Below are 144,179 nucleotides of genomic sequence, written 5' to 3'. Positions count from 1 at the left end.
TATGCTAACTATACTATTGTTTTTTAACTTGCACAAATGCAACTAAATATGTGACATGGGTTTACTCCATTCATCAGACTGACCAAGTAATGGGCCTACATTGAACAAGTGATGGTTTAGATGGGACCTATACAATACATTAACATTCTTCAGTCCAAAAGGCTGATAGTACGTAAACAGGATTGCAATGATTCGACAGCCACTTCAACCTTTGTTCCTTTCCACAGTTTCTGTCAGTGTCTTCATTTACAGCCTTGAGGTTTGAGTTTATCAGCTGAATGAGTGCCACATTGTACAGCCCTAGACATTTATTTGATACAACTATGATTTTACCTCATTGGTATACATAACAGGATTTTTACCTACAATAAATTATTTCTGTGTCTTCACTTTGACATATTCTCGTTCATGACAAATCAATCATTTATGGTTAGACATTACTACTAATTCTGAAAATACTTCCTCCATTCGAATCCTTGTGAGTGTGATTGAAACCTCTGAGATATTTGAGGCCTTGTAAAGGCACCTGTAGACGGAGCTCAGTCTGGTCCACAGTTTAGTGCGTATCACACAAATAGCTTTGCCCTCATTGCTGTGTATTATCTTAAAATTTGTGTCCTCACTGTTTTAAAGACTTTGACACAAATAAAACATGACAGAGCCATCAACAAAGGCTATTTTGTCTGCCAGTCATTGTAGCCCTCTCTGTAATTGTCATTGACAAAAACAGATTCTGCAAAATTAGCCACTGAATTATGTGGAAGGGAAGTAAACAGTTTGTGATTTATCATACTCTAGGTTGGATGTAGATGGCCCTTTTGTCAGGTCCTGATGGGAAAAATCTATCTTGCAACCAAAAAAAACAACCAAAAAAAAGGTTTCATGCATAGTAATAACATTCATCCATATTCCACCCTGAGTCAGAATAAAAACAATGAATAAAACATGTATCTAGTGGTAATAACTGCCGGGTAAAAGGAGCAGTGGAATCCAGATTTCCGGACGCTTCAAGTCACGGCTCGGTCGCCACACTCTCCAATGCCGCTGTGTATTATTGCAATTTATTATGGGGAAAATTTTCAAAATAATCGCTGGAGGCTGGGAGGAGTCATGCTTGAAAATGACAAATAAACAGTCCCTGATTGTTTTTAACCAGTCCCATTCTGATGAACAGGCAATCCTGCCTCGCACATTGTGCATCTCTCGGAGGGTTGAGAATGATTGCAAGTTCACAGATGCATTCAAATTTTTTAAAGAAGCTATTTTGGAGTAATTACTTCCACCATCGTGTCAACTCCTCTCTTTAGAGACTTCCCAAGCTTTTAGGAAATCGCAGATACAATTGTCTTTGTAATTTTTTTTCAGACCCTTACAATAACTGAATATCCCTCACCCCCTCACTACTTTTGGAATGAGAATTGGTTGTTACAGTCTATTACAGTATATGTGAAATGTGCATAAAGTGCATAAAGTATGTGGATATGTCATTTTTTAATGTTTTCCTGTAGAGCCAGTCATCAGATGTGCTCATTGACATGAGGTTGATCGACTTGAAGGACACTCTACCAAAGGGCGTTATACCCATCCAAGAAACAGTGGACACCAATATGTAAGCAGTTTCCCCTAAACCACATCTTTGCTTGAGAAGGTGAATGTTTTATGGGTGCAGGTTAGCTTTATTTACGATAGTCTGTGGGAATAAAATAAACATTTTGCCCTGGAGGTACAAGTGAAGAGAATCATGAGTCATTGTTTATCTCAGCTGGAGCTGAAGGGCTTATTTATGGATGTATTTATTTGGGGAGAGGATGAGTGGATGGGGGTTATCTAATATTAATGAAATGCATTCCCAAATGCTTTAGTGCTCTTTGAATGCTATGTATTCCCCCCTCACTATCCAGGCCTTGAAAATGTAATAATATTTTGGTGTGGGGAGTGAGAACAGCTTGTTTATTATTTTTATTACCATTGCATTTACTCTGCACTTTCTATCCCTGGTTGGAAATAAATGGGCAAGGCACAGAAGTAATTTGGGCAAGCATGGCTATGTTTTCTAGCTGGAATAAAGAACAGAATTATTACGTATTGTTGGGCTATGGTTTAATGTCATTTGTATTACTTTATGTGAATCCATGTTTAATGTACACAACTAACATTATGTATGACATTTTACCCTCCATATACAGTAAAAATTGACATTTATATTAGCTAGCAATATACCGTGGCTGCTGTAGGGGTTAGTGTTTGTCTTTCCTTTTCTAAGCAAAGATGTTAAACAATCATCATTTGGTTTTTGTCAGTGCTTACAGCGTATTCTCTGTGTTTATATTTTATATCATTCTACCATGCATAGCTGTGACCAAGAGTAGAATTTGGCCTCTAGTTAATGATCCCTAATATGGTCTGTCTCTGTTCTTGCTTGTCAGAGGAGCCTGCCTTGAAGAAGAGGAGGCTGTGTGTAAAGCTCCGCCTACACGTAGACACAAAGACTGCTGTGTGTGACATCCAGATCCAGGGGATGTCCGATCTTACCCCTGCACACTACACTTGTTCCGCGTATTTGGACAGACCTGTGGAAGGCAGAAGGAATATTGTAATTATTTTCGGACTTTCTCACTGACACCCATAGCATTGTGTTTGTTTGGGCATGCAGTACCATGCCAAGATTCTCAGTAGGCTCAGTAGGTTTGGCAAGATGGCACTGACAGACATGGCAGCTCTGCTTCTAGCTCCTAAGTAACTTTGCAGTATTTAGTTTTTTTGTGTGTTATTTCTTACATTTTTAGCCCATAACTTTTTTTTGTGTTATTACACTCGACCACTGCTACTCCCTTTTCAGATGCCCTCCCTTTGGCAAATCAGATAAAGACTCCATTTTGCTCCTCCCTTCCTATAGGCAGAAACTCAAACAGGAAGTACCCGTGCTAAGGTCTATTCAACGCCGGTCTGACCAATCAGAATCCATGCTTCGAGATTGTTATGATCATGCGGATTGGGATAATGTTGACGTATACACGGACATGGTGAGTGAGTTCATCAGGAAGTGTACAGGGGATGTCGCTCCCACTGTGACTATTAAAACCTACCCAAACCAGAAACTGTGAATAGATGGCAGCATTCGAACAAAACTAAAAGCATGAACCAATGCATTTAACCATGGCAAGGTGAGTGGGAATATGGTTAAATGCAAACGGTGTAGTTATTCCCTCCATAAGGAAATCAAACAGGCAAAACATCAGTACAGAGACAAAGTGGAGTCGCAATTCAACAGCTCAAACACAAGACATGGCAGGGTCTATAGACAATCACGGATTACAAAGGAAAAACCAGCTACTTTGCGGACACTGACATCTTGCTCCCAGACAAGCTAAACACCTCCTGTAGTGTTGTGGTGTCTCTCTTGTTGTGATGTGTGTTTTGTCCAATATTATATTTTGAATCCCCAGCCCCCGTCCCCGCCCCCGCAGGAGGCCTTTTGGTAGGCGTTCATTGTTAATAAAAAGTGTTCTTAACTGACTTGCCTAGTTAAATAAAGGTTACATTTAAAAAAATATTTAAATAACTTTAGCTCAGGACTCAACACCATAGTACCCTCCAAACTCATCATTAAGCTCGGGGCCCTGGGTCTGAACCCCGCCCTGTGCAATTGGGTCCTGAATTTCCTGACGGGCCGCCCCCAAGTAGTGAAAGTAGGATGCATCACATTTCGCTGATCCTCAACACAGGGGCCCCACAAGAGTGCGTGCTCAGCCACCTCCTGTACTCCCTGTTCACCCATGACTGCGTGTCCACACACGCCTCCAACTCAATCATCAAGTTTGCAGATGACACAACAGTAGTAGGCCTGATTACCAACAATGACGAGAGCCTACTGGGAGGCGGTGAGGGCACTGCTGGACTGGTGCCAGGGAAATAACCTCTCCCTCAAAATCAACAAAATGAAGGAGCTGATCGTGGACTTCAGGAAACAGCAGAGGTAGTTGGTGGAGAAGGTGGAAAGCTTCAAGTTCCTCGGCGTACACATCACTGACAATTTAAAATGGTCCACCCCCACTGACAGTGTGGTGAGGAAGCACAACAGTGCCTCTTCAACCTCAGGAGGCTTAAGAAATTTGGCTTGGCCCCTAAGACCCTCACAAACCTTTACAGATGCCGGGCTGTATCACTGTCTGGTATGGAAACTGTACCACCCTCTAAAACCGCAGGGCTCTCCAGAGGGTGGTGCGGTCTGCCCAACGCATCACCCCCGGGGACACACTGACTGCCCTCTAGGACACCTACAGCACCCGATGTCACAGGAAGGCCAAAAAGATCATCAAGGACATCAACAATCCGTGCCATGGCCTTTTCACCTTGCTATCATCCAATGCGAGGTCAGTACAGGTGTATCAAAGCTGGGACTGAGAGACTGAATAACAGCTTCTATCTCAAGGCCATCAGACTGTTAAATAGCCATCACTAGCCGGCTACCATCCAATTATACAACCCTGCACCTTAGAGGCTGCTGCCCTATATACATAGACATGGAATCACTGGCCACTTTAATAATGGAACACTGGTCACTTTAATAAGGTTTACATACTGCTTTACTTATCTATTATGTATATACATTGCTCATCCTAATATTTATATATTTCTTAATTCCATTATTTGACTTTTAGATTTGTGTGTATTGTTGTGAATGGTTAGATACCACTGCACTGTTGGAGCTAGGCACACAAGCATTTTGCTACACCTACAATAACATCTGCTAAATATGTGTATGATTTGATTTTGATTTTACATAGTCTCCAATGAGCAGGATTCCTATTTTCCTGCTCAAAACAAACTTTTGCTGCAGCCTGCTCGAGGCACCTGCCTTGACATCAACAATGCATAGCCTGCCAGTAGTACCTACTTTTACCATAGGGACACTAGAGAGACAAAGGGTCACTCTTCTACTCTGATCATCCTGATTTATGACCTTGTTCATCAATGATATACATACATGTGCTGTACTCTCATTAGTTATTTTTTTCAATAGTTCATAGTGCTGTTGTACTGTGGAGACAAAGGGGAGGAAACGTAGCCTAGAGAGGCAGAAACAGCTGAAGAGGAAGGGAAGAGAGCGGCAGGCAGTGCAGAGAGCTCCACCATGCCATACTGTTGCCGTACCATACCCCCATCCTCAGCTACTCTGTCTTCCCCTGCCTGGGGCCCACATAGAAGGAGCAGGCCTTTGTACTGCAGCCAAATCCAACAGCTCAATTATTTATTGCAATGAAGTACTGGGGATTTCCAGAGCAAATTGTAAATAAACAATCAAGGCTCCTTTTGAGTGGCGGTGGGGAGGGAGGCTTGGCAGGGGTATACTGCCATGAGGTTGCCAGCTTGAAGTGCTTTGTCCTTGTATGTTAGAGCCTTGGTGTAGAGTGCAGTGTGAAAACCAACCACTTCACAGCAGAGATCAGACTGAGGGAGGGGTATTCAGAGGTGAGACACTGTTCATATGGCTACTCGGTGTAATGAGTGAAACTTGCTAGTTTTAATGGCAAGGTTTAAAGTCAGCAAACTATGGTTTGACAGGAGAGATCCAAAAAATTGAGTTCTGTGAATCACAAATATTTGGGGAGCAGATAGTTTATAATGTTTGATGTCTCAACGATCGAGAAAGCCTAGGCCGTATACCCCCTCAACTGTTACCGATAATCCTTAGCTCTTTTGAAGCACACTTTCAAGTTGCTGAGGCGTTGGGGGGGTGAGAATAAATTGCACATCGAAGCAACACACTTACACACCCCCTCCTGATGCCTGCTGCGATCACACCCTCCTGTTTTTGTATTAACATTCAAATTCATGCCACAGTGTGAGAGCCTTGCTTTAGTGCATTTCCATCGACAATGCACAGACACACAGGAGCAAGAAGGAGGGGCTGAAGAAGAAGCTACCGCCAGCCAAAGTAGACAATGCCATTTTATAAAGCCTATTTTGCTGTTCTCTTCTTGTTTGGCTGCTCCAGAACCCTCATTATAGACAGATAAACAACTAACACTGAGAATGTGCACCCTTTCACTATACTGAGTATCTTGTGCTACCATACATTGCAATGTGTGTTTATGAGGCATATAGGCTATGTTTGATTCAATTCAGTCAGTATCTGCTACCAAAATAAGCATTTATGTGTTTTCGAACTACTGCGGCAGTTCGGTATCTGTCATTTCTGAAAACTTGGTTGCATCACTTGACCACTTTCCTTATCCATGTTCAGCATATGAGAATTCCCTCCCATGACCTATGCTGCCTTGGGGTTATCTATAAGAACTTTATGGCCTTTTAGGAATGGAATCCCTTAAATGTACAGTAAGTGCCTTTCACAGTCAGTGGAAAATATGTTTAAAACTCATTCAATATTTGTGTAAATATTTTATGACCCTTGTAATGCTGGTGATTCCTTACATTTAAAGCTGTCAGCATCTAGGTTAAAGTTGCCTAGGCATTGTTTAGAATAACCTGAGCCTCTAGCTAAACTGAAGAGCTATGATGTTACAGATGTAGAATCTTAATTTGAGCCAGTTTGCTACAGCAGGAAAATAATCCTACAGCAACAGGAAATGTTCATTATTATGTGGATTATAATTCATGGATATTTTCGTAGGGGTTGACTCATTTTCCAAAGTGGAAATTACAAACTTCAGGAGCCTTAGGAAAGTTATCCTGCAACAGGATTATCACATTAACATCCTATTGTATTTGTACTTTTTTCTGATCAGTTTTATCTGGAACATCCTGACTTGCTGCGTGTTCCGTTTAATTAATATCATTGGCCTGATGTCAACCACTTCAACACTCTTTCCATTTAGAGAGGGGCCAGTCGGCCAGTTCCTTATGTGAAAAAGCTGTGCCGTCCATTCAGGCTTTTAATGCGTCCACAACAGCAACCCCCTCTCCTCTCCTCTTTTCCAACGCTGCCATTTGTTCTCCTGATAAAACTGTCATTTCTGAGGCTGATATCTGACCTCTAGACAGAGTGGTGGCATAAATTAGCTTTATACTAACAATGTCATGTCTTTTTCCCCCCACAGAATCAAGGTTTTTGGCATTTCTCTTAGAATAATAGCCTGGACACTTTTTAAATCAAATGGCCTAGCGATAAAAATGTTGAGGCCAAGAATCTTTTACACACTGTAACTTGACCATATTTTTACGATTTCGGTTTTCAAAACTGTTATTCATAAAGTATTTGTGTCTGACGGAGGTCAAGCACAATAATTGAAAGAAAAAAAAAGTCTCAATCCCAATGCCAGGGTTGGCATGCATGCACTCTCTAACTTTTATATTGTCCTTTCCTCTGCCTTTGACACTTTCCAAAGTTTTCCAGCTGTGTGTTGGCATTGTACCTGTCACCATTCCTCGCTGCCTAACCAGCACAGTACCTGATTCTTGAGGGAGGCCATCATTGTCTGTGAGTGTGCTGTTTTGACAGAGCTCCCAGCCGTAACGTCACCGTCACACTTCTTGAAAGCACTATTTTTCTTTACTTTGTGGAATCCTAAAAAAGTTGCAAATGTATCTCAAAATCAAGCAAATGGATGCAGAACTGTGCCACAAACGATAGAATCATCAAGTGAGATCTGATGCTCAGTGTGCTCAGAGATTCCTGTGAATTCAGGCAGCTATTCTTTTCAGCACCTGACACAAAGCTTAAAGGGAGATAATGATGGTTGAGAAAGCAGCCCCTGCAAATCAGGACTGTCTGCATGTTCAAGGTGTGGAGATGTTGTCATGGAAGAGGCTGGATGAGTGTCAAAATAAGAACTACCAACTCTATCAGAGCTCAGGCTCTTCACTGATATTATTTTTATCCTTGTCTTGCCTGTCTGCAGACTACTACTTGCCTGTCTGTAGACTACTACTTGTCTAACAGAGAGACAGCTTCATTTTATTCTACCTCATTTCTATCTCACGACCACAATATCTTCAACCATAAATTGATATTGTGCACTAGCGTAGGATCTAAACAGCTAATTGATCTTATCAAGCAATCAGCAGTACCCTAGTTTTAGTTAGAAAATTCTGGCTTGAAAATGTAATGTGAGCCAGCTCAAAGTGAATCAGGTTTTTATGCATATGGGTTTTATGCATATGTGTTTGTGATTACATTCCGCATCGGTTTCATTGGGCCAATGGGCTCCTGAGTGAAGTTGTAATTGTTTAAATCTTTCAGGCTATGTTCCCAGTTTTACAGTAATTTAATGAGGAGCTACACTGTAATTAAATATTCAAATTAGGAACAAGTGTCAATATGGCTCTCGTTGCCTAGAATGATGATGAATTGTAGTCAAAACTCCAGTGGCCAACATAATCTGAGCCCAACCGCTGCCGTTGATTATGTAGCAATATACTTGCCATGTTTTTGTTTTAAGAATTAGACATGTAATTGATTTGCCATATGGTACCATATAGCCAGTGCACTCAAATTATGTCTAGAAATCCTGGAATTTGTATTGACACAGTTCTTTGTGTGTTGTATGAAATATGAACATGAAAACCCTTAGACCTCTTACTTTATATTAGAACCAAAAGAGTCGCAATTTATGTGAACAGTTTTCTGATTTCATTCAATCCTGTTTCATTCAATCATGTTCGATGAAGATCTGTGTTTGTTGGAGAATCAGCTATGCCCTATTCTATGGCATTGTCTGATCTTCCCTTGATTTCAGTCAGTGGCAACCCATCATTTCGTTATGAAGTGCTTAGTTCTTAAACCAGGAGAGATGCCATTTTGAGTAGAATAGTTTTCAAAGGCTGGCTAAACAAATCTCAATTTTGACCTTATCAAATTGGTGATATTTGAGCAAAGGGATGTTTTAAAATAGGTTTTCTCTGAATGCTTCATTTACATTTGTGTATCTCAATGGATCTGTTCATTGTTCTATGCAATATCATGAACCATACCGCTCAAGCGCATTTCTTCAAAAGAACATCTAAACAATCTTCCTTCAGTTTATCAGTGTTTGTGAAATGTCTCACGGCTTGGAGAGACATGTCCCTTCCTTTTTCAGCATTGGAGTCAACCTTTGCAAGGTAAGGGAAGTCTTCATTAAATGTGGCAAACGGTTCCACAAGATTGATGCCAACCTTTTAAAAATTCACCATTGGCCCGGATTTAACATGGCCAAATGCTGATGTAAATGAACAGGGGAAAAGTCGACCCTATCATGGCAAATAAATCTGAGTTGCAGACCTCAGCTCATAAATACCACAAACTGTCAGGGAGCTTGTTTTATTGCTTTTGATATGAATTATTGCATTTATTTATCTCATCAAAAGAGATAAAAAGGTAAAATAGTGCCATGTCGCCCTCAGAATATGCAGATACTGTCAGATACTCTGTCGTTAGTCTTGCATTTTGGAAATTCATTGCTCAGCCTCCTGAAGATGCATTTTCCGAACCAAAAACAGAGCAAATGGGCAAACACACACAAACAAACACATAATACACAACTATATTTTTCCAAAGTTAGTTTGCTTGTTTTTTTTCTGTCTAAAGAGTATTTAGTTATTTGTTTGAATCCTTGAATTCGAGTTCCCATTAGTATGATATTACATTAACATCTTGCTCAGCGTTGCCCTACATTTTTGCACACACTGTAGCCTATAGCTACCTCAGATATGTTTAATAATGTTCTGGAGGAGCTCATTTAACTTCAAACCATGTCCAATGTCACATTATGCAGTTCTGAAGCAGAGACATTCCTTGCGCTTGCTGTGGATTTATCGATCAGTGGGGGTGAGTCGCAGGGTGTAATTCATGATAGCTTGATTGATGAGGATTGCAATCTTATCAAGTTTGTTAGCTCCAACTGCCCATGAAGTGCCTGATTTTTTTGTAGTACCAGCCTATAGTATGGTAAAACAGACAAGTTCTATTCCTTTAGCACTAACCATCCCCTAATCCTAGACCCAAACCATTAAAGGTCTACCAAAGCCCCCTGGGCAGCTCACACACAGGATAGCTTTTATTTCACGTCTCTATATCCAGCACTCTTCTGTCAGCTGTGTCTTGTCCTGATCAGGTCTCTGTTTGATCTTGAAGGGAGTGTGGGTGTTGTTGTGGGGATGATGGTGTTGGAATAAGAAGATCCTGCCCTTGTGAATCCCTTACCTTCCTGACACCGAATCTGCACCTTGGCATTCTTCTCCAGATCTCAGAGAAAATGCCACCTTCAATGTTGTGGTACACTCGTTTGACATGGCATGCTGCTTTATCTCCTCCAGGCAAATACCTGTAGCGCTCCCCACCAGTGATGTAATGAACTTAGGTAAAAATACTTTAAAGCACTACTTAAGTCATTTTTGGGGGGGGTGTCTGTACTTTAATTGACTATTTATATTTTTGACAACTTTTACTTTTACTTCACTACATTCGTAAAGAAAATATTGTACTTTTTACTCCATACATTTTTCCTGACAACCCAAAGTACTAGTTATATCTTGAATGCTTAGCAGAACAGGAAAATGGTCCAATTCACACACTTATCAAGAGAACATGTGGTCATCCCTATTTCCTCTGATCTGGCGGACTCACAAAACACAAATGCTTAGTTTGGAAATTATGCCTGAGTGTTGGAGTGTGCCCCTGGCTATCCGTAAATAAATAAAACAACAAGAGAATTGTGCCTACTGGCTTGCTTAAGATAAGGAATTTGAAATGATTCATACTTTTACTTTTTATACTTAAGTATATTTAAAACTGAATACTTATAGACGTTTCCTCAAGTAGTATTTTACTGGGTGACTTTCACTTTTACTTGAGTAACTTTCTATTAAGGTATCTATACTTTTACTCAAGTATGACAATTGGGTACTTTTTCCTCCACTGCTCCCCACCAACCCCTACAGGAGGAGCTCTATACCATATCAGCTTAACTGTCTTTTTATTGCACCAAACTCAACAACACATATCTGGAGTCTCATTGTGTAGACCCTCCTATAATATGGAAGGTGCAGATTATACAGTTTGTAGTAAGGCGTCTTGCAAATTATCTGACCTCTGTTCTAAATCTGTTCAGCTCTCTCACTGTGCCCCAACTTGACCCACCGATAAGTTGAAGCTAGTGTTAAATTCCACTCACTTTTAATCATTGCAGAATCAAGTTTTTTTCATCTTTTTATCTGTATGTTGTTATGAAAGTATTTAATCTTCACCAACGAGTAAATCGCTCCTTTGGTAATTGGTCTATGCATATCGTATATGTCTATCTTTTATCACAGATGGGTAAAGAGCTGTGCTTATCTGAAAGAGTGAACACTGCTTCCCAGAGGAGCTCAGAATTACACTCAAGAGAACGTTTAACAGCTGTCAAATATGATTCATCACATGCCACGCTAACATTTACCTGCAGTTGTAGGAGAAATGCTCTTTTAGTAATAATAGAGTGGAAAGTGTACTGAAATTGATCTGGGCATGGTTGTAGAGTCAGAACTTGCTAAAACGTCGTACTGGCTGGGGTGGTGCTGCTCCAGACGAGGTGTGTGAAGAGGAGCTCAAGCAGGTTTTATCCAGCTGGAGAGAGACACCATGTGGTGAGGATTCCTCTTGTTCCACAGTGGAGAGATAGCGGGGCTGTGACATGCAGTTATCATCTCAGTTATCCCTGTCACACACGGACTGTCTCCTTACTTGTTTGTACAGATAGTCAAGCCTACCAGTCTGGAATTATATGAGCTCACACAATTTGGGAATTCATTTTTGCAGTGTTATTTAGAATGTTCATGTTATTGTTTCTGCTACCTGCTACCTACCTCGGTCTATTCTGTGGCATTTCATTTGAGTGACTATAAGAACCATGGAGGTTCAGTGCAATGCCAGAAATCATACTTTATCAATAGAGACTGTGCTCTATAATTGTACCAATGTCATTTGATGCCTGCTCTTCTATCTCCATGTCACAAAGCCTACACGCCTTTCTTTCTCTTTTAATCACTTTGTGGGGTTAATCTTCCCAAAGTGGCATACTGTACCAAGGCTTTATCTTTCAGCTTAATTTGTCTTGGAAAGAGAGCCTTCCAGCCACACATTTAGATTGTTAGAGGCAGTATCTTTCCTCCTTCATTATCAGTGTGACGACCTGCAGACCAAGTGTGGGGTCGGAGCAGACGGTGGACTTGTGTTAATTGTGAGCTGTGTGGTGTGGTGTAGTGTGTTGACAGCTGGCCAGGTTCACGTTGGTCTAAAACCATGTGCGCTCTGTCAGGGTTGTACAGGCGGCTTCTTTAGGATTGATGAATTACCTGCTTTCTTGATTAAACCCTCCGTCACTTCCCAACAAAACAAAAACCCCAAACAAAAAAAAGAACGAGTCGAGGGGAGGAGAGGCAACATGTCTGGGAAAACTGTCATCTTCACTCACATTATGTGCAGATGTGATGTGCAGGCGCTTTGACATTCATTACCAGAATATTAAAAACTTATTCACATTGATTTTGCAACCTTCTCTCACTTGACAGTTCAAGCTCATTTGAACAAAGATGGAGTTTTCAGAACAGCCCCAACATTTTCTTTATTTCACCCGTATCTCTTTGATCCAAGGCAAGTTTTTTTGCCAATTATTCCCTATACCATTGACAGGGGAGCAAGTTTTTCTTGGTGCATTTAATTATATTGAAATATGTATTTATGAAATGTGTTAGGAAATGTATTGTATTGCATCAAAATGCATCTTCAATGGTATATAGTATTGTATTAATTTACATAATAAGGAGTACTGTTTTATTTCCCGTTGCTTGACTTCACTAGATAACATCATAAGATGATGGTTTTTTGAATGGAGTTCATATACTATCTGCTTTATTGTGTATCAATGGAACAGCATATCATATTCATCAGAAATCCTCATGATAAAAAGGTAAACTAATAAAAGCGAATATATTAACATATCTATTGCGTTAATAAAAAAAAAAAGTGACATTGGCCCTGATCTAACCTAATATGGAGTGCAATTATTTCCCAATCCATTAAAAGAAGTTCAATTAACAGACGGGAGACGGCTCATACTTTGGCGGAGATTCAAAATTAACTTGGGGTTGTGAAATATCATGGCAAAAGGATGACAATGATTTTAGATTTTCCGGAAACGATATTAGAATCCTTATTAAACTATGTGCATCTGCTTTTAATTTGCTCCAAATAATTGGAAAATGCAATGGAGCTCTCCAATTAAAGCGCCACTTTACACTGTTTAATAATACCCTCATAATATTATATCTTATGAAATGACAGGTGAGTTGGTGTATGAATAAAACATAAAGCCCCGTAATAAGAGACAGAAAAAAAACGAGACAGTTGTTGGGAGGCTTTTAAATGCTCGACATAATTTGCATATATTAATCTCCTCTTTTCAGCCTTATCAAGCATTCCACTGTATTTGAAGTTAAAATAGTCGTGACAAGCAGGGGTACGCTTCATTTTTCCAAGGATTTATTACTTGTATAATTCTGGATCTTTAATAAGCCAATATGACTGATCCTCTGAGTTTTGTGGAATTCGGTTAATTGTTCCAGATGGTGCTCACTGATTATGCAAAATTACTTTCTTTCTTCCTCTTTTTCCCAACTACATCATTTTTTGATTGACTAACACAGAGACAAAAGATTATTTTTAGCCCAGCACTTTCATTAAGAGGCTTCTCATCAGGTTTCAAACAAAAGTTCCATCTTATCTCTCTCTGTGGTGCTCAGCTTGCTGAACTAGCCTCTGCAGAGGGAAGAGTTTAGCCCCTGCTTATCTCCAACTCTAATCCCAACCCACTATGATGTATTTTAACAGCCTTTGCACTAGTGTGGCTATATTTTATAATAACAACATTCTTTAGGCTGAGGGATTAAAATACACAAACTATGGCTACAGACACAAAAGTCATCAGCAAGTTCTTCTTATTCAGTGGCTTAGTGGTACCTCTGGTGGTTGATTAAAACCCTAACCAGTTTGGTGTTTTCTTCTCCTGTAAGGGTCCATACAAAGTTTACCTGGATTCTGTTTAGCAGTGAGCTAAATTTAGCTACATTAATCTTGTGTGGGTATTTCATGGGGGGAGGTATTGGCAGATTTACTGCAGTGTTTTAATTTAAATGATACAAGATTTAAAGTATGCAATTCCTGTACAGTAAAACTGTTCTAAATGAAACGAAGCCAAAGGGTTCGGGCTTGCGTCAAGTCATGAAAAACTGCAACGCTTCTTTCTCTAAAACCCATTAATGATTTATTCTTACGGTCAGTGTGGAGAGAGAAGCAAGAGAGGGCTAAAATTATTCTTACTCACACAGTGAAAATCCCCAAAATGTAGCTGGTGGTCATTTTACCATTTTGGTTATTCATATCTTGAATATTACAACTCTTTTATTTTGTCAATTTTACTTTGATAGCTAATGAAAATGATTTCTGTTTTGATCATCTGCTAACTGCAAAAGGCCAATGATTGAAGCATATTAATATATTTCCCAATAAATTCTTTCAACGCAATGTTTCTGAACCCCATTATAGACTCAAATAAGTGACTTTGGATAGCTTTGCATTTGCAGGCCTGACTGGACTCTGAAGTCACATCCCTCATTGCTCTCTATTCTTCCCTGGGATAAAAAGCAGTGCTCTATTATTCTCAGTAGCCAGACATGGAGACCATCAATGGATGGCCTGTCACAGCTCCCTCATTCCCTCCATGTACAGCAGGGTTTGTTATCACACATCTAATTAGAACTTGATAAAAAATATTTCCACAAAATCCAGTCATTAAATATAGTTTAACGAGATGTATGGTCAAATATGTCTTAAAGATCTTTTAATGGCTCTGCTGACTTGTTAAGTTTGTAATTAATGATCTCCTAAATCATCCTGTAGTGTGATTTAAAGAGCACAATGAAATTTTGGAAATGAAGTTGTTTTGGAAATGGTGTCTGGGGATATTGAATAGTTCTGCTCAGACTGGTTCTCTATGAGGAACTGTGAAGTATGCTTTAGAAATGGTCTAACGCATCGCCCTCTTTACAAAGATGGAGTCATTTGTGTGTTTGTGAACATGGCAAAGGACCTGATTTTAAGAAACAGTTCCCATATGATTGGATCAAAGTCCGTTTTAGACTCTTTTTAGGAGAACCATGAACATACTTTAAATGGTTATACAGTATACTGTTCGTTGTCCGTAGCTTATGCTTACCCATACCATAACCCCACCACTACCATTGGGCACTCTTTTCAAAACGTTGGCATCAGCAAACCGCTCGCCCACATGACCCCATACACACTGTATGCCATCTGCCCAAACTGCAGTCATGGCAAGACCCTGGTGTGGATGACGATTTAGCAGGTGAGCTTCCTTGAGATGGTTTCAGGGATGTAAACAAATTTGTGCACAAAATTACAGAAAAATTATATTTTTGTGAATATGGAAAACTTCTGAGATCTTTTATTTCAGCTCATGAAACATGGGACCAACACTTTACATGTTGCATTTATATTTTTGTTCAGTGTACAATGGACTTTTCATTGTAGCATTTCAACTGAATCAACTGTTTTGTCTCCCCAACACAAAACACTATAGGCCTCACCTCACCCACATACAGTATACTGACCTACACGGTGACGTGTACGAGCATACTCCGATGTGTCAAACTATCCAAAAGGCCTTAACTAATAACCATCACCTGTTTCACCAGGAGAGTAATGGAGTGCTTATTAGCATAATGAATGACAAATGCCGTGTCGGCATTGGTGGATTGGTTTTAGGGGGATGATGAATTGGTTGAGGCCCGGGTTAGTGGCTGCCAAGGAGGCCTCTCTGGCTGTCATCCCTCCTGCTTCCGCGCTGGCACCGCTCATTACTCACCATGTGAGGTGCCACTTTACATTGCCTGGTACTGTGAGCATGGAAAACTTAATAACGCCACCAACAACCTCGCAGGGTCTGCTGCTCTGCCCACAGTCCAGAGGGCAAGGCGTTCTGACAGGGCTAGGAAACGGTGTGAGCAGTTTAGAATGGGGACCACCCCTTACTGTATTGTACAGCTGCTCTGATCACAATAGATCACACGTCACTCTCTGATCCTCTTCAGAGGGCACATGGCCATGTGACCCTCTCTCCAGTGTTCTGGAGTGTACCAAGATAGGTTTTTTGGGCACAACACATCCCTTGCATCATTACAGGTTAGTTTTCCCACAGATCTGCTAATTAAGAGGATTTGTGTAATTGTGCCTTCTGCTGTGTCCCATCCGGTGCATGCAATTTATTGTCAGCCCTCTGCCAGCTTTTACACTTGTCCAGAGAGGCGTTCCCCATTTATACAAAAATCCTGCTGCACATTTACCAGCAACCACAGCTGGGGCTCAATGATGGTGCCACTGTTAAGTATTTAAAGACAATGTGCTGCTCATCAAGTTTTTATGTTTATTCAATTCCCAGACTTGTGCTATGTGGTCCTCGTGGTTAGCCTACATTGGAAATGTCAAACTTTAACAGTGATGTTTGACTTTGTTGTGCAATTACCAATCACAATATATACACGCATAATGTGATTGATCCAAACATTTGAATTGTAAAAATAGCATTTGTGACAAGATAGGTCCTCTATGCATGATTGATCATTATGCCTTAGCCTCCATTTTATAGAATTCCAGGTGTCTCTTGTGTCATCATGTGCATTTAGTGTCCATTGCAGAAATGGAAAAAATATGGGCCCTCACGTAGGAGTAATCCTCTGAAATTAGACTGCCGCTCTAAATATCCACTGTTGTGCTGGAGTGTTTGTGGCCAACTCACTGTAGGTGTTGCTCGCTCTGCCCACTTTCTGGAAGACTGATGGACCAGCACCCTACTGGGACTGCCTCCTGGCTTCCAACCCAGAACCAGATTTCAAGGGCTGCTTGTCACACAGATGGAAAAATAACTCCACTCCCTCCTTGCTAAATGCTCCTCCATTTCCCCTCCTCTCTTTCTCTGTGTAAACCTGGGTGTTTAGCAACCCCACTGCTGCCCCTGAGGAGTCTACACAGACACTCATATAATCCACCTACTGTATACTAATGATCAGCTGCACTGAGACAGAGAACCATGCCCTCCAAACTATCTGGGACTTGCAGACCCCTCTGTTCAGTATAGGAATTGGCATTTCACAATTGTCTCCATTTCATGAATGTTTCTTTGGAATCTATTTTTGTTGACAGCATCTATTTAGCTGTTAGGAGGGTTGCAATTCTGAATTAGTAAGTGCATTGAGCCAAATGCCATTTTGCATTTACAGTAATCATTCAAAATAGCACTTTTTTGCTTCTCCATGGGAGATTTTCAGAATTGCTTTAAGGAATTTCCCCCCCGATCTCCCCCTATGCCGCCTGGAGGAATGAAAAAAAGAGAAAGGAAAAAGAATGGAATTCATAGAGCCATAGTCATTAAAATGATCTGAAAATAGCAACGCGCCATCATCTGTTCTCATAGCACGGGTCAGGAGCTTTGACATCTCCAAAATTCCTCCTGTCAGGGTAGGGGGCCATTTGTATTCTCTCTCATTAGGCAATTTGACTAATGACCTGCCGTGGCTGCAGAACTACTAAGGGACCCTGCGCCTCACGCCCTCTCTCCTGCAGCAGCCTGAGCACACAGCCTCTATTGGAACGGCACAGATGGCATGCCCGGGCGACAAAATAAACTACAATATGTCTCAGAGATGCTTTCGGGACTGGCCACTATTTCTCATGGCAGAGTCTGGGTAAGGGCTGTGAGTGGGCAGAAGAAGTCCTCCTCCACGTTCTTTATGTGAATCCACTCTCCATTTACCTTACATGAGGCAGAGAGCATGGAAAGTAACCTAGAATAGAGTATTTGGACACTGGTATGGTTGTGCACAAAGTTTATATTGTAGAGTAAGGATCAGAAAAATATATATAGTAGGTGCATAAATCCTCAAGAAGGGATACACGGTTAAGATCATGTCTAAAGGGAAGTCCAAGTGCTTGAATGGAAAGTGGAAACTCTTTCACAATAGAGTTAATAGAGGTAATAATTTTTACAAACTGAGTCTTTGATAGATTTTGGCCAACGGGGAAGATTCAGCTGGTTTTTCACCATCATATTTCACAAACTCGCTCCCGCTGTCCACTCACTGTATCTCAGCAGAATTACCACAGCAGTGGTAGTGTAACCCAAACATTACTGTACATGGATTCATAGTCACTTTCAAAATAGCCACATGCATATAAGATTGTATTGAGTAAATATTCAGTAGTTACACATGATACAGGAGTCAGCCTGATTCAGTTGATAATTACACTGGTCACAGATCAGTGTAGTTATGTTGAATCATTTTTTATTCAACTTTTATTTAAGCAAGAAAGACCCTTGAGGTTAGAAACCTCTTTTACGAGGGGGACCTGGCACGAGGTCAGCAGGAAGTAGTCAGCATGTACACATTACACAAGAGCACATTACATAAAAATTGCAATGGTCAACAACATTTTCTTCTATCAGAGCTTCAATCTCAGACAGCAACACCCTCTCCTCCAGTTGTAAAGTATTTTGTAGCTCATTCCAATACCAAGAGGCATTGTAGGATGTTTTTTGCTTATTTCAGTCCTTGTCCTTAGAACTGTGAATTGGAGCCCTGACTGAGAGTGGAGGCTGTAGGATTGTGCTGTTGTTGCTAGCAAAGATATGTGAGGAGTAGCCCAAGCACTCACTGCCTTGTGCCAAAATACGTGCCAATGCCTTCTGGTAGGAAGGGAGGGCCACTTCACCATGTCGTGTAGTTCAGTCTGGCATTGGTTATGAACAGCACCGTAAAAAGGCAAAGCCCATAAAATGGACCCTTAAAAGATTCCTTTTGTGATCTGTCGAAACTCTGATTTCATGCCCTCCTGTGCAACACACTGGTAGTTTTGGAACCAATCAAAAGCTCCAGAAATAAAATCCTGTGTCTAACCTATGCAGCAGCAGTATGAAAGAAAAAGTTCATCAACATTATTTTGTTGTTGATAAGAATTGTGGTTCAAGTTGTATGAGGTACACTACTCTATAGTGTATGCTCGATCACCCACGCAGTCTTCCATTAGTCAATGTCTGAGCATTTCCCAGTAATGTGTGTGTGTGTGTGTGTGTGTGTGTGTGTGTGTGTGTGTGTGTCAGTCATTGGCTGAATATTACCCTGTCGGCATTAATCTGTGTGTGAGTAGGTTGTGTGTATGTGCGTGCGCGCGCATGTGTGTGTGCATGCATCTGTGTGTGGGTGTGCGTCAGAGCCCTGGAGATGCTGTGTATGGGTCATAACGGGACTGAAGCTGAGGTCCTCGGTGACAATGTATCCAACAATAGAAATATGAGGGATTAGTGCTCAGCGCAGTGTACGAGGAAGCCCTTCCGTCCTAAAACAGTCATTTGTCTGCACCAAGGGGCTGGAGATGACAATGCAGCCATTCCTCATCGCACCTGACGAGCCATTAATAAGGCAATGATCCACACGGGGTGCGTGCTGACTCCGTTCTTTACACTACCATCAGTCAGGTCACAGGGCCCTTACTCGCTAACACCACTGCACTCATCTTCATCATTGTTATCATCTTCATCCTTGTTATCATCATGATCAGCATCAAAACATCATCATTTTCATTAGGAGAGTCATAATTTGAGCACCTGCACATTTTTGCATGGGCTCTGATTTTATAGAAATGGCATCTACCAAATGCATAATCACTCTATAATGCATACATTTTTACTGCACCATTTACACAAATATAGATCGGACCACACGACCAATGATAAAATATTTAGAGATTCGCTAGCACAAACTGGAATATGTTCCGGGATTTATCCGATAACATTGAGGAGTTTACCACATCAGTCACCGGCTTCATTACAGTAATAAGTGCATCGACGACAACAATTCAGGACAAGGGCTGGAACAGGGAACAGAACCGAAAACCAGAAAATAAAAACATTATTTGTAGGAACAGAACCCACACTGAAAACTAAAGTAATCTATACTGTTCCGGAACAGAACCATTCATTTGAAAGCATGGGAATGGATTAATAATGTTATTTTATGTTCAGGGCATTTTTTTTAGAGTCCCACAAAAATCGCAACAAAGCGTCTTTGAAAAGCCCTTATTCTGTCACTCAAACTTATTGCAGCGCAGGCCTGCCAGCTGGAAATCTTTGCCAGTGGATGTGCATGTGTGTGTAGGCTACCTGCCACTAACCCACTGAAGCATAGGTTACTGTAGCCTAATGATGACGTTACAAGTGTAGTTCAGAAATGCTAGTTAAGGATACTATAGTTATCATGTTAAAATTAGATTTATTAACTACTACTTTTTAATTCTAGTGCTGCTCTGTACACACAAGCTTTTTAGATAGCTAGCTAGCAAACGTTTGCTCTGTTCCAACGTTAAACCAACTCAGAATTTCAAAGACATTAAAAGTTCCTCCATATAAGGACTAAGATCTAATCCTAATACGCCAGCTCTGACGCTCGTCGGATGTGGCAGGGCTTGCAAACTGTCATGGATTACAAATGGAAAGCCTGCCACAAGCTGCCCAGTGACACAAGGCTACCAGACAATCTAAATGCTGTCTAAGCTTGATTTGAGGCAAGCAACACTGAACCATGCATGAGCGCCCTCAGCTGTTCCGTTTGCCTGTGTGATCTCACTCTCCACAGCAGATGTAAGACCTTTAAACAGGTTAATAACATTCAGACGGATTACCAGGATGCATAGTCAGAGCATGCGCTGACCAGCTGGCAAGTGTCTTCACTGATATCTCCCTGACACATTCTGTAATAGCTACATGTTTCAAGCAGTCCACCATAGTCCCTGTGCCCAAGAACGCCAAGGTAACCTGTCTAAAAGACTATCGACCTGTAGCATGCACATCTGTAGACATGAAATGCATTGAAAGGCTGGACATGGCTCACATCAACATCATCGTCCCAGACACCTGGACCCACTCCAATTCGCATACTGCCTTAACAGATCCACAGATGATGCAATATCTATTGCACTACACACTGTCTTCTCCCAACGGGACAAGAGGAACACCTATGTGAGAATGCTGTTCAGTCACTAAGCTCATGACCTTGGGACTGAACACCTCTGCAACTGGATCCTGGACATCCTAACATACTGCCCCCCAGGTGTTGAGGGTAGGCAACAAAATATCCGCCATGCTGACCCTCAACACAGGGGCCCTTCAGGGGTCTGTTCTTAGTCCCCTCCTGTACTCCCTGTTCACCCACGTCTGCGTGGTCACGCACGACTCCAACACCATCACCGACAACAATGAGACAGCCTATAGGGAGGAGGTCCGTGACCTGGCAGTGTGGTGCCAGGACAACAACCTCTCCCTCAGCAAGACAAAGGAGTTGATCATGGACTACAGGAAACGGAGGGCCGCGCACGCCCCCATCCACATCGATGGTGCTGTGGCGAAGCGGGTCGTGAGCTTCAAGTTCCCCGTGTCCACATCACTGAGGAATTAACGTGGTCAACACACACCAACACAGTTGTGAAGAAGACACAAGAACGCCCTTTTCCCCTCAATAGACTGAAAATATTTGGCATGGGCCCTAAGATCCTCAAAAAATTATACAGCTGCACCATTGAAAGCATCTTGACTGGCTGCATCACCGCTTGATATGGCAACTCCTAGGCATCCGACCGCAAGGCACTACAGAGGGTAGTGTGCACGGCCCATTACATCACTGGGGCCACACTACCTTCCATCAAGGACCTCTATACCAGCCGGTGTCAGAAGAAGGCCCTAAAAATTTACTCCAGCCACCATAGTCATACTGTTCTCTCTGCTACCGCATGACAAGTGGTACTGATGCACCAAGTCTGGAACCAACAGCACCCTGAACAGTTTCTACCCCCAAACCATAAGACTGCTAAACAGTTCACCAAATAGTTAACCGGACAATCTTAATTTACCCCCTTTTACACATAAGAATTTTGACTCATCACATATGCTGCTGCAACTGCTTATTATCCCTCCTGTTACCTACTGTAGTCTCTTTACCCCTATCTAAATGTACTGTACATCTCTCCCTCAATTACCTCGTAGCCCTGCACATCGACTCGATACTTGTACCCTGTGTATATAGCCAAGTTCCTGTTACTCATTGTGTATTTATTCCTTGTGTTATTATTTTTCTTATTGTTTTTCTTTTTCTCTCTGCATTGTTGGGAAGGGCCCATAAGTAAGCATTTCACTGTTAGTCTACACCTGTTGTTTACGAAGCATGTGACAAACGTAATTTTATTTGATTGATTTGATATTTGTTTAACATTTGAGTAGGTAGTGTATGCTTTAGACTGGGATTGTTTCAACCAGGAGATTGAACTAACATTACTTCAACACTTTCCACAACTATACTATGTGTCGCTGGTAAATTATCAATTTCTCGCCCAGTGCAATCAGCTCCAAGTTCCTCCATTCATCTGGGTGTGAGATGGACCCACCAGTATGGATGGTGGGGGGATACTAAGTGAAATGCACCCCAACTAACAATAAAGAAGCACCCCAGCCTTCAGTTCTGGATTAATCTGTGTAGCAGACCCATCAAAAGGGCACAATCTGCACTTCCAATTGCTGGGTATAGATTCTAATGTATTCCCCCACCTACCTCCCTCTTTGCTCCCAGTGACACAGTAGCACATGTTTATTCACTTGTTTTTATGGGCTTAAACAAGCCATCATATCCACCCAATCAACCAGCCCTGCTGCTGCAGATAGCCCTTCAGCTAGCACTGTTGCTAAATTGTCCCGCTCTGAGCGGGTTGAATCACACATGCCAGGGCTAGTTTTCTGAATGGCTATAGGGTGATGGTAAATGAGGGCCAGAGGCTAGCCTCTCATCAGTCCTATCTCATGTTTTAATATTACAGTAGTGGCTTGTAAATGTGATGGTGGATTTCAGGGAGAGGTGATATGAAATGTATTTTTCTCAGTGCTTTGTAGTCATTACATTATGTGAGGTCATGGGTAGATTACAAAACTCTCATTGTAGCAAAATAAAAATCTAATTTCTGGGTGGAAAGTCCAGTGTCATGGATCCCTACTGTAGAGGTACACAAAAAGGCAGTCATAAGTGTCAGAATGAAGGATCATTCAAATGCCATTGTTTGAAATGCTGTTATTAAGTTGTATTCTCCACAGACTAATATCAGATCCAAAAATGACTCATGAGAAGCATTTGGTTACATTTATGAGTTCCTTTTCCTGTGCCAGCAGGTTGATGGACTATGGGTAAAATAAAAAAAACACCAGTTGGAAGGTTGGCCTCTTGATATTTGTGGCCCCTCAGAGAGAGAGAGGAGCTGGAAGTGGTGTGCCTCGTGATTTTGGAGTTTTTAAGTGTAGCCGAGCTGTGGCAGTTAGTTCCCCCCTCTCGTCTGGAAAGGAACGAGAGCCTTTGTGTCCCCTGTCACCCTGTGTTAATTTGGGCCCTAATGTATTTTATAAACAAAGGGCTGCTCTCTAGCCTGACAGTCGTGACACTGAATCCTGTGCAGGCTGCCTGCAGTAAGGGGTTACACTATTAATAATCAACTGGCAGCCATCACACCATTTTAACCATGATCATTATGATAAAGGGCATACACTTAATTACAGGCCTGCTTAATTATAGCTCTGTTGAAGCTCATTTGTTTGGTGAAACGCTAATTACACCACCACGCTTTTGGCAAGTCTTCATTTCAATCCACTTTTGCCTGCCGAACACTGTGGCTTATTTTCATGCAAATCAGTATCCGGTGAATGTTTTGTCTCCCTTCTTTCCCCTTTTTCTGTGCGAGTGTGTCTTCGTTTAAGAGTGGAACATCTCTCCGACAAGACAGAATCAGGAATAATCAAGAGTAATTAAAGTGGAGGAGGGCGAGGCGAGGATTTTGGTAGAAGGAAGGAAGTGGGAGGGTGGAGGTACCCAAATACAGTGGAGAATAAAAAAGTATTTCATCTTCAAGCTATTGCGGAAGGGTTGAGGTGGGAGGGGGGTTGTGGGGGGTTGTGGGGGGTTATTCATCTGTTATACTTTATACTCCTACAAGGTTGAGATGATTGGTTTTGTATGAAATGTATGATTTGTGTTGTCATGTTTTTATTCTCTTATGTTTCCACTGAAAGTTGTATTGTCTCTTTTCAGCAATGGATGGCGTGCCCTTCACAATCTCTGAGAAATTTGCAGAAGTAAGTGTTTATAAAAAGCTTTAGAATTATGATAACTAGAAATACTTTTTTTATCACATCTAATTTGTTAAACTTAACTTCCTCTGCAGTCCTCTCCTCTCCAATCCTCTCCTCTCCAGTCATCTCCCTCACCTCCTCTCCTCTCCTCTCCTCCAGTGTAGACTGACTGATTAATACGTGCAGCCAGGCAGAGCTGGTTCAATGCAGTCCATTTGGCTGGCGGCAGCTGTCACTATAGCACCGTTTGTATTGAATACAGAGAGAGAAAGGATGAAAGATTTTAAGCATGCTTACTTAGCCATGTGCCTATCCACCATGTTTCTTGTTTTTATCTCTCTCTCTGCTTTTGATTTCAGATGCAGTGACTCAATTTAATGGGCATTACGATCAAATCCTTGGCAGAGATCGAGGAGGAAGTGAGTAGGGGCTATAATGCTCGGCTGCCGCTGACGTCGTTGGCCCAGAATGTAAAGCAAACGTTCTTGGAGGTTGTAATTAAGTGTCTGAGATGGGCAAAGACCTTTTGGCTCCTCTAAGTAGAGTACGCCCAAGCTGGGGCTGGGCAGCCACTCTCTCTGAGAACTGACTAGTTTCACTGTGGGGAAACCAAGGAGGCCATTGTGTCCTGTAATTGCCTGCGGGGTTGGGTAGATTACTTTTCTAAATGTAATCCATTAAAGTTACTAGTTACTTGTCCAGAATTATTATCAGTAATGTACATTTGGATTACCCAAACTCAGCAACATAATCTGATTACTTTAATTTACTTTTAGATTGCTTTCCCATTAAAAGAAGACAAAAATGATCTGTCAAATGCATTTAGTGTGTCATCATAGTGGTCTCTGACTTGTGGTCAGACGCTCAGGTGGAACAAACTTAAACTTATACCTTTTTTCAATGCTGAATTGATTGTCATTGAGAAAACAGAAAGGTGTCATAATGTATTTTATTTCTTGCAAACATCCTTTCTGAATTTTTAAGTAATCAAGAAGTAATGATCTAGTTTATGTAATCTGATAACAATTTTTTGCTGGTAACATACAGTAAGTGATTACAGTTACCGTTTTTTGTCATCAGATTACAGGTACCTGATACATGCCTGCCAGAAATTCAGCCCTCTCACTATAGAAACTCATTGCCAGTATGAATCAAATCAAATTGTTTTGGTCGCATACATATTGTTAGCAGATGTTATTGTGAGTGTTGCGAAATGCTTGTGCTTCTAGTTCCGACAGTGCAGCAATATCTAACAAGTAATACCTAACAATTCCACAACAAATACCTAATACACACAAATCTAAGTAAAAGAATGGAATAAGAATATATAAATATAAATATATGGATGAGCAATGACAGAGTGGTATAGGCTGAGATGCAACAGATGAATAGAGTAAAAACATATGATAAGTAATGCAAGATATGTAAATATTATTAAAGTGCCATTATTAAAGTGACGAGTGTTCCATTTATTAAAGTGGCCAATTAAGTCTTTATGTAGGCAGCAGCCTCTCTGTGTTAGTGATGGCTGTTTAACAGTCTGATGGCCTTGAAATAGAAGCTGTTTTTCAGTCTCTCAGTCCCATCTTTGATGTACCTGTACTGACCTCGCCTTCTGGATGGTAGTGGGGTGGACAGGCAGTGGCTTGGGTGGTTGTTGTCCTTGATGATCTTTTTGGCCTTCCTTTGACATCGGGTGTTGTAGGTGTCCTGCAGGGCAGGTAGCTTGCCCCCAGGTGATGCATTGTGCAGTGATGTGTATGCCGAGGAACTTAAAACGTTCCACCTTCTCCACTGCTGTCCTGTCAATGAGGATAAGGGTTTGCTCCCTCTGATGTTTCCTGAAGTTCACAGTCATCTCCTTTGTTTTGTTGACAGAGAGTGAGAGGTTATTTTCCTGACACCACACTCAGAGAGCCCTCACTTCCTCTCCATAGGCTATCTCGTCATTGTTGGTAATCAAGCCCAATACTGTTGTGTCGTCTGCAAACTTGATGATTGAGTTGGAGACATGCATGGCTACGCAGTCATGGGTGAACAGGGAGTACAGGAGGGGGCTGAGCACGCACCCTTGTGGGGTACGGATGTTGAGGATCAGCAAAGTGGAGATGTTGTTTCCTACCTTCACCACCTGGGGATGGCCGTCAGGAAGTCCAGGACCCAATTGTACAGGGTAGGGTTGAGACCCAGGGCCTCAAGCTTAATGATTAGCTTGGAGGGTACTATGGTGTTGGATGCTGAGCTATAGTCAATGAACAGCATTCTTACATAGGTATTCCTCTTGTTCAGATGGGATAGTGAAGTGTGCAGTGCAATGACGATTGCATCGTCTATGGACCTATTGGGGCGGTAAGCAAATTGAAATGAGTCTAGGGTGACAGGTAAGATGGAGATGATATGATCCTTGACTAGTCTCTCAAAGCACTTCATGATGACAGAAGAGAGTGCTATGGGGTGATACTCATATAGTTCAGTTACCTTTGCATTCTTGGGTACAGGAACAATGGTGGCCATCTTGACAGCAGACTGGGATAGGGAGAGATTTAATATGTCCGTAAACACACCAGCCAGCTTGTCTGTGCATGCTCTGAGGACACAGCTAGGGATACCGTCTGGGCCAGCAGCCTTGCGAGGGTCAACATGTTTAAATGTCTTACTCACGTCGTCCACGGAGAAGGAGAGCCCACAGTCCTTGGTAGCGGACCACGTCGGTGGCACTGTATTATCCTCAAAGCGGGCAAAGAAGGTGGTTAGTTTGTCCAGAAGCAAAATGTTGGTGTCCATGACGTGGCTGGTTTTCCTTTTGTATTCCGTGATTGTCTGTAGATATATATGTCTCATGTCTGAGCCGTTGAATTGCGACTCCACTTTGTCTCTGCTGACATTTTGCTTTGTTTGATTGCCTTAGGGAGGGAATAACTACACTTTCTGTATTCGGCTATATTCCCAGTCACCTTTCCATGGTTAAATGCGGTGCTTTGCGCTTTCAGTTTTGCGCGAATTCTGCCATCTATCCACAGTCTCTGGTTAGGGTAGGGTTTAATAGTCACAGTGGGTACAACATCTCCTATACACTTCCTTATAAACTCACTCACCGAATCAGAGTATACGTCAATACTATTCTCTGATTCTACCCGGAACATATCCCAGACCACGTAATGCACCTACTGCATATGCTTGGTTTCAATTAGCCTTACTTGATCTTTCTGACCCAATAGCATAGCCAGCATACAGACAGTGGAGATTGAAGTTCATATAGAGCAAATGAAACAATACAAACAGTGTACTAGAGGTCTTTGCGGGTACAGCAGCATAAATTATGAAATATCTCTCTCTCTCTCTACTGCAGCAGTCATGTTCAGATATGTACAGGCCCTTCCGGATAAGTAAGTTAAAATTACACATACCCGAGACCTGTGACAATCATATCAGATCCGACCCAGACCCGTGACAATATTTAGAATTCCGGACCCTCTGGGTCCTGGATCTGGTCTCGGGTAATGGTGGATCTGTGAAGACCTCTACAGTGTACTGTTACAGAGTGACTACCCAGCACTGACCCCAGGCATAAGCAACATAAATGGTCGCTAGGGCCCCCCAACCAAATCTTGCTTAGGGCCCCCAAAAGGCTAGGGCCGGCCCTGTGACTACCCTACAGACATTCTTAGTAAGGAACAAATTAGAAAGTGTGTGTGTGTGTGTGTGTGTGTGTGTGTGTGTGTGATTCTACTATTGTTGTGGGGACCAGACGTCCAACAAGGAAATTTGGGGACATGTCGCTGGTCCACAAAGGGAAAGGTCCTATTTTAGGCTTAGGGGTTAGGGTTTCAATTAGGGTTACAATTAGGGTTAGGAGTTAGGGTTAGGTTTAAGGTTAAGATTAGGTTAAGACTTGGGTTTAGGGTTAGCATTAGGGAAAACAGAATTTTGAATGGGAATTAATTGTTTGGTCCCCACAAGGATAGTAAAACAAACATGTGCGTGTTTGTGTGTGTGTGTGTGTGTGTGTGTGTGTGTGTGTGTGTGTGTGTGTGTGTGTGCATGCGAGTGTGTGTTCATTCTCATGTGTGTGTTCGTTCTCGTGTGTGTGTTCGTTCTCGTGTGTGTGTGTGTTCGTTCTTGTGTGTGTGTGTGTGTGTATGTGTGTGTGTGTGTGTGTGTGTGTGTGTGTGTGTGTGTGTGCGGGCATGTGAGTGTGTGTTTATTCTCGTGTGTGTTTGTTCTCGTGTGTGTGTGTTCTCACACTCTTATTGTGTGTGCACTAAAGAGAGTGACACCCCCCCACCCTCTCTCTCATTAGCACAATATCTGGGTATCAGAACTGCCAGGAAGTGACAGACCACTGTAAACGAACAGGTGCTGTTGGGTTTGAGATGTGTTACAGAGCAAACACTCCCTCATCAAACTGGGTGTCTGTTCTGCTCCCTGGTTCTGTATTCTGTCACATAGTATAGAAATCACACAGAGTCGCCATCTTGTCATCTGGTCTCTGAGAATGGAGCTCATTGTCATTGTCAACTCAGGTACTAATATTGTGTGTGTGTTTGGCCACTGTGGACTGCTGATGGAAACAGCCTGGCAGCTCGTCCCGTAGGCTCGCTCTCCTCTCAGAGAGTGTGATTAGCAGCAGGACACATGGCGAGCTGAGCCGGGGAAGTGAAGGGAAGGGCGCGAGGAATCATTCATTACCACGGTGGTAGCTGGAACTGATGAAGTAAATGTGAGATAGTGTAACACGCAGGATTTAGTGAAGTGGAGGACAGCACAAGATTAATGGTGGGGCCAGGTTGATGGGGATGAAGTCACAGCTTAGCTTGATAATTAGTTTCCAAGAGGAAACATCCCTCACCATTGTGTTATTTTTCCTTCTCTACTCTCGCATTATTATCTCGCTACAATATCTCTAGAGATGGGAAAATATATAATCTTTCAGTTTAATATTACACTTGCCACATATATTTTCTGGACTTTTGGAGTGCATATTTTTGGTTAAATATGAAAAATATTTGTCATATTTGAAAGTAGGGCTCCAAACTGTAGATGAGGGGTTTCTGTTCTATCATAATGTTGATGCTAAAATACCCAATCAATAACTGTGCTTACTAGTAACACCTGCTCAAACCAGTTGTTAACATATATTTACAGTTATCAAAAGCTTAGTAGTATTTGGAATATTCAAGGAACTAAGATATCTTTGTTTTCAGTGGATCAAAACCAATACCTCTATCAATGTATCTAATTAGTGTAGTATTTAGTGCGTGCAGCTTTTATAATATGGAGACACATGAACAGACCGTTCTTGTTCACTTGTGAGTGGTTTTCAGTTGTCCAGCAGAGGTCACTGTCAGTGTACACTTACTGGAGGAGTTAGCATTCTCTCTTCAGGGAGAAGAAAGCCTTTACGGTATTAAGCACATTCTAATTGACTGATTTCGAATTTCATTAAAAATAGATACATAAAAGAGAGGTTCTTGGAGGTATTTATCATTCGCACATGTAATTGAGGAAAACTGTTGTAATCACATACAATGTTGTAGATAAGAACGTTTCCTAGGCATCAACTAAGCCATATTTCTTAGATGATGTTGGTTCCAGCAATTAGGCATTCTTTCATTTCCCAAATGACTCGCAAAACTTGTGGAGATTTTAATTGCTTTTAGCCACGCATATCTAATTTGTTTCTTTTTAAGTGTTAATTAGTAAGAGATTTGAGCTGACGTCTTTATGTAGTTTGCACTGCTGAATTTTTTTGTTATTGGCGTTTGGCTAATGATTTTCAGAGTTAGTGTGTGAGAGTGTGTCTGTTAGTGTGGATGTCTCTCCATATGTGTGTATGCATCTGACGGCTCTTTTCATTTGCACGTTGTGTGTGTTTCCAAAGTAAACTGCGTGCGTGCGTGCCTTGGTGCATATAGTGTGTAAGCGAGACAGACAGACAGAGAGAGAAAGACAGACAGGGAGTGAAGGGAGAGTGGGCGAGAGACAATAAGAAAGAGAGAGAGAGACAGACTGAAAAGGAGAGAAGAGAGAGAGAGAGAGCTCCAAATAGAGGTGGAATTGATGAAGACAACATGTCACATATTTTTGGCAGTGGAGCAGGGACAGGAAATGAAGCTCTGCTCATCTGGGTGACTGCCGCCCATGTTCTTCCGTGTCACTGTCCTGTCAGCCCACGTGTAAAAGTGGCAGACAGTGATACATGCTCTTCCTGATAACACCCCATTCCCCCATCCATCATCCACACAGACACACGCATGCTCACACTTACTTCTATTTGTTTATTTATTTATTTTGCGAGGTGTCGTGGCTCAATTTAATTATAACTAACCGTCTTGTGACATGTGATGCGTAACTTACATTTTCCTGAAAGACATAGGGGTGTTGGTTGGACGTAAAGATCCCCAATACATCCATTGTGCTTAGTTGGAATCTTGGAATGTAGCTAGATATTAAAACATATGTTATGATCTTGCAGCATCACCTAGAGCTGTTCCTCAGTATTGCAGATTAGACAATTGAAGTGATGGGTTGGTATTTTGTGGAGCCCAATTATGGGAGCAAAAACATCTGTCTGGATTTATTCTTGGCAGGAACAGAGATACATCTACAAGAGGCACTTCATTGTTATTGTTTGTCTGCTTGCCTGTTTTAGTAACATTCCAGTGGGCAGTTCATAGGTGGTACTTCTCTTTCAACAACCTTACTTTGATTCCTGGAGTTAAAAAAACAAAAATGTTTAGTTGCATCCAAATATGTTATAAACTGATTTGAATTGCTTTCCTTGACTGCAATTTGTTTTTATTCTTGCGTGTGATGTGGCCTCAAACTAAACATAGAAATAGGAGATATTTTTTATCCTTTGAGAAAGCCTAGAAGAACAGTGTGCTGTATAAAATAAACACATCTGGGAGATTGATTGTTGAAAGCAAATTGTTGTTTTCCCCTCAACCCATTTATGCACAGCGTCACCTTGCCTTTTTGCATTATTTTCCATTCTCATCTTATTCCACAAGGAGACAGTATTTGCTCATATTTCTTCTTTCGGGTTATACCCAAACCCACACCCATCCTGTAATAGTAAAGGCAAAGTGCTCTGGTTCTGAGGGGACTGCTTATACGATGCTTAATCAAACCTTAGTTGGTGTTTTCCTTGAAAAGATCTGTCAATGTGAACTAATATTACTTCACAACATATCTGAATGGGTTGGCAGAGGTGTTTTCCTACATAAACAATTTGTACTGGATATACTACTACTGTATGTTGTATCCTTCTATTCTTCTTTCGTGTTTCAGTATGAGTACAACTTCAGCATGGAGCACAGCATCAGCCCGTATCTGCCACCCAGGCACACCCAGAGCCAGTACTGAGAGAGCCTTGCGTGGAGTGAGGAATGCTCTAGAGGGACAGGGTATAAGACTAAGGAACCTTCATGAATGGTATCCCATTCCCAACAGCAAAGCACTTACTGGAATGATTTCTTTAATGTCCAGATTAGAGCACACATTCACAATAGTCCACAATATCAGAAGTCGACTGGATTCAAATATATCTTAAAGGAACAGGTAGCAGAAGCCTCATGAACAGGATGTGAAGTTTAATAGAATTCTAAATATTTTAATATTGGAGAAAAATATTCTAAATGTGCATTTTCAATCTCTTCATAGCTCTATATATTTCAGAGTTATGGTCTAATTTGGGAATTTGTGATCAAATTTGTGATCGCTTACGCTCATTAAATTGTTTGTGCTCACTTATTGTTTGCTCGATAAGAGCCACAGTAAACAATTTATCTCATAAACTCAGCAAAACAGAAACACCCTCTAAACGTCAACAGCGTTTATTTTCAGCAAACTTAACATGTGTAAATACAGTGCCTTGCGAAGGTATTCGGCCCCCTTGAACATTGCGACCTTTTGCCACATTTCAGGCTTCAAACATAAAGATATAAAACTGTATTTTTTTGTGAGGAATAAACAACAAGTGGGACACAATCATGAAGTGGAATGACATTTATTGGATATTTCAAACTTTTTTAACAAATCAAAAACTGAAAAATTGGGCGTGCAAAATTATTCAGCCCCCCTTAAGTTAATACTTTGTAGCGCCACCTTTTGCTGCGATTACTGTAGCTGTAGCTGTAAGTCGCTTGGGGTATGTCTCTATCAGTTTTGCACATCGAGAGACTGACATTTTTTCCCATTCCTCCTTGCAAAACAGCTCGAGCTCAGTGAGGTTGGATGGAGAGCATTTGTGAACAGCAGTTTTCAGTTCTTTCCACAGATTCTCAATTGGATTCAGGTCTGGACTTTGACTTGGCCATTCTAACACCTGGATATGTTTATTTTTGAACCATTCCATTGTAGATTTTGCTTTATGTTTTGGATCATTGTCTTGTTGGAAGACAAATCTCCGTCCCAGTCTCAGGTCTTTTGCAGACTCCATCAGGTTTTCTTCCAGAATGGTCCTGTATTTGGCTCCATCCATCTTCCCATCAATTTTAACCATCTTCCCTGTCCCTGCTGAAGAAAAGCAGGCCCAAACCATGATGCTGCCACCACCATGTTTGACAGTGGGTATGGTGTGTTCAGGGTGATGAGCTGTGTTGCTTTTACTCCAAACATAACGTTTTGCATTGTTGCCAAAAAGTTCAATTTTGGTTTCATCTGACCAGAGCACCTTCTTCCACATGTTTGGTGTGTCTCCCAGGTGGCTTGTGGCAAACTTTAAACGACACTTTTTATGGATATCTTTAAGAAATGGCTTTCTTCTTGCCACTCTTCCATAAAGGCCAGATTTGTGCAATATACGACTGATTGTTGTTCTATGGACAGAGTCCCCCACCTCAGCTGTAGTTCTCTGCAGTTCATCCAGAGTGATCATGGGCCTCTTGGCTGCATCTCTGATCAGTCTTCTCCTTGTATGAGCTGAAAGTTTAGAGGGACAGCCAGGTCTTGGTAGATTTGCAGTGGTCTGATACTCCTTCCATTTCAATATTATCGCTTGCACAGTGCTCCTTGGGATGTTTAAAGCTTGGGAAATATTTTTGTATCCAAATCCGGCTTTAAACTTCTTCACAACAGTATCTCGGACCTGCCTGGTGTGTTCCTTGTTCTTCATGATGCTCTCTGCGCTTTTAACGGACCTCTGAGACTATCACAGTGCAGGTGCATTTATACGGAGACTTGATTACACACAGGTGGATTGTATTTATCATCATTAGTCATTTAGGTCAACATTGGATCATTCAGAGATCCTCACTGAACTTCTGGAGAGAGTTTGCTGCACTGAAAGTAAAGGGGCTGAATAATTTTGCACGCCCAATTTTTCAGTTTTTGGTTTGTTAAAAAAGTTTGAAATATCCAATAAATGTTGTTCTACTTCATGATTGTGTCCCACTTGTTGTTGATTCTTCACAAAAAAATACAGTTTTATATCTTTATGTTTGAAGCCTGAAATGTGGCAAAAGGTCGCAAAGTTCAAGGGGGCCGAATACTTTCGCAAGGTATTGTATTTGTATGAACATAGCAAGATTCAACAACTGATAAATAAACTGAACAAGTCCCACAGACATGTGACTAACAGAAATGGAATGTGTCCCTGAACAAATGGGGAGGTCAAAATCAAAAGTAACAGTCAGTATCTGGTGTGGCCACGAGCGGCATTAAGTACTGCAGTGCTTCTCCTCCTCATGGACTGCACCAGATTTGCCTGTTCTTGCTGTGAGATGTTACCCCACACTTCCAACAAGGCACCTGCAAGTTCCCTGATGTTTCTGGGGGGAATGGCCCTAGCCCTCACCCGCCGATCCAACATGTCCCAGACGTGCTCAATGGGATTGAGATCCAGGCTCTTCTCTGGCCATGGCAGAACACTGACATTCCTGTCTTGCAGGAAATCACGCACAGAATGAGCAGTATGGCTGGTGGCATTGTCATGCTGGAAGGTGATAAACGCAAATCCGACCATCACCCCTGGTGAGACAAAACCGCGACTCGTCAGTTAAGAGCACTTTTTTGCCAGTCCTGTCTGGGCCAGCGACGGTGGATTTGGCGACATTGTTGCCATACAACAGGCTTACCTCAGTCCAGCCTCTCTCAGCCTATTTCTGACAGTCTGAGCACTGATTGAGGGATTGTGCGATTCTGATGTAACTCGGGAAGTTGTTGTTGCCATCCTGTACCTGTCCCGCAGGTGTGATGTTCGGATGTACCAATCCTGTGCAGGTGTTGTTACACGTGGTCTGCCACTGCTAGGACGATCAGCTGTCAATCCTGTCTCCCTGTAGCGCTGTCTTAGGCGTCTCACAGTACAGACATTGCAATTGATTGCCCTGGCCACATCTGCAGTCCTCATGCCTCCTTGCATGCCTAAGGCACGTTCATGCAGATGAGCCGGGACCCTGGGCATCTTTCTTTTGGTGTTTTTCAGAGTCAGTAGAAAGGCCTCTTTAATGTCCTAAGTTTTCATAACTATAATTTGCAAATAAATTCATGAAAAATCCTACAATGTGATTTTCTGGATTTTTTTTCTCATTTTGTCTGTCATAGTTGAAGTGTACCTATGATGAAAATGACAGGCCTCTCTCATCTTCTTAAGTGGGAGAACTTGCACAATTGGTGGCTGACTAAATACTTTTTTGCCCCACTGTAGCATGCACGATCAATTTTGTATTTCCACTCGTTCAATTTGCAAAGGAATCTGTGAAAATCTAATCCTAAACATTGTTTCAACCAGTCAAATCTTGTTCATATGTATTCCTCAGAGATCCTAGAACGCAACCAGACTTCACTATATCATTAGGGGTGTAGTATATCCTATTCGATACCAAATTTGTTCAGAGATTCATGGCACGCCGATGACGCGGCCGGTCTTCATTTGATTGATTGTATCTTTGTCAAATGAGCACCAATCGGGGTCAAACAAAGCTAACTAGATAGCCAATGAGCTGGGCTTTACGGGAACCTTTACCTTGTATCTGTCGCAAAATGTAGGCCTAACCTTTTGCGGCATCATGCCTTTTCATTTTGGACAAAAATTATATGAATATTCAGTTATGAAGTTATGAAAACGGGTTGTTTTGCAAATGTTGAACTTATAATACAGCTACTAATATTGGAAAAGCTAAATCAAAGTCCAAGTATACAGATTGGACAATAGTCTTGCAGGAAAATGTAATATGAATGCAAATGTCTCCTTTACGATTTACCCAAATGTACCTGGGTGACTTCACACTAAATGTCATGTACTCATACTTCAAGTTATCGGAAATGTATATTTAATCCTATAGTGCAGGTACCCCCAGGTGTACGCTCAATGCCGTCGGGGGTATGCCAATTAAAAAAGTGATTAACATTTTAATAAAAATATTTTTAAAATGTAATATATATATATATACATATATATATTTATATATATATATTTTTTAATTAAAATGTGTCACGCCCTGACCTTAGATATCTCTGTTTTCTATATATTTTGGTTAGGTCAGGGTGTGACTAGGGTGGGTACTCTAGTTTCGTCTTGTCTAGGGTTTTTGTAAGTCTAGAGTTTTTGTAGGTCTAGGGGTTTTTGTATATCTATGTTGGCCTGATATGGTTCTCAATCAGAGACAGCTGTTTATTGTTGTCTCTGATTGGGGATCATATTTAGGCAGGCCTTTTTTTTGTTGGATCTTGTCTACAGTTAGGTGCCTGTGTGCACACTAGTAGCTTCACATTTTGTTTGGTTGGTTGGTTGGTTGGTTGGTTGGTTGGTTGGTTGGTTGGTTGGTTGGTGTTTTGTTTTGGTGAGTTCAGTTCATTAAAAATATGTGGAACTCTATTCACGCTGCGCCTTGGTCTCATTACGACGACCGTGACAAAATGTGAATCACTTTAAAAAATGTCATAAATGTCATTCCATTTTTTTTCCTCCACATTTTCAAACAGTACATTCATATTTTCCAATGGGGCTATACATTTGTGAATGATTTTTTTCTCGCCTGAGTAACCTCGTTTTACTGCCAAAAATCGAATTAAACCATCTAGTGTTCAGCGAAATAACAACACAATGTCAAATACAGGTTGCCTAGTCAAATAATTAACAACCAATCACATTAACCGTTACTCTCTCCCGGGAAACCTTCACTCTTGCACAAACATTTAGAAATTAAACATGACTATTTGAAAAATAAGCCAAGAGTTTATTGAGCGAGAATAAAGACGACTTTCGAGCAGTAAGACATGTATAAAAGAAACAGATACCATTAATAAGAAGGGGCTAGAAGTGTCTTATATGGTGAGCTACCGAGTGGCTATGACAGGCAAGCCCCATACTATTGTGGAGAACTTCATTCTTCCTGATGCCGTGGATATGGCTGGGACAATGCTGGGTGAAAAGGCCACAAAAATATACAAACAATGCCTTCATCAAACAACACTGTTTCACGACGCATCAGTGACATGGTAGGACATGTTTTGAAACAATTACTGCTTTGCATACAAACCAGTGAATTATATGCATTACAGCTGGATGAGTCAACAGACCTGGCACAGCTCCTGGTATATGTCCGCTACGTTTATGGGGTGGTCAACATGTGTTGGTATCTGTACTGATGGCGCAAATGCCATGACAGGGAGACATAGTGGAGTAGTAATGTGCGTGCAAGCAGTTACTCCCGACGCCACTTGGGTACACTGCAGCATCCACCAAGATGCTCTTGCTGCCAAGGGAATGCCTGACAGTTTGAAAGACGTTTTGGACATTACAGTGAAAATGGTTATCTTTGTTAAAGCAAGGCCCGTGAACTCTTGTGTATTTTCTGCATTATGCAATGATATGGGCAGCGACCATGTAACACTTTTACAACATACAGAAGTGCTCTGGTTATCAAAGGGAAAAGTATTGACATGTTTATATTAATTAAGAGACGAGCTTAAAAATGTCTTTACTGACCATCATTTTCACTTGTCTGACCCCTTGCATGATGATGAGTTTCTCACACGACTGGCCTATCTGGGTGATGTTATTTCTCGCCTGAATGTTCTGAATCCAGGATTACAGGGACTCTCTGCAACTATATACAATGTGCGGGACAAAATGGAGGCTATGATTAAGAAGTTGGAGCTCTTTTATGTCTGCATTAACAAAGACAACACACAGGTCTTTCCATTGTATGATTTTTTTGTGTGCAAATGACCTCAAGCTTACGGACAATGTCAAATGTGCTATAGCAAAGCACCTGAGTGAGCTGGGTGCACAATTACGCAGGTACTTTCCTGAAACGGACAGCACAAACAACTGGATTCGTTATCCCTTTCATGCCCTATCTCCAGTCCACTTACCGATATCTGAACAAGAGAGCCAAATCGAAATTGCAACAAGCGTTTCTGTGAAAATGTTATTTAATCATAAGCCACTGCCAAATTTCTGGATAGGGCTGCACTCAGAGTATCCTGCCTTGGCAAATCGTGCTGTTAAGACACTGATGCCCTTTGCAACCACGTACCTATGTGAGAGTGGATTCTCAGCCCTCACTAGCATGAAAACTACATACAGGCACAGACTGTGTGTGGAAAATGATTGAGACTCTCCAATACAACCCAACATTGCAGAGTTATGTACATCCTTTGAAGCATACCCTTCTCATTAGCCTGTGGTGAGTTATTCACAATTTTTGATAAACAAATAAGGCTTTATATGTAAGACGGCTAAATAAAGAGCAAAATGATTGATTATTATTATATTATTATTTGTGCCTTGGTCCTATAAGAGCTCTTTGTCACTTCCCATGAGCCGGGTTGTGACAAAAATTCTCATTCTTATGTTTAATAAATGTATCGTATAGTGTGTGTGTGGCAGGCTTACAATGATGGCTAAAAAACAACATTTGAGAGTGCGCTGACTCTGGTGCTAGAGGGGGTTGTTGAATGTTTGTGAAGGGGTACGGGACAATAAGAAGTTTGGGGACCACTGCAGTAGTGCATCTCCAAATATGATAATCTTTTCTAGTTTTTATTTTGGAAAAATTGCCATAATGAGTTGGAAGAATCAAATAGGCTATACACATGTTATATTCATATTCTTGTTGAAAATGTTTAACTCAAATGTTATTCTGTACATTTTATACAGACATTTTATACAATGTCAAAGAATGAATAAACTGCTTACAATTCTCATGACTACCACTGAATCTCATTGTGTCTCCCTTTTGGTTGTCATACTAACATTTAGGATTGAGCCTGTGTACCAGTAGCAGTGATTGAGCCTGTGTACCAGTAGCAGTGATTGAGCCTGTGTACCAGTAGCAGTGATTGAGCCTGTGTACCAGTAGCAGTGATTGAGCCTGTGTACCAGTAGCAGTGATTGAGCCTGTGTACCAGTAGCAGTGATTGAGACTGTGTACCAGTAGCAGTGATTGAGCCTGTGTACCAGTAGCAGTGATTGAGCCTGTGTACCAGTAGCAGTGATTGAGCCTGTGTACCAGTAGCAGTGATTGAGCCTGTGTACCAGTAGCAGTGATTGAGACTGTGTACCAGTAGCAGTGATTGAGCCTGTGTACCAGTAGCAGTGATTGAGACTGTGTACCAGTAGCAGTGATTGAGCCTGTGTACCAGTAGCAGTGATTGAGACTGCCGGGAATGAATGGAAGGCTGCAACACTGCTCTGCTCTCTCTGAGAGAGAGACAGATCCAGTCAGCTAGTCAGTTCTCTTTGAAGGTGTACTGTATGTGGAACAAGCACAGACATCCATCACAGAGTCCATCATGAGCACTGTGCAGCAAGAATGAGCAACGCTTCATGACATGTGAGCCACCACTTCAGAACCCCCCCCCCCACACACACACACACACATTCCAGCAAATTGTATAATATGTTATCAAAACTGAAGTATTCCATGCCCCCCCATTGTAGTCCAGTTTCACAAAGGACCTAACCTGTAATCTCCCTTTACCTCTCCACTCTAGAATCACACCTCTTTCTCTTTCCAAGGGCCAGTGCTTAAGTTTAAATGGTAGCATGTTGTCTCTTCATTTTACAACATTTTAACAACTGCTGAAATGTGTCATTCTGAACGAATGGAGATAGCAGAATCTATTTGCTCATCTCTGCAGATTTAATTTGTTTATGAAATTACATTAATGTAATGATTTGCTTCCTTAATTAGACTCGCTTGTTACCTTGATGAATTTGTGATTTCTGTATAAGCAGTGTTAATATGATTTCTACTGAAACTCCTAATGACTTTGGTATTCCCAGGTGTTTAGTGATGTGTGCAACAGATGACAACCCTCTGTGTTGTGATGGTCTGTCTCCTGTTCTGCTGTTCATGAAGGTGACACCCATCACCCCATATCAGTGAAGCCCTAAAGCACAGTGACAGCCCAAGATCGCACCCTCACACACTCCCCCAATAAACTACACACAGCTACACTACATTCAATGTATTCATTTAACTTGGCAAGTCAGTTAGGAACAAATGCTTATTTACAATGATGGCCTACCCTGGCCAAACCCTAACCCGGACGGTGCTGGGCCAATTGTGCGCCGCCCTATGGGACTCCCAATCACAGCCGGTTGTGATACAGCCTGGAATCAAACCAGTGTCTGTAGTGATGCCTCTAGCACTGAGATGCAGTGCCTTGGACCTCTGCGCCACTTGGGAGGCACACATACTCTACACAAGAATACACAAACTCATAGGTTTCACTGTAGAGGTAAGCAGGGTTAAGTGTTTTACTGTAGAGGTAAGCAGGGTTAAGTGTTTTATTGTAGAGGTAAGCAGGGTTAAGTGTTAATACCAACACATTGCTCTCTTCACAGTTTGAGACGCTCTCTATGCAGGTTGGGAGAAGGCAGGAGGAGCACTGTGTTATGTGACAGTGGAGTGACAGTAATGACAAAGGTGTGCTCTCCCTGTAATATGAGTGTTTGCTATCAGCCTGCCACAGTATCTGTTGTCTCACACTCTAGTCAGCATTAAACCTATTTTCACCTGATCCATCACATGGGAAGCAAGCGTTTGACAAACAATGTGTGTGAGTTTTTTTTTATGACCCCTTGCCCCCTTAATTAAGACTAGTCTTTTGTTGTCTAATCTTTTATCGATTGAAAGGTAATAATTGTAACACAGATCCAATTCGACCAGAATAGAAGCACAGCAGGTCAGATGTGATTTCAGGGCTGAACTTGTACACTTAGACTGTGGCGGCCCATGTCACTTGGGCAATTTTGTGGGGGCGTATTGCTGCTGAGCTGGGGACTGTGGCTGGCCAAGCCCACCAGATTGGCTCAGAATAGGCCCTCCTCCATAAGAACCACAGCTCCTTCACAAGCCATGCCCAGCGCCCCTTCAAAAAGCTGCCTCACATGGTTTCACTTTTCCCTCTGCTCCACTTTGTGATATTGAAAAATGATAATGATATTCAGAGACCACACTGTAAAATCAGAAAGGAATAGGTCTTTATTTTGTCCCTGTTTTGTGTAAACCCATGCGCTAGTTAAAAGGGTAAGAGGCTTGCACATGTGTCTTTAGCGGATCTATTTAAAGGTATCTCTTTGTAACTTCCCTGCTATTTCTGGCACTGCTATATACAACCATTGGCATGGGGATAGCTTCATTTTCAGCTACAATACATTTGAGAATTGATTTAAGGAAGTTCAACTGAACTCTGGATCAGCACTTCAAAGCTTCGCCTTCTGAGAGTGAGGCCAGATGCACCATAGTCATTTTTTACCTCACACCCAAGACCAGGAACAGTATGTAAGCATGTAGACAGAGGGGGATCTGCCAGTTGGAAATTGGAAAAGGAAGCCTGTATTTATGAGGTGGTTTGAGGGTCTGTGTTAAGACTGGCTTAGCCTCTCACTCTCCCTCTGACAGGCCTGCTTCCTCTGTGACCAGGGAGAGGGAGGTAAAGTGAGTGACGGTGTGAGGCTTGTCAGGGGCAGGCAGCCCGGTAGACCCAGGGCATACAGCAGGCAGGCAGGCAGGTCTCCTGTGATCCAGCAGCCCACTGATAAACTCTGCCTCCAATGTGAAAAGGAGCACAGGGAGCCATTAATCCCAGAGCATTTCGGTCTGTTTTTCTATTTGATGTGCTGCAGAGACCATGTCTCTCCCGCTGGCACAGATGGTCTGATCAGTAGCAACAGCATACACACAACTTCCACCGATACACCACTAATCTGATTATAGCACCGGCACATGCACAGCCCCAACACACCCAACCTACAATACGCCTCTACACCACAAATACTTTTTGCATTCGCAAGATATGGATAAGCAAGAAGTTTAGCTTTGTCTTTTATCATACTGTAGCTTAACACGTGATCTATGATCTGGTAGGTTAGGTTAGCAACACAGATATTATTACTATCTAGAAAATGTTTCCTGCTTTACGTGCAGCAACACGTGACACTGTAGTTTATTTTAATGGGCTTAGCGCTGTGTACCTGGATAGGACCATCCATGGTAGAGGGAGGTGGTATTGCTCTAAGTGGTACTTCAGTACTGTTTGAAGTTCACCTAGAGGCCTCTAGTCTCTTTGTTGTTTTGTGAGTGTCGTCAGGTAGTGGAATGTCCCGCCTTTTAGAGGGGAGCTTGAACGTGTGGTCCTCCGCGCACCTCTACCTTAACAAGCCCCAACAGGACTCAAGGGAGAGAGGGATATCAAAACCATCTTGGCCAAGTACAGCAAGCGCTGTGGTACAATGAGTGATCTCACAGAGGAGAACAGAGCCCCACGGCTCTCCTCTCCTCTCTGCCATGGCGTCTGGGCCGTGTGAGCCACATTACTGTAATTGAGCAAGGATGGAGCCGGGCGTGAGGTGATCTCTCTCTCCCTCCGTCTCTCTGATATTTCTCCATATGTGAGATGACCAGTCAGAATCTTTTTTTCCCTCCTGGGAGAGTAGGCCTTCAGCACAAAGTGCCTGTAACACAGAGATCAATTAACTCCTTTCAAGTGAGATCAAAGGGCCAATGTGCTGTGTCCAGACCTCAGCAGAACCTGCAGCCTCATTAAGCTCTTCTGATTGGACACATGAAGGGAGTTTGCTGCCATGTGTCTCATATGTGTGAGCTAGTCGTAAACAATGGTGATGTGATTGACTAGGACGGATGTTTGCAAACAAACCAACTTGGTAATGAGATTTTGTATTTCAGATTATTTAGATAATTCAAAATATGTCTACAACAAATGCCAACATCCCTTCAGACATATGTTTGCAATAATCAACAGTCACACAAAAATATCAAGGAATAATGTGTTTTCATATCTACTGGACATCAAATACTGTAGTGAGACGTTAAAACTCCCCTCAGTGGAAATGAGAGATTAGTAGATGTTATGTAGTATAGTACTACTATGGGAGTGTTAATGCCACCAGATGACATTGTATGACAAACAGGGAGGGGCTGGAGGTGGTGTGGTACAGCAAGGTGATGGACCATGGGGAGAGAGGAGAGACTTACTCCACAGACAGGTGCAATGACCCCGCACACCCCTGGAGGTGCTACATGCATTTTATTGGACATTTATGGCCGGGCAGCGTTTTTTAACACAGCCACCTGGATGCAATAAAGGGTCAGCTTCTGAGCTCCGGCTGCCCATAGGATTTCCCAGCAACTCCCGTGGGACGCTTGCCCAGTTAAGATGTTTATTAAGCTGAAAGTGGTCCGGAGGGAAAACACAGAGCAGTACTGAGAGATTTGGGCAGCATTCTTCTTGTTAGTTGCAGCGCTCTGCAAAGGATGGGTTTATTTTCCCTGCTGAACCCAGAGGCAGGACAGGGTCAGTTCATAGGGCACGAGGTTGCCAAAGTGGTAACTAGGCACATGAACTCCAGGAAGGAAATTCCAGCAGACCAGCAAGGTCACTTTCTAACAATCACCCTCTCAATTACTCCCACATTACTGAGGGGGGTACTTACCTACATACGACTTCCATGCAGACCTGACCCGTAGCATGTTCAGTGTACATTCCTTTCATTTTGACAAGATCTTTTGTGACTTGCAGAAACAAATTCTAAGTGGTACTAAATGTATTTTAAGAACCTTTCACATGAATAATCATTCAAATGTTATTAGCAAGAAACCCTGTGCTCTATTACTACACTATAGATGATTGTTTTTCTAGTGACCTCCGTGAGTACCACTAGACCACTAGTTCAAAGCCCTGGTCTTCAGCCCCAGGTGGGGGCTCTAATAACTTCATTTAGCCTGTTAGCTTTCCTTTAAGGGGCAGAAAACAGTCCACTAATATATTCATTAGACTATATGGTTCTCTGCTCTGGCTTTCTCATCTTGACAAAAGCCAGAGAACCTTTTTCTCTCTCTCCCTCTCTGTCTCTGTCTCTGTCTCTCTGTCTCTCTCTCTCTCTCTCTCTCTCTCTCTCTCTCTCTCTCTCTGTCTCTCTCTCTCTCTCTCTGTCTGTCTGTCTGTCTGTCTCTCTCTCTCTCTCTCTCTCTCTCTCCCTCTCTGTCTCTGTCTCTCTGTCTGTCTGTCTGTCTCTCTCTCTCTCTCTCTCTCTCTCTCTCTCTCTCTCTCTCTCTCTCTCTCTCTCTGTCTGTCTGTCTGTCTGTCTCTCTCTCTCTCTCTCTCTCTCCCTCTCTGTCTCTCTGTCTCTGTCTCTCTGTCTCTCTCTCTCTCTGTCTCTGTCTCTCTGTCTCTCTCTCTCTCTCTCTCTCTCTCTCTCTCTCTCTGTCTCTCTCTCTCTCTCTCTGTCTGTCTGTCTCTCTCTCTCTCTCTCTCTCTCTCTCTCTCTCTCTCTCTCTCTCTCGGTCTCGGTCTCGGTCTCGGTCTCGGTCTCTGTCTCACTCACTCTCACTATAGGTATATGCAACTATTCAGTCAGACGTTCCAAGTATTTCTTTGTTTCTGGGAGGGATATGCTGAAGTTGTGGTCAGTCCATAAGGAGCAGCACGTTGTGATGGAGAGGGGTTTTAGAATACTATGCCTAATGTTCAGGACAGATTGGAAATGTTCACTTGTGAGAGATGCTGTCTAGATCTTCACTACCAGATCTACCCAGCGGATAAACATCTGGTGGATTTCTACCTTTTCTCTGAAGCCTTTTAATGGGAAACACACACTCACACACACACTTCCACAAGAACACTGTGTTACACCTATGGACTGCACAAGAAAAGTGACGTGTTCGTGAAGTAATTAACTCAATTATATAACTAAAAATAATAGTTTAAGTTCTTAGTAACTCTGGCCCCTAAGCCATTGCACAGTAGGTGTGACTGTGCATTGCCTACACACATCTACTAAACATTATGGACTTACATTGCATGTATAACTGTGCAATAAATGATGAAATCATGTCTAGTCTCTGTTTAGCATCATTTGTGATAGTATTGCATGCAATGCATGTAAACGCCTTTGGATTTGATGTCAATTGTCTCCAAGTACCTCTGTAATGGATTCTCCATAGTGTGGTGTTCGTCATGATTACACAGCTTTCAGGACTCCTAAAACTAACATGGTGTTATGACACAGCATGGAGTCTGTAGATCCATTTAAAGTGTCTTTCAGTGCTCTAGCCACAAGGTCTGTAGGCACATATCATTTAGAGAGCTCATAGAGAATTTATGCGTCCCACATGAGAAAGATCTGCTTATGCCTGTTGTAAATGGCACATATCCTACAATCCTGCTGGGAACCTCCTACAGCCTTGCTTTCTGTCAAGGGAAACATTATTGTTCTGGAGTTCACCATCTGATGAAAGGCATTGTAAATCGTGCTCGAAGTTGAGAAACGTTTGCCATCGCTAGAGCCTCAAAGCAGGCTAAAATATATTTCTGCAGCTGTTACACACTTCTTCTATAATTATTTCCCAGGAAGGACACTCTATCGGTCCATGTTTGTGAGCAAATGGAACGTGTACTGTATGTTCTCTATTGTTTCAGCTGAGTAGTCTCTGCTCTGGTCTTTCTATCATCTCCCACTCACAGACACAACTCCCCTGTCTGTCTATTTGGCCTATTAACTTATCCAGATGTGGCTTGGTTTTCTATGTACTGTTCTACAGCTTCGTTCTGCACTTACCTCAGATGCTTCATGTTTCTTAGTCACAGCACTATGCATATGCCAGATGGATCATGACAGCCTTTACCAACAATGGAATGGTCAACTATGGTCACAACCATCTGGGTAGTGGCACGGAGAGATGTTGGGTGACTGACAGAGATTTGGTACTAGCACTGTTTTGGTAATACAACATCTTGCCATGTGTTTTGGGTATTTGATACGTTTTTGGTTGCATGAAGACGTGTTTTACAATACCTTGTATATATGACACAACGCAGAGAAGAAAGATACCCATATCCCTGAAAACAAGCCTTTTCCAATGCTGGTTTGACAGTATGTTTCATCTGTTGCTATCTTTCATCTGCTCTCTCCACAATGATTGATGTATAGTTTGGAGGAGGACTTTTGGTGGGGAAAGTTGTTTGATCTATGTGAATGGCATGCCATAGGCAGACACATTTGTTTGTGTTTTACGAAACTCTGCAGTAATGGCAAGTAGAACAACCCTTCATTGGCAACCCAGTATTCTTTACGGCATTATACATCATCGGTGTTTGGATAAGATGTGCCAGTCTTGAATTTAGTCATTTTTGATGATATTGTTATTTATTATTTTTAAATATTGCTCAGATTATATTACTCACTCATTATAGTCAGATCCAAAATGATTGAAACCCTTGATAAAGATGAGCAAAAAAGACTGTATAAAATAAACAACACAAGTACTGAGCTATATTGTTATACTGTTACATATGCAACAAAAAATAAAATAATAATTGGCCACCCTGTTCTATGCAACGTTAAATTGCTGTTCACTGTAACCTTGTGTAGCAATTTGACATTCTCGTTTGTTGTGGATAACACTTATTCAAGATTTTGGCATTACACATTTTGTGTATAACGTTATTATGATCTCTTACCATATTAAATTGAAAGTAGTTCTGGGGCAAAAAGAGTAGCTCATATTTCTGCAGTGTGTGGGAATTTACCATAAGTGAGTCACATGTAACTGTTAGAATGTACAGCAGGTGGCATCATTGTAGTGCTGATTTTCTCTCAGAGGGGGTGTATAAGGCTGGGGCTGGGAAAATTATAGAATTTCAGCACTGTTGTTTTGCTGTTCTTTTGTTGTTGTTGTTGATTATGTATGTTATATTATGTTTGTTTGTTTTTATTGATGTTGCCAGTAGAACTACAGCATTCTCTTCCTTCTTTCTATGTACTGTATCTGTATGAGTACATTCTGCTGTGAAAGCGGCCATGTGTTTGCTGTTTGTTCAGAAAGGAGTAACCAGTGTATTTTAAAAACTGGTGTGAAATGTGAGTGTCGTTTTGGGATTGCAGAATGAAATACATATAATAGGCACTCATATTTCAATATTTGTATTCATTTTCAGTGTTTTAATGGCTAATTATTTCCCTTTCTTAAATTTAGTTTACTATTAAACATATGTTTGATTAGGCTAAATCAAGGATGTTGTTTGTAGTTTTGGATATGAGTGTATCAAAGAGGGCATGATTGAGTTGCACGATAAAGGATTCTGGTGGTCTGTACTGGCCTCCAGGAGTGGCCTTCAGAAATCAAGAGTTGAATAAACAACACCTAGTTAATAATATATTATGGCCATTTTGTGTGATATCTCAGAGATCATGTTCTGTGTACCTCAGCCTATGCTTGTAAGCAGCTATTTAAGCTACAGTAAGCCATATCTTGTGTGGAGCTCTGGAGCTTTTATCCTTGCCTTTAAAGACACATCATGGAGAGCCAGGGGTTTTGAGGAACATTCATTAAAAGATCAAAGTGAGTTAAACCACCAAAGTCCTACACCACTGCAATTTACTGTATGTATCTGGTGTATGCCTTCAGTCTGGGCTTTTTCACTGGGATCTCTAGACTAAATAAGTCACATTTGCATTAAAGGGAAGTTTGATTTGCGTTCCTGTATTTGTATATCCTTTTGTAGCCATTGTCAATATTTTGGAATACTATTTATCTGACATTAATATAATCTGATCTGATGTATTTAAAGTATAATTATAGTGTTTTGTAAAGTACAAGATTCCAGTAAAAAAAGCTTGACAAACTTTTCCACAAAATGTACTCTCTAAATGGTTATTCTCATTATGTTGATTATTGATTATGTTGGATATGTTGAACGGAAAGCCAACCTATCAATTTTACTGATTTGACCAATTTTAACTAAATGAAACTCATTATGTATGCCCTGCAATGTCATCATCAATACTTAAAATCGTATTTTATGCCCCATGCACATTATTGAAATCGAAAAACGTTTATATTGGTGAGAGCAAACTTAATTGAGGTTGCCTCTAGTTACCAGAAATTCGTAGGCGTCAAGTGTAATAAAATGTACCGTTGAAAAATATATAAAATCAAATGCATGTTTATACTTGGCTACATTATACCACGATTTTAGGTTTTCTGTTTGTATTATTATTGTTATTATTTAAGGTAACAGTAATAACAGTAAATGAATAGCTTAAATAAAACGATTTTTTGTGTGTGTAATTCAACTAGTTATCACTATGTTTGAGACCCGTCATTATGATGGTGGTAAAGATATATAGTTGATATTTGAATTGTTTTATCAATATATGATCTATAATATATATTTGTATATAGTAGTTATAACCCGTGTTTAATTCCTTGTCGGTCTATTATAGAGGGTTTGGCGATGAAAATAACAAGTAACAGGTTCTTCGAGCCGATAATGAAATAGGTATTGACCTGACCCTTCACATCTAGCTCAGTGATCTCACAAACACACACTCTTTGCCCCAGGCTCTGAAAGTTAACTGTTCACCGAGGGGAAAAACGTGCCGAATAAAGAATACGTCACATTTGGTTGTCATATCACTGTTGATCTATATATAAGATAATAAAACGATTTATATATTTAACGAATTTATTAGCAGTTTCAGTTTTTGTCTTGTGATTATCGTCTATTTTACCATAAGATAAATATAATCACAATGGACACAATAATAAATTACAGTTTGTAACCAACAATTTAAAACTTTGACTCAAATTAGTATTAAAAATAGCAGTTTATCATTCGGTTACTTGATTCGTTCTCTTATGTCTTGAATGGCCTATTTAAAATATGAATAAAGTAAATGTTGTTGTTGCTATTTAGGTCTGCAACGAATTGAACTTAAGCTTGCATGCATTTAATTTCATTCAAACAAAACCTCTTGTATTTTCGGTGGGTGCAATAGAAATGGGTTGTTTTACTGAAAACAGACTATTCTTTGCATACTATTGGGACCTTTCCCAAGGTGCACATGCAGCACACCTGCTGCGTGAAGTTTCTTCGAAAGTAGGACTATGGCAGGACGGGGTTCTCATGTAGAGACCATTAAACGCGGCGGGCAAAAACACAGCTTTTGGTTGAGTATTGTAGTTGGTGTTCATGATAAGCACGTATGAATTGTCTTGTCGATAGGATGCAATGAGAGTAACATGTATACCATCCCCACAGAAGGCAGATCAATCCCATAGGCCTAACGTTCAGGAAGCTTACTATTGTTCTATCTATTATATACCTATACTCTTCTATTGTACGCGAATTAACTATTTCTCTAAATTAGTTTTCTGAATATGACATAATACCTTTGTCTGATGCCTCTGACATACAGTATATCCTATAGGCAAAGTAAATCCAACATTAGTCTCTGTTGAGGCAGTCGTTTTGTAAGAGAACCGTAGCATATAAACAAATATATTTACCAAATCAAATGCAACTCAATCCAGAATATGTCGAAATAGTCCTGCACGAATAATTATTGTCAAGACAATTCTTAATTAGACCCAGTCGTTAGTAGTTCTTCTTCTGAGCGCCAGAGGGCATCGGCTTGAACATTGCAAAGTAGGCTACAGTTCACTGTATGGTCCACAAAGGATATCAAGAACAATATGGATACCAGGTAGTTCTAACCTAAAACTAAGACTACACACTCTAGTATCATTCGATCACGTGTAGAACTTTTTTCATAGGATTATGTTGTGCATTTTATTTTCAAAACGGCATGTTTCATTTTGTAATTTGGCTTTCCTATTATTTTCTATAGGCCTATGTGTAATATACCTAGTTATATTTATATATGTGTAATATAGGCTGCCTGGTTATGTTTAATTCCTTTACTACGATTGTAAACGTATTATTATTAGTAGTAATAGTAGTATTGTGTTATTTTTGATTGTTGTTTTGGTTATTTTGTATTTGATGTGGTTGCTAATTATTGTGTAAAATTCTATCGGATTTTAGCTCAAATAATTTGCATCGGCCAACACATCATTGGTATCTATACCATATTTCTTATTTATTAGCCTATATGTATACATATCCCAACTTTGGCTTTGGTTGGATCAGCCCTGCAACAACATGAAGCAATATTATTGGAAATAAAATATGGGCTAAATGCAATAAACTATTGCCGCCTGATTTAGGTCCTTTAAGCTATTTAAACAACGATGAAAATGTTGCCAGTCTCTTTTCTATTGCTGACAAGTCGGGTTGAGTTTGATCTAGTATTTATTTGACTACTTGGACATTTAGGATATCCTTTGGATTTAGACGCGCGGCGATAAATAATATCTGATCCAAGTAATTAACTTAAGCAGGGGACGTCTCTTCCAACCCACCTCCTGCCCGATGTTGTGCTTGATCACATTGAGATTATAATCACATTAAACCGCTGAGCTGAGGAATCTCCAGACCTAAAGCCATGCATGGGCGACGGAATGGTCAAACCCATGAAGGTGTGCGTCTATTAGCCAATTCAATACTTTCTAGGCCTTTACTTGGTGTAGAGATATAGAGAGGGGTGAGGTAAAAGAGATAGCCTTGTAATCTCAGAGTGACTGCTTGAAGTGTCCTTATGCCTCTGAGGTACTGAATCCCTGGAGTACTGCGAAAGGGGAGGCATGACGAATTATCTATAGCACCCTGTGATTTAAGCTACGGTCGACTCACATTCCCCACCTTTGCAGACAACTTAAAACATGAAGCCCGTATTGGAAAGCTAAAATCTTTTTCATGGCCTTTAAGACACATTATGTTATAGTCTATAGGCCTACATAATGGCAACTAGTTGCATCGAATAAAACATGGTTTTACCTGGTTCCTTTTTTACATGTGTATCATTGGTTAAAATTGGAAATAATTGAGGAGTGCTTCTTTTCTTTTGTGGGGGATACTATTTTCGATTCCAAGGCTTGCTTTTCTGAGCCATGCTGTCATGAATAAATCTGGTTCCAAGTCCTGTGCATCTCAATCACAACCGAGGACACGTGCGATTGATAAAAAAAGATTAAAGGAATTATAGCCCTCTGCTGAATTATAATGAAGGCCTGTGTCCAGCACAGAACAGCATTGTGTCAGTATGAATAATTAGTATTACTACACTTGTTTGTTTATGATAAATGTTTGTTTGTTTATGTGAATAAAATGCAATTTTTTAAAACCAAAATTTGTTCCTAAAATTACACCACAATAATAATAGTTTTGATTCCTCGGGATGCACACAACCAAAAAGAGAAGCATGTCCAACTGCGCACAATAACTAGGCTTATGCAAATAGGTGCACAGCCAAACAGGTCGCATTCCATGATGTATTAGGCAACAATATTACTAACAATTTAACATAGACCTAAATTATGCAAACGATAGCCCTAAGTTATTGAATGAGATAAAAAGGGTTCCATCCTGTTTTTAAAATAGATTGTACGTGCATAAGCTCTAGCAACATGATTAGAGGAAGAAAAAGTCAGTATAGGCTACTTTCTAGACGGGCTACTTTCAAGTATGTTTCAGTGGAAGCCACTCTCACCGTCGGCATCAAGGCTGCACAGTGTTCAGTTATCGCCACCCATCGCCAGGTGCATCGGCTGTACAGGAGTCACTAGGTTCGAGTCTTTGTAGTGCACAGTGGACACAATACCACAAAGCATGTGAACGTCGAAAGCGTAATGGTCCAATACTTAATTTCAAAGCTTTTACTAACCTATATGAAGACAAGAAGAAGAAAAAAGAAGAAAAATAAGAAAAATAAGAAACATCAACAACAACAACAAAAAACAATACAAACAACAACAATAGGCCTACTAGGATACTTATACTACTACTCTAATAATTACAATAATTTATGTATTATTATAATTATTATAATATCAATTGTAATAAAGAAGTATTATCTTAGCAATGGTTCACTTTGAACTAAATTAAGATATATTGCAAATGGCCATAGCAAGTTAAACTTCTTGATATACCTTTAGATTACAATGTACAGTATTTGAGTTGTTGTACACTGACTGCATTTTTGTTTCTCTCACCATGTTGTGTCTATAGCTTTGTTCAAAGTGATAGGCGAAACATAGTTCAACTTTTAGAGCGCACCAAATGTGAGCACCAATAGCATCTCAATGTCAGTAAATAGTCTAAAAAAAGTGACGCTGCCCCAGAGGGGTGGGAGGAGGATCCATTCGCTTCAATCTCGTAATGCAGACTTTTCAAGCGGCAGGGATCCGTCCAAGGGGCATAGCATTTGAAGAGTTACCATTGGAACATTTCACTCATATTTTCTGGAGTTACAATTGTTGTTGTTTTAGTAGTTTTTCTTGGTAGAAACATACGTCTCGAGCGGATAAGCTTCATCCTCCATAGAATTCTCTTCTGGTCACGCGCGGGTGCAAACAAGAAGATAGCCTACAGTATACATATTCAGTCCAAATTAACAGGTGACTGCTCCAAATAGTGTTTGTCAGGTTTATTGTCGCTTCTCATCCGATTCTGTGACATACGACGATTCTGCTTAGGATAGTCCTACAAACAGTTGCGTCTGTCTTAACATTGGGACGACTTTTTTTTTTATTATTTTTTTTTTAAGTTAGCGATCTGGGAAAACGCATTGTTTGTGTATGTGTGTGCAAGTAGCCTCAGCAAATATTGTGGCATTTAGCTAGTATTTGAAGCGAAGAAAAGTCTGACAGTACATTGTTATGGATATTGCAACAGGTCCGGAGTCACTGGAACGCTGTTTCTTGAAGAGAAACCAATCCAAGTACCCAAGGATGTTAGACGGTATAAAGACTGAAGATCATCCCCATCGTCAAGCTACCCTTGGAGTCGTGCTTGGTAAGTCCGCATAGTTTCATCTGCATCTAAAAGAGCCCGGAGCACAGACATCACACACAATACGAGAACGTTCTAGAATATACTTACATTGCTATAAGTGTGTGTCCTGCAGCTATACGTGCAGACAATCCCCCACGAGCCATAGGCCTCCTTAACATTTTACATTTTACACCATTTGCTTTAGTCATCATTTTAATAATGAATGTAGTGTATTTACTGTAGGCCGGCCTGTTTAGCAGAAATAATAGCACAATTATATAATTGTATTTAGAATCTCCCTATTACACTGACAAAACTAGCCTATTTCATTATTTTGTGAAATTATCACTATTTCAAATAATTGGATTACCGTTACTGCAATTGATTGCTGTTTTTTTTAGGCATATCACATTTAACAAATACTGTATTTTCACCGCAGGCGGATACCTTCTCTTTTCAGATTTTGTGGTTGTGGTATAGATAGCCAATTAAAACACATTCATATCTTTGGTTTAGAATATTTAGATAATTCCAATTATAAGATTAGGTAGGGCCTAAAACCGGGTCTTGTAGTGTGATATGGACTGTTTGTGTATTTTTTATATAGTTACCTGTTTATGACATGTTTATCATCTATGACCTTATATTTATTAGCTAAACTGAACATTTACATTGTTTAGCTAATAAATATAAGGTTATATAGATTATAAACATGTCATAAGCCGGTAACTATATAAAAAATACACAAACAGTCCATAAAGTATAGTTAGTATGCATACTATTGTTAAAATATTTTTGCCCTTTTAACTTATTTTACATCCATTTTAGGGACGGAATGCCATCACCAATCTGTATGTGAAGGATGCCAGCGTCCAATATCTGACAGGTTTCTGATGAGAGTCAACGATTCCTCATGGCATGAGGAGTGTCTGCAGTGCGCTGTGTGTCAACAACCTCTAACTACCAGTTGTTATTTCCGAGATAGGAAACTGTACTGCAAACATGACTACCAACAGTAAGAAAAATAATATTTACATATAGACTATTCTCTGGTTGTTTTACGCACAATGAAAGAACACCAAGTAGGCCTCTCCTGTTCACTTGGGACGCATGAATGTAATTATGTTTAGAATGTGTCCAACAATTGTATAATTCCAGCCAAATAATCAATTTCAATTTAACTTTATTCATCCCATGATCTATCAGTAGGCCTACACTATAAGCTGATGTGTACATTTTTTTCCAGTATTGTCACTCTCACACAGATACGCGCTCCGGCTACTTGTCAAGTTGCCAGACGCTCTTTAGAAAATATGGCCTACATTTATTATATTATATACCTATAATTGAGAACATTTTGCTTTTCAATCGTTTCTTTCTATTTGTATGGCATGTGATAATTCACTTTGGTGTTAACCGTAATACGTTTCTAACGGAGATGTGTTCTTATAGCCTATCCAGCATCGACGACTTAGTCAAAACTATAGTCAGTCACAAAACGATTGCTTTTACTGGCACTTAATTATCTGCAATTTTGTTGATATTTTCTGAATTGTTATGACAAGGATCTCTTGAGGCAAGGATCTCTTGGATTGGAGACCGATGATGGTCACTGCAGCATTTAGTGGAGTATTTATCCTAACCGCTGTGTATGGTACGTGGAAGGCACAATTGAACAATTTTAGATTTAAATGTAGCTAGACCTTTTGTTCGTTTCAAGATAAAACAACAACCAAAACATATCGACCCACCTTTTGGAATAGTTTCTTGATATTATTTCGTTATTAATCCTATATCATGGTAATAATTACACACACACGAACAAAATAGAACTAGAGGGAGCTATAAGCCTTTTCGAATATGGTGGGCCTATATGAAAATATTGGCTTCAGTTTTGTTCCTTTCTTACATTAGAAGAATAATATGTCAGCATTCGACCATTAAAAAAACTCCACGCGCAAAGCAACAATGACATGCTTTGCATGATTTGTGGCCTTCGTGGTCTTCAAATGGTTTTACACTCTGAGAACTTAAACTATAATTTCTTGAACTTATTATTATTGTTATTATTATTATTTGGTCTTTATAACTTTTACTTCAGAAATGTTTAATTGGTAGACTAATAAGAATTGAATGGAAATGTATTGTGAAATTATTACACAAAATTATTACACAATATATTTGTTTAGTTATTTATCTATAACCAACAGTAAGAACATGGGCCATTTCAGTTATGGTATTTTGCTGGCGATTAGCCGACATGCATGCTTGGAAAGGAGTCCCGGAATTCTATTGGCAAAGTTACCTTTGCGCGCATCCAATCAGTGCGCCTTGATAATAGTGAAACTCACTGGCTGGGGGCGTTTGCTGTTGTCTCGATGGGAGGCTTAAGTTTATTCTGCCTCACTGACTGTGTGCAACATCTGGCCCTATGTCCCCACTCATTGTATTAGTGCTCTTCATGCTTGTCACTACATTTTAAGCTTTATGTGTCAGGGTTTTTTAACATTGCTACTTCAATCCCTGGGACATTCTTGCTCCCTGCAACAAACAATGAGCTACATATATTGCCCTGCATCACTGTTTTTGTCAGCCAATCATCCTGCTCTGTCCGACATGACCATATGCAGTTAGTGGTAACAATGTGGATGTCATAGCAGCAGCTCCAGGATGCCATTGCCTGGGAGATGCAGTCAGGAAACAGTGACATAGACAAACGGTGCGGGGGGGGGCATTTGATTTGTCCTCACAAGGTCAAATGCTATTTCCAGGGGGTTAGGGGTTAGGGGTTCCAGGGGGTTAGGGTTAGGAGCTAGGGTTAGGTTCAGGGTTAGGGTTAAGGTTAGGTTTAGGGTTAGGGGTTAGGTAAATATAATTTTGAATGGGACAGAATTGTGTGTCCCCACAAGGTTAGTTGTACAAGACTGTGTGTGTGTGTGTGTGTGTGTGTGTGTGTGTGTGTGAGTGTGCGTGTGTGCGCGTGTGTGCGTGCGTGCGTAAAATTGTGTATGAGGTCTGAACAGGCAGTAATTTCTAGACACATTTGGGGTGTTGTTTTGGCCGTGAACTTGTTGTAACGGTGTGAGCTTCGAGGATGTCCAGAGCCTCTAAACAGCAACCTGCTGATTCCTGTCATGTACGCCCACACTATTATCCATCATCACACCATCCAGCCTCCCTTTCTTCACCTTCCATCAGTCTCAGGTCAACAACTAGCAGGGGGGTCCCATGTGTACACAACACTACCTGTATTTGTTTATTTCATTTGTATTGATGGGATACTTAGAGATGTAATTGGCACCATTATGATTTTTATGACACCAATTTAAGGTGCACATATCAGCCCACAAACTGCCGTGACCTGCAAGGCAGACTCCTTGCCGTACAACATGAGAGGTGCCTAATTACATTTCTACAGAAATTGATTCAAGCCCCATAATCATATCTGGCTACCGTAAATCAATGGATTGGCAAACATTTATTTTCACACCTATTGCACAATTTATGTATGGATGTTCAGACAGAGGAGATTTGATGATTTTGTGTCCCAGTAAATTCTCCCTCCAATGTATTTTTACAAAACCTGTTATGCTGAATAATGTTATTTTAGAATTAGTGTGCAATTTCATTCTATAAATGTTCAGAAGACCTGTTGATATTAACAACGGGATTGAGCATTTTTCCCCGCGTTATCGGTCTGCTAATATAGGACTAGTAAAGGCCCTGTGCACTACAAATACAAATATTCAGATTTTTCAGAGGGTGCTGCAGAACCCTCAGCATCCCTACTTCCCGTGACTATGATGTGTAATAGTTTAGACTAGTATAGGTTACAATGTAAAGCCACTATTAACCAAAGTAAATAGTTATGGTTGGTTTGGTTGTCTGCTGGGTGGGAGCTGTAGTAGAAACCATGAGGTGGTCATTTGTCTGTCTGTCGGTCGGGGAGTGAGATGATGTGTGAGAAGTGTAGTGAAAATAGACCATCCCCCTGATAGCTGCTTCTGACCTGGTGTTGGGAGTTCAATTAGACATCATTAGAGGACACACATCTCCCTGAGAGGGGCGTCTGGTCTGAAAAGACCTGTGTAATAAGGGTGTCACTCCACATGTGTTGGACAGTAGACTACTATTGAGGAATGTTGAGCATTCTAATGATCTGGCTGTTTTGTCAGTTTATGAGAATATTAAAGTGTATTATTTCTGAAGATATACTGTTGTCAACTATTACACTGTGATGCTCAGACAAGTGCAGATGGGTGGCAAAAGATCTAGTGAAATATTAAAATTAGAATGCATTTTTATCTATATTGCTAACCACTTGATCCTCTATATGAATATACAGTATGTTGAAGCAGCAGTATTGTTCAATTCACTAGCCACATTATTTTAACAGACCACTGAACTCATAACACCAGAGCCCCCTTACCTTCACTCCTTCCCTTGTAATTCTCAGTGTTGGACGATCCCCTGGTGTGCTGATAGGTGCTTTTTATGCTGGATTGGGGTGTCCTCCTGTGAAATTGTGTTTTTTAATTAGCTGTGTTTGGGATGCGGGGTGGTGGATAGGCTACATGCTGACGGCTAGGTTTCTACATAAGCTGCACTAACTTACTGTGTTCCACTCACTGTAGTGTACGACACTCCCACGTGACCTTTGTTCTCGTGTGAAAGGGGATGCACGCAAAATGGACAAGGCTTTCTCCTGCCTCAAAGCTACTCTTACACATACATACTGTAGCTATGGCATGGTGTTTAGATGATAGGATAAAAGACTAGGCAGGTCAGAAACAGTGAGATGTATTTCGCAAGACGTAGTGTTCTTTATTCTCAAATTTTTCCAAAAGAAAGAGTGAAAGGGGGTGAAGAAGTAGCTACGGCTAGTGCTGGTGTTGAAGTAGAGGGCCCCTGCAGAAAGACAAATCTAATATTAGCTGGCGTAAGCTGGATAATATTGCTTCAGCTTGCCTGGATTCTTAGTGCACTGACTGGGTTAGCTGTATTCCTCTGTAAGGAAGTATTGGGTTCTGTGTCAGCATTGCCTGGCCTATCCTAGCAACATAAAATGATGCACTCATCTGTCATTTCATAATGTGCCATCCATTTCCCCCTACACATTGTGACCTGTTATTTAGGGGTATTAATGTGTAATGCCGTGGGCACTTGGTATTCACTAGGTGCATTTCCCAATGGTTAATTGAGTTTCTAATTATACGCTTGTAGATGAAATGATGAATATTTTATTGAACAGGTCATAATACCCAACATAATATAGGCGTAGTCATTCGTAAACTAATACTTTACAAAATGGTGTGTTTAATATGACTGCAACAACGTCTTGCTTAATCACAATGTGTGCGTGTGTGTTTGCGTGGAGTCTGTGGGTGTGTGTGTGTCTGTGGGTGTGTGTGTGTGTGTATGTGTGTGTGTGTGTGTGTGTGTGTGTGTGTGTGTGTGTGTGTGTGTGTGTGTGTGTGTGTGTGTGTGTGTGTGTGTGTGTGTGTGTGTGTGTGTGTCTGTGGGTGTGTGTGTGTGTGTGTGTGTGTGTGTGTGTGTGTGTGTGTGTGTCTGCGGGTGTGTGTGTGTCTTTGTGTGTGGCTTTGTGTGTGCATGCATGCTTGCACGTGTGCATGATAACAGTTGAAAAACAAAGAGCTAGCAGAATACTTTGGCAAGCCACAGAGGCTCAACCATGTTAATGCCCATCAACACTTAAGAGGCCAGGCTGATGGGTAGGGATGGGGGGCTTGGTGTGGGGGAGCTGTTGGCCTGAGGAAGAGAGGAGGGGAGTCCTGTACTGGGAGCTGTCTGGTGGGTTCACATTAGAATGATAGCAAAGGAAGCAAAGCAGCTCAAGCATGCAATTTGTTAGTAGCCACAATAACCTCATCTCCTAAAGTTGTCTGTTAGGGATCCAGTGAAGGAGCCAGCGGGACAGGTCAGTCAGATATTAATATTCCTCAGCTATGGTAAACAAACTAGTACATGGTGATTTTCATCAGCAGCTTAAACTCTTCAGGGGATCAAATGTATTTGCAGAGGATGACAACTATTCATCCACAAAAATGCAATCTAAAAATAACCGCTAGAATGAATATGAAGAAAGCTAAATATCCAGTTGATCATTTCAAAACTGAGAAAAACAGAGAAGATTCAATGAAAAAGGGAGAGAGTTAATGGCACATTAGTAGAGGTGTCAATTTGGGAAAATATAGTAGGATTGCAGTTTTTCATTGATTTTATTGTGAAAAATAGATACAATTTTTTTTTTACAATGACGTTTTAGTGTATGTACCTGCAAAATAGCATCGTCTCTTTCCTTGCCTGTTCTACAAGCACCCCAGTCGAACGTGCATGTGGAATTGAGACAAGGCCTCTTCTGGCTCAGGATTTCAGGACTGGCCCCCTGCACTCTGTAAATGTGATCCAGCTCTGGAATGTTTTTCCAACACGTAGGCTTTTCACAGATACACAAGAAAGGGGTGGCATCAGGGTGGCAAGTGCTGCAGTCCGAGTGCTGTATGCTTGTAGCTCACTCTCACACTAACGTCACACATTCTACAACCACATGGGGTTCTGGGCATACAGTGCATTCGGAAGGTATTCAGACCCTTTGACTTTTTCTACATGTTGTTAAGTTACAGCCTTATTCTAAAATGGATTAAATGCATGTTTTCATCATCATTCTGCACACAATACCCCATAATGACACAGTGAAAATAGATTTTTTTGAAATGTTTGTAAATGTATTAAAAATAAAAATAAACAGAAATACTTTATTGACATAAGTATTCAGATCCAATGGCATGAGACTCGAAATTGAGCTCAGGTGCACCCTGTTTCCATTAATCATCCTTGAGATGTTTCTACAACTTGATTGGAGTCCACCTGTGGTATATTCAATTGATTGGACATGATTTGGAAAGGCACACACCTGTCTATATAAGGTCCAACAGTTGACAGTGCATGTCAGAGCAAAAACCAAGCCATAAGGTTGAAGGAATTGTCCGTAGAGGTCTGAGACAGGATTGTGTCGAGGCACAGATCTGGGGAAGGGTTCCAAAATGTTTTACAACATTGAAGGTCCCCAAGAACACAGTGGACTCATTCTTAAAAGGAATAAGTTTGGAACCACCAAGACTCTTCCTAGAGCTGGCCACCAGGCCCAACTGAGCAATCAGGGGAGAAGGGCCTTGGTCAGGGAGGTGACCAAGAACCCGATGAACCTGACAGAGCTCCAGAGTTACTCTGTGGAGATAGGAGAATCTTCCAGAAGGACAATCATCTCTACAGCACTCCACCAATCAGGCCTTTATGGTAGAGTGGAAAGACAGAAGCCACTCCTCAGTAAAAGGCACATGACAGCCAGCTTGGAGCTAAAACTCACCTAAAGGACTCTCAGACCATGAGAAAAAAGATTCTCTGGTCTGCTGAAACCAAGATTGAACCCTTTGGCCTAAATGCCAAACGTCACTTCTGGAGGAAACCTGGCATCATCCCTACGGTGAAGCATGGTGGTGGCAGCATCATGCTGTGGGGATGTTTTTCAGCAGCAAGGACTGGGAGACTAGTCAGGATCGAGGGAAAGATGAAAGGAGCAAAGTACAAAGAAATCATTGATGAAAAACTGCTCCAGAGCGCTTAGGACCTCAGACTGGGGCAAAGGTTCATCTTCCAACAGGACAACGACCCTAAGCACACAGCCAAGACAATGGAGGAGTGGCTTCAATGGCCCAGCCAGAGCCTGGACATCTCTGGAGAGACCTGAAAATATCTGTGCTGCGACACCTGACAGATCTTGAGAGTATATGCAGAGAAGAATGGGAGAACCTCCCCAAATACAGGTGTGCCAAGCTTGTAGTGTCTTACCCAAGAATTCTCGAGGCTGTAATCACTGCCAAAGGTGTTTCAACAAAGTACTGAGTAAAGGGTCAGAATACTTATGTCAATGTGATTAAAAAATGTGCACAAATTTCTATAAAACTGTTCTTGCTTTGTCATTATTTGGTATTGTGTGTAGATTGATAAGGGGGAAAAAACAATTTAATCCATTTTAGAATAAGACTGAAACGTAACAAAATGTGGAAAAAGTGAAGGGGTCTGAATACTTTCCGAATGCACTGTAGCATTAGGCCTAGCCTCAATCAGTGGATCTCTCTCTTTCTCTCTATCTCCCTGTTTCCATTTCTTCTGCCCCTGTGCAGTCTGTAATCATATTTTGTTGGGGCAGTACATTCACTGATAACTTATAAATCATTACTGTGTTACTTACACTCACTGATTAATTAAATCTGTCATACTCAGTAGGAATGTCAGAATTTTGGTGCATTTTGTGACTTCTTTGGCATATTTACAATACCAGTCAAAAGTGTGGACACACCGACTCATTCCAGGGTTTTTCTTTCTTTTTACAATTTTCTACATTGTATAAATAATAGTGAAGACATCAAAATGATGAAATAACATATGAAATCAGGTATTAACCCCCCAAAAATTAAAAAAATCTACAAATATTTGATATTCTTCAAAGTATCCACCCTTTCCCTTGATGATGGCTTTGCACACTCTTGGCATTCTCTTAACCAGCTTCATGAGGTAGTCACCTGGAATGCATTTCAATTAACATGTGTGCCTTGTTAAAAGTTAATTTGTGATATTTCTTTTCGACTTAATGCATTTGAGCCAATCAGTTGTGTTGTGACAAGTTAGGGGTGGTATACAGAAGATAGCTCTATTTGGTAAAAGACCAAGTCCATAGTATGGCAAGAACAGCTCAAATAAGCAAAGAGAAATGACAATACATCATAACTTTAAGATATAAAGAACTTTGAAAGTTTCTTGAAGAGCAGAAAACCACAAAAACCATCAAGCGCTATGATGAAACTGGCTCTCATGAGGACCGCCACAGGAAAGGAAGACCCAAAGGTACCAACATCAGAAATTGCAGTCCAAATAAATGCTTCATAGAGTTCAAGTATTTGTATTTATTATGGATCCCCATTGGCAGCAGCTACTCTTCCTGGGGTCCAGCAAAATTAAGGCAGTTTATACAATTTTTAAAAAACATTACAGCACATTCACAGATTTCACAACACAGGCCCCTACTCCAACACTACTACACATCTACAGTACAAAATCCATGTGCGTGTGTACAGTGTGTATGTTATCATGTGTGTATGCATGTGCCTGTGCCTATGTTTGTGTTTGTGCTTCACAGTCCCCTCTGTTTCATAAGGCATGTTTTATCTGTTTTTTTAAATCTAATTTTACTGCTTGCATGAGTTACTTGATGTGGAATAGAGTTGCAATTATTTTTCCATTTGAGAGCAAGGAGAAACCAGGCTTCCAGGAAGGATATATCATTGAAGAGATATGTGGAAAAACACCTTGAGGATTGATTCTAAACCACGTTTGCCATGTTTCAGTCGATATTATGGAGTTAATTTGGAAAAAAGTTCGCGTTTTGAGGGCTGAATTTTCGTTTTTTTTTTTTTTTTTTTTTTTTTTTTTTTGGTAGCCAAATGTGATGTACAAAACGGAGCTATTTCTAATACACAAAGAATCTTTTTGGAAAAACTGAGCATCTGCTATCTAACTGAGAGTCTCCTCATTGAAAACATCAGAAGTTCTTCAAAGGTAAGTTATTTTATTTGAAGGCTTTACTTGTTTTTGTGATAGTTGCCTGCTAAATGCTAACGCTAATGCTAACGCTAAATGCTACGCTAGCTAGCTACTGTTACACAAATTATTGTTTTCCTATGGTTGAAAAGCATATTTTGAAAATCTGAGATGACAGTGTTGTTAACAAAATGCTAAGCTTGAGAGATAGCATATTTATTTCATTTCATTTGCGATTTTCATGAATAGTTAACGTTGCGTTATGGTAATGAGCTTAGGTCTATAAATAGAATCCCGGATCCGGGTTTGGTCGTCGCAACAGGTTAAAGCCAGTGGCATGTCATTAATGAAGATATAAAAAAATAAGGGGCCTTGACAGCTGCCCTGGGGAATTCCTGATTCTACCTGGATTGTTGGACAGGCTTCCTTTAAAGATCAGCGATAGAATCGTAGTACATTCGAGTGTAGCTTAGTAACGTCATTTACACAAGCTCATTGATAGGACATTGTTTTTGCACCAGGAACGGTCACATTTCTTACCATGGAGCTGCCCAAATCACTGCTGGCAAGAAGGACGAGGAAATCCGCCCACTCCCACACTTCACATGATTCGGAGAACCCTTTATGGACGGGCGTGAGGCAAGAAAACTTGAGCCCGGCGCCTGGTGCAGGCCTCCAACAGATGGAGAAGCCCCACTCGATCCAGGGCAGGGATGGAAGTTTGCCGATGTTGACTTCGAAATCTTAGTAGTAGGCACTGTGGCCGCGGACACAGGCACCCCCAGCAACAAACGTGCAGGAAGATCAGGCTTTAAGGACGGCGAAACTATTCGTTGTTTGTATCTGCTCCGGGCCTCTCATTGGGAGTGTAGACTGCTTTGCGGGAGGCCGCTGTCTTCGGTGTCCACAGCTCGTGACATGCGACCATCATTGATTGCCTTGCTCCTCTTGCTGTTCTCCGTCGACTCCGATATCAGATGGGGGAGCTCCGGGCAACACCGGCCATTAGGATAACGACAAACAACAAGGCAGAGATGCATCCAACAAGTGCAAACGCCGTCTAGCCACCGGCTTGGAAAATGTAAACATTCCACTTTGTGTTTTCCCCAGTTTCCTACGTAGACTGGTGACCTGCATGATTTTGTTTTAATAAAAAATAACAAACCAAGTGTTTCCAGCATAGAATGTTCAGCTGCGCACTCAAGTAACAGACACATCTCAACATCAACTGTTCAGAGGAGACTGCGTGAATTAGGCTTTCATGGTCGAATTGCTGCAAAGACACCACTACTAAAGGACACCAATAAGAAGAAGAGACTTGCTTGGGCCAAGAAACACAAGCAATTGACATTAGACCAGTGGAAATATGTCCTTTGAGCTGATGAGTCCAAATTTGAGATTTTTGGTTCTAACCGCCGTGTCTCTGTGAGACGCAGAGTAGGTGAACGGATGATCTCTGCATGTGTGGTTCAAACCGTGAAGCATGGAGGAGGAGGTGTGATGGTGTGTGGGTGCTTTGCTGGTGACTCTGTGATTTATTTAGAATTCAAGGCACACTTAAAACCAGCATGGCTACCATAGCATTCTGAAGTGATACGCCATCCCATCTGATTTGCGCTTTGTGGGACTATCATTTGCTTTTCAACAGGACAATGACCCAAAACACACCTCCAGGCTGTGTAAGGGCTATTTGACCAAGAAGGAGAGTGATGGAGTGCTGCAACAGATGACCTGGCCTCCACAATCACCAAACCTCAACCCAATTGATAGGGATTGGGATGAGTTGGACCGCAGAGTGAAGGAAAAGCAGGCAACAAGTGCTCAGCATATGTGGGAACTCCTTTAAGACTTTTGGAAAACCATTCCAGGTGACTACCTCCTGAAGCTGGTTGAGAGAATGCAAAGCTGTCATCAAGGCAAAGGGTGGCTACTTTGAAGAATCTAAAATATAAAATATATTTTGATTTGTTTAACACTTTTTGGGTTACTACATGATTCCAAAAACCCTTGAATGAGTAGGTGTGTCCAAACTTTTGACTGATTTTGTATGTACTCTGACCCTTGAGCAAATGTCATTACTTCAAAACAAATTCTCTCTCTGCCACTCTTTTTCTTCATCTCTTAATGAGATTAGCTTCCAAACACTGTCTGCCCAAGCTGACTGACAGAGATCTGCACTTTTATCATAGACTGTGACACTAAGCTGTGGAGTGCTTTGTCCTGGGTAGAGGGCCTGACGGAAACAGGGGCTCCTAATCCCTTTACTTGTGTCAGGTCCAAAGAGGAGGAAGAATGGATACAGAATAGGATGGGGCTCAATAATGCCTCAGCTCCAACTTCCCCCTAAGCCTTCTTCCACAGCCAAGTGAGCAGGAGACTGATCTCATGAGTCACACCCCCACAAACATTCAACTCACATCCATAGTTCAGTTATTTACGAAAAATGGTGTGTGTGTGTAAGGGGGTGCACATACAGTGCATGCAAGTGTGTGTGTGTACACTTGAGCACAGGTGTGTGTTTGTGTGTATGTGAATGAGTGCATGACTTGCAATTGCTGGAGGTGCAGCCCAGGATGAGATTAATAAACCTGGGCAGTTCCCTGGTAGAACCCCAACATAGGCTTTTGTCTGCAGTCCCCTGAGTACTGTAGGGCTTAAACTCCTTTGTGTGTACCCTTACAGTAATCTGTCTCCAGCAGGAGTCCCCTGGGGCACTTTATTTACTCATTCAACTGTTTGGAAGTCTGTTAGACTGCTGATCACATGCACTGAAACAATCTGATTACTTTAACCAGGCCTGCAGATTCCTCCCCAGCCTCTCTCCTGTCTTGACTCATACTGTATCTGATGTAGGCTGCAGGTGGGCGGGTCACTGGCACTGCTCTGGCTCATCTCCCTGGCTCACTGACCTGTCCATCAGCAGCCTGTGTCTCTCAAGCCAATGGTGTACAGAGGTGTTCAATACGAATGCTGCCTGTAGAGTAGCCTCCAAGGTGTATTCGCTATGAATGTTTAGACAATTATCACCTCATACAGTTACAGTATTGGCCTGCAAATAAAAGTGTTGGTTGATGTTGGTTCTTCTACAATCTATTAGTGTTTACAGGTCAGATATGTGGTGCTGGGGCAACTGAAGTAACACTAACAGGTCTCTCAGAAATATGTTGTACTTTTTGGCTCCCCTGCTCAATGGGCCATAATTCAGTAACAACAAGAACGGCAAGTGATGTGTCACAGTGTAAAAACGAACAGCTCCGTTTTATTGGAAACCAGGAAATGTATTGTGTTCTCCATCTATCAAGGAGAGCCAGGGCCCTGGATCCGGGGCTAAATCCTGAAGCCAGGCACAGCAGGCTATCAGGGACTCTAAATATGCTTAGGCCTATTCCCCTGGAGCAGGAGGGGAGAAAGGTTTAAGTAAACTGCAACGATGACACTCAGACCAGTGAGGGCTTCCTACACCTCCTCTTTGTTTGGGATCACCACTGATTGACCATCGCTGTCTTGGCAAGAAAAATAACCCTGGAATGAAAACATTGCAGATTAGGTTTCCATGTGTCTCTCCCAACCTCTCTGGTCAGCCCCCCCCCCCCCACAACCAGCTAAAATGATTTGTGCTCAGGGTCCCGTGACCCATGGAAGCTTCAAAAAGCACTGAGGGGAAATATTTGGATGATATAAATGAGGGAGCTGGAGGAGAGGGGAGGGAGAGGAGGGGGTGGTTGTGGGGTGCTGAGTGCTGATGACCAGTGTAAGACAGATGTTGAGGCTCTGTAGTACTGTGGTGATGACAGTGGAAAGTGTTTACTAGTGAACTGAGTGGCTGCCTGCCCTGCCCACCCTGTAGGACACAGACGCCATGCTTGAGAGAGAGAGAGAGAGAGAGAGAGAGAGCGAGAGAGGAGCAAAAGATAAGGAGAGAGAGAGAACTGGGATATAAGAGGCATTTCATCATCAGAGAGACTATGATACTGATCGTCTCTGACCCCCTCCCTCCCCCCGCACCTCACCTTCTCTCTCTGCTGGCTGGATCTTAATATTTCCCCGAAAACACCCACAATACATCTTCCTGGGACATTCCAGCGCTCGTGAGCACTGCAAATTGACCCTGCACCTTGGAGAGGGCTGGATAAAGGGATGAAATATGGAAGATTTACAGAATGAGATAGAACATTGATATATTTTGTTATGAAGTGTTCATGAAGATTCATGTGTCTCAATTCTGTTGAAATTGTGAAAGACATTGAATAGGAAAAACACATCACTTCCTCCTTTAATTATTTATTGTTTCTCTTTTTCTCTCTCTGCATTGTTGGGAAGGGCCTGTAAGTACTGTTAGTCTCCATCTGTTGTTTACAAAGCATGTGACAAGTACAATTTGATTTGATATACTTTGTTTTTGTATGAGAACTGTCACTATATGGATTCTACAGTATAGTCTATGTTGAGAATAGTGTGAATCTTATTTATTGACCTCTGGATGATTTGATGTACTTACCATATGTTGTTTCGTTTGCTCAGTTATTGCCATATCTCATCATGGATAATACTTTTCAAAGAGTTTTACTGTACCCTCACAATCTCTTTTGATTTGTCTCTCTTTGGACCTGTAGCTGTTTACATTTGTTTAATGCCAGTGCCTTAATGAGATTGTTATTTTGAGTCGGTGAGGTGGAAAACCCCATCGATGGAAATACATGCACAGTTGAAGTCGGAAGTTTACATACACCTTAGCCAAATACATTTAAACTCAGTTTTTCACAATTCCTGACACTTAATCCTAGTAAAAAAAACTTGTAATAGATCAATTAGGATCACCACTTTATTTTAAGAATGTGAAATGTCAGAATAATAGTAGAGAGAATTATTTCTTTCAGCTTTTATTTCTTTCATCACATTCCCAGTGGGTCAGAAGTTTACATACACTCAATTAGTATTTGGTAGCATTGCCTTTAAATTGTTTAACTTGGGTCAAATGTTTCGGGTAGCCTTCCACAACCTTCCCACAATAAGTTGAGTGAATTTTGGCCCATTCCTCCTGACAGAGCTGGTGTAACTGAGTCAGGTGTATAGGCCTCCTTGCTCACGCAAGCTTTTTCAGTTCTGCCCAAACATTTTCTATGGGATTGAGGTCAGGGCTTTGTGATAGCCACTCCAATACCTTGCTTGGACCTTAGCGGGATCCATCTTAATGCCTTCAGCGGAAATAACAGAACCGAGAAATGTGACGGAGGAGGCATGAAAAGTGCACTTCTCAGCCTTCACAAAAAGACAATTCTCTAAAAGGCGCTGGAGGACACGTCGAACGTGCTGAACATGAATCTGGAGTGACGGTGAAAAAATCAGGATATCGTCAAGGTAAACGAAAACAAAGATGTTCAGCATGTCTCTCAGGACATCATTGACTAATGCCTGAAAGACAGCTGGAGCGTTAGCGAGGCCGAAAGGAAGAACCCGGTATTCAAAGTGCCCTAACGGAGTGTTAAACGCCGTCTTCCACTCGTCCCCCTCCCTGATGCGCACGAGATGGTAAGCGTTACGAAGGTCCAACTTAGTGAAAAACCTGGCTCCCTGCAGGATCTCGAAGGCTGAAGACATAAGAGGAAGCGGATAACGATTCTTCACTGTTATGTCATTCAGCCCTCGATAATCTATGCAGGGGCGCAGAGACCCGTCCTTCTTCTTGACAAAAAAAACCCCCGCTCCGGCGGGAGAGGAGGAGGGGACTATGGTACCGGCGTCAAGAGCTACAGACAAATAATCTTCGAGAGCCTTACGTTCGGGAGCCGACAGAGAGTATAGTCTACCCCGGGGGGGGGTGGTTCCCGGAAGGAGATCAATACTACAATCATACGACCGGTGTGGAGGAAGAGAGGTGGCCCTGGACCGACTGAACACCGTGCGCAGATCGTGATATTCCTCCGGCACCCCTGTCAAATCACCAGGCTCCTCCTGTGAAGAAGAGACAGAGGAAACAGGAGGGATAGCAGACATTAAACATTTCACATGACAAGAGACGTTCCAGGAGAGGATAGAATTACTAGACCAATTAATGGAAGGATTATGACAAACTAGCCAGGGATGGCCCAAAACAACAGGTGTAAAAGGTGAACGAAAAATTAAAAAAGAAATGGTTTCACTATGATTACCAGAAACAGTGAGGGTTAAAGGTAGCGTCTCACGCTGAATCCTGGGGAGAGGACTACCATCCAGGGCGAACAAGGCCGTGGGCTCCTTTAACTGTCTGAGAGGAATGTCACTTTATCCGACAGGACAAGACAAGGTTCAAATCAAATTTTATTTGTCACATACACATGGTTAGCAGATGTTAATGCGAGTGTAGCGAAATGCTTGTGCTTCTAGTTCCGACAATGCAGTAATAACAAGTAATCTAACTAACAATTCCAAACTACTGTCTTGTACACAGTGTAAGGGGATAAAGAATATGTACATAAGGATATATGAATGAGTGATGGTACAGAGCAGCATAGGCAAGATACAGTAGATGGTATCGGGTACAGTATGTACAAATGAGATGAGTATGTAAACAAAGTGGCATAGTATAGTATAAAGTGGCTAGTGATACATGTATTACATAAGGATACCGTCGATGATATAGAGTACAGTATATACGTATGCGTATGAGATGAATAATGTAGGGTAAGTAACATTTATATAAGGTAGCATTGTTTAAAGTGGCTAGTGATATATTTACATCATTTCCCATCAATTCCCATTATTAAAGTGGCTGGAGTTGAGTCAGTGTCAGTGTGTTGGCAGCAGCCACTCAGTGTTAGTGGTGGCTGTTTAACAGTCTGATGGCCTTGAGATAGAAGCTGTTTTTCAGTCTCTCGGTCCCAGCTTTGATGCACCTGTACTGTCCTTAAACCATCTTGCCACAACTTTGGAAGTATGCTTGGGGTCATTGTCCATTTGGAAGACACATTTGCAACCAAGCTTTAACTTCCTGACTGATGTCTTGAGATGTTGCTTCAATATATCCACATAATTTTCCTCCCTCATGATGCCATCTATTTTGTGAAGTGCACCAGTCCCTCCTGCAGCAAAGCACCCCCACAGCATGATGCTGCCACCCCTGTGCTTCACGGTTGTTTTTCGGCTTGCAAGCCTCCCCCTTTTTCCTCCAACCATAATGATGGTGATTAAGGCCAAACAATTCTATTTTTGTTTCATCAGACCAGAGGACATTTCTCCAAAAAGTACGATCTTTGTCCCCATGTGCAGTTGCAAACCGTAGTCTTGCTTTTTTATAGCGGTTTTGGAGCAGTGGCTTCTTCCTTGCTGAGAGGCCTTTCAGGTTATGTTGATATAGGACTTGTTTTACTGTGGATATAGATACTTTGTACCTGTTTCCTCCAGCATCTTCACAAGGTCCTTTACTGTTGTTCTGGGATTGATTTGCACTTTACACACCAAAGTACGTTCATCTCTAGAAGGCAGAATGCGTCTCCTCCCGAACGGTATGATGGTTGCGTGGTCCCATGGTGTTTATACTTGCATACTATTGTACCTTTGGAAATTGCTCCCAAGGATGAACCAGACTTGTGGAGATCTACAAAAAAAACAATTCTGAGGTCATGGTTGATTTCTTTTGATTTTCCCATGATGTTAAGCAAGAGGCACTTAGTTTGAAGGTAGGCCTTGAAATACATCCACAGGTGCACCACCAATTGACTCAAATGATGTCAATTTGCATATCAGAAGCTTCTAAAGCCATAACATCATTTTCTGGAATTTTCCAAGCTGTTTAAAGGCACAGTCAACTTAGTGTATGTTAACTTCTGACCCACTGGAATTGCGATATAGTGAATTATAAGTGAAATAATCTGTCTGTAAACAATTGTTGGAAAAATGATTTGTGTCATGCATACAGTAGATGTCCTAACCAATTTGCCAAAACTATTGTTTGTTAACCTGAAATTTGTGGTTGAAAAACTTATTTTAATGACTCCAACCTAAGTGTATGTAAACTTCCGACTACAACTGTACATTGTGGTGGGATGCAAATACAAACTCAGCAGTTTAAAAGGCAAACTTGTGGTCTATGGCAGCCCTATGACAGCCCTATGGATGCCCTATGACAGCCTTATGGAAGCCCTACGACAGCCCTTTGGCAGCCCTGTGGCAGCCCTATGACAGCCCTATGACAGCCCTATGGCAGCCCTATGACAGCCCTATGACAGCTCTATGGAAGCCCAAACTGTCTCCGGCCCCTGTGCTTGTCACTACCTCCTCCTGAGAGCGGGCGGGTGAGCGGGCCCAGCCCCCTGGGGTGGGCGTCTGTCTGATGTCAGTCCTGCAGGACTGCCGCTGGGCTCTGCCCCTGCCGACACAGGGGACAGGCATCCCACCTCTACACCCCCTAGGCTGGGGTCTAGCTCTGAAACCCAACCCTCAGTCTAGCGTTGTGATCCCAGCTGGAGAGACAGCGCCTGCTCTGACCAGGGCCTCTCTCTCGGTGTGGAACTGGGGTCACGAGTTGCCTCTCTCCCTCTGCTCAGTCTACTCTACACCACAGCAGTGTGCAGTGGGACTGGAGAGTCCTCTGCTCAGTCTACTCTACACCACAGCAGTGTGCAGTGGGACTGTAGAGTCCTCTGCTTTACACAGACTGGCGGTATAAGACTTGTTATTGGCAGACTCAAACACAACAGACCGATGGGTTGTGTATCTACAGTAAATAAACAGCAGTTACTGTAGACCCAACAGTATTTGTTTGAAAAGTGTTGTATTTCACAATTGCTGTTTGAATATATATTTATTTTAGGGATGAAATATTTTTAATAATTCTGGTGCCAGCACACGTTTTCGACCTAATAACCAATATTTACTCGATTCTACAAGTTTTGACACTTCATTTCATTCTTTCACGTTCAAAGCCTCTTAAGCAGATGGAGGGGGGACAATATTGTAAGTATGCATGTGTGTATATTATGTTCATACAGTGCATTCGGAAAGTATTCACACCACTTGACTTTTTCCACATTTTGATACGATACAGCCTTATTCTAAGATTATTTCAATCGTTTTTTCCCCTCATCAGTCTACACACATGACTCCATAATGACAAAGCCAGTGGTATAAAGTACATAAGTAAAAAATACTTGAAAATACTACTTAAGTAGTTTTTTGTGGTATCTGTACTTTACCTTACTATTTATATTTTTAAACTTTTATTTTTACTTCACTATATTCCTAAATGAAATAATATACTTTTTACTTCACACATTTTCCCTCACACCCAAAACTATGTTTAGCAGGACAGGAAAATAGTCCAATTCACGCACTTATCAAGAGAACGTGCTCATCTCTACTGCCTGTGATCTGGCGGACTCACTAAAAACTGTTTACGCATTGTTTGTAAATGTTGGAGTGTGCACCTGGCAATCCTTAAATGTTAAGAACAAGAAAATGATGCTGTCTGCTTTGCTTTATATAAGGAATTTGAAATGATTTATACTTATACTTTTGATACTTAAGTATATTTAAAACCAAATACTGAAGAAGTATTTTACTGGGTGACTTTCACTTTTACTTTAGTCATTTTCTATTTTCTATTTTCTATCTTTACTTTTACTCAAGTATGACAATTGGGTACTTTTTCCATCACTGGACAAAGCAGAAACGTAACAAAACTGAAATATCACATTTACAGAAGTATTCAGACCCTTTACTCAGAACTTTAAGGCACATTTGGCAGCGATTACAGCTACATGCATGGCACACCTGTGTTTGGGGAGTTTCTCCTATTATTCTCTGCAGATCCACTCAAGCTCTGTCAGGTTGGATGGAGAGCGTCAGGTATTTTCAGATCTCTTTAGAAGAGATTTATCTCTCTAGATCTCTCGAAGCCACTCCTGCATTGTATTGGCTGTGTGCTTAGGGTCGTTGTCCTGTTGGAAAGTGAACTTTCGCCACAGTCTGAGGTCCTGAGTGCTCTGAAGTAGGTTTTCAACAAGGATCTCTCTGTACTTTGCTCTGTTCAGTCTCATAGCAAAGGGTCTGAATACTACTGTTTTACATTTTTTATACATTTGCAAAAATGTCTAAAAACCTGTTTTTGCTTTGTCGTTATGGGGTACTGTGTGTAGATTGATGAGGAATATTTTTGTATTTAATCCGTTTTAGAATAAGACTGTAATGTAACAAAATGTGGATAAAGTCAAAGGGTCTGAATACTTTCCGAATGCTCTGTATCTGCTTTTGTGTGGTATAATACATTCAGTGAGTGAGTGAGTGAGGGTGGGCATAATGTCTGTGTTTGTAGTGGATCTGTCCCGCAGCCAGGCATTGGACACGGTGTTGGCAGGCGAAACAGTCTGTGGCTTCTCCTCCCGGTTGCGTGGCTCTGGAGGCAGTAAGCGGTGCGTGCCACCCAAACCACCACCTCCTCCATCATAGGCAGGCTGGCCCTCTCTCTGCTCTCCCTTTCTGGGCCCTGAGCCCTGGGATGTGGCCTGTGGATGAGTGCTACATCCTGGCTGTCAGCACAGGGGTTAGCTGGGGATTCGCCTGCGGTGGAGATGTAGTATCAGGCCCTGTCTGTCAGCTCCTCATTCTCCCTCCTCTCACCCCTTTGCATGGTCGGCCTGCAGTTGCACAACACACACACCCCTCCGGAAGACAGGACTGCGAGTGACTCAGATCTCTCACATGAAAATGAAAGGATTGCCCTCAGAATAGGCATATTCATGGCCATGCCAGTGAAAAGAGGCTGTTTAAAACCCTTAAGTGCTCTGGTGTTGTGTTTTCAAACAGACCGGTAAGGCTTTGACAGATGGTTTACTATTTCACTCTGTATTTCATTTCAGTCCGTTTTTGCGGATACGTTCTAAGCTTCAGGGGGAATGCACTGACCCAGAGCCTGTATTTGCATACAGTTGCTGCGCACTTGTGACCTCTTATTCTGAGGGGATATACACATTCATCAATTGACAAATGAATAGTGCATGCAAAATGTCAGTCGAGGGAATGTTTGCATAAATGTTTCCTCCAGTCCAGGGGTGTTAATAGGTGTGTGTGTGTGTGTGTGTGTGTGTGGGGGTGGTGTGTGTGCGTGCGTGTGCGTGCGTGTGTGTGTGTGTGTGTGTGTGTGTGTGTGTGTGTGTGTGTGTGTGTGTGTGTGTGTGTGTGTGTGTGTGTGTGTGTGTGTGTGTGTGTGTGTGTGTGTGTGTGTGTGTGTGTGTGTGTGTGCAGTAAGTTTCTGTACATGAGCATTGTAACATTAGTGTAAATAGCTGAACAGGCTCAATAGGCTTTTGGAGAAAATGGAATAATCTTCATAAATATCAAAGCTTCTACTCTTACAGAGTTACAGTGTATCTCTATGTCTCTCTATGTCTCTCTCTTTCACATATATACCCTAAACATCTTTAACTCACATGATCAGAGACACATGTAGGATTTGCGACCATAATCAGATTAATAGGTCCATCTACGCATGAAGGCGTCTTTTAGCTTTCAACTGGGTCCCAGTTACCATGGCACCAGCTGGATGGCTTGTAAGGTCAGAGCATGCCCTCTGACACGTCAGATCTAATGCAATAGATACTACATAGATCCCTATACTGTCACATGCCATTTTACAGTCGACCTCCACTCATATTTTGTATGTAATCAAATAGTCTAACTAATTCCATTTTATCCATTCTTTGTAAGTTGTACATCTCCATATCCTTCTCTTTCAGAGACTGAAGTTAAAGAAAAACCTGTTGGCCTTGAATAAAGTGCATTAGTTGAAGTATGTTTCTAATCCTTATTAACATTCTCCAAAGTCATGTATGAAATACAGGTTTGGTGCCACACTATGCAGCACATGTTTTTCTTTTTCTCCACAACTATTTCTCAGAGAGAGAGAGATCATCTACACCCGCTGCTCTTCCTTATTTTATTATAGGTTTTAAGTTCACCATAACTCTGAGATGGGAATGCAGAGGAAAGAAAAGTAAAACAGCTCTTTCCCCCTCTCTTTCCTGTTCTAAATGCCCTCCATTGGATAACATGTTTTAGTATAGCTATCAGGGCTGTGATGTAGTTGGAGCTAAGAGTTTTGAATTTTTTCTTATTGTTCATTATCGGTAGTAAAATAAAAGAGCACAACATCATTGAGGCGACTGCAGAGCTAAGTCTGTGAGCTCATGCCAACTGCGTCAGTCTTTCTTGACTGCTTCCCAAATGTGCATAGTAAAGACTATAAATGATGTGTGTTTCAAAGGTTTCCTCTTGTAAATCACGTGTATGTGACATTACATCAATAACTACAGTACTTGCTGATATCATTAATAGGTGTGGTTTTATATTTACATCGGGGATCATGACTATAAAGTGCATTGTCAGGTGCAGTTATTCTCATGTCACAGTACTTAGTAGTGGAGTGATGTTGCATAGGGTTTGATGGGTATTCTTTAGATACTGTACACACAGCCGACCCAGAGATGTCCCGCTCCCTCCCTCCCTCCCTCCCTCCCTCCCTCCCTCCCTCCCTCCCTCCCTCCCTCCCTCCCTCCCTCCCTCCCTCCCTCCCTCCCTCCCTCCCTCTCATATCCTGGCACTAATAAACTCACACACACACCACACACCACAGATACACCCCCTCAAAGAATACACGCATGCAGACATGCAGCACTTCTGGGTCCAGGGGAAGCGTGTGGCTTTGGGGCCTGTCAGGGAGTGATGTCCCACAGAGAGATGGCAGGAAGATGAGAGAGAGTGAGAGAGAGAGAGAGAGAGAGAGAGAGAGAGAGAGAGAGAGAGAGAGAGAGAGAGAGAGAGAGAGAGAGAGAGAGAGAGAGAGAGAGAGAGAGAGAGAGAGAGAGAGAGAGAGAGAGAGAGAGAGAGAGAGAGAGAGAGAGAGAGAGAGAGAGAGAGAGAGAGAGAGAGAGAGAGAGAGAGAGAGAGAGAGGCCAATCTACACAACAACATCCCACTATGACCCTGGGGGAAGAGATGGAGGAGGGGTGGCCATCTTTGCCTGGACAGATCCACACACCTTCTGTTGCATTGGCAGTTTATGTAGATGGTCATCATGTTAATGTACATATTATTTGGTAAATGCTCAATTGACCAGATATGCCATATCTATCGATTAATATCAAGGATGAATTTGAGACTGAATCCACAGTAGAAATATAAGCAGAGTCAAAGCTGTAATGTACAGCAAGAGCCTTATTATGTCACAACTTTAGCTCTGTTTTTATGGGTTTTCTAACCAACAACAAAAAAAACAGAGAGAGCGAGAGCGACAGACTCGTGGCAGAGTCATTCTCTGCAGTTATAACTTTAGAAACCGCTTATAGTTTGCAATATTTGAGAAGCTGAAGTGAAAAAGTAGCTTTCTCTCCCAGACAATGCGTAATGAGGGAACTGTGGGGTGCGAGAAACAGCGAGTGGTCTCTGGAAGCGCCACTAACACAGGGATCAGCAACATTAAAAATGATTTACACCCCAAGTCCTTGAAACAGTTTTTTTTTGCTCAATAGCTCCTCTTTTCCAGATATTTCAGGGAAGTAATAAACTGCTCTGACAAGCGTTTGAGTGGCTCTGAAACATCCCTTATGGGCAGTAGGGCTCCATTTCGGTTGCATCGGCTAATTATGGAGCTGCTGTGTATGGGGGCTTTGTTTGAGTTATTTCTTGTACATTATTACACAATTGTTATTTGAGTGACAGACATCCTTCAAGACTTCCAATCTTCAGGTTGGTTGCTTGGTACAACATTTAACTTAAGCCATAAATGAATTTAGCTCTTATAGGAAAACAATAGTGGAACTAAGTTAGGAATGCTGCTTGGCTCCATGGTAGCCTCATACAGACTCTGTTTTTCTTGATGGTTTAGTTCTTTTGAAGCTGGCTCCACAGTCCAGAATGGAGCCCTGCACAGTGTAAGATGTCATACTCACACTGTGCTGACCAACATGTGCCCATAACATTTAATGGCGCCTTGGCAACTGCTAATGGAAACTTACTTTGCCTAGTAGCAATCACGTTTAGTTCCCCTTCTTCTGGTTGCATTTCTATTTTTTTTTACAATAATTATTCCTTTGCTTCTTTGATATACACAGGCATGAACACATGGTTGAGAGAGGAAAAATATGCATATATCTGCTAATTATTAAGATTATTGATGGGATATATAAACCAAAACGAAAGGGAACATTTGTCTTGAGTAAGGCACGGTGCCCTGCTCGCTGTGCCCTCGGCCTGAATGTTTGTATTCTTGCTGGGAAAGAGAGGAACATCACAGAGTGTTCCTCTGGAGCTGTGTTCCTGGGACTGTGACAGGGGCTGGGAGCGCAGAGAGTAGGACGAGTAGGAGGTGGAGGTGGAGGTGGAGGAGGACCAGGTCATGCCATGGCACATGTGTCAGTGTGGGATGAAGAAACTTGTGAAACTCTAACAGGTTGAGATGTCCAAGACTGCTTGTGATTAATCACTCTGATTCCTTTTGACAAACAATTCCTGTGGTCATCTTCTTCATGCTCTCTGCAAATGTACTTCCGCTTTCACTGTTGTGTGCTGTGTGTTTTGTTGTGGCATGTCTTTGTATGTGTGTGTTTGATTGTGTGTTATGAATAATATTCAATGAGTTATATTGGCCTTCAGATGTTTTCTATATTTATGCTTGTAAAACTGGTTGTTTGGATCATGGATGCTAATTGGACAAGCTGTGTTCCAAGCCATTCTGGCATTGGCCATCACAAGCACACTATGCTTGCTAACAGTTGCTACCATCTGAAAATGAACACTGCACCCCCATAAGAATATCATGTTGCTATTTGAATCATCTCTTGTATTTATCTCAACTCACACGTTATTTCACCTTGCTTCAAGCCTAGCATTTCGTTTGTTACAGCGGGGTTAATATAAGCATCGCTGTCTGCCTGTCCATCCTCAGAAACAATGTTTCACTTTTGATTTTCGATCTCTGTACAATACATAGAGTGACCGGTGCCCAGACGAGACGAGACAACTTTTTCTGGGCCAGGCAAAATCACGCATCACTGTCATTATCATGGACATATCCAAGTAAATGCCAAAACAAATGAAAATGCAGCTAGTGTACTGTCATTCCAGGCTCAGCTTGAGGTGACTGAGTTAGCTGAAGTTGTCTAGCTAGCTAGCAAGTGGCAAGAACGTTATCCAGCCTGCGTAGCAACCATTTTGTTTAGAACAGACGACCAGGTCTTTTGCATTTACATGATTACATTTTAGTCATTTATCAGACGCTCTGATCCAGAGCATTCATCTTAAGATAGCTAGGTGGGACAACCACGTATTACAGGCATAGTAAGTACACTTTTCCTCAATAAAGTAGCTGTCAGCAAAGACAGAGCGTCTAAAGGGGGGGTGTAGTCATTTCATAATGTAGTCAAATGAAAGTGTTGTATCAGGAATGTATTTTTCGGGGGGGGGGGTCGAGGTGAGGAGAGAGGGAGATTATTTATTATTTAAAATACTATTTGAGAGGTAAGGTTTCAGGTGCTTTTGGAAGATGGCATGTTTCAGGTGCTTTCGGACGATGGTCAGGGACTCTGCTGTCCTAGCTTCAGGGGGAAGCTGGTTCCACTTTTGGGGTTCCAGGACAGAGAAGAGCTTGGACTGGACTGAGCTGGAACTTCCCTAGGGGTGGGAGGTCCAAGAGACCAGAGGTGGCAGAACTGAGTGCTTGGGTTGGGGTGTAGGGCTTGAGCATGGGTTTGAGCAAAGCAACTATGCAAAAATAATTAACGACTGGGTCGCATCTGTAGCAACATGACCGAAAGAACTAACAACCAGATTTTTGTCCGGACTATATCTTCTGGTGGAAGAATGAAATGGTATGAATTTACTTCTCAAAATAAAATGTAAAGCTGCAATATGTTACATTTTTGGTGACCTGACCAAATTACAAATCAAAGTTTGTAACAGTTTTGTAAAAGTAATAAGGCACGTGAGGCAGTAATGTATCATGAATACAGTAACAGGTAAATGGCATTGTTCGGCCCGACGCCATATACAGCGCTGCCTCACGTGCCTTATTGCTTAATTAAAAGACAGTTAGTATGGTAGTATCAAGATCATGATTATGTTTAGGTCAGGGTCAAAACCACATTGTTTACAATAATTTGTCTGGTTGGCCATATCAAAGCCAGTCATGTCTAAACTGTCCTTTTGAATGTGTAGAGATGTCTCACGGCAGAAGGCGTTACGCTGGTTTTGGGGTAATTTTGTAATGCCTTTCAAAGCTTCAGATGAAGCTCTTCTCCTGAAATTGGGTGTAGGTGGCCTTTTGGTTGAGAGAGAAGCCAGGTATCTCTGCAGCACAGATGATATTCAAAGATTCATCTCCCTGTGAATAGCATAGCCTACTGTCACAATGAGAGAACATTTCATAAGATAAAACCTCACCACAACAGCAACGTCTGTACAACATTATCTTCAGAAAGAAAGAACTGAAAGGAGTCATTGAATGCCCTTTATTTGTCAGCATACTACAATAATCCCAAGACATTTCAATAGGAGAGCCAGTTGTACGATATGTTCTTGTGCCTTGGGATGTTATCTGTTTCTGGACTTCCTTGCAGATGCCTGGCATCAAACCTCCTGGCACTAAAAGTGTCATGAGAAGGTACGTGTTTATGGTGAAGATCCATAAGGTTAGAGGGATCAAAGCCCTGTTGAAAGGACATTAGGTAAGGAAACAGGAACAAATAAACAAAATGGCCTTATTTTTGTCATCCACGGTTAATCATGCTATCAGATTTACAACTCATCCCAGAGTGAGAAACCATGCCGAGGAGAGGCCAATTTCTTTACTATATTTTTCTTTATTGCTGTGAAAAAAAGACGGAAAATAAAAACCAGACCACTTGAACATAAGAACAATAGCAGTTAAAAGTAGGGGAGAGGAAAAATCTCACAGAAAACAGTTGAACTGTCACACCACAGACATACAGTATATTCTGTTTTTGGCTCTTTTTTTTATTGCTCTGTAATATTTTATTTTCTCTGTCCAGGATTGAAACAGAACACTAATTGGATGAAAATTGTGTTTGACAGCATTTTCATTCTCAATGCATTTCTGGGATTGTGAGGAAACGTTGAGCAGAACACTGTGTGAATGAAGCCTTCATGTCAGACAAGAACCAGTATGTGGCTCGCTTCTGTTACTCAGCCGTTAAAATACTGGAATTTTCTGGTGCTCGTCGGCTAGAGAAGTCTAATTGATCTGACTGTTTTAGCACGGACTGTCTTTTATTCTTGAAGTCTAGCTGAGCTTGAAGCTAATGGCTGAAATGGTCTTCACTACTCTTAGACAAAAAAACCTGCTTAAAAATGCTTTGGAATAGCATCATCATTTTTCGGGGTTGTTATTTCAGCATTGTGGTAAAAATGATAAATGATAGTTTCAGACCTGATGATGTAATGATTACATCAGTAGTAGAAAAAGTTGTATTTATTTTGTAAAAATTGTACAGACTGAGGACAGTAGGTGAATCATTTTGTAAGTGTTTCATACATCCTGACAGACAGCTCTGTATTGGAATGCATCTTGTGTGGCTTGGAGCAATTTCTTAACTGAATCGTGTTGTGTGTGCATTTGCGTGCACTCGTGTGAGTGCATGTGTGTTGGGTGTGTAAGGTGAGATGACAGTGGTCATAGTCAAACCTGTGCTAGGGGCAGTGTAGCCTAAAACCCAAGTATCTGGACCTGCCCTACCTGGTCATCTACAGTGGAAAGAAACGGGAATGTGAACCCTTTGGAAATACTTGGATTTCTGCATAAATTGGTCATAAAATTTGATCTGATCTTCATATAGGTCACAACAATAGACAAACACAGTCTGCTTAAACTAATAACACACAAACAATTATACATTTTCATGTCTTTATTGAACACACAAGTGTAAACATTCACAGTGCAGGGTGGGAAAAGTATGTGAACCCTTGGATTTAATATCTGGTTGACCCTCCTTTGGCAGCAATAACCTCAGTCAAGCGTTTTCTGTAGTTGCGGATCAGACCTGCACAACGGTCAGGAGAAATTTTGGACCATTCCTCTTTATAAAACCGTTTCAGTTACACAATATTCTTGGGATGTCTGGTGTGAACTGCTCTATTGAGGTCATGCACAGCATCTCAATCGGGTTGAGGTCAGGACATATTTTCTTCTGTTGAAGCCATTCTGTTGTTGATTACTTCTGTGTTTTGGATAGTTGTCCTGTTGCATCACCAAACTTCTGTTGTGCTTCAATTGGCGGACAGATAGCAAAGCAGCCCCAAACCATGACGCTCCTCCACCATACTTTACAGTTGGGATGAGGTTTTCATGTTGGTGTGCTGTGCCTTTTTTTCTCCACACATAGTGTTGTGTGTTCCTTCCGAACAACTCAACTGTAGTTTCATCAGTCCACATAATATTTTGCCAGCAGGGCTGTGGAACATCCAGGTGCACATTTGCAAACTTCAGACGTGCAGCAATGTTTTTTTTGGACAGCAGTGACTTCTTCCATGTTGTCCTCCCATGAACACTATTCTTGTTTAGTGTTTTACGTATCGTAGACTCGTCAACAGAGATGTTAGCATGTTCCAGAGAACATGAACATTTCTGTAAGTCTTTAGCTGACACTCTAGGATTCTTCTAAACCTCATTGAGCATTCTGCGCTGTGCTCTTGCAGTCATCTTTGCAGGACAGCCACTCCCAGGGAGAGTAGCAACAGTGCTGAACTTTCTCCATTTATAGACAATTTGTCTTACCATGGACAGATGAACATCAAGGCTTTTAGAGATACTTTTGTAACCCTTTCCAGCTTTATGCAAGTAAACAATCCTTAATCTTAGGCCTTCTGAGATCTCTTTTGTTTGATGCATGGTTCACATCAGGCAATGCTTCTTGTGAATAACAAACTCAAATTGTGTGAGTGTTTTTTACAGGGCAGGGCAGCTCTAACCAGCATCTCCAATCTCATCTTATCGATTGGACTCCAGGTTAGCTGACTCCTGACTCCAATTAGCTTTTGGAGAAGTCATTAGCCTAGGGTTTCAATACTTTTTTCAACCTACACTGTGAATGTTTAAATAATGTATTCAATATAGACAAGAAAAATACAATAATTTGTGTTATTAGTTTAGGCACACGTTGTTTGTCTATTGTTGTGACTTAGATGAAGATCAGATCAAATCTGATGACTAATTTATGCAGAGCTCCAGGTAATTCCAAAGGGTTCACACAGAGGGTTCACACAGAGGGTTCACACAGAGGGTTCACACAGAGGGTTCACACAGAGGGTTCACACTTTTTCTTGCCACTGTATTAGACTGGTGCAGGTCTAAGTGGGACTTATTACTTGTGAGATAAGTGTGGAGATCAACCTGATCCTACTCAGGGAGATATATGAGGTGTCGACACTTCAAGAGTTGCACCTGATCAGGAAATGAATGGTGTGAGGGTACAATTGTGACCCCTGGCCCTCTTTCTTCAACCCACACTGCAGCACACTAGATCATTATCTGACTTACAGGGTAAGGGTAGCTTACACTTGCATCTTAAATTCATCCATGGTAATTTGTTTTCTTGTTTTCAAATTTGATTTTATATAGAAATACAGTCAATAAGATCTGTTTTCTCAGTATGAACCAGTCATATTTTCCCTCTCTGATAAGGTATGTGGGGGAAACATTCCTGGTTGGTTGGTATGAGCCTCAGGGCCTACACAAGTCTACCCCCTTCTTTTGAAGTTCCCCGTAATCCTTCTATATCTCTCTCTCTGAAACATACCTCGGCCCTCTTACCTTTTTATTTATTAGACAATCCCTCACCTGTAAAATATGATGAAGATGACATATTAGAGGTCTTCAGGCAGATTGCTGCTGCTGCACATAGATTAATGGCATGGAGAGTGTTTTCTTAAGCACTTAAAACACATTTGAGCTTTACATTAGAAGATACTTACATGCCAAGAGTGTCTGCTCGTTGGCCAGGTGCCAAGGCATATTTCTAAAAGTCAGACCAGATCACCTCGGTCCTGCATAGTAACAGTAACCGTACAACAAAACGATTACACATTCATTACTGTACATGATATTAGTCATATCAAAATGTATGGTTACTTAACATACTCATCTGCCTTTACATTTAATAATAATGACTTTAAAATACTTCAGTTATTTTTCTGAATAATGTAGCATTAGTTTGCATCAGTTTGTTTTATTACAATTGTATAATGAGGAAGTTTTGGTGGACTAATCTCACGTGTCAGTGTCTGTTGGTCATCTGATGTGATAAAACGGCACCGGTTGTTCTTATTGAAGTGAGAGCTGTTGGTTTGACCCCGACATACAGAGAGAGTCTCCTAGGTGGCAGACATGATTGTCACTCAGCTCGGGTGGTTTTTTAATCATTTGATCTGTGGTGGGGACCTCTCCTGAGACACGGGCGACGTTTAGCAGTCTGCAGCTTAGGACCCCAGGGCTCGTCTAAGTCATGCCCGTATCTGAGCTGCCGTTATTAGCTCTGCTCTCGAGAGCGTGTGGCTCATCTCCCCCCCGAGAGTGGCTGTGAAATGGAGAGCGTCGAGCAAGGCTCAGCGGTGGAGGGGCATATAACAGTAATTACTCCATTGATATTCCTCACACAATAATGCTGTCATCAGTCATTTGCATAACCCCCGCTCTCTTCACACAGGCAGATGAATGCATATGATATTGTCATGTGCCTCAGGGAGTTTATATTATTTATGGATATATGTTTTTCTCTCTTTTATGCTGCCAGTACTAGAAATACAGAAGCTATGATCAAACAGATGCTGGATTGTGTTTAGTTTAGCAGTGCAACACCATATGTTGTGTGTTTAACTGTACTGCCCTCTGATACTGTAATCGAATATAATTGTCCTTTAACAGGTCCTTTGTCTTTCTGCTGACACAATGGAATTTTTCCACAGTGTGATTTGGGTGATTGGGATCAGATTTGTTGGATTTCTCTTTAACACTTTGACTTTTGATGGGACATCTTGATAGAGAAAATGAGGTACGATGCATTAGGTGGGTGGATGTCCGTGTGTGACACATTCTCCGTCTCTATAGATGAAGGCTGAGGGGGGTCACTGGATGCCATAGGGCTTTGCCTCAGCCCTCAGTTAATAGGCATTGGTCATAGGCTGTCTTCTCTTTATTTCCTTTGCTCTCCTGCACCTGTCCTCCCAGATACGTCTCCCGCTGGAGTAGGGCCCTCAGGCACCGCATCATTTGTTGTTGTGAAGAGCCAGGAGGGTGGAGGATGGGTCGACTGAGGAAGATGTGCTTCAGAGAGAAGCCATCGGAAGGGGTGGGAGAAGCAGGCGTTCCAGTCAAATCTTAGCTGTTGAATATTTAATGATGCCTGGAGTGTTTATTTAGTTAGCCTGTCGATTTTTACTGCTCTGTCAATAGAAGATCCCATGTAGCAGCGTGCTGATGATCTTTATTGTCTTGCCTCCCAGGAGAGGCCCGGCGCTAAACGCAATTATGGATTTTCTTCCACTGCAATGTGTTTGATATTTTTACTGATCTAATTTGCAATCTGGTAGTTTATTGTTTGGCATTTTAGTGGCGCTCAAGTGGCGAGGCAAATTTGATTTCCTCATAATTCTTTCTAACATCATTAATGCTGTTAGCACATTCACACAGATCTTAAATAAAGCCAGAGAATCCTCCCATAGATGAAAACATTCCCTTTTTATTGTCTCTACCCTATTTTCATTTGACTGATTCTGGTTCTAATTACAAATCATCTCGGTAGTTCAATGTCTATGTGAAATATTACATTATAATAGGATTGAATGGTGGGTCCCGTTGCTCTGCTAAAGGCATATACTGCAAGTTCAATAACATGTATAGAGCTTTTGTGGGCATAAGAGGGTGGAATCAAAACAGTATTTCTCTCCCTAACACATTAGGCCACATTCTCAGAGACAAATGAGCGCATTTCTCACGACAACCACAGAGGGTGTTGAGGCAAAAAAATCGATCTTATATTTTTAGAAGGCTGCATTGTGGTCCGGTTGTTTTTGCAACAGAGCTAATGCTGTTAGCATGTAGCTCTGTGAGTGATGTGTTAGTTAGAAGCCCAACATTAGAGCTAGCTAATGATGTTAGCATGTAGCTCTGTGTGAGTGATGTGTTAGTCAGACGCCCAGCAGTAGTGCTAATAGTGTTAGCGTATAGCCCTTGAGAGGGATGTGATCGGTTAGCCAATGATGGAATAGGGTTGTGTCACCAAGGCCTGCTTCCTCACTCAAGGAGCTGTCACCTTCATAAGTGGACGAGCAGAATTAGTGATGAAATCTGAGTCCTCCTAATCTGATGGTATGCTTGACACACAAAAGTGACAAAATAGCCCTCCCAACCAGTGATGAATGAGTAATGGCTACTATAAACAGAGCAGTCAAAGCTGTGTAAGGGAGAAGGGACTGATACTCGTCTTTCCACCTCATTTTGAACCATTCAATATACCTGCAAATGCAAGGGGTACTTGTCATGTAGTCTCTCAAAGTGGAGGAATTTGATGTCTCAATACATAGGATTCGATTCCTATTACACTTTCTGGCCAGCTATGTCTTAATAGCTTGGTTGGTTCTAATCTGTTGCATAATCTGTAGCCTCTAGCCTGAGGATCTAGACATAAGGTTAGCTCATCCCTGCTTTATCCCTGTAGAATGTAAGGCACGAGAGGAGAGTGATGTGAGTGTCATGAAGAGCACACAGCAGCATACCACCAGTGGGGTGACAAGCAGGCCATGTCACACACACACACACACACACACACACACACACACACACACACACACACACACACACACACACACACACACACACACACACACACATACACACACACTCCACATATTCACACCTGACTTTGTTTCCAAAACAAGCATTTGACACGTCAAAGGCAGACCCCGCCGTGTTCAGAGCACCACATCGCATTAGTGCAACCTTTTCTCACCTGACTGACTGACACACTCTTCAGCCACATAGCTAGCAGGATTAGATGGCTATAATTGGGAGCTATGTGTGTGTTTTATTTTCTTTAACACCATCAGATAGGAGTCTAGGCTCACTGAACCTATGACCTAAGGGTTATAGAGGCCACATTGAACAGGGACTGTACTATGGATGCTTAGGATGATATGACAGTGCTACATTTTGTTCTCGCCCAATATTAAATTACTTATAGTTATTTATTTCTGGTGTTGCTTTTCTCAAAGTATATATATTTTTAATTAGGGGAGATTATCTAATCAAAATGTCAAAGGTTTATTTGTTTAAACAGATTTGGACCAGTAGGCCTCAACCATGAAATGTGAAAGTAATACCTTAGAATGACGTATGGAGTGCGATAATGAACATATATACAGCTATCTTAGAGAATGTTCTGATTTATTCACTGATACTGTTGAAATAGTCTAAAGCTCCCACACCCTGTTTTACTCTGAGCTCTCTGCCATATTTCTGTCTCCACTACCTATAAATTACTGGAATATTATAATCCCATTGAGTATGATGTTGATTCATATGAAGTACCCACCCTCTTAATATGAAGCTCTTTATTAGAGCTCACCATGCTCCATAAAACAGTAAACACATTGTTTTTATTTGCAATAATCCCCTCAATTGCTACTGGTTAAACCCTAGCCTGGAACTGACTCCCCTTATTGTGTTGAGACATTCCTGACAAAAGACAAAGTCCTCTCTAAGTCCTCTCTAATTGAACACTCTCATTAAATCATTGTGAACTTCCCCTGCTCTCATCTCATGTTGATTGCGGCTTGGGAAGAAACTCTAGTGGAGAACTCAGAGCCCCCCTCAGCCAAATCTGAGCAGAAACCAATCCTGTCTGAGAGATGAGCAATGTTTATCTTCCAGTCTTTCCCCCGATAAAAAAAATCTAGTTCCGTTATCAGAAAAGGCGAGAAGGGGGAGAGAGCTAGAAGTAGAGGAGGATTTCACAGGGAGAGGAGAATGTCATCCCTACATAATAGTTTATGATTCATCCCTGCACCTTTGACTAAATAAATGAGAGATGACAATTAGAGCAAGCCATGGGAGTAGGAGTCAAAGGGCTGAGATTCCTCTTGGCAGAGGCAGCCCTGTCTGAGTGTGCTCACAGCAAACTCAATCCAGATGTCACGGCCCGTGCTGCCATAAGCCCAAGCTGCTGCCAGAGCAACACAACAGAGCCTTTCTGCCATCCACCGATCCAATCTCTCAGCCTTCGTGCTGCAAACATGACAGGAGACTCTCCTGGAGAGAGCTGGGGACGGGCCCCCCCCCCCCCCCAGTCCAAATGAAAGAATTCCAGCTAGCCCCCCTAACAAAGCCAAGGGCTGCAAAGTATCATTTCTGCACATGCTGTGATTTATCTAACCCTTGGTTTATGTCTGTATCCTTCACCTCCCTCCCTCCCAGCTCTCTCCCTTCTCTCTCCCCTGCTCTGTCTCTATTTCTCACAACATACACATGGGAGATCAGTGAACATATTTGAGGGGTGTGGGAAACACCATCATATATTGTGAGTAGGTCTATAATACATTTACACAGAGCATATTTAATATCATACATTTAATTCATCCTTATTCATCTATTTCTATTCAATTGCATGCTGAACATCATCTATTGCTCTATAACACATTTCAGTTATTTCAGCCAATACATAGCTGGGAATCTGATGAGTTCCTTTTTCTTTATTTCCTTCAGACGGGTTGGAAGGGGGGGGGGTGTCTTGTCACTCAGCACACCGGCAGCATCAATGGGCCAGTACGGGAGAGAAAAGGCCAATAGAGCACTATTGATATGTTTAACTAATTAGCCGTGATGACGGCAGGTGTGATTGTGGGCATGGCAGTGGGGTCAGCTCGTCATATGGCTGTTAACAGACACGATATTGCACTGTGGCCTGATCTCTCCATTCCCACACAATGGCATTAGAGGCTCCCCAGGGAAATAAAGAGTCCCTCTACCCTATCCCCAGTGCTCCTCAAATTAACTCCCCAGAAGGTTAAGCTCCCGGATTCATAATTATTCAAGCCCTTTCTCCCCATCCACCCTCACCCCCTCTCTCTCCCTGCCACTTCTCCTGAGTGGCACTCACTTTTTTTTGTGGGAAACCCTAGGAATTAGATTAGCTAAGACTGACCTGTGAACATATAGCCAGATGACGGATCCAGCTTGATCTCTGCCTGTCTAGCTGTCTTTCTATCTAATCTAGCTGTCTATCTCTCTGGTAGCATGTTATTGCTTGTGTGAAACTCCCTATGGATGAGGTGTTTTCTGCCTCACCTTTTCTGTAATTGCATAGGTGTGTGGCTCTCAGAGAGAAGGCCATGGTCATAGATCTAACTTGCATGGATATCTTTATGAGGACAAGAGATGGTATCTTTTGCTGGTGCTTTAGATGTGATAAATTACTATTTGTTCCTTTAGCATGTATCAATGTCACAGACAATACTGTAGTACAGCCAACTAACTGAATGGCATGGTATGAGCATGATGTTACAAACATCTAAGATGTATTGTAATATGTGATTTTTGTTGGCTCTTAGTAGGGTAATCATTTTTTCCTCATATCCACAGTCTTAAAAGGAATGCTTGTGGTGGTCAGAAGTCAGGCACTGTACTGCTCTTTAAAGCAGCTTCATTTCTAATGTCATCCACAATGATTATTTATGGTTTTCAAGGATTTGACCATTTTGGAGCCATAATGCATTTCTTCCATACAATACTGTATGGATAATCCAGTAGAGGAGAATACTGGAACATTCTGATTTGCTAATAATTGATAGCATAAGAGGCAAACTTGACCATGTATGCACACTGAAATATAGTGTAATTCTGCTGCCACTAAAGTCAGTTTTAATCTACAACTATATTTTAGCCTCTGCAATTTATCATTGCCCTTGTGGAAGTACACAGAGACATTATCTGAGAAGCAGAAATACACCCTTAATAGATGTTATGGTTCTCAATCAGTGTAAATCTACTTTGAGTAGGTAGGTACCTCTCTCCTCCATCTCTGAAGCAGTGGATCTGTGTGGGTCTGAAGTCAATTGGGTTTCTCCAGAGGCCTCAGTAATGTAATGAGGAACTGGTCTGAGTCTGACTGAGGGTTGTTGGGCTCCTTCTCTTCTCCACAGTCACATAATTAATATTGTGCTTCTACAATGCACAAGGAGGGAGAAAGAGCTCACCGTCTCCATCTCATGACAGATATGTTTGTACTTGATGCATCATGGTAGTGTTCTGTGGGTCCTGCATGTCTCCAGTTTTTAAATGGTTTATAAACCCATTCCTTCATGGCCTACAGAGGGTTAGTTACAAAACAACCATGTCCCTTTGGGCCCTATTAGGAGACCGAGAAAAACACACACACTTCTCAACCAGGTACTCTAATGATATGTATGCAGTTTAGATAATGACTAAGAGTGAGATAAACTGAAATGTGTATTACCGGTAATAGGATCTCCAATGCGCTACCCCTCTTAAGCATCAATGGGCTGTGTATTGTTGCTCTTGTTCCCCCAGTTTACCAGTGGGAGCATGAGATGAACTGCCAGTGATAAGTATGTCTCTTTAAGTCTTGCTGATTTCCTCAACCAGGAAGTTTAGGACTCAGGCCATAGACATCAACACAACCCACAGCAAATCAAAGCTAGCTTTAGATAAATAACTCCAGAAAACCCCTGACTTGTATAAACACCATGCCCTATATTGGAGAGGGAGGTTCTGCAGTGGCTGAACCCATCGTTTGTTCTCAGCTCTATTTTTCTTTGTGCTTGCTTTTTTGGGGGGGTGGGGGGTTCTCACATGCATGGTCAATTAGTGATAGATGACACATACCTGGGGCTGTCAGAATGATGGACTTGAGTGGGCTGTTCTCAGAGGTGGAGTAGAAGTAGCAGTCATAATAGGAGGTGTCAGGCAGGCCTGTGTGGAAAGGCTTGGGGACCCATAGATGGGTAACATTTCAGCGGCATGATGGAGCCTGGCTCTCCCTTTAAATAGATTAGCTGGCAGTGCTAGACCAGGCCCAGGTCCACCCAGAGGGCCAGGAGGAGACAGATATACACCACCCCATTACTGTGGAGCTGAGGGTCCAACACAAGCTTCATTAATAATCTGATGATGAATCACTACCTTAATTAACTATTTATAGCTAGTGCCTGATCCCTAGCCTCCTCCTCTCAGCTGACTTCTTAAAGGTTTGTATACAACACTTCCTCATGTATTTCCTTTCTTTAGTGTAGACATGTAGGGAAACTGGTAAAAGAGATGGCAATAGTACAAATTGTACAACGGGTGGTTTGGAATTCCCATAGTTAGAGTCTATGCTGACCATAATATACTACACAACACACATGGCCACATTCATAAAAAAAGTGGCATAGTTTACATTGTTACTTAGCAACCAATGTTACCTCTAAACTGCGCATAGGCGTGCAATAGACCCCGAGACTGCTGCGCAACTCCCCTTGGGAGTTACAGAAAAAGATTTAAGTTTTAAAACTGCAGTAAAAGTGCAGTAACTGCAGTTGACTGTGGTGTTTTGGATAGGCGAACTGTTGCCATTTTGAACCGTTTCATGTGTCTGAAGGTACAAACTCTGCCTTCCAGGTGGGCCCAGAGAGTAAATCAAGTGCACTATAGGTCTACCGCTGGCCAATCGGATGGCTCAGATTACCATGTCTGCAGTAAAGCTACAGCTAAATTGATACGATTTTCAAATCGTTTAAATCCATGACTAGAGAGAGACTGTCAACGAATACAGCAAAGAGCTGCTGTTTTTCTGACTGAGTTCATGTTTACGTTCTTACTCAGCACTGTCAACACTTTGTATTCAACACTTTTATGAGCCACAAAATGTATGTTCTTCTTATTTCCACTCAGCGCAACAACAAGTACTGCAGCAGTAATGAATGAGTAGGAAAGTGTATCTATAGGCTTGCATGGCTGTTATTATTAGTGGCTTGCTTATTTTTTTAAATCAAGGAATATTTCACTTTCTCTGTTCATAGGAGTAACAACATGAATTTGTGCATGAGGCAGAAATAATGCTGTGCGACTCAGGTTTCTCCATCAGCTGGAAAATGGTGTCCCTTTTGGTCAGTGGAGGAAAGGGAGAACGGAGGGATGTTGAGAGGCGGACCCTCAGTCTGCTGCTCTCTCCCTCTGCTGAGACTGACCATCAGAAGCAGGCAACTTCAGCCCAGTAAAATAAAAATCATTTAAATATATGCTCACTCAGCTGTGCCTCACAAGTAATAAAACAAAGGATCTATTATCGGTGTGCACATATAGCCTACCTTACATTTTGAAATATAATTTAAAAACATGGCCTAAGCAACAATGGTGCGGTGATAATGTACTGTATTGGGCCTATAGCTTACTGCACAAACCTCATTGCTACAGTACTGTTTTTAATTGGTTAATGTTGCACAGGCGTATGTGTTTTAAGTGATGTTAAAACATCTGGCTGCTACTGTAGGCTGAATGATAGAACAGCTATTTCCATGTTAAAATGTTATGGGATGCATTTTCCACATTGTTTTTGATGGTAGGCCACTCTGGTAGGCCTACATTATGATCAAATAGCCACAGTAGCCTACTTGGCCACTGTTAAAACTGTAACTTAAAGTGGGTACAGCCTCAGTGTTCACAGCAAACGCGTGCTGGAAGTAGCACATCATTTTGCTTTCTAAAATGTTGTCAGTGTCGACAACATTTTGAGGGAACATTGGTAGCAATGTACTTTTACAGATCCACTGTCTCATTTGCCCAGTCATGCAACTTATAAACTCGATCTCCACTGTAAAAAGCATCTCGACATTATCTCCAACATTTGAAATTCAATCTCTGTTGTGTCCCATAATAATGAACGTGTCGGGAGTCGGGAAGAGACAGACAAGCAGCTTTTCTCAGCCTGTCGAAATCCTGAATCCGAATAATTGTATGGATATATACAAAAAAATGTCAATAGAAAAACAGGTGAAACGCAACAAATTGCAGCTAGTTTGCCATATTTCCAGCTTCATTCTGAAGTGATTGTGTTAGCTGTGTAGTTGGCTAGCTAGCAAGGGGGGGAAGAGCCTCCATAGCAACCATTTTTGTTGTTGCCATAGCTACTTGCAAAGTTCTGGAACTATCAACCAGCGCTTGGGTAGTTTTGCTTTACGTGGCAGTCAGTACGAATAGAACTAACGACCAGAAAATGCCTAAAATTGCACTTGCCAACCTTTGTTAGTGAATGTAGCGTCATGTTTTGTAGAAAAATGTATGGTTTAGTGAAGAATCGTGCTTTTCAATGCTGGTAACCCATTGTATAAAAGCAATAATACACTCGAGTCCATGTGTTATGACATTTTTATCATGCATTATTGCTTAAATGTATGATGCCATGCTTAAACAGATGGATGGAGCAGTTGGAAAATAAAGGGAAAAATATCTCAAATGCACTATACCTTTTTTACTTTTACTCCTGTGTGCTGTGGTTCTTTATTTTGGGGGTTTTGTTTCAAATATATTTTTTAATCATTTTCACCACAATGTTATTTTTTTTGCATGTGAGTACATGCGGGGTCAAATTTCTTAAACTCTTAACTAGATAAGGGAGGGGCTAATTAAATCAAATTCATTATCCTCAGCTTCAGAAATCAAGCAGTTGTATTGGAAATAAGGTTAGTCTCTCCCTCATCCATCATGCCCTAACTAACCAATTTACAGGCCAGCCTTTTGCATGCAGCATTATTACCTTGTCATAAACAGTTACCTTTAAGATCCTTGAATCAAGCAGTGATAGCAGGAGCTTTTATCACATTAGTTTGTGCTACTGTGTCAGCCTCTTTTTGCCTAAGATAAAGTACACTCCAAATAATCCTATTACCAATGCTGGGCAGAGACAGTGCAAACGACCACTAGTTAAAGCTGCCTGATAATTCCCCATAATTAAGATATACTGTATTGTCTCCCACATAAATACTTTTTAAATGGGAATATGGTGCTATTTCACTAAACAACGACATCTTTCCCCTTTATTTTAAATGTTTATGCAAATGTCTTTTAAATTCACAGAGTTTGGTGGATGGCTGTTCCCGCATCTACATCCTCACGTTTTCGTCTGACGTGTCAATGCCGGTCTCATGTTGCCTTTTGACTGTGTGGACTGACTGTTCTGACCACATTAGACACACACTCCCAGAGTTCTAATTCTGCAGCTGCATGTGTCAAGTCACACTGTGACCATTGTCTGAGGAACACAAAAGCCACCAAAATGTATACTCCCAGCTCAATTGAACTGCCTCACTGTTTGTCTCTCATGACAAAACCAGAGGTTCTACCATCTATGAATCTTTGAGACACACACTAGAGTCTGATAACACACTAGAGTCACACTAGAGTCTGATAACTTTTTGTTGTTGTTTGGAACCATGGTGGTCACAGTATGGTCACAGTGTGTTGTGAATATTATTTATAAGGGTGCACCATAGGACCAGCAGCCCTTAAAACCCATTCAGTGATGAAAGCGTACTCAGAAGCACATGGGGCTTGTCTTCCACACATGCTGGAAAGTGAATTAGTGAGTGACAATCTGGAGAGGGAGAGAGGAATCAGAGAATTGTGTGTGTGTGTGTGTGTGTGTGTGTGTGTGTGTGTGTGTGTGTGTGTGTGTGTGTGTGTGTGTGTGTGTGTGTGTGTGTGTGTGTGTGTGTGAGGGATAGGACCTAGTGGGGGGGCTCATCACTCAGTGTTTACTCACAGTAAATGGAGTTGAAATAATGGTGTTTCTCTGAGGCCAGACAATGGCCCAGGCCGCGGGCCATGGGCTCAGGCTGTGGCAGAGCTGGACCAGGGCACTTCAAATGAAAGACTGGGCCTTGGGCCATGGTAACACCAGTCGTGAAGCAGACGCCCCTCTGACAGGCACCTGGGAAGGACAGTGGGGCGAGGGGCGGGGAGGTAGTGTGGGGGTGACAAGGCCTCAGGGCTCTGTCATTAGGGTATAGAGGTGGGAGGTGGGGAGAAGGGTGACTGCCCTGAGGATAGGAGAGCTGCAGGCCCTGCAGCCCCCTCACCCCCCTGGGACTGACCTCGGCTGGTGGGGCGCGTCGTCCTTTTAGCCACCCAGCACGTCCCCATAACCTCTGGCTGGGTCTGTGCATCACCACCCCTACCTGCTGGGTGCTTATATGCATATTGTGTGTGTGGGTGCTTGTGTGCCTTTCCCCCTACTTTTCTGTGTGTTTCAGATGCTTTTCATTAGCTTTAAGCTCTGCGTCTTCCCCTTTATTTATCATTCTGTAACATAAAGTGCCGCCATTGCATTATATAAACAGCTGCTTTTTGTAAGCAGGTCCAGAGAATGGGCTGCTCCCAGCCACGATGAGGGGGCTGCACGTGCCCAAAGGGAGTGTAAAATTGGCTTGTGAATACACACCCTTTCACTAGCTGAGAGGGATCACCAAGGTTGTCAGTGTAGGAGGATACATTCACTGTCACCCTTTCTGAAGAGAAATCGAGATCCATATCAGTTGTTTTGTATAGTGAATGGTGTTTGGTAGACAAGACACATTCACTGCACATACAGCTGGTACAACGTCACATACCCTAGAAAGGTTGGATCTCTGTTAACCAGGATTCATCCTCTTACCAAACAGCTGATGGCACTTACAGGGTATGTTTAGAAAGAAGTCCTGCTGATGTGTTTTTGGCCTTAAAAAAATACTTCTAACTAAATGGGTCAAATCCCTTGGTGGATAGTCAGAGGGGTAGTTTTCAGTCAGGAGCCATGGTTAAACCAGTGAGATGTGTTGTGGTCAGTGCTGGTAGGGAATGTTGGGAGTCAGTGTGTGGGTTGATTTTGTGGGGAGAGTGGACGTGCTCTGCCATGCTTTACCGTTCCCATCTGTGCCTCGAAGGCTCCACGTGAGAATTTTGTCCAACCTGTTCTCTTCCAGCTGGAGTGATTCACACAAGCACTCAGCCAACCGCATGAAAGAGAGCTGTGTGTGTGTGTGTGTGTGTGTGTGTGTGTGTGTGTGTGTGTGTGTGTGTACGCGTGTGCGTGCATCCAACTCACATCCATAGTTCAGTGAGTTACGAAAATGTTGTGTGTGTGGGGGGGGGCATCTCAGACAGACAACTCCTTTGCCAGATCTCTGGAGGCGAAATGCATGCTTGAATACTTGAAGACATGAACAGAATAGCCTCACGGTAACATAAGATGGCAACAAGTAGGGTGGAAAAAACCCATTCAAGATGAAACACACAAAAATACCTCCAATTCAGATGTACCAATACAAGTTTCAGCAAGTAAGGGACAACTCAGACAATTATTTATTGTTCTTTTGGGGTTGTTATTTGTTCCTTGCACAATGTCTAAATTGCAGTATGTTACTCTCATCGCTGTGATGCAGAGAAATTGCTTTTCATGGTTTTCTCTCTATATTGCAGCACATTTGATGTTCTGTATGCTGTTGTTATAGAAACTGCTGGGCTCTTTGCACATAGTAAATGCAGCCTAATCATTCCAGTTTTACAAAGGGACAATACTACTGCTCAGGTGCTGTGGCATTTTCAAGATGGAATGTTTAAAACACAGAACAGACCACATAAATAGTGTTGTAAATGTTATTTTAGGAAATATTGCAGACTTGGTATTGTATACTGTAAAGCAGCAGAAATATTAAAGGCCCAGTGCAGTCAAAATTCTGTTTTCCTGTGTTTTGTATTATATTGTACAACAGCTGATGAAATTGTTACCCAGAAATGATTTGACATTGAGATGTAATTTTGTTTTAAGGCTTAATATCTGCAAACAAGGATTCAATTGCTAACCCTCTCATTGCCTGCAGTAACTTACCTCTTAATGAATCTGTGCAGACCTTTCCAAGTGATTTTATGATTGCCCTCTCGTTTGATAATTGCCTCTCAGGGAAAATGCTGAATATTCCTCTCTGATTGTCATCCCGTACTCCAATTACATAACAGTGTCAAATCAAATGCGTTAGCATTTGAAAATAACCCAATACCTAATAAAGTGGTATTTGAGTGCAGGATTTTCTTCCATCGTTTTGATTTGGAGTGGCACCAGACCAGTTCTGTGACTGTATATCTGTGTGTAAAACAAAACCAAGTCATGTCCATGTTTCAGTTGTATTATCATACCATAACTGACCTCGTTATGACATTGCTGGTCTATGCGTCATGCTGTGGCTTTGGCAGAAGGTCCAGAATGCTTTAGCTAGTCAGTTTCCTTCTTCCCCTAACATTCCAGAGGAATCCTGGGCCATCGCTCTATCTGATCTTATTCTCTGCAGCTTCAGTCTCTCTCTTTAAAAGCTCACAGCTCCCTGTCATTGGTGCAGTGATATATGAGTGGCAGTTCTTTGTCAACAAAATGAAAGTACCTGACTTCAGCCTTTATGTGCACATATGTCCATCTATTTTACAACACAGACAATACGTCACAATGTCAATCTTCAGTAAATTGCATGTTTTGTGTGAATGCTTCACTTCATGAATTCACATTTTGTATTTAAATCTTCCTCAATTGGCTCCTCTCTCACAAAACATAGACAATACAGAGATAATCAGGCACTGAAAAGCTTTGATCTCACAATGAACATTTTCATTTGCCTCGGCCAAAGATACTTGATATTTATAGGTGGTCTGTAGGCAGAACAGCGGAGTAGATTATGCTTTTGGGGGGAAACAGCAGGTTTTTGGTTAGCTCCGTGGTGTGTGTGTGTGCCCCTCTCTCTGTCTGCCACATTCCAACACTGTCCCCCCTCTCCAAGGCTCTGAGATACCAGTTGGTTTCTATGGCTACGGCCCTACATTCATGCCAACCATTCACACTAAAGACATATTTGTTTGCCTAGTGTAACTATGTCACACAAAACGTGTTTTAGCATAACACCTGCTAATCTTGGATTTAGTCTTTTGAAGGGGCCTGCGGATCAGAAATTCAAATATATTCTTTGTATGCTAATCTCAGTGTTAATCCCTGGCCTTTGGGTCCTGAAACATCCTGTCATTGAAAAATATAGTTTTGTTTTCTCCATTGGCTTTCTCTATCCCATCCTGTCCCACTTTCTCTCATTTGTTCTCTCTATCATTTTACATTGTCTGTGGCTTCATCTTCTAAAGCTTTTGCTATCCCTGTCAAGAAAAAGCATTTCATTATCTTTTTTGAGAGAACCAGAGTTTACAGAGGTCCCTTCAGTGAACTCTGTCCCTAGAAGAAGCAGCAATGGGATTTTGAGTAAACCTCCTCCTCTCCCATCAGCATCCCAGACATCTCCCTGGTTATTGTGTGCTGTGCTCCCTCCCTAGAACATGTATTTTAAAGAACGCTGCCTCTGTGTCCTGGCTGTGGCAGGGATGCTGTGGTGTCCTCACGCTGAGACCCTCCAGGTCATCCATCACAAGCATGTTATAGCTCCTGCCAATGTTGCCATGGCAACATGCTTACCCACAAAACAATCTTTAACCAGATCTTTTAAGAGCCTTACTACAGTATGGTTAAGTTGCCTGCCTGCACTCTGGGCATACCCTGTCAAAACCTTTTTGGAATTAATACTGCACATTTTTAAGGGAGTCTTTTGTAAATTGTATGACATTATGAAATTATATCAATCTGATACAATATCTGTATAGTAGATTTCATTTTACAGCCCAAATAGTTTTTCAGAGTCAACTATGGGAGTCAGATCAGCAGCTGTTGACTTTATTTCTCTGTGTGCTATGCTGTTCACAGCTAGGTGCCAACCTACAGTATGTCTATTAAATGTGCATTTGTTTACTTAGCCAGACAGGAACATGAGGGCTGAAGGGGGATGTTCAATTCCGGACCATTGAGTGAAATATGAAATTAAATATATTTTTGTGATAATTGTGCTGGAAATGTAACTTTTTGGTTTTGATTTCTTCTAATCAGTACTTTTCTGTAATTAAGATAATACCCAAGGATAATTAAAGCTGCATCCAAAGTGATATCAAACCAGTGGATCGGAGCCGTCTGAGTTAAGAGGTTTACGTTGCTGAGAAAGACAGAATCAGTGGAGAGAGTGAAAAAGCAGGAACACAAACAGACCAGTGGACAATAGCTAAGCCCTGGCTGCCTGGGATTCTTCTCTTGTGACTGATTTTCGGCTTAGGCTGAATCTCTGTTGAATAAATTGAGCCCTTCACCCAACTATCCACCATCACAATAATCACCACCTCATTGCTGATCATTAAAACCTGGGCAAACACTTGTCTGCACCAGTATCCTAAAGATGAGCGGAAGCAGAGGGGGAAAACACACATGGGATTCTCTTCCAGATTGTCTGCCTCTCCCGCTCTACCTATTAATCCAGTGTCTTTTCAGCCATGGTAAACTCCACAAGATGGACAGGGCATGGTTTGTGGTAGAGGGGCAGGCTCCATTGGCCTCTGCATGGAGCTGTGGAATTTTTCATTAGTGAATAGCTGGGTCACAAGTGGATCCAAAGCCGTTTTAATATTGTGTTCGCCCACAGATTAGGAGCTGAGAAAAGAAACCAAAACGTGATGTTCTCCACCAGACCCTGTCTTTGCATATTTGCAGAACACTTCATATTACTGTTTGTTTTATTTCTTAGTCCAGGACCCTCTGGGGTCAATAGTAATTATAAAGCCCTCTGCTCCAAATGTTTATTTTTAACTATTTCACCGCTGAATGTAAAAGCTGATGTTCCATATCTATTTTCCCCCAAAATGTCCCAAAATATAATTCTAGGTTTTTGTTGTTAGAACCCCATTATTCAATACATTTAAACAACCATGTTTATCTTGATTCCTAGGAGTGCTTCTGTATTGTGTTGAGTTTATAGAGTTTATCGTTTTTTTGTGTCTTGAACATTTCGTCTTAGATTGGTGTTTGATGGAAAATCAGGTTATTCATCATCAAAGACCTCCATCTTTACTTACAGAGAAAAAGAACTGGAACTTTAGCCATTACTCTTGGTTTATTTGATGATGTCAGCTCTCAGATGCAGTGGGTGGTAATGAGCACACAGGCCCAGAGCCTCCTCTGCCCTGACTGCTGCCCTAAGTACAGCAGGACTCAGGTCCACTGTCATAAGAGCCGACTGTATCTGTAGGCAGTTAAAAGCAGCAGTATACTCCAAAACATCTTAGAACTATGTATCCAACTGTAGCTAGCCATCACCAGCTCTCTCTCAAAAGAAGCAATCACCCAGGATGCCTCATTGAGTGGGCCAAGCCCTTAATGGGGGGTCTGCTACACCTCACCTAGATTAGCTTGGAAGGGACAGACAGAGAGAGGCCCTCAATAGAGTTATTAAAAATATAAAATGGGTGCAGAGGAATTTACAGTGGCTTTAAATGGGAGCTATCCCCAGCCCTCCTTCTGTTCTCGGCAGCTCTCATTTGCAGAGCATGTGCTGTTAAGATGTCAAATCTCCAGCAGGGCGGCAGGTGAGATGGGCCATACAAACAGTTTCAGTTACTTTCAGCTAGACTGACTGGTTTGGAGTGAGAAGAAGCAGAGCACTCTTAATACCAGTCTGGTAATTCACAGCCTTCTGCCTCATTTGTAGAGGAGTAAGTTCAGCTGTTTTGAATCCAAGATAAAGGTCCAGTTTAGAGACAGTTACAATTACATAATGGGCCTAAACCTTTAGACCAGGGATTGACAACTTTTATGGGGGTGCGGGCCACAACAAACAAACTAAGTTGAAATTGGAACTCAGTCGGTCTTCCCAGGGCCGCCAGTTACCTGCTTTAGACTGTCGGGTGATTACCTTGAATATTATGCTATTAATTAGCAAATGTACATCTAGATGCAATACTCTATGTATCGTGTAGATGCAATGGAGATGCAATACTCTATGTATCGTGTAGATGCAATGTAGATGCAATACTCTATGTATCGTGTAGATGCAATGGAGATGCAATACTCTATGTATCGTGTAGATGCAATGTAGATGCAATACTCTATGTATCGTGTAGATGCAATGTAGATGCAATACTCTATGTATCGTGTAGATGCAATGTAGATGCAATACTCTATGTATCGTGTAGATGCAATGTAGATGCAATACTCTATGTATCGTGTAGATGCAATGTAGATGCAATACTCTATGTACCGTAAGAGTAGCGCATTTGAGTGGTGTTTTTTTGTCACCCACCCTATTACTCAGAGTGAGTGATGACACTGTATGTGTGGATGAAGGGCTTGAATGTGATGTTGCATTGAGCATCCACCTTCAGAAACTACAGCTGTCCAAACAGCACTTGTGTACCTGGCTGCCTGCCCATCGGCTTAGTTGTGTACTCAGCCTCTTCTGCTGGCCAGCCATTTCACTGTCCTTTCACATTTCAACACTAGCTTTTCTCTCACTGTGTGCTACAGATGTGAGATCTTAATTTGATCACTCTTGTTGCTAAGAATTTTCCTGCAGCGCAGGAAGTGCAGATGAGCTTTGTGATTTGCATACATTCACTGAAAACCAACAATAACACATGGTTGTATTAACAGTATTACACTTTTCATGTAACCTACTTTTGTCCAGCTAATACCCGAACCACCGATCAAGCACCATTATGGACTAAATGTTCACATCCTGTTGCTGCAGAATTAGTTTGCTGTGAAAATATATGTCAAATAAAGATCCCAAACCTGTAGAAGTACAACTCTTTCCCTAACATGCATAGAACGTTATCCCGCTCGCTCTCTTGACTACAGAGTGAAAAAGATAGAGGTTAACTGTATGGTGTTAATTTGCTTCTGTTATAAACTCACGGGAAAGATGGTGATAACAACTCAACAACAACACCATGGGACTCCATATGTCAGACTTAAGTAGCCAACAGGTTGATCAATGCTTGGAGGAATGTGGGTGTTGTTCTTGGCTCTGTTTTCTGATGTTTGGTGCCGCAGAATGTCGTGTAAATGAGAGACATAGCATTATGATAGGCAGCAGTGACATGTCAGGACCCTGGTTGATTAACTGTCTGACCTTTTCCTATAGGTGTGATGAGGCTCTCCCATGTCCTTTTATTCCCCCACAGTTGACTGTCAGGTGGTGCCCACAGGGTTTACAGTGTCTGGGGATCCTGGAAGGCCAACATGCTATAGTAGAGTACACCTCCACAAACAAATTGCAATTTTAAGGAAACAAACAGCAGGTATAGAAGTTGATACATTTTGCCATATAAAGCGATGTGAAGACATTTAATATTGATAGCAAAGACGACATGACACAACTGACTAATAGCAGAGGACTGTTGTGTATAGTTGTGTAATACAGTGGTATTGCCCAAACTAATATGACTAGCTGGCAGTCTGTGTGGCCAGAGGCTTGTCTGAAGAAATCTCTCCGTATTCCAGTACATAGGAAATCATGTTGTCATAGAAATACTGTGTTAATTTGAGCCAGACCGGCAGTGGGGGTAGCACCTCCTCATCCCAGACTGTGGCTCATTATACTGTATAATGTTTTAAACATAGTGATATCGCAAAATTTGAATTTTGGGGCAGGTGCATATGAGTTATCATGTAGCTTGCTTCAACAAGGTATCTTAGTAAATGCCAGTCTTGTGAGAGAGTTGTTACATTCAGCAGATGCTCTTAACCAGATACTTTCAGGAGCATTTAGGGTTAAGTGCCTTGCTCAGATTTTTCACCTAGTCGGCTCAGGGATTCAAACCAGCAACCTTTCGGTTACTGGCCCAACCCTCTTAACCGCTAGGCTACCTGCCACCCGTTGTTGTGATGGAAAAGGCCCCTTTGGGCCATTAGTGGTGTGCACATTTTCCTCTAATGCGTTTTACTTTTACCTGCTGGGAGTTTAATTAAAAAACAGAGGCTCAATTTAAAGCCCATTACTATGCTAATGTATTAAGGGTGGGGAGGGAGGTGATTAAGCAGCTTTTAGAGCTGACTGGAGCTGGCCCTGGGGACTAGAAGGATGGCATTTCTTATTTGGCTTCATTACTTTCTACACGTATCTATTTACACCAACCTAAGATACTTGCTGAGACCTTACTGCTATTGAGCCATATCCTTTAGGATTATTAAAAGTAATGCTGCTCTAGACTACAATTGTGTGCTCTAGATTTGAAATTGGATTGAGAGTAAATGAACAAGTTTTGTGTTGATTTGGTTATGATGACAGTCCATACTCTCCCATGTCAAGTCCCCCTCTATGTGTGTTTTGCAACTGTGGTTATCAATGTAAGCAATTAGACAAAGTAGGGTTGTAGTTCAGGCTGCTATATTTAGAGCATGTGCCTCTGTGATCTAACATAGAAGGTGCTGTATGTAGTAACCAGCACAATTGTACATGAAGTCATTTTCTAAAAGGTGAAATAAAGTTGAAAAGGATCACCTTTATTCATCATTGCATGAAAATACATCCACAACCAGTAAATCTGTTCAACTGTAAACCTCATCCTCATATTCACGCTGTTACATGCTGACCACTCTGCTCGCGTCGCGTGTGTGAGCATTGCAAAAGAAATGTACACATACATGTTTATTGAATCATTGCACTCACACTGCTTGAGCGTGTCAACGAGCGTCTGCGTAGCTAGGCACTAAAATAGAACTTGGTTGTATTAGTGACGCGCGACGCACTGCAAGTCCTGCCTTTCCCATCTCCTCATTGGTTTTTAGGAGCATATACCCACGTGGGTGATTGAAAGATGAACTGAGGTCCACGCTCCAGTCCAGTTGGTGGTGGTAATGCACCTTAAAGTTTGTTGCCAACCACCATATAAAGTTAGAAGAAGAAGAAACCTGAAGGAGGAGAGATTACTAGAAATGAACTCGGTTCACCGTTATCTGTGGATTAATTGTCGGAGAAGAGGACCTTGTGCATTTCAGGTAAAATAGCAACCATACTTAGCTAGCTAAATTGCCATAAATGTTTAATGTTTTTCAACCTGTCCCAAATTAATATAATTGGTTGATCAACGCGGACGCACCCGCGCGTGTGTTCTGGTCAGCATGTTAGACTCCAGTCTTCATTGCAACAGAGTTACCATGGAGCTGCTGTTATTGGAATTGTTATGGAGCTGCTGTTTATCAGTAACTTTAGCCTCTGGTCTCCCCCTCCTCAACCTTCTCTCCATCCACCCATCTCCTTGGTCTCCAGGACACAGACAGCTTGGGCTCTTGTTGGGCTGCAGTAGAGATGGATAGTTGGGGAGAAAGGTCAAGCCAGAGATGTAGCCTGTAAATAAATCAATGAACTTCCAGTCATGCAGTGTTGACCAATCACTCCACAGGTCGTCAGTCTGCAATCAGTGTCCGGAGGCCTTCCTGTGGCTGTGACCCTGGCCCATGCACCTCATCTCTCACGTCTGGCTGATTGACATGGCTAGCCTCACAGGCCCACCCGCTTCCTAGTGAAACCAGGAGGATCTTCAAAGTGATAGTTTACAGCTGTTTCATGGGTTAATCCTGATCCTCTCTTTCTTTTGAAGGGGATGCGGTGACATAATAGCCTGGGCTATTCTTCACTAAATTGTTATGCTATTTCTCTGGTTGTTCAATAGCAAAAGGGGAGTAGGTGAGATGGGAACATGTGTTGCTAAATGTACCTTGATTATCAAACCACAAACTCCATTCCTCTCTCTCTCCTCTGGCCTTCTCTTTTATCTCACCCACTCACCCTGATCCTTATCACTGCGGTAGAAGCATTGAAAATAATGTCTTTAGTGGGAAATCATTGGCAACATGTGGTGAAAGCTTAAGATGTTGTCACACTTTAAATTGCCTGTAATCAGTTCAAAGGGAAAGTTCATACTTCTCCAGTGGGCTTTAGCAGGAGAAAGAAAGAAGAGGAACAGGGAGGTGAAAACCCCACGACTCCCAAGGCCGAGGCCTCTCAGCTGCACTGAGCTTAGCCTTTGACCATGCAGGGATATTTTTTGAAATATCTTTATCTGACAAAGCTTGTCAAAAAGTTTGGTCTTCTCCATCTGAAGAGGTGCTTTGAGGGTTCATAGCTGCACCATATCGAATACAACTATGCTGTAGTAGGGCATTGCTCTAACGAGGTGAGAGTCTGGGTTCTTGTGAATCTCAACTGATAGAATGTATACATGACAGAGAGAGAGGGAGAGAGTGAGGGAAGAGAGAGGGATGGTGAGAGACGTAAGGATGGAAGGAGGAATTGTGTGGACAAAGGATTGGAAGGAGATAATGATTCCCCTGGGAGCCCTCTTAAAGGTATCTGCTGAGAGTATGTCTTCTTCTAGTGATGAGGTCCAATGCTGAGAAGGCCTGGGTAAATGTTGACACTTTGCTGCTGGAATCGTGATCATTGATCCACACAGGAGGGTCTTATGGGCTAATCCGTGCGCTCAGGTGTGGCAGGAGAGAAACACAGATCCTGACTGCAAATTAAAGGAGGGACAGACGATCCTGCTGGTGGTCCTTTTTTTGGTCCCTGCTCTATCTCTGTCCTCAGTAAACATACAGGACACCTGCTCTATCTCTGTCCTCAGTAAACATACATGACACCTGCTCTCTCTGTCCTCAGTAAACTTACAGGACACCTGCTCTCTCTGTCCTCAGTAAACTTACAGGACATCTGCTCTATCTCTGTCCTCAGTAAACATACAGGACACCTGCTCTCTCTGTCCTCAGTAAACTTACAGGACACCTGCTCTCTCTGTCCTCAGTAAACTTACAGGACACCTGCTCTATCTCTGTCCTCAGTAAACTTACAGGACATCTGCTCTATCTCTGTCCTCAGTAAACATACAGGACACCTGCTCTATCTCTGTCCTCAGTAAACATACAGGACACCTGCTCTCTCTGTCCTCAGTAAACTTACAGGACACCTGCTCTATCTCTGTCCTCAGTAAACATACAGGACACCTTCTCTATCACTGTCCTCAGTAAACAGACAGGACACCTTCTCTATCTCTGTCCTCAGTAAACATACAGGATACCTGCTCTATCTCTGTCCTCAGTAAACTTACAGGACACCTGCTCTATCTCTGTCCTCAGTAAACAGACAGGACACATGCTCTATCTCTGTCCTCAGTAAACAGACAGGACACATGCTCTATCTCTGTCCTCAGTAAACATACAGGATACCTGCTCTATCTCTGTCCTCAGTAAACATACAGGACATCTGCTCTATCTCTGTCCTCAGTAAACATACAGGACACCTGCTCTCTCTGTCCTCAGTAAACTTACAGGACAGCGGCTGACCACACAACAAACGTCCTACCTCATCTTCCAGAGGGGTTAATATTGGCAGCAGAAGAAACTGATTGATCTTTGGCAGATAGATTTGATTGAGTCATTTTTTGTCTTATGAGTCATAATCATATTTATACGTTTGGATGAAAGTAATAATCTAACAATGCTGGCCCAACAACTCTTGCATCTCTTCCCTCTTGCCCCATTAGGCCTAGCCTACACTACAAACTGCAGACCCTGTTCATCTTATGTGTGGAGTCAGCACAACCAAGTTGATGTGTTTATTATAGTATTTTTATGGATCAGCGTAATCATCATAATCCACGTCTTTCCCTTGTCTCCCGTGGGCATGTTCTCCCCACCGCCTGGACCTCTATCTGCTAATCAGGTAATGTTAGGGAGGTTGAATGGCGTGCCTCCCCCTGGTCGGCCTTCACTGCTCACACACTGGTGTTGTTTTAAAGAGCATTCTTTAGGAGCTGAACTTGGAAAGGTATTAAAGCGGGATTAGGGTCCTCCACAATCCAGTGCTTGTGTCATTCAGGGAGCTGTGTTCTCTTCTCTGCACCGTGTCCCTCCACCCCCTTTCTGTTTGATTGTGGCTAGCCACGGGAGTCGGAGTGACTAGGCCTTTCAAAGGAGAGAGGTAGGGTTAAATCCCTAGTCCAGTGCTCCCTGCTAATTCCCCTTGTTCCTTAGAGAAGGATTTACTTCTGCTGCCAGCTTCTGAAAGGCCCTCTCTGCCCATCCGAAAAGTCGCCGTTGCCTTCCTGTGGAGGTGTGGTTGCCATAGAAGGGGCGTCATGCATGGATATTCCATCTGAACCCCACTGAGAATGGGGAACAGGGGCCAACAACAGGCTAGAAGTCCGGATTAGATCAGAGGACAAAGCGGGACAGGAAGATTCCAGAAGGGACAAATAGGAATTACAGCACCAAAAATAATGCAAAGTGACAGAGAGGGGAAATAGAAAAATAATGGCTTACAAGATTAGAATCAGAGAGCAAAAGAAAGAGAAAGAAAGAACGGTCTGAATAAGAATGTTTTCATCTGGGTGAGAAGATTTGAGAGAGCGGTTGAAGGTGAATGTGCAATCCGGGACATATCAAACCATACTAACAAGTCATTTCCTCTGCCTTTATACTCCCAGACTAAGACGCCAATCATTAGCTAAACATTAGACCTCTGGGCTGGTCTCCACACATTCCTCCCCCAATGTCCCTCAATCCCAGCATGCAACAGTTAGACAGTCCTTCTTTCTAAAGCTATGAATGATTATTGATCTATCGTTGAAAAAGCAGGTGAAAATGTGGATTTGTGTAAACAGGGATAGCCAATTTTCCAAGCAACTGCATGGTTGATCCACGAGGGCTATCAGTGTTACTGATCTCTTTTTATTTTACGCGTATATTTTTGTGGTAGACTTTGGATTTTGGATGTTTGATGTCCCTGCAATAATCTTTTGATACGCAATGTATGACTATTCATATTAGGTGATCATTAAGGTTGTATGAATAGTATATTTGGTTGTAATCACAGTCATTTCATTGTTGAACAGATGTGCGTGATGTAGGTCAGCAGGTTGTTTTCACAAGAAGTCAGCGTGTTTGCAAAAAGTACTTTTTTTAAGGGATTATCCTCAAGGTTTTTCCATAGTTGAATAATAATCTTCTTAACGTATTGTAATAAATGACAGATTAAAGGATTTCATCAACCCTAGGTGTGCTAATTCTGTTATCTGATATATGTTGTTTTTCCATTATAGTGAGAAAAGTTCAAATAGCCTAGTTGGTTGGAGCACAGTGTGGGAAAATGAAGGTCGGAGGCTAGTTTTCACACTCAGGTCAAATGTGTTCGCCTCTTTGGATAATAATGCAATATTTTGTATTAAACATTTTATTTGGAGGTTATAATCATTCAGAAAATGTCATAGTTGCTCTATTATCAATGTCAATGATCAATTGTGTGATAATACTATTGGATAGCTTATAAAATGACCCATCCACTGGAGTAGAACCAGTCTGATCTGTAGTACAGTCTGATTTGTAGTACAGTCTGATCTGTAGTACAGTCTGATTTGTAGTACAGTCTGATCTGTAGTAAATGGCAGCTCAAAGATGGACCTAATATGAGATGTTGACACAAGAGACAGCAACCAAACATGTACTATCTTGTTTCAACCATGCAAACAGCTGCTCTACTGAACTGTGTGGCAGACAAACTCCCTAGCAGTTTTAAATCAGCATCTACAATAACATTAGCATGACAAAACCTTCCCTGGGTTACTCTCCCCTCATATTTACACATATTCATCACTATTGCTCATCCCTGTCCTGTTTCAGGAGCAGATTATGTCAATTGCTGTGCTCTCTCCCTTGCACAATGAAATAGATGTTCACCAGAAATAGATAGGCGGCTGCCAGCTGTCCTCCAACCCAACGCAAACAAAGAGCACGCTAGTAAATCCAGCTTCAAGGCTGGCCAAGATCAACCACACTCTCTGTTCCTTGCTCCAGCTAATGGGGCTCCTTCTGAACGACAACAAATGAATTAAAAACTCTCCCAGCAACCAATAAAACAATACAAACAGTTTTACATCTTCATGAAAGGACAGAAAGGAAGATGGAGGTGTTGTTTGGGTACTGGTAATGTTGCAATGTACCATAGAGGCTGGTTTAGGATGGCCTAAGGTGTAACCTTCGAGGAGATCTGATATGTAGGAGGAGAAGAATAAACAGATATAGTGGGTGTAGAATAGAATGGGAGGAGACACAGTGGGCATGTTCCACTTCTAGGCATTAATCAAAAGGACCATGCTGACAACCTATTGCAACAGTTACATAGGGCCAAATATATCAGATGCTAATCCGACAGAGAAACAGTGATTACGATAAACAAGTGAAAAGACATGTGTAGGGTTTTAATGTGTGGATTCTAATTGAGCATTATAACTGACTGATCCCCGTGTTGGCCAGCTGTCTGAGGCTAAGAGGCATTTGGGTGCCCATGACCGAGCGCTGTTGGTGTGGCGTGGGGCTGGGGCAACCTTAGGCACTTTAACACATGAGCTCTAGTCAAAAGAATCACTTACTGGTACTGGCTGCCCACAGGATCAGCCCACAGCCTCCTGCCCCCTGCCCCCAAACCCTCTTAATCAAAAGCCCATGGTGACAGGCCAAGCTAGGGAGACTAAGTAGACATACATACATTTTCAATGCAATTAGTAATGGTACCTTTTCTCTCATCTTCTTCCGTAGATTGTTTGCCACCAAGTGCAGTGGATGCCTGGAGAAGATCGCCCCCACAGAGTTTGTGATGCGTGCTCTGGAGTGTGTGTACCACTTAAACTGCTTCTCCTGCTGTGTGTGTGACCGGCAGCTGAGGAAAGGGGATGAGTTTGTCCTGAAGGAGGGCCAGCTGCTGTGTAAGAGTGACTATGAGAAGGAGAAGGACCTGCTCAGTTCTGTCAGCCCAGACGATTCTGACTCAGGTAGGACCAAATCCTATCCAAGACCAAATCCAAGACCTATTCTGGTTGAGACACCCAGTCTTTTGTGATTTATTTTATTCTAATGGATATTATGGGCAGTGAGCAGAAGCCAATCTGTATTAATGGCTCTTAGGTTCTTGTGTGGGCGGGCTGTTGTGCTGGAAGGAATATAATCAGTGTATCATGTTCACTGACGGGAGGATTTGGAGTCTTTCTGCGGAGGGCCGAGCGTAGCTCCTCTTATCTGCTTCTCTGTATTCCTTGCATCCTCGCCTCGCCTCCACACAGTGAGGCATCTCGCCAAGCCTTACTGTTCAGACCCATCTGGCTCTCATTTAAACAAACACACAAAGGCAGAGAATTTATCAAACCGTCTGTGCCTGTGTACACTTTTGTCAACTTATAGGAATATTTGTTTAACTTCCGCGCTTCGTTTTCTCCCAGTGTATCACACTGGTATTTTATGGAGGGTCTCCAAAATTCCAGAGTTGACATGAAGAGAGGATAACCTTGACGTATGCAGCAGACAGAATGTTGAAATCAACTGGAGAAATACCGATTGGCCTACTACACCACACTATTTACAGTAGAGATGATCAGAACCAGATGACAGCTTACAGAACGGAACCATGATGTGTGCATCTCTAAGCAATCACTGGAAGCCCACATCATTTGTTGCTTGAATTGACATTGCTGCTGCTTCTGAGAACACTGCCTTTCACTCACATAGGCCTTGTATTATCTTACTAATTCATTGGGGATACATTATTCAACACAGGAGTCAAAGCCATTATGTTAAGTGTTATAATTATGATTATCTTTCTATTACACTGATATTGCTTATTAGATTAGCAGACTATTTTGATGATAAAGCAATTTAGCTAGTTTGTTAAGATAGCACTTAATGTGTGCCAATAGAGAGAAACATCAAGATCCCTTTATGGACACATTTAATTACCATAGACAATAAAATCTACATCAGCTTTCCACCTTTTGGTAACTTTTGCAATTTGTCTCTTTATGCATAGCGTCCCTTCAGTCTTTTTGTCTGTTGGGACCCAATGTGTATTTTCCTTTTAGTTTGAGTTTGTGTGTTTCTAAAATATATATTTCCCATTTCCTTTGATATCTTGAGTTCATTTCCCATGCCTTTTCATGTTGGGGTGGATCTGCTATGTAGGATTCTTATCAAAGATTTATTTGGTGTAAAACAACCATTGTAATGAATTACCAATGACACAATGTCAAATCTAATGACAAATGTGCATTTTTCATTATGCTTTTCAGTCCTCTGAATGTCTAATCGTGCATGTGGCCTCATGTTTTTGTAATAAATTGATAAAAAATGTATTAAAACCACATGTGTCTCCAGTCATTATGGAGACAGTTGTGGATTCTGAATCTCTTGGAATTGAAAAGAACAGACCATATATTTATCAGTAGACTGTCAGGGATGTTGTCAGCTCAAACCCATGCTGATATTGGTGAAAAATGTCTGTCTATCTATGCAGAGAAAAGTGACGATGACGATGTGGATATCAAGCAGGAGAAAGGCACGGGAGGCCAGGGGAAGGGAGATGATGGGAAAGACCCCAGGAGGCCCAAGCGGCCACGGACCATTCTGACCACTCAGCAGAGACGAGCTTTCAAAGCCTCCTTCGAGGTGTCCTCCAAACCCTGCAGAAAGGTGAGGCCCTTTCCTGTCCTTCACATGACCTGATCTCTGCCACAGCAGCTCTACTCTCACCAGACAGACAGACAGACAGACAGACAGACAGCCAGACAGACAGACAGACAGACAGACAGACAGACAGACAGACAGACAGACAGACAGACAGACAGACAGACAGACAGACAGACAGACAGACAGACAGACAGACAGACAGACAGACAGACTGTCTGCCTACTGAACACTGAACAGAGCAGAAAACTAACACTCTATTTAACCTCTTACGCGAAGACAGCTGGCTGCAGTTTGAGCTCAAAAGTAGCTGAGGAACAAGTTTATGTACAGAAAATTACCTGTAAGAATGGCCTACATTGGAAAAGCTACTTAAAATGTCTGCATGGCTACATTATACACACATTGTGAACTGAAACCTGGGTTTTGTGGAACAAAATCAGTCTTTTAAGCTTGCTTTGACATGCTTTTGTGGTATATGGTCGATACAAATCCACACTAATATTTTAGAATATCCCCTGGACAGACTGGCATGTGGAGAATTGGATGCATGCCATGAGGCCTACAGTAGTTTTACAAATCAAATTCTCAAATTCAAAAAATCTCCAGCACCTCAGAGCTGTGCTTTGAAGTGGCAAGCAGCACTCTGGTCTGTGTTAACTGAGGTAGAGGGTAACGCAGCCCGCCTGCCCTGCGCCAAATGACATTCTGAGAGAGAGGAACTGCATTTAGCGTAGGCCCTAAAAGCATTCACTGCACTCGGTCCAGAGCTTTGAAGAGGCAGTAACCAAGCAGTCCAAAAAGACCGCCACATTAATTCAACATTTGAAATCAAAGAAAATAGAGGCAAGGCGCCCACTTGGAAATATGCCACAAAAAAAATTTAAAAGCACATGCGATTCCAATCTGTAGTTAAGTTTGTTTTCTTGAATGATGTTGAAATGCTTTTGTGTTGACTATTAAAGGTGAGGGAGACTCTGGCTGCTGAGACAGGTCTCAGTGTTCGTGTGGTACAGGTGTGGTTTCAAAACCAGAGAGCCAAGGTGAGAGCATTACCACCCCAAAGGCAGTGTTATTTGAGATAATGATGTTATTTGTTACTAATCAAGAGAACAAAGTAACAACAGCAATGGTGCACATGGATTGGCTGGAAAGGGCAAAACATTACTTACTCTAAAACAGCTATCAAATCACCACAGCTATCAACGATAAATTTAACTTTTTCATTGCATTCCTTTCAACTCTGTAAAGTTAAAGTGCAATGCTTGCAAATCTACCTCAGTCTTCCATTAGATGTCTCCACCCACTGCCTTTTTTTGATATTATCTTCAAAAGCCTTTGATAATGATGTACAGTCAGATATGTGTTCCTGTAGTTCACTCAGGGGTGAGCAACAAGGAGCATCATTTTCAAATTAAAAAGAGCACATGTTAGTTTGGGGAGTACATTAAAACTCTGTCTCCTTCTTTCAGATGAAGAAGCTGGCAAGAAGACAGCAGCAGCAACAGGAACAACAGAATTCTCAACGGCTTGGCCAAGGTACAGTACACAGCCTTCAGTTCAGCCTGAAATAGGGCAACACCCACTGTCCCAGTATCATTTTTAATAGCTGTTTCAGTAGTTTAAAAACAGCTGTTATTACCATGATTTTAGACAGTTATTTTGCATTTGAGATGATGTTTAAATGGTGATCTGGGATTATCACATAGCAGAAATGAAAATTATGTTTCAGCCAGCTAAACGTGTAGCATGACACTTCAATGAGAAGCACAGAGGCAGGATAATCACATACTGTACACCACAGCTCTGTGTGACCACTCTAAAACATGGCATTAATTGAGGAACATGCGAACCATGGGAGTAGACCGGTCGTAATGGCTTCTGCTCATGTGTGACCCCCCTCATATTATCCCTAGTGTCCACTGGTGTGCGGAGGTGGAGGAGGCTAGCTAGCGTCTGTGGCCCCAGTCAGGCGTGGTACAAGGGAGACCGTGTCTACTGTGTGTGTGGGTGGGGAGATTTACAACTCAAACCCTGTTAAGCATCCTTGTAAATTAGATGACCCGTTCTGTGTGAGTACTGTAGTCTGCATTCTGTAGCCAGGTCCAACTCTCGTGTCCCCGTTCAGTGTTGGGCCAGTAACCAAAAGGTTGCTGGATTGAATCCTTGACCTGACAAGGTAAAAATCTGTTGTTCTGCCCCTAAACAAGGCAGTTAACCCACTGTTCGCTGGTAGGCTGTCATTGTAAATAAGAATTTGTTCTTAACTGACTTGCCTAGTTAAATAAAGTTTAAATTTAAAAAAATAATAATGATGTCATACACACAGGAAGTTAGAGCCACACCAACACGTGTTCACAGACAATCTTCAAAGCAAATAAAAACAGAGGAAAATAAAGAAATATTGCAGATAATGCCATGGGAACACACTGCCAGACAAAATACCTAAAGCAGTTGTAAAATGTTTACAAATCATATTAGATTGGGATTTTTCAATTAAATGGTGGTAATGATATCATTCCAGTCATAGACAAAAGCTTAATTGGAAAGGCATACATCCACTATGGAAGAAGCATCTCACAAAATATGGTAAGAAAACACAAGAATTATAACAGTGAGAAGGAAGAATCAAAACCAAGTATACAGTAGACATAAGATTCACGATTTAAGAGATGTTGCACTAGAGAAATTACAGTTTTACAAGTTAAAGGAGCTCTATATTTATTTTCTGTGGAAATCCCAAGGCTTACATTGACATTGACATATTGACATATTACTGAACAGACCGACATTGCCTTGGTACTGAAAAGCCATGAAGATCATTGAATCAATTTCGGATACAGTATAAACATAATGTAATAATGCTTTCATTTTATGGACCAGTTTGTAAAACTGACCTCGTGGTGTGTTAATTTATGGACCTTTTGTCAAACTCTCTAGGAAAATGAATATAGTCATGCCCTGAAATCCCCAAAAGTGCATACTGTGGATAGGATAGTATGGGAGGAGATAGGATTTACAGTGCCTTTCAGCAGGACAATAACCTAAAACACAAGGCCAAATCTATACTGGATTTGCTTACCAAGAAGACAATGTTCCTGAGTGGCCGAGTTACAGTTTTGATTTTAAACTACTTGAATATCTATGGCAAGACCTGAAAATGGTTGTCTAGCAATGATAAAACATGTTTTCACTTTGTCATTATGGGGTATTGTGTGTAGATTGGTGATTTCTTTCTTTATTTAATCCATTTTGAATTCAGGCTGTAATAACATAATGTGGAATAAGTCAAGGGGTGTGAATACTTTCTGAAGGCCCTGTATGTATTTAAGATAAGAAAATCCACTCTGTGCTGTTAATAACTTAAACATGAAAAAATCTCAAGAACATATAAAACTTCTGGAACTAAAAATAAATGAATGACAGACATCTTTTCACAAGGGCTCACCAATGTAAAGGAAAGTGCAGGGTGGTGAGCTCCAGTCTTAAAGCAACAAGGGCTGTGTGTGTGTCCCACTCACCTCTGAGTGAGTCAAGAGCCGCCTTCTATGAGGAAATGCTGGGAGAATCTCCATTGGCCACAGCAGAGCAGGGAGGGTTTCCATGGAGACAGTGCTTTTGGTCTAGTTTCTATATTAGATTTAGAGTCGATGGCTTTCCTTCCAGCTGAAAAATGCGTATCAGGTAAAGGCCTATTCCACAACAGTCTTAATGTAAACTCTTTCTCCGTGTGGTTGGCTGTGTTACAGAGGTGATGTCCAATCGGATGGAGGGCATGATGAACTCCTTCACGCCACTGGCCCCGCCCCAGCAGCAGCTGGTTGCCATGGATCAGAACGGCTACAGTACGGACCCCTTCCAGCAGGGCCTCACCCCCCCACAGATGCCCGGAGACCACATGAACCCATATGGTGAGCATCAGTCCCCCTGCCCCTCTACTCAACCTCACAAACTCCCCAGTGTGGGACATGTGTTCAGGCCACAGACCCCTGGTTTAGGCATATCGCACAAAGTACAAGCACCCCCCCCCCCCCCCCCCACGAGATGACACAAACAGGCCACTGGTTTATTTTGAAGTTCATTTTGAAATCAATCCAACATGTTTTCTACTACCCTCCTACTCCCACCCCACAATCACTCCCTATATTCACTCTCTGCATGGGGTTTGGTGACATGCTCTGGTATGTTATCTAAAAGTTTGCATTGTGGACTATGTGAAGAGCTTTTAGATAATCCATAGGGCTTGCGGTAAATTATAATCAAAACAATGGTGACCATGATGAGTATAGTAATGTGCCACGATGCAAAATAACAATTTTATGAGATTAATATGTGACAATCAGAGGGATGCAGCTGCAAGCAAGAAAAAACTCATATTTGAATCTATCTTGAATCTGTTGTTTTATTTTTCCCTTTACTTACACGGGGTGAAACGTGTAGAAGAGAATTCTGACCAATGTCTCCAACCCCATAAAGATAGCTTCTTCAACTTGATATACTTTTTTTAAGCCACCATTTTGTTTCTTGCAATTGCAACACCCAAAGTCCCAGTCTCATCACACTCCCTCTATTTTTATGGGATAGAGGGAAGGATGATATTGCCAACACATTAAACGATATGCCTCTTCATCACTCTGTCCCCGTCTTGTGTAACAGTGTCATTAAAATCTGGAGTGCAATAAAGTTAACAATTCCCGCAAGGAAAATAATAGGACAAGAAATGATGAGATGCATATTAAGTTCTTTGTTGACATGTTCCTCTCAGATCTATAGTAACTGTCCCAGGGAGGCAGGACAATGACTTCAGAGAGTTATTGTCAAAACAGTTATCAGAATTACACTAGTATGTAATAACAATAATTCAAAGTGGGATTCAAGACTAACAATTATTCATTTTCAAGACAGTCATAAATACAGTACATCATCAGTATTATCAGTGCAATTGGAAGTTGCAGTTTGCTTTTATTCAATGTGTCATGTTTAGTATTTAATTTTTATGTACATGATTACATTCTTGCAACTTATTTTTCTCTTTCTCTTCTTTACAGGTAATGACTCAATTTTTCACGATATAGACAGCGACACATCTTTAACCAGCCTCAGTGACTGCTTCATGGCATCTTCGGAAGTGAATATGCAAGCACGTGTGGGACCCATTGACCGACTCTATTCCATGCAGAACTCTTACTTTGCATCATGAAAGAACCACATACAGAAATGATGTTATGTAATATAGCAGATCATCCACAAAATCTGCTTCTCAACTTCCTCAACTGCCTCACATCAAGGAGTTTCCACACTGCTATGGACAAGACATAAGCAACAACCTCTTCCAGTGACTCCTGGATCATTTGCAGACAATGGACTCAAAGAGAGAGAAACTCGTTTCTCAACCGTGAAGATTCCCTGGGATGATTCTATTTTCTCCTCCTTTCTAGAGATTATTTGTAGCATATTTGTATAGTACTGTCACAGAAGTAGCACATCTTTCTTTGTCCACCTAAAGAAATTTCATTGAGCCACTGATTTAAGAAAAACTCTTACCAAATACTACAAGCCTACCAGTTCTCATAATGCATGACTCCATAGTTAATCGTATGACCATAAAAGTGAAAAACCCTTAAAAATATCATGTGAATTGTTGAGATGTCAGAATGTGGTTTTGAACTCCATGTCCTCTTTATAATGCGTTCAGTCTGATCACATGGATAGTTTTAGCCCTGAAGGGACGATATGGTGTTCATAGTAAATAGACAGTGTGTTCACAAGAGAGGATGTGAGTGTGTATTTGTCCGGGCGTCGACATATACACCTTTGTGTAGTGTAGTGTCTGTTTAGTGTAAATACATTCCCAAACAGATTGGTTGTGCATGTACAAATGGAAAACATTCTATTTATTTAACTATAACATGCTCTTGAAGGTACTTATGAATCTGAAAAGCTTTATTTAAAAGGATAATATTTTGTTATGTAACTAATGAGTGCCAGTGGAGGCTGCTGAGGGGAGGAAGGGTCATAATAATGACTGGAATGGAGTCAATGGAATGGTATCAAAAATATAGGGTATCAATGGGTTTGATACCATTCCATTCACTCCATTCCAGCCATTACAATCCATTCCAGCCATTATTAGCAGCCTCCACTGGTGAGTACATGATTATTAAAATGAATTTGTATGCCATTTAATTATGAACCAACCATAACCCTTTTTTTCAGCCAAGCTGTAAATGAGCAAAATTGTGCTATTTATTTTGTACAGATTTGAGACCATGTCAAATGTACATTTTTAATGTTAAGAAATTGCTAAATTACCAAAGTCAATTGGTTCATTGAATAAACAATATTTCCATCTCCTGATAATAGCTTAATTCATGCTACACTAAAACATTGTTGTACTCAAAAGACTAAACCTCATAATAGCAAATTCAAAATTGTATTGTGTATTTTCATTGTATAGTAATAGTTAAAGCGACTGAACTCAAGGTTTATTTTTTATTTTTATTAAACTCTGTGAATGGATGAAATTTGCAATTGCAACCATGTTCGTTTTTGATTTTATTGAGAGAAGGAGAGAGAAAGAGAGAGAGTTGGGGGGGGAGAGAGAGAGAGAGAGCATTTGGTTTATTATCTATTTCACTTGCTTTGACAATGTAAACATATGTTTCCCATGCCAATAAAGCCCTTAAATTGAATTGAGAGAAGAGGGAGGGAGAGAGGGGGGGAAATGGGTCATTTGGGTGACCGAAAAAGAGAGCAGGATACTGTAGCATGGCTTGAGTAGGCTCCAGACACACCCCCAGCAGCTGCTTGAATGTAGGCTAGATACCACCTGGGTGATCCTTCATCTCCCTGACAGCCCCTCAATAAGGTCAGGCAAGCTGACACTTCCTCCAGAGCCTTGCCTTGCCTCCTGCTTAGTGCCTACAGTCTCTTCTAATCTGAGCTCTATTTTATCATACTAAATGAGGTGATACTTCTGTCCATTCAATTGTATAGTCCTCCTCATCCTCCCATTCTATGTCCTTTAATGACTGCAGGTTGACATTCTGCGAACAGTGAATCACATGTGATTGTATATTTGTTTAGCTTTTAGCTGCTGTGGTCAGGATGTTCACTTTTATTTTTTTAAATCATAACTGGGTAGTAGCTGCCCTTTCTTATTTCTGCTGTGTGTTTGCTTCTGTGCTTCATGCACAGCGTACATGAGAGTGTGTGTCACATTGGTATGAACGATTCGGGAGACAGGCGCAGGAAATGTGTAATAGTTTTTTTTATTAAGCCCAAATTACGGCGTGCCGTGTAAAGGCACGGGGATGAAGACCAAACAAACACGTAACAAAACACAGGGTTGAAACCCAAACAAAAGAGTGAGGAGTACCTCGAATAAATAACACATGCGCACAATGATAAACACACGGGACGAGACCCGTAATCATCTACCCAATCCACAAGGGCACGAAAGCCCAAAACACACAGCACAGGTACTCACACACACCAACAGACATAGTAACATTAATCGACAACCCAATGGAAACCAAAGGGCACATATATACAAATACTTATCAGTGAGAATAGGGGACAGGTGTGCGTGATGAAAGTTCCGGAGGGATCCGTGACAGTGAGTGAGTGAGTGAGTGAGTGAGTGAGTGAGTGAGGTATTAAATAAATGTCCACCTGAAGACAACTCCACAGCAGCAAGAACAATGCGTGCGAGATCTACTGCTGTGATGGTGACGACCGAGGCTTGGAGGGCTTGTGGCGTGAGTGAGCTGCTGAAGGCCTCCTCTCTCTGGGACAGTAGTATATCTCTTCCTTATCAACCTAGAGATCTGACATCACAGGTGTTGGAAGGTATAGGGTCGTTCGTCTTCCCCTGTCTCTCTGTTATTATCCTGCCACTCCTTAAAGGAGCATCACTTACATTACCACTTCAGCTCAAACACCTCAGTGTCTACAGATACAAATGACAGTGAAATGGGTACCACCCATATCGCCTTGTTAATCTATGTGAGTTATGGCCCCTGGCTGAATTGCTGTCATTTCTCCACTATGGCAGTCTTACCATAGCCAAATGCAGTTGCCATTTCTTCTGTACAATATTAGCTAAAATCCTTTTCATAAATGTGTGGTATTATTAGTATGTTAGGAATGATTTATTATAGATGAACTAAGACTCTGTACAGCTGTGAGGAGATACAGTATGTCCAGGGAACATGCCTCATAATGTCTCCTCTCAGGAAGCAGGTTGAAGTGATGGGCTCAATGGGCTGAGTCGTGAGTACTGATTACAGAGTGAAAGCCACAGCAAACTGGGATGACAAAGGAGCCTCATTTACAGTAAACACACAGGGAGCTGGCACACCCACGGAGTGTTTGAATTTCAAAAAGACTGTTGGTCGGGACCTCACCTAGTAGACATCAGGCCAGGTGAACCCACAGTGTAGGGCTCTGACGACAACTGTAAGCTCAGTTACCAGCAAACACAAGCATGCAGTGTGATATACTGTACTGTATAGTACTTTACTGTGCAGAGTTGACATCATGTTTATTCATGTTGGATTCCATTATTTGAAGATATTATATCATATTAGTGAATATCACAATATTTTAAACCTTTTCACTCTTAGGCACTTCTGGATCTCAATAATGTACTGGTTGTTTAAGCTTTTCCCAACCATAATTCCTTATTCCATCCACATGCCTTCATATCCTGTCATTTCAAACCACAAACTGCTTATTGTCATTAATAATGTACCGCTCATCATCAACACAAACCTGAGATTCTAGCTTCTCAAATTAGAGCGGAACTAATCAAGCCAAAACAGTGCAGGCAGTAGTTCACTGTATCACTGCTCTGAGATTCAGCTCGCCCAGAGAAGTCCCTGTTAGGGACTAGTGGGGTGGCCTGGGCAAGAAAACACCACTCCTGAAACATGAGCTGACCTCTACCACTCACACACACCCTCACAGACACTCTCATACACACATTTCCACTCTGTTAACCGTTGGCCTCCGTAGAGTTTTCACACATTTTCACCACTGCCGCTCTGGCACCACATAGGAAATTAGTCCAGCGACAATATTTTCATTCGATTACCAAAATCCCCCATTTTCCACCTGAGAGACAGTTGTAGGCCTGTTTTTTTCTTCTAGATGTTTTCTTTACATTCCGCCCCAAGAAAAAACATATGTATGGTCCTGTTTGTTTATCCAAAGTATTAAATGAATAGCTACATACATTTTTAGCAGCAGGCCTCTTAAGAACACAGCATGGCTGAAGACAATCGATAGTGCTACAGTATGTGTCAGTCAGTGACCTTACAACCATCCTCTCTCCATCACTCAAATCAGAAGAGGCCCGTCACGAATGAATCTACTGTAACAGATGACTGGGTTTGCTCTGAATATCCCACAATACATTGGTTTATCTGACTATTGTTTTCATATCCACAGCATATTTTAACACAATGAGGTCCTTTAAGGCGTATTTTATCACCATTATTTCCCAACCTTACAATTAGAAGCGACCGAGACCACATTTCCCTCAGCCCAATTAATTACAGGCTGGGCCTAAGACAATCAGGCCTCTGTGGGCTCACTACTGTCTGGATCTCCCTGCTCCCAGCACAATCATCTGAGTTCAGCCCAAGTCCAACTGGGGAGCAGAGGAGCTTCTCTCCGTTTTTGTTGAGCACTTTTCATTGCTTGTGGTTAACTGTTAGGGAGAATGGTGGTAACCAATATCTGACTCTGACACTTTCTTCAAGCCAGTCATTTTCTTGAAGAAAGAGTCTTGAAAGGCCCTGTACGTGATGAGCACACGACTGAGGCTGACTGACTGTGCTCGTAAACAAATAGAGAGGTCATAGCCTGCTATCCAGCCAGGTACCCCCCCCCCCCCCCCCCTCCCAGAGAAGCTTTGAGTTCAGGCTCTCAATCCAAAAACACCATGCTCTTCCACAGATACTGTATGAAACTATTTGTGTCGTGAGAGGCTGGTCAACTCTGTGTCCTTTTGCTGAGAAAGAAATGGAATGTGATTTACCTCTCTGTGCCCAGAGGTGTAGACATAGCCTTGGATAGCCCCAGTAATCCTCCCACGCTATTGGACACCATCTGTTTTTTTGATTTTTCAGCATTATTAGTCCTTATTTGTACACGGCCGAGGAATGCAGTCTGACTGTTTGAAGTCTGAGGAGGATGGTGAGGCCAGGGGCAATGGATGTAGTAGAGATAACCTCCGGGGCTAACACAAGCCAGCACCCCTAACCTCCTGGAGATCCACCTTTAATGCTGCCCTACAATCCCCAAACACATTTTTGCCACAGACATTTTTGGACTCCCTCATGGGAATTGTATGTCTTGCAAACTAGAACAATAGATTGACCGGGGACCTCAATTTATAGAATAAGAATGACTATAGGAAGAGTTTTCCATTTGCTGCGTCTAATTAAAATGGACATACAGACAGTATTATGCTCCTATTATGAAACCTAAGAAAGGCTATTCAATGTGGATAAAGAGAAGATAATTGGAAAACCTAATATCTTGCTTGTGGTCTTAACTTTAATTAGAGGTTTGTTAGAACACTATGCAGTGGCAAAGTTATTGCTTGCATGCAGGGTAAATACGTTTATTTATCTTTCACTATAGTGTTTCATAACCATGAAATGCAATGTAAACTGATACCTGTGTGCTTACCATTATTACATGACTTGACTTATCTTTTTGCAAATACACAGGACACTGACATTTACTGAGCTAACTTCTAACAAATTAAAGTTCACCTCTGCTGTTGTATTGGATGGACATACGTCAAAAAGGAACACAGAATTAAACCTGTCACCGCGTTTTCTCTCTAGATAAGCTGTCTGTTAACCACAAGACTTGGAAGGGAGTGCGTGTCTGCAGTTTCATATTACTCAGGCAGTTTACAAACCGTCAAATAAAGAGCTCTATTTAAGTATTTTATTCCGTCTCATTTTCTTTAAAAAAATGGCTTCATGTAACGGAGAGACATAATCAGTTTCATTTGATAGCCTGTTAAAGTCCGATGCCTTCTGCACTCTGTGATCCTATCACACTTGTATAGCTGAAACTGAATAGGAGACAACTTGTCCAGGCACACTCAGGGCAGGGAGGAGTCAGATGACTGGCTCGCAGCAGACTGGGTCCCTCCAGACAGCACATCTAGTCCTCTGGGAAGTAGAAGAGACCTTTCAGTTACCCTGGGATGTAGCACAGGACAAGGTGTTTAGGCTCTCTGCTATATTTCACCCCACGATGTTTTGACAGAAATAGCCATTGGCTAATAAATCACAGGTACTGTAGGCATAGAACTTGCCGTAGACAGTAAATCCTAAAGTCAACAGCCAATAACTGGTAAACTAAACTGGCAGGAATTCTGCATTTGGCGCACATCCTGTCATGTACTTTCTATTTATTACATACGCTTAATACCTCCAATAAGAGACCCTTTTTCTCTGCTTCCTGTAGGCCATTGCTGACTTGTAAGACATACATTTGCCTCTGTTCTTTATGAGGGAAGTTATAAAAAGCAAGCCTGTCCTTAAGGTCTATATTTGTTTACATAAATTAGCTTAAGTTGTTGTTCATGCCCAAAGGTCTTTGAAAAATAGTAAATCTGCAGAGAGCAAAACTTATTGAAGTGACACTGTGATAATTGTTCTCCTAATCTTTATCATTCAAATCAGCTGATGTCTCGAGTTTGCAGCATCTTTTGCACATATGTTATGAAATAATTTACTCTGATAGAATTGCAATAAACAATGAAATAATCTACTTTTTTATCTTACTTTATATATTGACCAGTTTTAGAAGAATGTCCTTAGGTCAGTATAAATAATTCAATTTCCTAACAAGGGCAGGAGGGATAGTTCTCTCACAGAGAGCGATGAGGGTCTTCCTTTTCAAGCTTTACCAGGTCAGTGGCAGTGTGAGCCATACTGTATGACATTCTGAGGGGACTAGCTACAGTAGTAAGGACCTTTGGGCCATGTTGAAGTGAAATGGTCCAAGGGATTAACTACACCCAGACAAGTCATGCAATGAATCCACAAAAATCTAATTGGCTGACCTCAATTATTTAAGCCCTCGTTAAACCCCACGCTGGAATCCTGCTTAACTCCAGTTGCAATGACAAAGCTAACAGTGCAAACCTAAGGACTTTTGGGCTGGATTCTGGAACTTGTCACGTCACCCTGTGTGATCTATGTATGACCTAATTGACCTAGCTGATAACGGGTGTTTTCTCAGAGAGGATAGAGGTCCCTACCACTGTCACTTGCGTGCCCTTCCCTCTGACCTGCTCTGAGATATTATGAAGGCTCCAGAGTTTTTGTCAGGACAGCAATGCTATTATTTTAATGTGAATGTGTTTTCCATACATGTCTCATAGGATGGATGAATATATATAATGTAAAACACAATCATGATTCCTTGTGCCTCCTCAGAGAGTCTTCTCTCTATGTCTGTGTCCTCCCAGACCGTATTGACTGTATCAGAGGCCTGACTGAACCCCAGTACCTTCTTCTCTCAGCTTACCAACCAGAGCACCACACCAGAAGACCGTTACTCTCAGATGGGCAGCTTTGACTGGCTTTGACAGCTTTATTATAAGGTTTTAAACATCCCAAATAAACCTCAGATGAACAGCCCCGCCAAACTTTTCTTCAAAAGGTTAGGACATTCACTATATGGATTTTTATGGGCTTTCTTAAATGTCATGGTTTAATAATTAACTGTGGGGTCGTTTTGGAGAGAAATTGCACTTTTGCAATGTCTCTGAGTCTGGTGAAGTTAAGTGTTGCTATTGTTTGTCTTCTCCATATATGTTTTTGGGGATTAACTGGTGGATGTAATAACACATTCATCTCAATAGATCCATGTTAATATTTAGACATAGAACACCACCACATGTACAGTATGTTAAATCATTGGACATTTCTTTGATCTCCATGTTATATAAACCTCAATCTCATTAATTGTTTACCTGTCTGTGTTGGGGTGGGGATGCATTATCATTTAATATAGTATATGTTTCTAGCCGGAGCAATAATCTCTGGTTCCAGATGACATCCCAGCACAGATATCAAAGGACGTGACCTCCCAGAATGACCTTTTTATGTATACGTTCTGTCGGTGTGTTTACTCATCCGGCTGCGGCCGTGCATGCATTTGTGTGTGTGAGGCTTGAGTTTCACAGACCCTCCCTCTAGTCCTACTCCTCCTCGCTTGGTGCGGTCAGACCGTCACATCAGTGAGGCAAAGCAGGCAATGGAAAGTCAAGGTCGTGATGGATCGGTTCCTCCCGGGCATTTACTGGTTCTCTCCCAAGGTGGAGGTACATGGGTTCACATGTCTCTGTTCCCCACCTCCCTGCATGTCATCAGACTCCCTGTACCCTCCTGATGGAAAGCTCTCTGTTGACTTCCTCTGCTGAAAGGGAGGCCTGACAAGCTATATGGCGTTGAGCGCTAAGCCATGAATTAGGATAAGTAACACACGGTTTTATGTCTTTATGTTATAGCTTTTCACTAAATGAAAATGTTCTCAGAGAAGGGGTGTGAGAAAGATTTATTTAAAATGAACATTACTCATGCTTTGTAAAGCTCTCGTGTCATAGTTTTATGATGTCTGAATATTCCTTAGAAACAAACATTCTGTATTAGCTCCTCAAAACAACATTTGAAATACTTATTGAGCAGATCCAATCCTCTTGCTGAGATGCACATCGGTGGTGTCAATCACTGTGTAACTGGATCACCTGATTTGCCTCTGAGAGGAGGAAAACAATGTGATGCAGCAGCCTTCTGGGAGGGAGCAGGGGGCTCAGGTGAAGGCAGCAGGGGGCTCAGGTGAAGGCAGCAGGGGGCTCAGGTGAAGGCAGCAGGGGGCTCAGGTGAAGGAAGCAGGAGGCTCAAGTGAAGGCAGCAGGGGGCTCAGGTGAAGGCAGCAGGGGGCTCAGGTGAAGGCAGCAGGGGGCTCAGGTGAAGGCAGCAGGGGGCTCAGGTGAAGGAAGCAGGAGGCTCAGGTGAAGGCAGCAAGCCCTGACAGAGAGAGGGCTGTGTTCCCAGCCAGCCTGGAATGAGTTACCATCGCTCAGGGAGGAAAGGCTACCCACAAACCCCTTGCCTTTGGCTATACATTTGAAGGTGCATGTCATTTCTTGTCAAGTTGCCCTGGAAACATTGGGTTGCCTCTTCACTGTCTTAAAGTTTGTGTTCAAACTGTCTGGAAGAAGATTCAAAAGATAAGCTGTCTCAGTGTCAGGTGAGGAATGTACATGCTTTAATTCTTCAAGTCCACATAAACTGTTTGTAAGAGTAAAGTGTAAATGTCCCTGCCCAACTAGTCCTGTCACAGGTCTGTTAGATAGCTACAGGTCTGACATACGCTTACAGAATGATGTGTATCCCAAATATTTAATCCCTTACAGAAAAAATAGATAGTAACATTGTTTGTTAGTGCTCTTCTTGGTCTCCTGATAATAAAGAGAACACCATCTAATCTTGCATTATCCCCGCAGTAGGTTGTATGCCAAACATAACTAGACTCACACTGCAGGGATGATGGCAAACATGAAATATTTGTGTCACCACAGCAATTGGAACAGAGCAACATTAATAGACCATGCGGGTGTTAATACAATTAAGAGAGAAATATGCAAAGTATATGACTGTACGACTGCCCTGCAGTATCTACATAGACAGGTGTCAGCCATCTTTAGTGTTTACGACAATGCTCCCCCAGCAAATTATATCATTGTAGCCTAATTTAATTAATGATGTCTGGGAGCTTGGGTTTCAGCATGAGTTCAGCCTTAAACAATTTAAAGCTGTTAATGATCTCAGCAGGAGGAGCCCTGCTCTAAAACAATAAACTCATCAGCATTGGACATATAGAAACAACACATTACTGGTGCTTTAGGACCCAGTAGGCTACAAGTGCTGAGCGATGTCTTAATGGCTGTTGGTTTCTCTTTTTCTTCCATGTTGACTGGACGATGAGGAAACGCTGATCTAGTATATTCATTATGACCATATCCAATAACCAATAACTTAAGTCTTTAGCAGCCTGCATTACTTCACAGTTGTACACTTTGCTGATTCATTTGACATATTGGGGAAAGAAAGGTCCAACCAGCATACATTTTGTACTTGTCTTAACATATTTCTTATGGCTCTACCCACATAAAAAAATACTACAGTTTACTATAGTATTTACTGTAGTGGTTTTGCGGACTGTAGTATTCTGTAGTACTTCCTATAGAATTCTGTAGTAAACGGAATACTAAAGAATACTATACATTGTAGTATCCCTCGATCATGTGTAGTACTTACTTTAGAATGTTGTTGTATACTGTAGGATACTACAGTAAATACAACAGAATACTACAGTCCACAAAAACACTACAGTAAATATTATTGTAATGTCTGAAAAAATAATATAGTCAGCAAAAACACTACAGTTTTTTAAACTATTGTCACGTTTGTCGTAATGATGAGACCAAGGTGCAGCGTGATAAGGATACATTCTTCTTTAATTAACGAAGAACACTTAAACAAACTAACAAAACCACGAACATGCCGCTATGATAAACCGAGTGCTGACATGCAACTACACATAAACAATAACCCACAAAACCAAAATGGAAAATGGCAACCTAAATAGGATCCCCAATCAGAGACAACAATAAACAGCTGTCTGATTGGGAACCAATTCAGGCCACCATAGACCTACATATACCTAGACATATCAAAACCCCATAGATATACAAAAAACCCTAGACAAGACAAAAACACACATACCACCCTCGTCGCACCCTGTCCTACCTACCTACGTACCTACAGTACAGGTTATGGAAAATTGGTTATTTTAGTATTTGTCCAGTAGGTTTCCTCAAGGAGAAAGAACCCACTTCTAAAGATAAAAACACTATTGAAAATACTACAGTAAGGTTTGCAAAAATATTACAGTAAACACTACACTTTACTACAATAATGTCCTCAAAAACACTACAGTAAATACTATAGTATATACAAAAAACTATACAGTATTTATACACAGTAATAACTACTATAGTAGTTAAATACTAAAGTATACTACTATAGTATTCTACAGTAATATCTGCAAAAGCACTATAGTACATATATTACAGTCCACAAAAACACCACCGTTTTTAAACTATTGTAATACCACAGTATTTAGAAAACAGTAAACTATAGTATTTTTTTCAAGTGGTTAAGGCAACCACAACAAAAAGCAAATTGACTAAAGACAAATATAAAGAATAAAGCAAACATGATCATCAGAAGGTTCTAGCACTTCATAGATGTATAGTAGTTAGAACCATGCAGTGAGCTGTCAGACAAGCAGTGTCTCAGTGATGTGACTTTACTGCCTCTGCCCAAGGACCTGTAACCCATTTGACAAGTATTGCAACCCCATTAGCACTGCTACCTCTGTCTGGACGTTTGAAATGAGTCTAAAAGTGTCGCTGTGATGAAAGAGATTCTCTTTAAGGGGCCTTCTAGCAAGGAGTGTCAGCAGAGGGTTGATTAAAAAGATTAGGGGGGGGGGCAGTATTTGTGTAGGTGTGTGGGTCTTCTTATCTATGTTATGGGTACATATACATGCATAAGATCCAGTGATCTGCTGGGGAAGCTGGGTTTTGTTAGCAGTAAGGTTGAGGTACTCTATCATCATCACAGAACATAGAGAGGAGCTGTTCATTTGATATCCATGCAGTGATCCCATGGAGGATTTGACATGAATTGTGATGTTCGCTGGACCATAATGCTGAATCAGTAACGGCATGGCAGGTGCATGCCCTCTTGGACCATGGTGGACAAAGGATTCAGGAAACGCTGTTCTAGTTGTAGAAGAAGCACTTCATCTTCATCGAGTGGTGGTCCTAATAGTTACTTTGCCTGACGCCGTCAAGTTGATGACAATAAAATCCGCATTATCATTATGAGTTAAATTGCACAGATTGTGTCACATTTTTAAGTAGGCTTGTTTGAAAGATTCAAATAGCATTGTAAGAAAGAGTTATTTTGGGATTGTGAATGCCACTTTACTGTGTTTAAAAGTTTAAACAGGAAAGTATACTGTACACAGAAATTTGGATTGGGTTTAGACTTCTTTTTTTTTTCAAGTTGACTTTAATACAGAGAATGCATTAATAGCCAGCTTTTCATCTAATAAAAACTAGCCGTCTAGACAACTTCATTGTTGCCACTGTTTCTGTCATGCTAAATGTTGGACTTTCACATCTGTCTTTATTTTCATTTGGTTTTTCACTGTCTATCACTGTGTGGTTACCACATTTGCTGGGTGTTTCTCAAAATCCCCACACGAATCTTTCCAAGACTCTATAATACATTTATTATCATATTTTCTCCATGGTTAACCATATATACTTTATTCATTCCTTCAGATATTTTTCAATAAACAGTCAAAGAAATAAACATGTATCAATTTCTTATGGTCAGTATTTTTGTTGAAAACCATGAAATGCTCTCAAAAGCTAAGGCTTGGCAATACGCACATGGAGTAATACAAAAAAATATTGATATAAAACAAACGACTGTATTTAGAAAGAAAGAGGGTCAAAGCCTTTTTTATACAACAATCATACACAGCTATTGTGCCAAATGTCAAGTTATCCACCAAAATCTTTAACAGGATGGCTGAATGATGATTTTCTCGTCTCAATAGACCAACATGTTTTTGGACCAAAGTTTCTCAGTGTCCAGTCTTGTGGGCTGTGACCAATAAGGAGTTAGTAGGATGAAAAAAATGCAGTTTCTAGTGTCTTGGATTAATTATTGTATGGCGGGGAACTCCCTGTTCTGTTTGGAGGGCTTAGCTTGCGCAGGGTGATGTTTTCTTTTGGGCCTTTTCCACAGGGATAGGTTTGCCCTCATCTTTGATAGTTAACCCAGGGTGACCCTGTCCCCAGGGCCCATCCAGCTCCCAACTCCCACCTCCCAGCCCCCCCTGCTTCTCATTAGGTCCTGTCTACTCATGGGACCACAGTATATGAACCTCATGCCTCCTTCACAACCATCAAATCACGCCAACATGGATTTAAGGTAACAAATACTGTCAGTCTCTTTTGTAGCTTCATAGCCACAGAAGGGAAAACAAATGGTAGTGGGTTGTTCTGGTTCCCTGCTTATTCTGAATGTTTCAAGTTTCAAGTTTTAGTGAAATGCAAGTACAGTGAAATGCCTTTCTAGCTTGCTCTTTCCCAACATTTCAATAACAGTAGTACAATACAAAAAAGTTAAGTAGAACAAAAACACATGAGAAATGGAAATAAGAAGAACACAAGAGAGTAAGTAAGCTACTGTATATACAGGGTCAGTTCCAGGGTCAGTGCAAATACCATATTTACAATGTGCCGTTCTGCCTCGCTAGGAGAGACCAAAAAATGTCCTCCCACCAAAAAAAACTAGAATAGTCCCAGTAAGCAAAATGCAGTTGAAAAGACATGTAAAATACGTATTTTCTAGACGTTGAAGTTAGGTTCAATTTAGGTTCTGAATGGAAGGTGAAAATACATGTTTTCAGTAAGTTTAAAATGCATATTTTGATGGACGTTGAAAAGGCATCTTTTCCAAACATTGAAAAATATGTATTTTCCTAATGTTGAAATCAGGCAAATATTTTGTTCTGAATAAAAGTTCGAAAGACGTAATTTATATGCGTCTGTGTTTGGGCCAAATCAAGGCTTGCCCAGATCCGACAAAATCTGAACCAAACATAGACGTCTGTCCGTGCTTACTGGGGTGTAGCATGCCATGTCGGCTGCAATGGGCATTTTATGAATGCCCATCCATGTGGTAGGCTCACCATTTGTAAAACAGGCCGTTGCATTGGATTTCTTAGTCCTGATTCCTGTGACTAATCAATTTGGCTATTTAAGCTCTGAAAATCAGCAACTCAACTTTATCAGGTGTTATCGTCAGCCTATTTGCAATGTGTTAACACAGCAGGAAATGCAGACGTATTTTATTTTTGAGTATGATCAGCTTGTCAAAAATGTATCGATACAAACTTGAAACCACTGATGATGACAATGGGGTGAAACTCCTGGACAACAGTTGTGATTGTCCATTCCATATTGTCCATTTTACTTTGACCTGTTCTGTTTTTAGGACATGTTGTTTGTTAACATGACAGCTCATTTTATATTTTATTTGATTTAGGTTAGGCTATTTGATCGGAGAAACCTGCATGATGTTAAAATTGTCCGTCTCATTGCACTGTCATACATTTTATCTCCAGCCTGTAGGCTACAGAAAAGACTGCATACTCTTTCTACAATATCCTATATCTGCTATATGATTTATGTTAGATACTTTTTTGATGGAACGTTGGTGGAGCGCCACAGCTCTCTCCAACAGCACCCTGGACATTTTGCGCCCCTGCCTTTGACAAAGTCGACACTGTATTACAGGGCGACATCAGCGCTCACCTAAAAAGCCCATATGTCACTGGTTGAGAGAAATTGTAATTGCTTTTGGGCAGAGTTATGTGAGGTGTTATGTGTTGTTGTTGGAGGTGGGTCTTGGTCAGTTTAGCTCAGAAAATGCCGCACTCGTCAATCTGCCATCATAGGCGGCGGCCTATGGTAGCATTGCCTTTAAATTGTTTAGCTTGGATCAAACCTTTTGGGTTGCCTTCCACAAGCTTCCCACAATAAGTTGGGTGAAATTTGGCCCATTCCTGCTGACAGAGCTGATGTAACTGAGTCAGGTTTGTAGGCCTCCTTGCTCGCACAAGCTTTTTCAGTTCTGCCATCAAATGTTCTGTAGGATTGAGGTCAGGGTTTTGTGATGGCCACTCCAATACATTGACGTTATTGTTCTTAAGTATGCTTGGGGTCATTGTCCATTTGGAAGACCCATTTGCGACCAAGCTTTAACTTCCTGACTGATGTCTTGAGATGTTGCTTCAATATATCCACATAATTTTCCTTCCTCATGATGCCATCTATTTTGTGAAGTGCACAAGTCCCTCCTGCAGCAAAGCACCCCCATAACATGATGCTGCCACCCCCGGGCTTCACGGTTAGGATGGTGTTCTTCGGCTTGCAAGCCTCCCCCTTTTCCCTCCAAACATAACGATGGTCATTATGGCCAAACAGTTCTATTTTTGTTTCATCAGACCAGAGAACATTTCTCCAAAAAGTGAGATCTTTGTCACCATGTGCAGTTGCAAACCGCAGTCTGGCTTTTTTATTGCGGTTTTGGAGCAGTGGCTTCTTCCTTGCTGTGCGGCCTTTCAGGTTATGTCGATATAGGACTAGTTTTACTGTGGATATAGACACTTTTGTACCTGTTTCCTCCAGCATCTTCACAAGGTCTTTTGCTGTTGTTCTGGGATTGATTTTGATTTGCACAGAACGCATCTCCTTCCTGAGCGGTATGACGGCTGAGTGGTCCCATGGTGTTTATACTTGCATACTATTTTTTGTACAGATGAACGTGGTACCTTCAGGCGTTTTGAAATTGCTCCCAATGATGAACCAGACTTGTGGAGGTCTACACCTGTTTTTCTGAAGTCTTGGCTGATTTATTTAGATTTTTCCATTATGTCAAGCAAAGATACACCGAGTTTGAAGGTAGGCCTTGAAATACATCCACAGGTACACCCCCAATTGACTCAAATGATGTCAATTAGCCTATCAGAAGCTTCTAAAGCCATAACATAATTTTCTGGAATTTTCCAAGCTGTTTAAAGGCACAGTCAACTTAGTGTATGTAAACTTCTGACCTACTTGAATTGTGATGCAGTGAATTATAAGTGAAATAATATGTCTGTAAACAATTGTTGGAAAAATTACTTGTAGATGTCCTAACCGACTTGCCAAAACAATTGATTGTTAATTAACAAGAAATGTGTGGAGTGGTTGAAAAACAAGTTTTAATGACTCCAACCTAAGTGTATGTAAACTTCCGACTTCAACTGTACGTGTGAGCAAATGAAGTGTGTGTGTGCGTGTGCGTGTGTGTGTTGAAGTATCAGTGTCAGTGTGTGTTAGACCTCAGGATAAGACCCAGATGCAGACAGTTCAGATCACATAAGTTTATCTGCGAAACAGGGGGTAGGCAAACGACAGGTCAAACGACAGGTCAAGGGCAGGTCAGTAATCCAGGGCAGAGTCCGTAAGGTACAGAACTGCAGGCAGGCTCAGGGTCAGGGCATGCAGAATGGTCAGAAGAACTAGAAAACCAGAAGAACTAGAAAACAGGGACTAAAGAGAACAGGGGTATGGAAAAACACGCTGGTAGGCTTGACGAGACAAGACGAACTGGCAACAGAAGATGAACAGCAGAGGTTACGAATCTTATAGATGGGGAAAAGGCCAATTAAACAGTGCTAAAGTTTGCCCGGAGGGGCAGTCCACGAATGGACAGCCATACCCTCGGCCTGAGACGATAGCGGGAAGCCGGGGTCCGGTAGCGGTCTGCCTATCATCGACCCCTAGAGGTGATCTTGAGAAAAGCAGACCGGGCACTCTTCCAAGTACGGCGACAGCGGCGGATGAACATCTGGGCCAAGGGTACGCTGACCTCTTCCTCTTTCTCAGGGAAGAGCGGGGGCTGATAACCCATCAACCACTTGAAAGGCGAGAGACCAGTGGCTGAGCAGGGAAGGATGTTGTGGGTATATTCCACCCACACGAGTTGCTGGCTCAAGGTAGTGGGGTTGGCGGAGACAAGGAAGTGAAGAGTCGTCTCCAGATCCTGATTGGCTCACTCCGACTGGCTGTTGACTGGGGATGAAACCCGGAGGACGGACTGGCCGATGACCCAATGAGTGTGCAGAACACCTTCCAGAACCGGAACGAGAACTGCGGACCATGGTCAGAGACCATGCCCACCGGAAGTCCTTGGATCCGGAAGACGTGCTGTACCATGAGCTAGGCCGTCTCCTTGGCTGAGGGGAGCTTGGGGAGGGGAAGGACGACCACCGTAAGGATTGTGGTGTTGACATCAGATGGAGGGAGACCAGTGACGAAGTTCAGAGATATGTGTGACCAGGGATGGTGAGGGACAGGAAGTGGTTGAAGGAGGCCAGCCGGAGCTTGCCAAGGACTCTTATTCTGAGCACAGACAGTGCAGGAGGCGACGAACGCGGAGACATCAGGGACCATGGTCGGCCACCAAAAGCGTTGTTGAACAAATGCCAGGGTACGACGAGAGCCATGGTGACAGGTAAGCATGGAGGAATGAGCCCAGTCCAGGGCCAGGGAGCGGGCAGCGTCTGGGACAAACATCCAGTTAGCTGCCCCCCCGGGTTCCGGCTGGGAACGCAGTGCCTCACGGACTAGGTTCTCTATTCCCCAGATGAGTGCAGCCAGCAGACACGAGGTGGGAAGGATGGTCTCAGGGTCCAAGGGTGTAACGGCGGGGCTATATCAGCATGAAAGCACATCTGGCTTCACATTCTTGTACCCCGGGCGGTAGGAGATGGTAAAGTTGAACTGAGTGAAAAGCAGGGACCATTTTGCTTGCCTGGAGTTAAGACACTTGGCGGTGCGGTGATATTCCAGGATCTTGTGATCCGTTCCCCTAATGAATGGATGTTCTGCCCCCTCTAACCAGTGCCTCCACTCCTCCAACACCATCTTCACCGCGAGTAGTTTCATATTTCCCACATCTTAATTCCTCTCTGTGGCATTAAGACGATGGGAGAAGAAGGCACAGGGATGCAGCTTAAGGTCCAGAGCAGAATGCTGGGACAGGACAGCCCTGACTCGAACGTCCGAAGCATAATCCTCCACCACGAAATGACGACACGGGTCTAGATGTATTAATATAGGAGCTGTGGTGAAGCAGTGCTTAATGTCCAGGAATGCCTGGTCAGCCGCTGGTGACCATGTGAATGACACCTTGGGAGAGGTGATTGCAGAAAGGGGGGAAGCCATGGTGCTGTAACCCCAGATAAAACGGAAATAGAAATGGGAAAATCTCAGGAAGCGTTGCAGCTGCACTCTGGACGTGGGTTGGGGCCAATCCACCACCGTTCTCACCTTTCCGGGATCCATCTGCACATTACCAGTAGAAATGATGTATCCAAGGAAGAAGAGATGGAATTCGCATTTTTCTGCTTTCACAAAAGCTGGTTTTCCAGCAGACGATGGAGGACTTGCCGGACGTGGAGAACATGTTCTTGAGCTGAGCGTGACAAGATGAGGATGTCGACAAGGTAGACAAACACAAACCGTTTGAACATGTTGCGGAGTACGTTGTTAACCAGGGCCTGGATCACAGCAGGATACCTCATGATAAGACCCAGATGCAGACAGCTCAAGTCACAGAAGTTTATTTACAAAACAGGGGCCAGGCAAATGACAGGTCAAGGGCAGGCAGAGGTCAGTAATCCGGGGCAGAGTCCGTAAGGTACAGAACGGCAGGCAGGCTCAGGGTCAGGGCAGGCAGAATGGTCAAAACCGGAAGAACTAGAAAACAGGGATTAAACAGAACATGGGTTTGACGAGACAAGACGAACTGGGAACAGACAACCAGAAAACACAGTAATAAATGCACAGGGGATAATGGGGAAAATGGGTGACAAGCACAAGACAGGTGAAGCAGATGAGGGTGTCATGACGTTGGCCTGGGGGTAGGTTTATGACAGTCATAAATACCTCTTCCCCCCCTTTTTCCTCTCTCTACCCTACTGATGTTACATTTGCAAAACCCTTGGTTAACATAGAGATTCTAGGAACATCAGAAGGTGGGGGGAAATGAACTATATTCTGGTAATCCGACCAATTGAACATATGCGGTGGTACTTAATGAATAAGATGTCAGTTTGGTTGTCATCTGAGACATTCTTATCAATGATAAGATGACATAAACTCTACAGTGGAAAGTCTACACATCAGAGTTATCGGATTCACATGGAATTGTTGTTCAATTTAAATGTTTGAATATGAATTTATTCGTGATGGGATGAAATGTGATTTTAGCTTCTAAAATGTAAGATTTGGGTTTTCATCTGCTCAATCAGTGGCCCGCCCGTGTGAAGGGACATAAAACTTTTCAAACACGCCCTCCTCTCCCTTCCTATATAAAGCCTTGACGACAATATAACCTCCTGTTCCGAGGATGTGAGGACGACGGTCCGATGTCAGAATGGTTCAGATTATTCACTACAGAAGTGATACCTTCTAGCCGTTGAGTTAGCAACAGCAGATGCAAACGCAGGTTAGGAAGGAACAGACAGAGTATCCCATCTACCACACAATCACGTTACTACAACATATTCAATTTACCAGCAGAGACATTATTCAAAGGACAAAGGACTCGGTTGGGCAACACGGCCTTCCATCTACCACCAACCTACCGAAGCGCAGTTCAGAGTAAATATTTATTTCATTTTTCTTTTCCAAATGGGCGGTAATTTAGAATGCATAAGATTCTGTATTTACGATAGCACAGCTTCGCCCTTTGTTCCTCAGTCTTCCCGCTCTTTCACTAAACCCAGCCCTTTCTTTGGTGTAACCAGCTGTCATATCTGTTCCGCCCGCTAGGGACGTTTTCCTTTATGACGTCATTTGTAATCAAGTTAAGATTTAATTATGTGTATGTGTAATTCTGTGTGATAAGTTAGGTATTTAGTAAATAAATAATTAAACCCAATTTTGTATTGCTGATTCAACTTGTTAGCCAGGGTTCGTGCAGATAACCAAGAACTTACAACTTTCAGATGAGACTGAATTAAGATGACGATTAATATTGGCTGTTATTGATGTAAAATATTACTAGGTCTTTAAGAGTTTATTCGGAAGATAACAGCTCTATAAATATAATTTTGTGGTCCCCGACTCTCTAGTTAATTACATTTACATGATTAGCTCAATCAGGTAATATTAATTACGGAGAAATTATTTTATAGACTAGCATGTCAAATCAAATCACATTTTATTTGTCACATACACATGGTTAGCAGATGTTAATGCGAGTGTAGCGAAATGCTTGTGCTTCTAGTTCCGACAATGCAGTAATAACCAATAAGTAATCTAGCTAACAATTCCAAAACTACTACCTTATAGACACAAGTGTAAGGGGATAAAGAATATGTACATAAAGATATATGAATGAGTGATGGTACAGAGCGGCATAGGCAAGATACAGTAGATGGTATTGAGTACAGTATATACATATGAGATGAGTATGTAAACAAAGTGGCATAGTTAAAGTGGCTAGTGATACATGTATTACATAAAGATGCAGTAGATGATATAGAGTACAGTATATACGTATACATATGAGATGAATAATGTAGGGTATGTAAACATTATATTAGGTAGCATTGTTTAAAGTGGCTAGTGATATATTTCACATCATTTCCCATCAATTCCCATTATTAAAGTGGCTGGAGTTGAGTCAGTGTGTTGGCAACAGCCACTCAATGGTAGTGGTGGCTGTTTAACAGTCTGATGGCCTTGAGATAGAAGCTGTTTTTCAGTCTCTCGGTCCCAGCTTTGATGCACCTGTACTGACCTCGCCTTCTGGATGATAGCGGGGTGAACAGGCAGCGGCTCGGGTGGTTGTTGTCCTTGATGATCTTTATGGCCTTCCTGTGACATCGGGTGGTGTAGGTGTCCTGGAGGGCAGGTAGTTTGCCCCCGGTGATGCGTTGTGCAGACCTCACTACCCTCTGGAGAGCCTTACGGTTGTGGGCGGAGCAGTTGCCGTACCAGGCTGTGATACAGCCCGACAGGATGCTTTCGATTGTGCATTTGTAGAAGTTTGTGAGTGCTTTGGTGACAAGCCAAATTTCTTCAGGTTGAAGAGGCGCTGCTGCGCCTTCTTCACGATGCTGTCTGTGTGGGTAGACCAATTCAGTTTGTCTGTGATGTGTACGCCGAGGAACTTAAAACTTACTACCCTCTCCACTACTGTTGCATCGATGTGGATAGGGGGGTGTTCCCTCTGCTGTTTCCTGAAGTCCACAATCATCTCCTTAGTTTTGTTGACGTTGAGGGTGAGGTTATTTTCCTGACACCACACTCCGAGGGCCCTCACCTCCTCCCTGTAGGCCGTCTCGTCGTTGTTGGTAATCAAGCCTACCACTGTTGTGTCGTCCGCAAACTTGATGATTGAGTTGGAGGCGTGCGTGGCCACGCAGTCGTGGGTGAACAGGGAGTACAGGAGAGGGCTCAGAACGCACCCTTGTGGGGCCCCAGTGTTGAGGATCAGCGGGGTGGAGATGTTGTTGCCTACCCTCACCACCTGGGGGCGGCCCGTCAGGAAGTCCAGTACCCAGTTGCACAGGGCGGGGTCGAGACCCAGGGTCTCGAGCTTGATGACGAGCTTGGAGGGCACTATGGTGTTAAATGCCGAGCTGTAGTCGATGAACAGCATTCTCACATAGGTATTCCTCTTGTCCAGATGGGTTAGGGCAGTGTGCAGTGTGGTTGAGATTGCATCATCTGTGGACCTATTTGGGCGGTAAGCAAATTGGAGTGGGTCTAGGGTGTCAGGTAGGGTGGAGGTGATATGGTCCTTGACTAGTCTCTCAAAGCACTTCATGATGACGGAAGTGAGTGCTACGGGGCGGTAGTCGTTTAGCTCAGTTACCTTAGCTTTCTTGGGAACAGGAACAATGGTGGCCCTCTTGAAGCATGTGGGAACAACAGACTGGGATAGGGATTGATTGAATATGTCCGTAAACACACCAGCCAGCTGGTCTGCGCATGCTCTGAGGGCGCGGCTGTTGATGCCGTCTGGGTCTGCAGCCCTGCGAGGGTTGACACGTTTAAATGTTTTCCTCACGTCGGCTGCAGTGAAGGAGAGTCCGCATGTTTTGGTTGCAGGCCGTGTCAGTTGCACTGTATTGTCCTCAAAGTGGGCAAAAAAGTTATTTAGTCTGCCTGGGAGCAAGACATCCTGGTCCGTGACGGGGCTGGTTTTCTTTTTGTAATCCGTGATTGACTGTAGACCCTGCCACATACCTCTTGTGTCTGAGCCGTTGAATTGAGATTCTACTTTGTCTCTATACTGACGCTTAGCTTGTTTGATTGCCTTGCGGAAAGAATAGCTACACTGTTTGTATTCGGTCATGTTTCCGGTCACCTTGCCCTGATTAAAAGCAGTGGTTCGCGCTTTCAGTTTCACGTGAATGCTGCCATCAATCCACGGTTTCTGGTTTGGGAATGTTTTAATCGTTGCTATGGGAACGACATCTTCAACGCACGTTCTAATGAACTCGCTCACCGAATCAGCGTATTCGTCAATGTTGTTGTTTGATGCAATACGAAACATATCCCAGTCCACGTGATGGAAGCAGTCTTGGAGTGTGGAATCAGATTGGTCGGACCAGCGTTGAACAGACCTCAGCGCGGGAGCTTCTTGTTTTAGTTTCTGTCTGTAGGCAGGTATCAACAAAATGGAGTCGTGGTCAGCATTTCCGAAAGGAGAGCGGTGCAGGGCCTTATATGCATAGCAATGATCCAAGGTTTTTCCAGCCCTGGTTGCGCAATCGATATGCTGATACAATTTAGGGAGTCTTGTTTTCAGATTAGCCTTGTTAAAATCCCCAGCTACAATGAATGCAGCCTCAGGATATATGGATTCCAGTTTGCAAAGAGTAAAATAAAGTTTGTTCAGAGCCATCGATGTGTCTGCTTGGGGGGGAATATATACGGCTGTGATTATAATCGAAGAGAATTCCCTTGGTAGATAATGCGGTCGACATTTGATTGTGAGGAATTCTAAATCAGGCGAACAGAAGGACTTGAGTTCCTGTATGTTGTTGTGGCCACACCACGTCTCGTTAACCATGAAGCATACGCCCCCGCCCCTCTTCTTACCAGAAAGATGTTTGTTTCTGTCGGCGCGATGCGTGGAGAAACCAGCTGGCTGCACCGACTCCGATAGCGTCTCTCCAGTGAGCCATGTTTCCGTGAAGCAAAGAACGTTACAGTCTCTGATGTCCCTCTGGAATGCTACCCTTGCTCGGATTTCATCAACCTTGTTGTCAAGAGACTGGACATTGGCGAGAAGAATGCTAGATGCACGATGTGCCCGTCTCCGGAGTCTGACCAGAAGACCGCTTCGTTTCCCCCTTCTCCCCTTGCCACTTAATCCGGCATAGCCAAAGACACGACAAGGGTGTGACAGTGTGTGGGTGTGAGTGAGTGTTTGTGTAGAGTATGCATAGAGAAAAATCTAACAGAAGGTGAGACACTTCCTCTGATATCTGCAGATATCAGCTGTGAGAGCCAGTCCAAAGACATTACGTTCTTATGACATTTCAAACTGCATTATTGCTTGACACTTGAGGCTTTGTATGGGTATATTACTTCCTATTAGGGTTTAAGGCTTCATGTAAATGAGAATAATATATTAATGCAAGGACAATATTTAGGCTTTATTTAATTGTGTATTTATCACTCTTCTGTGCGTGTGTGTGTGTGTGTGTGTGTGTGTGTGTGTGTGTGTGTGTGTGTGTGTGTGTGTGTGTGTGTGCGCGCGCGCGCACGGGCATGCGCGTTGTGTAATACAGTCATCACTATTGATTTTGGTGACAGGGGATATTGACGCTCGCTGAGTCACTGCTATCACAGTGTGTGATGATGAGACATGAATTTGTCTGGCCTGCCCCACAGCAACACAAAGGGCTGAATAGAGAGCAGGAGGTTGGGATGGGGCCTGTGGCCAGACTGGCGGCAGGCCCATCTGAGGGCCAACAGCCAGCCACCTGCATGGTACTGCTGGCCTATTCTCCCTGGAGCTGCCAGCCTCTCTCTGCCAGTTCTCATCTACAGCCCAGCCATATCCTGTTCTCTCCTACTCTAATATCTTCTCATTCCATCTCATCTGTCCATCTCGTCGGCTGAGTTTGTATGTGACGAGTGTCATGGCCTCAGCTGTGATCTGGCTTCTTTTCAGCTTTCACAATATGGTGTGATCAACAATGAGGCTAGCCAGGACAAGGATTAGCTGGGCATTTTGTTGTTTGCTGTTTGTTTGACTGTGCAACTTGTTTGTTGTCTTATGGCCTTTTGATCTTTTTCACTTTAGGCTTATCTAATATCCATACAATTTAATTTCATAGGACACAAAATTATTGCTTGTTTTTGTTAATGCAGTGGTGTGAATTGTGTTGATTGCCATTGTCTTCAATTAAATTATATAAGGTTTGCTACAAAACGAGAGAAAGTTACTGAATCTGTCATAGAACTATCTTGTACATTTTACTTTTCCTCCGACAATCAATATGTCCCCTCCTGTACTCCCTGTTCACCCATGCCTGCGTGGCGATGCATGACTCCAACACCACCACTAAGTTTGCAGACGACACGACAGTGGTAGGTAGGCCTGATCACCGGTGAGGATGAGACAGCCTACAGGGAGGTGGTGCCGGAAGAACAACCTCTCCCTCAATGTCAGTAAGACCGAGGAGCTGATTGTGGACTACAGGAAAAGGGGGGGGGGGGGGGTGTTTTTATTCAACCTTGTTGTTTTTAGTATTACATTGTTATTGACAGCTGCATTGTTGGGTTTAGAACTTGCAAGAAAGGCATTTCACTGTACTTGTGCACGTGACATTAAAACTTGAAACATGATGTGAATGTTTTATTAAAATCTTAGAAATGCTAAATCATATTTTGATAATATAATGAGCAGCGAGTGGAACAGAGGAACGTTCTTAGCTGTGCCAAGGCAGTAAAAAAAATAAGGGTTGCTTTTATATTTGATTGTATAAGCTGTGCGATGAATTTCATAAACAATGTGTCGAAATCATATGATCAAACTACACTGCTGCTCCAGTTAATTGAGAGAAAAGCAATTTAAATATATTTTCAAATATGCTATGCTCAACATACTGACACACACCCCTCATTCCTTCTTAAATCCAACTAGGCCTACCTTCTTAAAAGTACAATAGCTTCACCTGAAATGAGAAATACCAAAGAAAATATTTATTAGAACTACTTTCAAGTTTTTGAGATCTAGTCTTAATTAAAGATGAAAGTGAAGAATATATATATATTTTTTAAATACATTATTGGCACTGTGACACATTCTTGTCACATTGTATCTTCCAAGATTAGTTGACTTAATTTACCTGCCACAGGGAAGGTGAAAATAATGACCAATCAAATGTCAATGCTACACTCCAAAGTTGGTAATATAGTAAAGCCTGAGAACATAATTCTCTAGTAGGATTCTGTATGGGTGTTACTAATACAGTTTTCATGAAACAATTAATTTGTGGGGAAATATTTGTGGTGATATTGTCTAAGCTATAGATAAGAGTTTAATTATTTACTGTCTTGTCTGCATTTTGCTACACCCGTGATCACATCTGGAAAATATGTGTAAGTGACCAATAAAATTTGATTTGATTTGTTCTTTGGTCAACTTGCGGTGGGGCCAAATTGATCTCTGCCAGGTTAATACTGCCCCCTGGAACCCATTCACTGTATTGCAATCATGTTCAAAATGGAATTGTGAATAAATTAAAAGCAGTTAGATAACAAAATGTAAGTGTCAATATTTTGTCATCCTTTAGTATTTAATCAATATCAAGTTAAAACCATATCTCTGAAATCATTCTAGAAGTAAGTGCACATGTAAAAATGAAGTGTGGTAACCTCTTACTGTCATAATAAACGCTAAGCACCAGACTCATAACTTTGTCTATGTGTTGGTGATGGTTTTCATGTGTTGATAACTTCATTATCCGAAATGATTACTGCAGTTTTTAATAAACTATGTTTCATCACCATATCATACCATACCAACATGCATGGTTCAGTATGATGATGGATCGTCTATAATGATTTTGAACTGAGAATGGTGATAAAACCCTGAATGCTAAAACATCCCTTTGCCTATTGAGGGTATTTATTCCAAGTAATATTTCCAAATGTAATTATGTAAATAATTACTATTTTAGATATTGTTGTTGTTGGAAATTTCCAGACCATAAATAGAAAGTTGCAACATGTGTTTATGTAATAAATAAATAATTAGCATACCTATATTTACCTTCACACTGCAAGACACATTTGACAAATGTTTATTTCATACAAAATGAAACTACTGTCTCTTATGGAACTTAATCAGTACAGACACATCCTTGGCTGCATCAACTTTACAAACTGGTGTAACATTTACAATTGTTTTCAACATCAATAGATTTGAATTCCATCAAGGTTCATCCTGAGAGGTGAAATATTAGCTCTGTTTTGTGCCCCTCCATGTTCCTGTAATGTTTCAGTTTGGTGCACCTTTGTTCTGGTGACATTCTAGTTTTCCTCTGAAAGACAGACAGTGATGTTTTAGGATTATGACCCTAGAGCCCCAACAAACAGGTCATCCAAACATGTGATTCAGAGGAAGATAAAGGCAGAAGGAGCACACCATGATCCCTGTCCCAGACAATAAGAAGCTGAAACAGAGGAGGAGAGAAATTTCCATCCCAGCTATAGGCCTTGTCGGATCCCCATCCTAAATTCCCGAGCTGTCTGAAGGAGCCCTCAGGACTGACAGGCTGGCAGGGTGTGTTGTGGGAGTCTGGCCTGCTTCTGTAAGCCCAGGCGCTTTTGACCCCCTCATGGTCCCACTGTCTCTGCTAGAGGGGAGTCAGTCTGGGTTAGATGGAGCCACCAGTAGCCCTTCAGTATATCTTACACATTCATGCCAGTGATAATTCACAAACCTGTCATGGATTGGTCTCTAATATACACAGAACCATTAATGTGTGTCAACCTCTAAGGTACAGTGAAGACAGAGTTCATGAGAAGGTCAAAGTTGGTGTACTTTACTACTGCTCTGGCCTTGATCATCCAAACTTGTTTTGTGAGGGGCATGACGTAGAGATCATCAGCCTAGGGCAAAGACAAGGCTGGAAGGGAGACTTTCTGAGACTGCCTGAATGCTGAAAGCACTTTCAGGGTTACAACCTTTCTGAACAGGTTTGCAGATCCATGCAAGTACCAAAACAAAATAATTATCACCAGCCTGAAGGAGAGTCTGTTCTAGACTAATCTAAAGTTCCATCAAGATACTAAAACATAGTAGAATTGAAAACACAGACTAGAGTCAGATGTGGGGGGAGAATTCTGTTCTGACCTGATGGAAGCCAAATCCTGTGCATTGCTGTTTAAGCAGAAATATCAAACAACTGCAGATAATATTTTTATGTGCGGAACTCACACTCAGTTGTTCCCTTTCTTTGATGTTCCAAGAGTTTCTGCACTACGATAAATAAACAGTAATGCGGAGGAGATATTACAGACCAAAATGGCTGCAACAGGGAGGAAGCTATGAATCTAGTGAATGGTAATGAATCACATTCACTTGCATGAAGATACAAGGACTCAGCACTGTGTGTATTAGTCCATAGTCCTGTCTGTCTTACTACATGAGAGTTGACCTGTTGTCATATGTGATGATTCAGGGGGATAGCTACTGCAGCCATAGCTCTACATGGCTCTCTGTGTGTGACCGGTTCTCAAAGGGGGGCGGCTGTGGCGGCTATCCATTATCAGTAACAGGTCAGGGTTGCACAATGGGGGCACTGTCAGATCTGTCGGGGATGCACTGTGGTAGGTACAGGGGTCACTTTGATCTCCATGCATATGTTCACTGGAGTGTGCCATGTCAGAAAACTGATCCACTCTGGACATTTCCCTCCAGTAACCATCTCAGGATCCATCTCTTGCAGACGAAAAAAACAACAACAAGAAATACAAAAATGTGTGTCTTAATTAAATCAAAGGAAAGTGAGTTAGATAAAAGGATGCCTGTCTGGTGTGTGTGTGTGTGTGTGTGTGTGTGTGTGTGTGTGTCTCAGATGGGAGCCAAGACTGCCCTGTCTGTGTTTGTGGGCCTGAGTGACCCTGGTGGGTGTGTTCACTTTAAAGGGCTCAGTGAACTGTGAGGACCTGAGACATGAGACAGAGCCGCCCAGCTGGCCCAGGGCCCCGGGACACGGGTTCACCCAGAGAACGTGAGCTGAACAGGGCTGAGACTGGCTCCCACAACCCTCCACTCCACATGTCAACAGGCCCGTTTGAACCTTCCTATGTTTTTACTTGCTTGTCCCTGGAAAACTTGGTTCTGGTATGGCTACTATAAGTATACATTACACTCAAAGATCTTTCCTGAAATCGTCAGTTTTTGTGTTATTTACAAAAAGTATTTTAGAGAAGATATTAGAAACAGCCAGACTTAGTAATGATCAATGATTATATTGACTGGTTGATTGGTTGGTTATACGTAGTCCATCCCATTCATACTGCATTTACAGTACATAATAATTGAATGGCGAAGTAAGACAAACATTTTGCTAACCATTTCTCAACAGTAAATGTTATCATAATAAGCTTTGAAAGTTTAACATATATTTTCAGCCAAGATGTCTAAAGTTTGAAGAAACACTTCCTGCTGGATCATGTAATTCTGAAGAGAAGCACTGTACAGACAGTGTTATGTCCCAGTCACTGTCTGACTCAAGCTGAGTATCTGTATTAGGTTATAATGTTTGCTGTTTCAAAGTGAGGATCTTCTTTTCTTTCTTTTCTTTTTTGAGGACATTGAGGCAGACAGAGCCCGAGGGTCATCATCCTGGCTGGGATCTTAGGAAGTTTCCAGATAACCATCCGCACTGTGGACCCTGCCGTTACTCTGGGTGAGGTCTGACGGATGTCAATTGAACCAATATTTAAATATTTAAGCAACAAACATTACAAGCTCCCCCTTGGGTGCAGTTATCAGGTAATGCTGCCGCAGTGGTTAGAATTACAGTGTAAATTGAAGCTGACACTAAGAAGTGCTCCTCACAATGACCTGCAGAAACCAGCAGACAAAAGGCTCTATTATAGCGCAGGACAAAAGGGAGGTTACTGGAGATACCTGAGCCCACTCTCGCCTAGTCAGTGTGTCTGCTGGAGGAGGAATGCCTGGTGTTGCTGTACCACAACATGCACACACACACACACGCACACACACACACACACACACACACACACACACACACACACACACACACACACACACACACACACACACACACACACACACACACACACACACACACACACACACACACACACACACACACACACACACACACACACACACACAGCCACAGGATACACAAACACATCATCCACTCTTCCCGACAGCTTTCATTATTGTATATCATAAGATGTGATTTCTCAGGTTATCACACAGAAAGGTCAACAGTGATCTGTACCAGGTATATAATATGTACTGGTGTCATATTATAATGACCTGGAGGCCAGAGTCCTGTGTTTTTGTGTGAAGAAAGTAATATCTGACTATTCCGGTGTCAAGAGGTTAGAACAACACAAAATCTCTCTCTGTCTTCTCTTTCTCTCTCTACCTCTCTCTCTCTTTCTCCCTCACTCTGTCTCCTCATGCCGACACCATTTGTGAATTTCAGGAGATTTTATCCTATCTCTCTCCATCTGCTGTCTCCATGGTCCTCAGCAGGCTTTCACCTCCACACTAATTCCCCACTTCATCTCAGAGTCAGGATGACAGGCCTGCATGGTCCTTCTCCTCCCCCTCTATCTGTCTACTCTGCTGTCCCCCACCCTCTTTCTCCCCTGCACCCAGGCACTGTCAGTCCATGGACAAATTGGTCACCTGAGTTGCCCACATGACATGAAATGAATGACAGCAAATTTGTTTGAATCAGAGATATCCAACTGTCTTTTTTGAGTTATTGAAATAAAATGAAACAAGACTTAAACAATTTC

At 41.9% G+C, this 144,179-nt stretch overlaps 1 protein-coding gene across 1 annotated transcript; it reads left to right on the top strand.

Moving 5' to 3' along the window:
• The first annotated feature begins 52,271 nt into the window (after positions 1-52,271).
• On the top strand, positions 52,272-114,863 carry LOC139411999 (LIM homeobox transcription factor 1, beta b). Its single transcript, XM_071158775.1, has 8 exons — positions 52,272-52,379; positions 53,187-53,373; positions 107,474-107,706; positions 109,218-109,393; positions 110,353-110,430; positions 110,860-110,926; positions 113,137-113,298; positions 114,436-114,863. The coding sequence occupies exons 1-8, from the start codon at positions 52,316-52,318 to the stop codon at positions 114,585-114,587; spliced, it is 1,119 nt and encodes a 372-aa protein (XP_071014876.1). The 5' UTR covers positions 52,272-52,315; the 3' UTR covers positions 114,588-114,863.
• The last annotated feature ends 29,316 nt before the right edge of the window (positions 114,864-144,179 follow it).

The sequence above is a fragment of the Oncorhynchus clarkii genome, chromosome 6 (genome assembly GCF_045791955.1).
Source record: "Oncorhynchus clarkii lewisi isolate Uvic-CL-2024 chromosome 6, UVic_Ocla_1.0, whole genome shotgun sequence".
NCBI lineage: Eukaryota > Metazoa > Chordata > Actinopteri > Salmoniformes > Salmonidae > Oncorhynchus > Oncorhynchus clarkii.
Note: the sequence above shows the minus strand (reverse complement) of the source record. Positions and strands in the feature narration are given on the sequence as shown.

Excerpts from the sequence above, each read along its gene's own strand:
- LOC139411999 (XM_071158775.1), top strand. The coding sequence starts at position 52,316 with ATGTTAGACGGTATAAAGACTGAAGATCATCCCCATCGTCAAGCTACC. Across the intron at positions 109,394-110,352 it reads CCTCCAAACCCTGCAGAAAG|GTGAGGGAGACTCTGGCTGC; the intron begins GTGAGGCCCTTT and ends TGACTATTAAAG. Across the intron at positions 110,431-110,859 it reads TTCAAAACCAGAGAGCCAAG|ATGAAGAAGCTGGCAAGAAG; the intron begins GTGAGAGCATTA and ends TCCTTCTTTCAG.